This window comes from Phragmites australis, chromosome 10 (assembly GCF_958298935.1).
Source record: "Phragmites australis chromosome 10, lpPhrAust1.1, whole genome shotgun sequence".
NCBI lineage: Eukaryota > Viridiplantae > Streptophyta > Magnoliopsida > Poales > Poaceae > Phragmites > Phragmites australis.
Window position 1 is genome coordinate 7,418,625 of NC_084930.1, and position 142,979 is coordinate 7,561,603.

Consider the following 142,979-nt stretch of genomic DNA (forward strand, 5'->3'; position numbering starts at 1 on the left):
CGAGAGATTATTGATAGAGGTGATGTAAAAATATGCAAGGTGCACACGGATTCGAATATTGCTGATCCGTTGACGAAGTCTCTCTCACAGCCCAAGCATGAGGCACACTTGAGCTCTATGGGTATTAGATACTTGCGGGATAGACTCTAGTGCATGTGAGAGAATGTGTTCTGTCTATGCTAATGTACTTTTGGATAATTGTTATCTGGTTCCATGAATAATTATCATTTACATTGATCAGCAAGTATGTGACTTGTTTGTGAAACTCTTTGTTTTTATGATGCTATTCTAAATAGTCCCTAATCTCATATCATTGTGTGGGACAATAATGATTTATAGATTAGCACATTTGACTGAATGATGATCATGTTTCACGGATCATAGATATGGAGATATCAAATCAGTAATGTGGACACATGTTAGAGAACATGATGTTGGATAGACCCACCCTGAGATACTGCTGGGATTGTTATTTTTAATGTGCCATCAGTTGTTATCTCAAATGGTGTACCTACAGAATCCTTTGACCTGAGATCATCATTGATTCCAGAATGTGTAGTAACACACTTAGGGGCTTCCAAACGCTATTCCGTAACTGGGTAGTTATAAAGGTTGCTTTCGGGTATGTTATGAAACATGTCGTGGGATGTGAGTGATCAAGATGGAATTTACCCCTCCTAAATAACGGGAGAGATATCTCTGGGCCCCTCGAGGTAGTTGGATTGGAAAGTGCATGGCCATGCCAATGTGATTAAAGAGTTAATCATGGTGAATCCACTACTTGATCGAGTGAATGGTCGAGCTATCACAAGGGTGGCACGAATCTCGCCTTGAGCTTGACTGGTATCGTGTGGTAAAGGGATTGGTGCATGAGTATATCAAGGTTCAGCCGATATGATCTTTGTGTGCATTCGGGAGTCAATATGTCCTGCTAGGTACCGCTATTGACTTGCAATTCGGAAAAGGGTTTCCGGATAGCGGCCGTTTACACATGAACCTAACGGGTCACACACTTAAGGGGATGGAATATAAAACTTGTGCTGACTCTAGTGCAAGTGGGAGATTGTTGGTAATATGCCCTAGAGGCGATCGAGTTTGCGGATTGGATCTGCTAATGGGCTTTAATGTTGATTAAAGGACCATTAGGGTTTAGAGTCATAATGGGCTTTAATGTTGATTAAAGGCCTATTAGCGTGCTCTATATAAGAATAGGCAGGGGCCAAGGCGCATTGAGTTTTTCAGAAACCCTGGCCGCCTCCTATTCCCGAACTCCCTTCGAAACCCTAGCCGGGCGGGCGGTGCTAGCACACCGGCGCACGGCGATTCCATCCTTGTACGTGTGGATACCGTAGAGGCGCTGCTACTATTGCGGTGCTGATCTGCTCGGGAGTACTCGGGACGTACCCGCGAGTACTCGGAAGGTGCTCGGGACGTGCTCGGGACGAGGTTGACGAACGACTACTTGACACGCACGACGTTGGATTGGTCTGCTCCAACTCTTCTTCCGCTGCACTGCTCATCAAGTGGTAACGATTCATGATCCCCTACTCGCATGGCTTTCTGGTTGAATGCGGTAGAGAAAATTTATTTTGTGCTAGCGTAGCCTACCCGCAACCCTTCAACCGGGTGCATCAATATGATAGGAATAAGGTAGAGTCTTGGTGACCATATTGTGATGCAAGATATAATCCTCCTTAATGAATGAATGAGATGCTTCGGAATCAAAAAGTGCAACTGCAGAGTGGGAATTTACGAGTACCGTACCAACGAGCATGTTGCCATCCTCCTGAGCTCCCTCAGCGGTGATGTGGTTCACCTGACCATGCTTGGGAATTTACGTAGCCCTGAATGCTTGTTGAGAGAGCTTCTCGGTTAGTGGTGGTCTTGGAGCAGCCACCATGACTCCCAGCCTCGGGAATCGACAGTCACGTGCCAAGTGTCCGACACGCTCACAGTTATAACATGGGCCATCGAGGCCACTAGTAACACTCCCTTGTGACCCCGCAGGTCTTGCAGTTTGCCCTTGAAAAACAGGGAAGGAACGTTGCGCTATCCACATTGGGCGTGGAGCAATCGAAGTCACCGAATGAGATGGAGGGGGTCGACTTCCCGAACGCGGGAGTTGGTAGCTCACGCTCACAGAGGGTGGTGGGACCCTTTTGCGCTTCTTTTTCTCTTAATGGTTCTTCAGCTTGTGCTCAACAGTGAAGGAGGTGCTCACCATCTTGTTGAAGTCGACAAACTCATGCGCGGACAAACGATGTTGCATCTTGGTAGTGAGATCGTTGATAAAATAGTATTACTTCCTCTCGTCCATGTTGACTTCATCCAGCACATATTGTGCCAAATGGTTGAAGACTTGCACATACTCCATGACCAATCTTCCTTCTTGCCTGAGTTCCAGGAATTCCCATCACTTGATATCCATTATTCCCTTGGGAATATGATAGTTGCGGAAGGCTTGACAGAAATCCGCCCATGAGACGCGATGATCGACAGCGTGCATGGCAAGATAGTTTATGTGTCACGTGCTGGCTGCGCCTTGAAGTTGATGTGCGACGAAGAGGGCCTTCTCATGGTGTTCGAACCGAAGCAGAGCGAGCTTCTGCTCGATGGTACGCAGCTAGTGGTCCACGTCAAGAGGATCATCGGCATGTGCGAAAGTGGGAGGACTAGTACGGAGGAAGTCCGAGTAGTCGTCACGGCGCTTGGCTCCTCCTCCTCCTTGAGGAGCCGTATTGTGGACGAGCACCTCAAGTAGAGTGGTTTGCGCATGGCGATTCTGCTTGATTTGCATGAGCACATCCGCCATACTCGGTGGCGGAGGCAGAACAGGGTTGTTCTCATTGGATCATTCAGGAAGATCACTGGAATTACCGTGGGTCCTCATCTTATCGTCATTTCCAAGATTAATGACGACAAGATCTTGATGAGGAAGATAATGAAAAGGAATTTAGGATGACAAGGAATGAATAAACAACATGAATGCGATTGGGCTCTCTAAAGCCCATGATAACTAGTTGCGTGCAAAAATGAGAGATAGGAAATGAAGTATGCTCGATCCTTATCTATGTGTGTATTTCTCGAGTGCATCGCTCCCAAAACAAACATAAAAATCACAATCATCACCCTTCATGCGAGAAAGAAATGTTTTTCACGCGAACGGTGCTTGTGCAACTCGCCGCACAAGCAATGTTTCATATGTTGTTGCCAACGTAATCGCCACGTGGGTAGATGATCATAATTATCATCGTACGGTGGATATTCATACGTTATTGCTAACGTATTCGCTTCCTGTACAATTGCCGTACAGGACACACTAGGCCTCTGCCTCGCACTGGTTGAGCCCCCGATATTACTGCTATCGAGATGCGTCCCTTACCTTCTTACCTTTCGTCGATTACGTCGATGCAATATGAGTAAAATGACAGAATAATAAATAACAATCAACCGAATTGAAAGACATATTAAACAGTCATAATACTCATACAATATAAGGTACAACATACAAGTCTTACGCATATAGCATAGTATAGCTAATTTTAAATCGTCCATAAGTTTCACGAAAAGAAACTACACCCTATTACATGATTCTTAAATCCACCAACTTAAAACTCATTAAGAAATAGATGAGTTAGAGATCATATTTAAGTAGATTATCAACAAGCAGAGGTAAAAAAGCTCTAAGATAAGATGAAAAATATAGCAAACACTTAGGAATTAAAGATAAACTTTAGTGGACTGTCTTAGTGAGGTTAACATGTTTTATTAACCCATCCTAAGCATTTTAGGCTACTTTATTAAACCTGGCTTCGACACCACGCTATGAGGAACCATCAAGATAATATTCCAATTAGTCACTAAGTCGATCATTTATGGAATCATGACTCTCATGACTAACCAGAATATCACTCCAGTAGCCCAGGTATGTGTTTCTTCCAGGATCAGAACACGCGTCTTTACAACAAGCATATCGTCACAGGATATAATAAAGAGCGAATAATTAAAAATACATGATTCAAACTTGACAATAAAATACATGATTCAAACATATGTAAAGTAAGTATGCAGTGGAAAGTACACAACTACAAAAGATAGGTAATGTCGGTTGCCCTAAGGTGTCACCCCAAAATATCCACATACGAGTAGTAGGCACTACTCCTGCCCGTCATCAACATCGACGGGCATAAAGTAGTCAAATACAAGTTCTTACTCACCTAGAAAGTAAAATAAACACGTGAGTACGAAGGTACTCGCAAGACTTAATCCATAGTTGGCACTTATAAATAGCCGAACTCCAAGGAGAATCCATTTTTAGGTAAAGTAGTAAGGACTCGGCCACAAAAGGTTAAATGACATTTACCATGCGAAAGCGATTTAGACTCAAGTGTAAGCATCTACACCTAACTTAACATCCTTGGACACGAGATCATCAATATAACATAGTTGTACCTGAATCGTAGAACCTCATCATCAACATCACCATCCACTAACCATCATACCACAATAATATCCTAACATCAAATCTCTACGATTGATGTGGATGGACAATAGCTTGCTCGTGACCGAGAGCGTGGCAATTCGAATTGATATTACACCCTATAGGGGCACCTCTTTACTCACACGACACGAGGACCATTCAACTTGCGCTACCCGTTAAAGTGCACACAAGGGGGTACCCGTGACAACCTTTCCCAATTGAGCCCCAACTATTTGAATATGCACATATAGGTGCGGAGGTCTACTAGGGCTACTCTCGGAGCATCCCAATTACGCCTAAAGGTGTGGAGGTAACTAGAATCACTCCCCGAGCAAACTAGATACCTCTACAAGCCTATTATGCCAACACCACCTTTACGACGTTACCTCTACAAGCCTATTATACCCACAACACCATTGGCCCACAAGTCAAAAGGTCACAACTGCAAAAGGTAATTGCTTATCTACCATTATATCGACATGTGGTTAGTATGGAAAATGCTAAAGCCAACGGCAACAACAGACGATGCTTAATCGACTCAAGTGGGCCTAAAGCATTCAAGACTCCCTTCTCGAGCCCGCTCGAATCTTGTCTCATCCTCACTGACTCACACATCCCATCATCATCTTTGTGCAATAAAAGTAAGCCCTAAACTCGCGAACGATGGCTAAACCATCGCTCGACTTCCACCGATGACCTAAGCCTTGCTAAACATAACGTGTTTGTTTTAGGTTAGACCTTTCAGAGCTATAACTCGGGTTACAAAGGATCAAGAGATAACAATACTAAGGAAAGACAATGCAACAAATAGGATCTACTCCCAAAACCGATGTACTCCCTCTGTCCCACTCAACAAGGCGCATAACATTTTTCTGCAATACCAAGACGAGCTGGTCATTTTCCTATCATTCATGTTCTACCCCTAATTAATCGCATGCTTAGTTAATATATCCACAGAATGCATGCAGTGCTCCATGTAGAATTCGCTTGGTCTTCCACGCACATGCGAAGCCGTTGCATGCAGCCATCGCATGCAGCCGTTGGGAGTTGCAGAATTTTTTTCCTCCATTTCCTCGCGAGATGCATAATTTTTCCCTCCCTTTCTTCGTGCCATAGCAACATTTCTGCAACTTGTTTTGCTTTGGCGCCATTGCTACAAAATTTTGACATTCAAATTTCATTTTACTCCTATAAATAGCCATGAAGATCACAGGTCTGCCACCACTCTCTCCTCTTATCTCTTCTGCCATCGTTGAGCTCGGTCCGCATCGGCCTTTGACCGTCCTTGCCGTCGTCAACAACAGTGAGCGCGCCCTTCTGCTTGTTGTCCTCGCCATCCATGAGATCGACGACCGCATGCTTGTGCTCTCTGTCGCCATCGTCAAGCTTGGTCCGCGCCCGTTTCAGCTTGCCATCTTCCTCCATGGTTTCTTCCTTGTGCGTGCTCTCCGCGTCCGTGCTCTTAAAAAGAATTGGCTAACCAAAAAACGTCATGCAACACAAGCACATGCATGGCTCACATCCGATCGGAGGGAGTAAAGGCTAGAATATGCATGGCGCCATGCAGCATGCATGTGTTAATGGTGCAGTTATTCTCAGCATGCATAACAAAGCAACACAGCTGCATTAGCATGGGCAAATCCGGGAAAAGAGGAGAGGATGCAGTCACACGCCTTATTGCGTGGGACAGCATGTAAAATTTTGTATGCCTTGTTGAGTGGGACGGAGGGAGTACGACTTATTGACAATGCAACCTACATAAAGCATAATTTATCACTTTACACAATATAGGATCCAAAATAATGGGATAAAAATGCTTAGATGCTTGCCTTGGTGCTCAGCTTGATCACAATCCACAACAATGAAATCCGGATCACCCTCGATCACGCCCACGTTACCCTCCGGTCCTTTGTTTACTAAAGAAGAACGTGTACAATGTGATGAACATGAATGAGATGTTAAGATGTATACTACAAGGTGCAAAATGAATGAGGTGCGGTACAACAAGTTAAGAATATAATGACACATGAACAAACAAAGAAGTTTTGCAATTCGAGTAACATCGAAACTTCCGACTTAGATTGGAACTTTCAGCCTAGAAGTCGGAACTTTCGGTCCATCAAACCTTCTGAACCTTTGAAATTATGGACGCTCGGTTAGGAAAATGTTTAATCAGAAGTTCCGATATTAGGATCGGAAGGTTTAATCAGAAGTTCTGATACTAAGGTTGGAACTTCGGTATTGGCCTGAACATCCGGCACTCTCAAAAAATGGGATCTCGGGTTGCAACTCTATTCAATCTGAAGTTCCGATCCCAAGGTCGGAACTTCCGATCAGGTCAAAAACTTCGGCTCAGGCGAGGCTTTTGGGTTGGGTTAACTCGAGTTAAAACCGGAACTTCCAATACCTTCTATAATACAAAGTTTTGCGAATAACTTAGATCGTTTCGATTTGCATGTTGAATCCTAACCCCTATAAACATGCATTGGCACTAAAATAATGGTTCTAGACCTACCACACTCACTCTAGCAACACGATTTACAAACTTCACCTCATTCAATATCCTTTTAGCTCTAACACCCTAAGAACTCGACATTACTCCGCCATTCATGGTTCACAGCTGCGAAACGTGAATCCTACCCAACCAAACCCGTATTCTTACTGAAGGAAACCCTAAGGACTTACTTAAGTCCTTGTTGGGGGATGATGACCTTCGGTTGGAGAAGAAATCCACAGGGGAAGCTTGGAGAGGAGATGAACAATGCGCTGAAATTTTTAGAGAATAAGGTGATGACGAAATTGATTGCAAAACCTTCAAATCCTCGTGTATGTGAGAATTTCTTGGGTGGATAAAAAGCTTAGGACATAGGGAAACAGTGAGATAACATGCATGAGGAATCAAGGTGTGCATGTTATCTCCACCAAAAATTGCCTGATCAGTCGAGCTTTGTTCTGAAGTAAGGTACAAATACAATGGAGAAGAACAAGAACTCTGCACAACAGAGCAGATCGAGCAAGCAAGCAACACGAGCCTTTTTATGTTCTTGGTAACGACAGTTCCTTCAGTTGTTGTCGATAATCAGGACAACTGTTCTGAAACGAGACTACAGGTTCAGAGTGCCACGTTCAGAGATACTTAAGATGGAACACTTTCAGTTTTTGTTTGAAGGACAAACACTTTCAGTTTTCATGAACAGAGTAAGGTTTTCTCTTGGATCTCGACATTTCTGGACAGATAAACATTTACTGAACCTGCATGCATTCAATCTGTTCAATGTCAGGTTGAACAGCAGCAGCAGGCCACACTAGCATGCCACTTTGTTCATACAGCACTTTGTTCATACAGCTCATGTACTTGTGGATTGCTGCAGATTTACCAAGCAGTACTTCCTACTCTACTCTATTGTCTGTTCCTGACTCTTGTCATGAGGGAGGTGATCGAGGTCAGCAAATATGACCAGAAAAATACAGAGGACGAAGTCTGGAATCTCCTCAACTCTACCTTGAGCCACTCATCGATATCTCATATCTGCCGCTCAGTTGCGAAATGGAACCATGGAAGTAACGGAAGTTGGAGGAGACCAACTATTGCTTGCATGTGCAACGAAACTTGGCCGTTTTTGTACAGCTGAGTGTCGCAGTTGAAAATGCTTGAGATGATTTGTTTGGAAGCTTCTCAAACAACTGTGTGGAGAACAAATACTGCAAGCGAAATTTTTATACGATTCCATTAGGTAGCATTTCTGCAGAACATGGATCCAATGCTGCTGGTGCTGCTATACTATTTTAGAAGTCAATGCCGGTGCCTGGACTATGTTCAGAGTTACCCATACACATAGAAGGCTTACAAAATTCGCAAATTGGCCCATAATCACAGCAGCACACTTTAAACAATTCGAGCTTGCATGTTCTATCTCTAATCTAGATCTTGAATCATATAAGCTACCGTTTGATTTTATTTATTTTATTTTTTAGATGTGCTAACTTTTTTTAGGAGTCTACAAAGTTATAGAGTACAAATCAACACCGGCCGCTAGGTGGTTCGCAAGCGCCCCCCTGCCTAGTCGTTTGCCACCCAGCTCCAACCCTGTTGGTAACTTTTCAAAATGACTTTATTATTTATTACTAGTTGAATGTTTGTGTGTTGTAACAGGAACCGAAAATTTGCACGATAACATTGTTGACTTCTTAAAATCAGCCATTATCATCGAAGTATCTTTCAATCTATAACATTGTTAATATTATTAAAACACTACAAACACTAAACGACTAATCATTTTTATATTAATCGTATCCACGCACTCATTTCAACTAAACCCTCCGAGATCGTGCGCATAAACATGCGCATAAAAATAAGAGTCACTAGGAAAAACATAAGAAATGCAAGTACTGACTTGTCATATTACTCTCTGCATGTTCCTCTCCAAGGAGTAGCCGTGCAGCTTCATCAAGTGAGATCGTCACAACCTGCACCCAATACAAGCCCTATTACAATAAACCACAAAGGACAATACCCCTATTGAGATTAACTACAGGGACAAATTGTTACTCACCTCCACGGTGAGGAAGAGTTTGATGAAATTCTGAGTGAGTAGTCCAAGAGACTTCTCCTTCCTATGATCTGCAAATACAACATCCAAAAGTCAAAACTTTAGATCAGTGCGCATAAACATAAGAGTCACCAGGAAAAATAGGACGGCAAGATCACGACGAAGCAACTATTCCAGATATGAGTCGATATCAGGGTGCACCAAGCTTATCATACAGATTATCCACCGATTGGCTGAGCTTCTCGCTCTTGGTATCTCATCGCCCAATTTATCATCATCTTCATCAATCGAGGCCTTTGCAATCACAAAATCCAGAGATACTTGTTCTGTCAGCAAGAAGTAATTTTGTAGCACGGCTAGTGGCAAACAAATCAAGTAGAAGAAATCCAATATTAGCAGCAGATGATTCCTCTAGGGTTAGTGGCACCGCTGAACCAGACATTTCACACAATGCCCTCTCCTGATTGAAATAAAAGAATAAAAAGGGAGACTATTGATAATCTTGCTGGAATTCAAATGTCAAACTCACATTTGGTGGAAAAGAACAGGGGATGCAACCCAAACCTTGAGTTCCTTCAGCGCCGCAGAGACTCCCTCGAAGCCAAGCTATCTATACCGATTCTTGGCCCTTCTCACAGAAGCTGCAAGACATTCCCCAAGTCCCAAGTGTTAAAACACGAGAGCACATCAAGATTGGGAACAATCAGAAAGATAATTGCGTGCCAAGAATGAGAGCAAGGAAATCAAGACTCACCCAGACGCTCTTGAGCATATTGATGATGTCATAGATTCGGCGCCCCTCGATGCCGAGCCGCTTGGCTGTGTTGTCCAGCACCACCACCTCCACATCCTCCATGTCGTACATCGCCATGAAGCTACAACCCCGCAGCATGAGAAAGAACCCTATGTTAAAGAACCAAATGCCAGGAGCATCCTGCGCCAATTAAGGTGAGAGAGGAATAGAGCCTTTTGCTTTCGGCTATGCGCGTGGTGGCGGTAGGTGCACCCCACGCCAGGGCCGACGCCAGCTCCCTACACGGCTAACTGCGGAGCCATCGGTGAGGGCGGGGGTTGCACGAGAGCCTCGATGCTAGAGAAGGAGGGCCCGCTGGCGGCGGAGGCGTCCATCATTGCTGCCCGAGCTCAAAGGTTTGGTTGAAGTGATGGAGAGGGGAAATGAGGGAATCATTGCCACGTGGGGTGGGTAGAGGTAAAGGTAGAATATAGGACGGTACGGGAACCATTATGTATTTTTTAAGTAGTAGTAGAGATAATTGCTCGGTCGGATGCCAGCATGTCTACATGAAACATGCCCCATCCGATATAGCCCGTGAAATGATCCAACGGCAGCGAAAACAGTCTCCTACCTCCGATAGTTCCCGTCCCCCTTATCACCTCGCCTTGCTCGTCTCCTCCGGCTCCCCAAGGGGAATTTACTTTTTTACCACCCTACCAAGGGACGCATGCCAAAACACCATCGTACCGGATGCTCTCTCCCGTTTGCCATCCGGGCCCAGACGCAGAGACATGGACAAACGTCCCGTTATGAACAGTATCTAAGAGATTTAAAAAAATCAAAAAAATGTCGATTTTGTACATGCTCTATAATTCATAAGCAACCCATTTTAATTAGATTCGACTAAAAATTTTGTGTAGAATTCAAACTAAAATTCTCCAAAAGGCATTATTTTTTCAACTTCTAGTAATTTTTAAGGCCTCGCAACAATTCCAAGTGAAATTTCACTAATATTCCTCTAATGTAATGTACTAATTTCTAAAATTATCTTTCACAACTCAATTTTTCACCTTATAACTTAGGGTAGGAGATAATTTTAAAAATTAGTACATCACATTAGACAAATATTAGTGAATTATCCTATATTTTTGGGAATTTTTGTGAGGTCTTAAAAATTACTAGGAGTTGTAAAAGTAACGTCTTTTGGGGAATTTTAGTTTGAATTCTACACTAGATTTTTAGTCGAATCCAATTAAAATGTGTTGCTTATGAATTATAGAGAATGTATAAAAATCGACAATTTTTTGGATTTTTTAAATATCTAAGGTACTATTCATAACGAGATGTCGTCTCTGCGTGTGGGCTTAGTGGCAAACGGGAGAGAGCATCCGGTGAGATGGTGTTTTAGCATGCGCCACCAGGGTTCACGTTACCGACCGAAGATCGGTAACCGAGCTGCGGCGGTAACCAAAAAATCGTGGTAACTGCGATAGCCGCTCAAATTTTGAATAAATTTTGGACAAAATTCATTTGAAAAAGTTTAAATTTTGGGGAAAAAGTTCGTGAATTTAGCCTCTCGGTAACCAGTCTCGATTTAACGAGCGGTTTTCTCGAATTTTCCGTACTGTTGGTAACCACTCGGTTTTGTCGGTAACTACTCGGTTTTCTCGATTTATCGAGTTTCTCGATTTTCAGTGAAGTTCAATAAAAATCCAAAAATTATCTCAATCTTGTAAAATCAATAACTAATTCATCTGAGCTGCAAATCAAGCGAAACAAATTTTGTTGGTTTCCTTGTAACATGATCTACATGATAAAAGTATTTATACTTACAAAAATTTCAAAATTTTCTGTGAGAAAATATATTTGTTAAACCAAGTTAAATGCATACTTTACTCTTTACTAATAAAAAATTATACATGATCCTATGTCTTTTAAAAATACATGAACTTATGAATTAGTTATTGTAACATGCAATATTGTGTAAATGTATTGTGACTAGATTAATTCATAACTGGCCCATCACATCTCAAAAATTAGTGAAACCACTTTTATTAGTTTATTTATGCTATGATTTATGTAGGACAAATAATAGTAGACATAAAAAAGTTAATTATAGTCCTATTTCTTAACATATTAATTTTATGCTTGTGAACTTTGTAAAAATTATAGAAAAATTAATAAAACTCTAAATAAAATAAAATTAATTTTAAAGATCCTCTTAAGATACGTTCTACAAAAAAAAAATATGTGTTTGTATGTTAAGCTTTTCCCTAACATAAGTTAATAATTGAGCCGCATGCTTCAACTTTTTTCTTTTTTATCAAACTTCTCCCTATAAAATATAATGCAAACGATGTTATTTTTATTTTTTTCACAGAAGATCTTAGAATTATATCTAGTTTTTTAAGAATTTTTTTAATTTTTAAAATTTTTAAATTTAAATTTAATTATCATTCGCTTTCTGAAACTGAAACCTGAGATGCATTTTTGAACCGTGTGCGCCACCCAATAGGTGTTAAAAAAGAAATTCCCCGCTCCCCAAGGTTCTACCGAGGTTTCTCTCCTATTCCTCACCGCTCCCCTCTCCCTTCTCCCATCCCCAATCCAATCCGAGCCTCGCCATTGGAGCGCGAGCCCGGAGCGGAATCCTAGCCGCGCATGCCGCTCCTCCTCTACCCCTTCTCCGCCTGCGTGCCCCCGCCGCGGGCTCTTCTCCGCCGCCTTTCGCCGCCACCGCCCATGGCGGCCGTCGCGCCGCCGCCCCCCGCCGTGACGATTCTTCCCTCGGTGTCCACCCTCGACCTCCCGCCGCTCCCGCCCCCCGCCACTGACGACTTCCACTGGCTCGACCTCTTCGCGTTCCTCAACTCCCCCGCCGACTCCTACCAGATCCCCCCGCAGGACGAGTTGGAGCTGGAGGCGTTGGAATTGGAATTGGAGCTGGAGCTGGAGAAGGAGTCTGAGATGGAGAGGGCGAGGGCAAGGGAGCGGGCTAGGAAGGCGCAGCACCGGCGACTGAGGCAGCGGCAGGTGAAGGCGGAGACGGAGGCGTGGGCACGGGCGGCCGAGGAGTACCGCGAGATCGAGCGGGAGATGCTCGACCGCAGGCTCGCGCCCGCGCTGCCCTACGTCAAGTCGCTCTTCGTCGGCTGGTTCGAGCCGCTGCGGGACGCCATCGCCAGGGACCAGGACGTGCAGCGCCGCAAGCGGGTCAAGCATGTCTATGCCAAGTACCTGCTCCTGCTGCCCGCTGACAAGGTGGCCGTCATCGTCATGCACAAGATGATGGGCCTGCTCATGTCCAGCAAGGATGGCAGCGGCAGTGTCCGCGTCGTCCAGGCCGCGCATTGCATCGGCGAGGCTGTCGAGCGCGAGGTAAGTCGCTTGCTTACTGCTATGCTTAGGAGGCTAGGAGCAATACTAGATCATTTTGATGTCATTCGTGACTCATGAGCCGCTCACGAACAGCGATGCAGGACTTATGGTTGCCTGGAACATTATCTATGATTGGTGATTTGTAATCTTAGCAAATTTATTAGTCGACGGGTTGCAATGTTTGCTGATAGTGGACAGGATGAATTTATGCTTTCCATCTGATGGCCTACAGTTCTAGTTTTTATTTGACAAATCAAACAAGAGGGCTAGTCAGGCTTGGATAGCTAATTGTAGGGAAAGGAACTGATCTGGGCATTAAGTGAGATGTGCAGTTTAAATTAAAAGGTACAATGATATAATCTCAGAACTGTTTCGTGATGTGGTCATTAGCTGAGATAGCATCCATCAACATTACATATGTGTCCTGTAATTTGATCATTGAATGAGGATGACAATTTAACCTACTTGTCCACATGTGCGATAGCTGAAGTGTATTATGTCTGTATATGACAAAGCTTTTAGAGAGTTGAAAGTTTGAAACTATTAAAGTGTTTGGAATTTCTCTCATTTTAGAGTCGGTTATTCATCTTGTGCGTTAGAAATGAGCTTCCGTATATGTGGTAAAGCACTGAAGTTCGGTTACATCATTAGGAAGTAATTGGATGCTATTTTTAGTTCCTTAATTTCCCGTTTATCCTAATTCCTATCAGTATTTCCCCTACTGGAAATTGATTTGGCTGTCCACTGAAAGCCGGTGTGTGTGTATTTTACAGTTCAAAGTCCAGGCATTCTTTCAGGAAAGTAGGAAGAAAGGTAAGAGGAAAGATCAAGGTGAAAATGATCCAGCATTGGAGAAGGAGCAAGCCATATCCCAGAAACATGTGAAGAGTTTAGTTAAGAGGCAGAAGTTGAGTGAAGCGCAGAAGCTGGTTCAGCAGGAGATTGAATTAGAGGAATGGGGCACGGAAGCCCAAGTGAAGGTTTGTGTTCTGCACAGTACCACCAGAAACACAGGCCTTCTCTTATTTTCTGAAACTTAGTCCTCATTCCATGTCTGCAGTTGGGAACTCGTCTGATTGAATTGTTACTGAACTCAGCATTTGTGCAATCACCAGCCAATCAATCGCCAGATAGCTCTCCTGATTTTCGACCCGCATTTAAGCATGTACTACGACAGCCTATAGTGGAAAATGGGTAGGGCTGCACATTTTTCTCTAGAATTTTGCTGCATGCTGTGTGGTTGCACAGCCATACCTGGTTCTGTCATCATTGTTTCCTTGCTTAGGCATGCATGTGTAGATATATGAAGATATTTTTGTGACATTTATCTTCAACCTGCAGGAAGCTAAAGAAGAAACATTGGGTGATAGAGTGCGACCCTCTTGTGCATGAGGGGTTTGAAAGCACTGTAAGTTTATTTTGCATCACCAGATTGATTTTTTTGGTTTGAGATAGATGTTTGACCATGACAAACAAAAGATTTAATGGCAAATAATTCCGTTTACATTCTATTTCTGTGGGTTTTCTCAAGCGTCAAACATGGAGATGTCGAATTGTAGATTTCCTTTTTCTGTTTGATAAATGTTCTGTTTGTGTCATGGAATTTTTCATGGTTATTTGGATATTTGAATTTGTTGCAGGCTAGACATGTGGATATACCTTATCTTCCTATGCTGGTACCTCCTAAAAAATGGAAGGGGTATGTTAATGATTCATGCATTGGCCTTTTCAATTAGTTTTTAATGGTAATTCATTCATCAAGATAACATAGAAGCTATTCACGAATGAATTGAGTTCTGAAACTTACTGCAACTTATCTGATGATCTGTTGTCAACCATATTTTGTTTCAGTTATGATAAGGGTGGCCACCTTTTTCTGCCCTCGTACATTATGCGGACACATGGTGTGAAGGATCAAAAGGATGCTATTAAGAGTGTGCCTAGAAAGCAGCTGCGAAGAGTATTTGAGGTTTGTTGATCACCTATCTATGCCACTTGTGGATTTATATTTGTTAACATTCTTGTTCTTATAATAAATACTCCATATGAATTCTCTGTTGCTCTAGTCAATATTAACTTGACGAGAGCAGGTGTAATGGACAAATCTTAGTTATCACAACTGACTCCTATTATTTATGTTCAAAAGCTAAAATCATTTTCTTAAGGCCATACATACAGATCATGCTTAACATGATTATTCCGTGGGAATTTATTTTGTCATGTTTGCTTAATTTCTAATGAACAGGTGATATATAATTCTTTAATCAAATAACATTTAAGTATTAGCATGTTGACAGGCATTAGATATCCTTGGGCGTACTAAATGGAGGGTGAATAGAAGAATTCATGATGTTGTTGAGGCTATTTGGAGTCGAGGCGGAGGCATTGCAGGGCTGGTTGATAAGGGAAATGTGAGTGACTGCATTTGATTTAATGTCTGTGAATCTTGACTTTATGATCACTCTGTTTATATGCTCTGCTACTTACCTTTTTTGAACATTGTATCCTGTTTTCTCTTTTGCTTTAGATTCCTCAACCTGAACGACCGGAGTCAGAGGATCCAGATGAAATCCAGAAATGGAAATGGAGTTTGAAGAAGGCTAGGAAAACCAATCGTGAACTGCATGCTGAGCGATGCGATACTGAACTTAAACTCTCGGTATGTAATATAAGCATCACTCATCATACTTTAAAGATACTGTAGTCCATTCATATTTTATGGCATTGCCAGGGCTATACCTATTCCATTTTTATGAATAGGTTGCTCGCAAAATGAGAGAGGAGGATGGATTTTATTATCCACATAATCTAGATTTTCGTGGTCGTGCATACCCTATGCATCCACATCTGAGTCACCTAGGTTCAGATCTATGCCGAGGTCTTCTAGAGTATGCTGAAGGGCGGCGACTAGGACAATCCGGTTTATGCTGGTTGAAGATACATTTGGCTAACAAATATGGTGGAGGCATTGAAAAGTTCTCTCATGAGGGCAAGCTAGCATTTGTGGAGAATCAATTACCTGACATATTTGATTCAGCTGCAAATCCTGTTGATGGAAACTGCTGGTGGATGAATGCTGAGGATCCTTTTCAATGTTTAGCTGCATGCATGGATCTTTCTGATGCCTTGGAAAGTTCATCACCTTACCTTGCTGTCTCTCACCTGCCTATTCATCAGGTATTTGTGATGTATATCCTTGGACTAGTCTTTCATTATGTAAATTTCCTTAGATTCATTGAGAATAAAGTATGCACTTGTCAGGGTTTCCTTTTTTTACTTAATCACTTCCTTCATCTACTTCTAATGTACATATAATGGAAGGGAAATATCCTGGCTTATTAATCACAGTTACTGTCATATGCTTACCAAGGGCATCAATGTCGTGCTTTGTACTATAGAGAAATTTGGCATATGACGTTCTCATACTTTTTTTTTGTTGATAATTCAGTTCACCAAGTTGGATCACAATAATTCTACTAAAGGGCCATTTGACATTGATCGGAGAATTTCTGCTAGCCTAAATTTGTTATGACATATCTAAGTGTTGGTTACCATTGTTTTGTTATCAGGATGGTTCGTGCAATGGTTTACAACACTACGCTGCTCTTGGAAGGGACTACGTAGGTTTTGTTCCTATTTTACCTTCTCAGATCAATTCAACCTCAGCCTTCTACGCACCTCATGCTATATTAAAATTTGAAGTAGCACTTTGTGCTTATCTGTAGTCATTTAGTCAGTGTTATACTTTTGCACTTTGTTCTGATGGTCACAGGAGTACATATGACTTTTTTCACAAATTCCACTGTAGTTTTGGTTAGTTCTTAGTTATAGATTTGTTGTCTTTAAGGAAATCTTGAAAGCAACAAATAACTAATTTCTGCATTGGTCAAGTGAGAGCATTAAGTTTCTGGAGATTCTTGTCATCCTCTGGGTCGATAAGCATATTAACTGCCTTGATGCTTTTGATATGCTAGAAACAGCCTTAAAGTATATCAAATCATTTCCTCAGTGTGATCATTATCATTTCTTAGTTCTTACTGTCTGCAGCTAACCAGTAAAGAACACTTTCCTCATTGCGCCTTTGAAATCTCTCAGCTAACAGAGTTGCACTCATTTGCATGTTGTTTCATGGAATCACAAAATGCAAACCCAGATGTAAACTTTGGACAGTTTGCTCAGCTGTTTATACTGATGAGTGTTCTGCTATAGATGGGTGCGGCTGCTGTCAACCTGGTTCCTGGAGAGAAACCTGCAGATATCTACTCGGAAATAGCTACAAGGTTGGTTTCTTCTTGCTAGTTCTCGTATTTTTTCCTATTATATCTGTTATGTGCACTACAGGTCACGGTCAGGGCTCTTGTTACTTTTATGTAGTTATGGTTCCTGATGTGCTTTGAACAATTAAATATGTAAATGCGCAGATCAACCAACAAGGTTTACATGCTCGATAGTTCATCCAGTTCAAAACTTCTAGCTTGCAACCTGTTTGTTATTATATCAGTTCTGTACTGAATGTATTTAAGTTGGTACCTTTCATTTATATGTTTTTTCATCTTAAGTCATTTGACAAATATAATTCACTTTTACATAGTGAAAATGTTCATTTCACAATTCTCGTGAAATTACCTTTTAAAGATCAAATCACGAAATATCCTCCATTAGAACTTAAGTTCTGGGCCTTTTGGCAAACATCGAGAATGAACAAAAGGGACCCCTGAATCTATGTTTTTGGCTCCTCAAAACTGAAATAGCATACCTTGTTGAGTTTAATTTGTGTTACACATATCAAGTAATTCTTTTCTGTACTAGGTGAATTACCATAATAGAATGTGACCGAGTAATACAATTTCTCAAGTGTTAAACTTCTGCGTCATTGGATGATCAACTAAGTACTTTATAGATCATTGATTCAGAAACATATTATCCTAGTTTTATGTGTACTCCTGACCTCTGAGGGCTGAGGGTATAAATTAGCAATGTTTTTGTGTCAATTTTACTGTAGAGTACTGGATGTTGTACGTGAAGACTCAATGAAAGATCCTGCTTCTAATCCAACTGCTTCATTAGCAAGAGTTTTAGCCGATCAGGTTAGCCTATTCTCCCAGCCTCCTAAGTTCCTAAATTGTTAGAAATATTCTTGTGCACTTTATTTTGTCAAACAAAACAGTTGAAGACCTGGGCATTGGTAGCTTACAGGTGGATAGGAAGCTTGTCAAGCAGACAGTCATGACATCAGTTTATGGTGTCACATATATTGGTGCTCGTCAGCAGATTACTAAGAGACTACAAGAGAAAGGGCTGATTACAGATGACAAATTGTTGTATGATGTATCCTGTTATGCTACTAGGGTAAGTGCTTTACTTGTATCAATACTCTGCTGCATTTGTGATTTCCTGTTGATTGCTTTGGAGATACAAGGGCATGCTGTGACTGTTGAATATCTAATGAAGGTAACTTTGGATGCACTGGGACAAATGTTCCAATCTGCCCGTGGCATAATGGCGTGGCTTGGTGATTGTGCCAAGGTATACTCCCATCTTCTCTCCAGTGTCATGATTCTTTTTCTTATCTAAAATTTGTTGACATAGCATCCAATTTATCATACATGTGGCACTAACCTCTACCCTGCTTGTGAGCATTTTTGTTAGTTCTTAAGGCATAAAAGTTTCTGATCGCATTCAATTCCTGATAGATGATTGCTTCAAAAAATCAACCAGTCAAGTGGACGAGTCCTGTTGGTCTTCCAGTTGTTCAGCCATACAAGAAATATAAGAACTATATGGTCAGTTACTTATCAATTACTGCAAATATATCTGCTGCTTCGTCTATTTTTCCTATTTATTTATTGCACTAAAGCAGTATTATTTGGATTCTTTCGTACACCATTTCGCATCATATTATGCATCCTTGCTTCTCTTTACAGATTTGATTGTCTAAATGATTATAATTTCGCATCATGTTACTCGCTAATTTTGGCACAGTATTTGCTTTTATTTTCTATTTTACTAAATAGAAATACTATCTGTGTTCTGGAATCCTCTTTACTGGCTTACTGGTGTTGACACTTGTGTCAGGTAGCACTGGCACCAAGCATGCAACATGATTCCCACCCTTTTTTAATCCATGCGTGAATTAAGTAAATTCTTCTGTGTATCATATCTGCTTTCGCTTTCATACAATAATCCTTTTGAAAAGTTTACTCCGGATATGGAAGATGCATCTGGGAATCACTGAGACACATTAAGTTGGATAATTGTATTGGTTCCATTTCTTTAAAATCTTATGGACACTTGATTAATCATTTCTTGGTTAGTTGGTTAATGGTATTGTAATTTGACAAGGTTGTGACACCCTTCATAGCTTCCTCCCCCTACCACAGCTATTTCCTTTTAATTAATACATTATCCTTTTTTAACACTTTGTTTCACAACTGTACAGATACGAACTTCCTTGCAGTGTCTGGCTTTACGACGGGAGGGTGATGCGGTAAGTTAAGTGTTTTCTTGGATTTAGATGTGTGTTTTCCATTCTTATGGCTAATTTGAATGCCATAATTTTCAGATCGCAATCCAACGGCAAAAGGCAGCTTTTCCACCGAATTTTGTTCACTCCCTCGATAGTTCACATATGATGATGACAGCGATTGCTTGCAAGGAGGCTGGTCTTCATTTTGCAGGTTTGTTTTGATTGAGATTGACTGGTTCATATTGCATATCATGTGGCATGGGAGAGACAAGGGTTGGAGCAGCAATCTTAAAACCCCAAAAACCGGTTTAGCTCATAAACAACCTTCGAACTCCCATTTCAAATGGAATAGATTGATTTCCGCAAACATCAAATTTTTGAAAAAGCTAAATTCAAGTTTCACCTGAGAAATGAGGTTAAGCCGCCCAGAGAAACCAGAACCATCCTGGTAGTGGTTTTAGGCTTTTGGCTCTAATTTTCAAATCTGCCCCTCCCCAAACAAGAGAGGTTGGAGGAACCTGCCGAGGACCAACCAATCTTTTGCTGCTTGTTACTAATTCTAGTGGAAGTAGACCAAACTGGATATTATCCTTGATCTTTATAGAAATTAAACTGAAAATAGATATTGTTTGCAAAAAAACTCATCCTTAGCTGTGGGAATGCCTGCTTTTCTCCAACTTACATAACATGCAGCAGTGGCTTGTGATGTTGACCTTTTCCGCTTCTGAAGGAAAATGTTGAAGGGTCTATACATTCAACTTTCACATTTCCATGCATCTTTGTTCTGTCGCTGGATTGATGTGGATCGATAGTTGCTGATGTACGGCAAGCTATGTTTTTGTACTTACCGAGTGTTGTATTTGATGTAGGGTTTTATTCTGGTAAGAAATGTCTTATTCTCCTATTTTAAGTCTTTTTTGAATGCTGATTTGAAAAGATCATCACTTTTATGTTGTGTGTGCATATGGCGCTTGACGCTTGCCCACAAGCATCTCTTAATTAAGATCTCATATGTACATCTGTGTTTCTGTACGAAATAGTACCAGATTTACATTTCCTTATCTATGTTTCATGTTCAATTTTGTTATTTATATTGCATTTGGTCAATGTACTTTGGCTGCAGGGGTGCATGACTCATTTTGGGTACACGCATGTGATGTTGATCAAATGAACCAGATATTGAGGGAACAATTTGTGGAACTGTACAGCATGCCAATTCTTGAAAATGTATGCCATTAGCTATTCTCTCCACAGATCCTTAAGCAATTACTTCATTCTTCAACTGCAGCAGTGATGATTGCTTATGCCTAATGTTTTGTTTCTCTGTTTTGTACATGTTTTGCAATTCAGGTGCTGGAGGAGTTTCAAATGTTGTTTCCAGCACTAGAATTTCCACCCTGTCCGCCACAAGGGAACTTTGATGTGAGGGAAGTTCTGACTTCGACATACTTCTTCAACTAAACTTAACAGGGAAAGTTCTGAACATGTAACGGTGTTGTTGGATGTTTGGAGTAGCCAGATCATAACACCATTCTTAAGCTGGAGCCCAGTGTAGAATCTGATACGGAACTGATTCTCCAAGGGCTTTAGCATAAGCAGCAAGAGAACAGCAGCAAATGAATGATCTGGACTCCAGAGCAAGCTGAATGGTTCCAAGGAATCTGAGATGAACAAGCCTCAAGCAGTTCCTGCTGAAGTTTTTAGGTTGATGCAGGATCTACTAGGATGTTTTCAGGCTTCAGGTTAGTCACTGGCTTCCATGACAAAGCATGGCGTACTCAGCCCAGGAGTCACTTGGCTTGTGTGGAAAGGTAAATTATGGCATGCCAGATTCAACTACTGAATACTGACTGATAGTAGTCCTGATCGTGCTGACCTCATTGATCATAGGCAACAGTTGAACGTTAAGTTCGCTGTATATACGTGTACCATTATCTTTTGTTGTCTTAGGGCATTATAGTTGATGATTGCATAATGTTGCGGCATCGCCCTGTAATAAAAATGTGCAAAATACAATAGCCAAAGAGAAATGTATACAAGAACCGAATCGTAGTTGCTGTTGGCAGCAAGTTTTGAAAAGAGATACACATGAAAACGGTTTCATCAGTTCACTAATGTTTCACTCTTTTTAATAGAGATTGTGTGTCTTATTCTGATCTTGTTAGTTGTTTGGCTTTTCTAATCTTCCAAACCGGTTGAGAGGTTGTCCATCCAGGCTCGAACCGGGTGCTAGCTAGGGGAGTTCTTTTTCTGTGGTCCAGTATTTTATCTCCCAAACTGGGACGATATGTTTAGACTTTGCAATGAATACCATTGACAATGGGTGGCATTCGAAGTTGTGCATTGAAGCATTGGGTGAAGTTTACCATGTGGTTTGAAATTTGAAACCCTTCAGCGCTGTAAACCGAACTTGGCCTGTAAGTTCGGCACTGGCACGGTGGCACCCCACCAGGGTCGGTTGACGCCAAGTAGAAAACATTCCATCTAGTGCGCACGAAATCTAAACATTCCTCAAATGCCAACGAATATTACGGTGAATCCTCAAAAAGAACCATGGGAATAGAGTAGATTTTTTTTCTTCAAAATTCCATTCCAAAGATTGAGAACCAACACATAGAACCATCTCAACCCAAGAAATGAACAAAAGTATCACTGCAGACCTCGTCGGACATCATGTCGAGCCCCTCAATGTAGGAGACGGTTTCCTGCAAGTAGATGATCGGCGCGTGCTCGTCCTGCACCGGGGACGGCTCGTGCAGACACGAAATTAACTATGAGCACAGAGCAAAAAAACCACTACTTGCACCGCTAGTAGAAAAGAATTAGAGCACGTATCATGAAACCGCAAGAGGCTCACTTTGGTGGTGGAGCTCGATGTCCAATTGACAGAGATGACGAACTGGTCTTGTAGCATGCAGGCGCGCTCCTCGCACATGCTGGCGGGCCCCTCCTCCGCCTTGCGTAGCGCTGCGCACCGGAAGTGCCAATATAGCCCCGCCCACAACACCGTCGCCGCCAACACCCACATCACCATTGCCACCCTACTCAGCTTCACCTTCACGCGCCACCTCCCCTTCCCCCTCCTTCCCCGCTTCCTCCTCCACCGCAGGCGCCAATGCTAGCGTCGACGCCCCTCCTCCCACCCCATCCCAATTCCCCCCCCCCCACCATGTGGATCTTGATGGGGGCGGGAGGGGCGGCGACCACAGGCGAGGAGGAAGCGGAATCGAAGGCGGAGGGGGAGGACGGGGAGAGGAGGAGTAGGAGGGCGAGAGCGAGCACGAGGAGGAGGACCATGAGGGGAGGCGGCAATAGCGGTGGCGGCTACACGAGGAGCAAACTTGAAACACACACGATTTGTTGGGCAGACGAAGGAGGGCAGACGATCGAGCGAACACAAATGATCGGATGGCCGCGAAGCGGAGCGGGCGGGCAGAGGAACTGGCGGATGGATCCCGTATTACCGCTTTTTCAAGTAGAAGAGATTTTATATATGTGAACACACGTGGACTTGCTCGACGCCAACTTCAACAAGCCAAACATGCCGCCGCTGGTGAAGGGGTTCACTGAGAACTCGTCGCCCACATCTGTCTCCTCGAGGGACCCCTGCCTCGATTTCTTCTTCCATGTCATCCTTGACACCCCAGCCGAGTCCATGACCTCGCTCCAAGCCAAGGGGTGGGCGGCCGAGCCACTCACCGCGCTCTGCCTCGAGTGCAACCTCATCGGCATGTGCAGCACCGACAAGTCCGACCATGAGAACTTCTTAGATGGAGCCGTTGGAGCCCTCTCGCTGGAGCGTGCACGCTGGTCAGACTCACCGCGCTCCAGCGTGCACGCTCTCCCTTCCATCTCCGTTTGCTCTCTCAGTCACTGGTGTGTGGTCGGCGTTAGCGTGGCCGCTCTCAATCTTCGATGCATGGTTGGCTTCAGCGTGGGCGCTCTCTGCCTCCTACGCGTGGAGGACGATCCGACTTGCTTCTACATCTTATCATGCAATATCGCCTCCTACGTATGTCGGTATCCATCGGGTTCCTGATAGGATGTCCACGCTGCATCCTCCCTCTCGGTCGCGTTCGCGGGCCGCAAGTTACCGTGCTCGGGATGCTTCTTTGTTGCCAAGGCGTGTAGGGCTTGTTGGCACATCCTCTCTTTCCCTTTTGCGAGGCAGACACCGACGTGAGAGCTGGTCTCCACCAGCCAACGGTGAGCCTCCTTCCTCATGTTTCAATGCTCGAAGGTGCGCGCACGTGGTTGATGCTAGCTCGCTACACCTGTTCGTCAATCGAGCCCTTGAGGCTTCTTTCCGTACCTTCGATCCGATGCTTGAGGAGTTTTCTCAGTGCATGCTTATCGCCTCTGGGCTACCACCATCCTCCACTCTTCCTCCATGCGTGGACCGCCTTCAGGCCTCTCAGTCTGTACCTTCAGTAGCTTCTTTGCGGCCCGTTGAGTTTGAGCCGGAAGAGCTCCCCATCGCTGAAAATGTGGCTTCTCAAGGCAATCAGGTGGTGATTGATCAAGCTCAGATGGTAACTGCAGACAATGATGGGGAGATTAATCAAGCGTAGTTGGTAAACGTTGACGCAGTGAACATGCAACAACATGATGACCAGTTGGCCTCCTTCCTTACTATGGTCTCCTCTGAAATCGACTCTCCTCTTCTGCATTCACCACAAAAAACAAGAGCCATAAGCAATAAACGTTTCTCTCCCTCCGCAACACCTGCTCGTAGGAGCGAAAGACTGGCAAACAAACCTGGCTACTCTATGAATTCTGAGATGAAAGCACGCGAGGTTTTGATGAAAAAATGGTGTATCATTACTCCTCAAGAAAATGTGAGTGAGGATGCTCTAAAACGTTACTTCGCTTTGTTCTCATAGCCTTATCAGACACGACCATCAATGCTATTCTCGTGCTCTATGGTCTGGACAGCAACTCCCTCCCCTTGACAGTGCCTGGTGATGACAATATTGAAGATGAAGCTTGAATATCGGTGCAACTGGAGGAAACAGTGGGTCTTATATGTTGGAATGTGTCTCCTCTCTGTAGTTTGGGTGATACGCGGGCCGACGAGGATGGTCAACTCGCTTTAGATGTTGTGGTCAAATCTACTTGATAGGGATTTGGCTTTCGACCCTGATGTGTTTTTTCTCCCTGGGCGCCCTGATCGACCCCTTCTGTGTCTGTTCTGATCACAAGCTCAGCTGCGATTGCCATACAGGGACAACTCTCCAACTAGCCACTGTTTGTATCTTTGCAGTATGGTTGATGTGGTTTCAGTTTGCTTCCAGATGCATTGCCAGGTGTTTTACTTAGGAGCCCATGTCGCAAAATAACTGCAAGATCTTAAATTGGAATGTTAGAGGTTTAAACGACCTGGCTAAAAGAGCTTTAGTTAGGGGCTTGATTCAAGAATCGGGTGCAACTGTAGTTTGTCTATAGGAAACCAAGTTGGCAGCTCCAGATAGCACCATACTTAGAGAAATTGTGGGTGATCAATTTTTGGAAAACTGCATGTTTTTGCCTGCCCAAGATACTAGAGGTGACATCATCCTAGCTTGTCATGACAACTATTTCTCCCTCTCTGATCAAAGACTCACGTCCTACACCATCTCAGCCAAGCTGGTTATGAAAAGTGATAACATTTGCTGGGCAATCACCTCTATATACGGTCCACAGGATGATAATAACAAGAGTGAGTTCCTCCAGGAACTTAAACATCTGAAAGTTTTCTCTCTTGCATCTTGGTTAATTGTTGGAGACTTCAATCTCATCTACCAAGCAGCGGATAAGAGTAACGCAAATCTAAACAGGAGATTAATGTCAACCTTTAGGAGCACCTTGGACAAGCTGGAGCTCAAAGATATCGACCTGCTTGGCAGAAAATTTACTTGGACCAGTAATCATGCAAACCCCACCCTTACTATAATTGACCGAGCTTTTTGTACAGTGGATTGGGATCTTATGTTCCCCAGATGCCAAATGCATGCTCTCTCTTCTTAGATTTCAGACCATTCCCCTCTCTTCATTGTGGGGGATATGAAATTCAAGAACACTAATGCGTTCCGGTTTGAGATTTTCTGGACCAAGTTAGAAGGTTTCTCTCAGGTGGTTTCAGAGGCCTGGAACAAACGCACACAAGAGAGAGACGCCATACGTCGTTTACACATCAAACTATCCAGGACGAGAAAAGCACTCAAGAAGTGGAGTCGATCACAAATTGGTGATTTGAGACTTCAGCTAGCAGTGAGCAAAGAGGTGATCCTACAATTGGATAAAGCTCAGGAATCAAGACATCTATCCCAGGATGAAAGAGATCTCAAGAGTAAGCTTAGGTTGCGTTGTCTTGGTCTAGCTGCTATGGAAAAAAAAAGAATGCGTCAACGGGCTTGACAATCCATCATACATGAGGGTGATGCCAACACCAAGCTTTTCCATATCATGGCTAATGAGAGAAGGAAAAGAAATTATATCCAACAGCTGAATACTTCTTCTCGTTTAGCTATTACTCATGATGCAAAAGCCCATGAGCTATTCAAGCATTTCTCAGATCACATGGGAAGGGAAGTGCAGCGAGAACTATCGCTAAACTGGTCGGCCTTGGGTGTCCAAGTTGTGGACCTTTCCCATTTGGAGTCATCCTTTGAGGAGGAGGAAATTAAGGACACCATCATGACAATGCCATCTGAAAAATCTTCTGGCCTAGACGGATTCACCGGCTTATTCTTCAAGCTTTGCTGGGATATCATCAAGGACGATCTAATAGCTGCCATTCATCACATTTATAACCTTCGGGGTCATCATCTTCATCTCATCAATACTTCAAATATTACTCTCCTGCAGAAGAAAACAAACGCACAACAAGTTAAGGACTACAGGCTGATCAGCTTGATTAACAGCATAGCAAAAAATTTCACAAAGCTCCTTGCAAATCGGTTGCGCCTTATCTCAATGAGCTGGTATCCATAAATCAAAGCACTTTTGTCAAAAAGAGGTGTATTCAGGACAACTTTATTTACACTCAAAATCTGATCAAGAGCTTGCATAGGAAGAAAGAGCCCGCCTTGTTTCTTAAACTGGACATTGCTAAAGCGTTTGACACTGTGAGCTGGGAATATTTGTTGGAACTTCTGCAGAAATTGGGTTTTGGACAACGATGGCGTGATTGGATTGCTCTTCTAGTCGCCAAATCTAATTCTCGAGTGCTGTTAAATGGTTTACCAGGTAAACACTTCTTTCACCAAAGAGGCCTTTGTCAGAGTGAACCCACTCTCACCAATGCTCTTCATTTTGGCCATTGACCCATTGCAAAAATTATTCAACTTGGCAACTGCTCGAGGTTTGTTGAAACCAATTCGCAATAGGGCAGTTAGACTGTGTATCTCACTTTACGCTGATGATGTGGCTATCTTCATCGCACCAACAAAGGAGTATGTCATGACTATCAAAAGCATTTTGCAGACCTCTGGAAAGGCCTTGAGACTTTTAACAAATATGGAAAAAAGCGAGATTTACCCTATTAGTTGCAATGGCCTAAACATGGAGGAAATCTTCAATGTTCTTCCAGCTCAACTCAAGAACTTCCCTTTCAAATATTTGGGCCTGCCTCTATCCACTAAGCGACTGCGGAAAATTGAATTACAACCTCTAATTGACAAGATGGCCAGAAAGCTTCCCGGATGGAAAGGGAAACTCCTCACGAAAGCAAGTCGTCTGACTCTAACTGATTCTATTCTTTCACCGCAGCCTATCTATCATCTCTCAGTCTTCCAACTGAATAAGTGGGCCATCAAAAGCATGGATCGTATTAGGCATGCCTTTCTATGGAAAGGAGCAGACCAAGTGAAAGGAAGCCACTGCTTAGTCAGCTGGAAGAAAGCTTGCCGGCCAAAGAAACTAGGAGGGCTTGGCTTAAGAAACTTATTGGTCTTTGCGAGAGCCCTCCGGTTGAGATGGTTGTGGTTTGAATGGCAAACTCCGGAAAGGCCATGGCTTGGGATTGCTTTACCTTGTGATGATTCTGATCATCGCTTGTTTATGGCTTCGACAGAGATCACGATAGGTAACGGTCTAAAGGCAAAATTCTGGGACTCCAATTCGCTGCACGGTCAAGCCCCAAAGGACTTGGCATTGAACCTCTTTCTCATCGCCACAAGAAAGCACCGAAGTGTTGCGCATGAGCTACAAAATGGAAATTGGATCTGCTCCGTAAGAAACATCACTACCTCCATACAACTAAATGAGTTCGTTGCTCTATGGGTGAAAATCCATGATGTGGACCTGCAGCCGAATGTACCAGACAATATCATTTGGAAGTGGACACCAAACGGCATCTACAGCGCGAGATCAGCTTACTTGGTCCAATTCCGTGGCTCCTTCTGCCGATTCAATGCCAATCTGATTTGGAAGGCAAAGGTTGAAAACAAATGCAAATTATTTGCTTAGTTATTTGTGCAGCACAAGCTCAACACTTCGGATAACCTGGCAAGAAAAAATTAGCCACACAATAACATATGCCCTCTATGTGATCAAGCACAAGAATCTGCACTCCATCTTTGTTTACGGTGTGTGTTTTCAAGAGAGGTTTGGGAGCATGTGGCACGCTGGTCACATAAACAGGAATTTAGCCGTATGCTGTTGCGGAACCATAATGATGTCAAGGATTGGTAGGAGGAAACAATAGCATCGATCGCTATATCTGATCAAAAGATGGCAAACTCCGTGTTCATATATACCTGTTGGAACATTTGAAAGGAGAGGAGCCTAAGAATTTTTCAAAACAAAAGCCTAAACCTATCCAAATCTCGCATTTGGTAAAGGAGGAGGTCACGGCGAAGATAGGAACAATCATGGTGTCTGGTTGATTTGCCTGATGTTGCCACTCGATTTTTCCTGTTTGGTGTCCTCTTGTTGTGTGTAATTGTTTTGCTAGTTCTATCTTCCTGTTGTTCATGCTTCTTATCCGCTTTGGCGATGAACCTTGTTGTATTCCTTTTTTCCTTCCTTCTTTAATGAATATCAGAGTTCTTGCCCTCTTTTTTTTTTTTAAAAAAAAAACAACCGCTCCACGCTCCTCTGCGAGGCCATCGGGCGCCGCCTCTTACCAAGTGCGCAACCGCCTCCGCAAGGAGGCGCTCTCGCATGCCCCTGCGCCGCGCCCTCCAGCTCCCCGAGATGATCATCGCGGCTCGCGCGTGGGGGACGTGGTGTATACGCGCGTGGCCTCCGTGGCCATGAGGAACTACAGGGAACTCTTCTTCGAGTACGACTCCGAGCGCTTCGGGCAGTACCTTGCCGACGTCAAGGCCGGCAAGGCGAAGATCGCGGCGGGAGCCGTGCTCCCCCACGAGATCCTGGCGACCATCGACGGCGACGGCGTCGCCGATCTGCAGTGGGAGCGCATGGTCAACGATCTGCGGGCGCTCGGCAAGCTCAGCAACTACATCGCCGTGTGCGACGTGTCGGGCAGCATGAACGGCCTCCCCATGGACGTCTGCATCGCGCTCGGCCTCCACATCTCCGAACTCAGCGACGAGCCGTGGCACCACCGGCTCACCGGCAAGACTCTCCGGGACATGAACACCGATTACCTCCTCAGCGTCACGGTCGCCAGCAACCTGCCCCCGGAGCGGATGCTCTTGTGATTTTTGAGCTCGTGTCTTGGTGTCTTCCTATAGTAAAAGTGGAGAGAATTATAACTGTTTCTAGTTAAATTCGTGCTCAAACTTTGCTACGTTCTCTATGGCAATTTGATATTTCACTAGCTAACTGCTTTGTGATGAGATCTCTGTTTCGCTACAAGCTAGAAACACAGCATCGTGCATTCTTGTATTCTTTGGGGAATCCATGTATACCGCTGGGCCTGGCTGCTAATTGGTACTTGCATTAGTCTCCTTCCACGACTAGAAACAAATGAACATAGCACAATTGGAATCGGAGAGCAATGCAATTCCCCCTTGGCATTGAATTGTAGTCTCAATTCAATCCATTCATGCCAATACCGAGAACCAAACGGAGCCTTTGATGAAACGAGAGGGTTGAAATGAATTCTCATTTAGTATAGTGTATATTGTAGAACCAAAGCAGCAAGCTTTCAGGCCCAGTGGCTGGAAAGACTCAGGGCTACCCCTAGTACATCGTTAGCCTCCGCGGTTCAATCTCATGGACCCCTCCTCCGCCCGCCATGTCGCGTCTCTCTCTTTCCTTCTATGTTACTTCTATCGTTTTCTTAAGGACGACTCATGGTTTGTTTGTTTGTGTTTATATTTTTAGTTTTTTCTTAAAAAACTGTGTTTTTGGTTTGTTTGAAAATTTGCTTTTGAAAATAGGTTATTAGCTTCTATAGCAAATTTTTGACTTCTTAGTATATAACTTCTCAGAAAAACATATATCAGCGAGTTTTTTAACTTTAGTTTATTTTTCTTAGAAGCAAGCTTCTGAATTCTTCAGAACTATATTTGCTCTGGTTTCTAGCTTTTGACTTCTGATAGCGGCAAAAGCAGAAACAGAAAACAAACATGGTCTCAGACGATATGTGCCTCCACGCACCTTCCTTCTCATCCTCCTCTCTCCTTTTGTAAGCTTCCAATACGTTAAAAAAAACTTTCAAATATGTGGCAAAAACTTTGGATGGAAGGGTGAAAACTTTCAATTTAGGCAGTAAAATTTTTTGGATTCAAAGGAAGAAACTTTTGATTTTTGGGGAATGCCTTCTGATTCACACCCAAAACTTTCGATCCGAGGGCAAAAGCTTTCAATTCATACCTAAGACCTTCCGATTGAGCAAAAGAACTATTGAATAAAAACTTTTGACGCACAAACATTCAAATCGCCTTCTAAAAAAATTGTAGAGGGAAGAGAAAGAGGAACCGAAGCCGGAGTTTGGAGAAGGAAGAGAGTGGGGTGGGAGGGGGGAAGCTGAAATCAGGAGCGGTGGCGGCGGTGACCGGATTTAAGCACGATGCTGAATCGAGAGCCAAGGCAGAGGTGGCGTTGCGAGGCGAGGGCATCAGTTTTCTTTCTTTCTTTCTTTTTTCGAGGACGTTGGAAGTTTGTGAGACAAGGAGGAGGAAGGACGGTTCGGTCTCCTCTGTTCCTTCGTTGGATCTGCACATTCCACACGTCAGGACAGGGCTCCTTGGCCGTGCCACGCATAAAACAGCGAAGCGGGCCGCGAGGGAAGGAAATTATATGAGATCAGGTCTCACAGAAAGACCCTCATCTCCGTGTGACACGTGTCCTCTACTTCTCTCACATGTGTTCAATCAGACCGTTAGATACAGAATGAACGGCGTAGATCAGGGTTTCATGGAGGCCTTTCTGTAGAGGATCTCATATAATTTTCTTCCGACCGCGAGAAGAGCATTTAGCGGGTAACCGCAAATTATGAATTCTGAAGACTCGGTACGAGTTATATTTGTGTTAGGCCAGAAATTTGGTGAAACAGATTTTGAGGCCCAAATCTTGGATTTGGATTACACGATCCATTACATGCATCACGACTAAGTGTAGAGAGGCCCAAATCTCTTTTGGCGACTGATGAGTAGGGCGTATTGAACAATAGTACAATACATCTCAACTATATTGAAGTGTCCACGTCAGATTTTTACTTACACGGCGAGAGAATATGGAGAGATAAAAATTAACTGCTAATTAGTAGATAGACTACTCACCAAATACAATGATATTAGAGTCTAAATTAATGTAGGCCTGCATTAATTTTTTAGACAGTGTCATAATTAAGCTATTGGGGTTATTCTATAATATTATCTATTGGTGATATCTAAATTATTATAGATAGCAACTATCTATATTATTGGAGATGTTACCGGAATGGAATTGGGAAGTGTAGACTTTGGGCTGCATTGCTCGTGTTTCCTTTGTAGCCCAAATGTTGCTCACACGATTTCACACCCGCAGACTCATCGATTAAGATTGGTTTTTCATCTGAAATAGGGGTGATTTTCTAAAAAAAATTACTCAATTTACACCCGAAATTGTTGCTCACATGATTTCACACTCACAGATTCATCGATTAAGATTGGTATTTTCATCTGAGTCGATGGGTACCTTTAGGTTATCAATTTATATCCATAATTTTTTCAAACAAAGCTTTATTTACTCTCATACTTATATCAAGCTAATATAGCCGCACAAGACTTTACCTTCTATTTTTGCATTACTGAGATGCACACAACCACTCTCTAAAGAGCCAAAACTTTACATAGGACCCATAATAGGACCCGAAATTGTTGCTCACACGATTTCATATTTTTACTATGACTCTGAAGTCAGTTCCCAAGCATGTTTCAACACTTCAAGGTTAGTATAGATTTGATGCTACCTAGACTATTAGCCATGCAGAACGTGTAAGACGGCAATCAAAGAAGATGTGCTTAATTATCTCATATTTGTAATAAAAAGAACACTTATGGTCTCCAAGCTATTGATTTTCCTTAGGTTATCCTTTGTTCAGAGAACACATTTATATAAATATCAAAGTAATATTTTAATTTTTAATTGTAGTTTTAATTTTCATATTTTACTTTTCTAGATTGGTTCATCACCTTTCACCAGAGCCTTATAAGAAGAGCTAACTGTAAATTTTTCATTTTGGTTTAAGCTCTATTTAAACTTATCTCAGTTCCCTGACAAAATAATGTTGGTTAAATGAGTCGTCAATTCATTCCATGTAATTAATGTTGGGTCGGTTAGATCCCGATTGAATGAAATATTTGTGGGCAACGACTCCATCACCTTAGCTCTAAGTCTTGTTTGTTTTGTACTATATTATATAAGGAGGAAAATTGACACCTCAGTGACGAGTTACTTAACCAAGTGTCCTCCTAAAATCTAATTTCAGATATATCCTTTATGTTAAAAATATCATATCTAAATATAATATTTTTCACTTTTATTAGTTCAACCAGAAGTTTGAGTTATCTAGTTTTCCTTCGACTTGTGAAAGAGGTTTAGCGTCATATATTTGTTTGAAAGTAATTCTTGCCACGTCTTATCCCCGGCTAGTAGCTTGTACAGCCACTTACATAGATATAGGTATTTTGGATGTGTCAAGGTCTTTGATCCCTAATTCATCCAAATCTGTAGATTTACATATGACTTTTCATTTCGCCAACGGTATTTCTTGTTTTGACCATCGTTTTGCTATTAAAATCTTGATCGAAAATAATTGATCTTTTTTAAACCCCGTGTGGAATTTGGAAGACAGACACGCACCCCTAATCTGAAATACAAAGAACAATCATTTGATGATGCATACTTGTTTCATTAACATTTGATGTACATAGACTACAAATAATCAATGAATCAAAGTCACACCCTTAGCCTACGAGTATACAATCCACTCCAATCACAACAGCGCGGACGCCGCCATCCCCTCCCGCCAGCTGATCAGGATGGCCGTGGCGGAGTAGTGCGTGAGCGCGCCGACGAGCACGAGCGCGTGGAAGATCTGGTGGCTGTGCCCGACGCAGTCGAACTTGCCCGGCCGCCACCTCTCCGGCACGCGGCTGACGTAGAACCCGGCCCCCGCCGCGTACACCAGCCCCATGACAAGCTCCAGCGCCAGCGCGAGGTGGCACTCGCGGTGGCACCAGTTGATCCACAGCGCGTGCAGCGCCGGCACGACCCCCGACAGGCCCATGGACACGAACAGCGCGGCGCGGAGGCTGCGCAGGCGAGGGGACGAGCGCGCGGGCGCCAGCAGCGCTGCCACCACGAGCAGGCCCAGCGCGGTGATCGCGGACAGGTAGGCGAGCTGCGTCGCGACGTGGCCCAGGAAGGCGTAGAACACGGGAGGGAAGAAGGAGGTCACGATCATGACGGCGATCCCAGCGTAGTCGAGCTGCCAGAAGAGGCGGTTGAAGCGGCGCGAGTGGCACGCCAGGAGGTGCGCCGCCGCGCTGACCGCCAGGCAGGTCATGGCGCCCACCAGGAACACCGTCCGCGGCCACCTCGGCACCGCGTGTCTGCTTCCCCAAACCGAGAAATCCTTGCTCACCAAGCTCTGGAAACATCAAAGGGATCCTCAGATTAGTATCAACGATTACTGCTAAAATGCTAATTTCACTAAATTGCTAAGAAAATCTTAGATATTACAAAAACAAATGTGAAATTCTCTCGAACGATTTAAAAACGCTTTCTCACTCAATTTGTCATGCGCAACAAACGACAGAATTTTAATAAGGAAAAAACTGCAATTAGTTGCAAGTTGCGATGATTGGTTTCAGTTAGTTGGCTGTAAGTTGAAAACAGATCGATTAATGCAATTTGGTGGGGGAGATTGATTATGCACTGTCCAGACTCCAGAGAAGACTAATGCAAAGTGCAAAATTTTCCTACCAGATTGATTCTCCAGACAGGGATCATGTAATCTAGGACCAGAGAGGCAGAGACACATTCAAGCTTCTAGCACAGAACCATTATCTGGCATTGCCACTGAGCTGTTCGTGGTTTCAAATCTCACCAATTCCTCCTCCCAAGCCCTAACATATAGCTGGCCTACCGGTAATGGCTCCAGCTCAGTGAACATCAGCAACCTAATTTCTTTCTCCTAAACACAGAGCATGTCCAACTGTGTGTGCCCTGTGCTTCTGTTTGGCGCCCAGTGTGTACAGCTAATGGGATGCGATCTCGGCCTCTCAAATCTCAGTCCGGCGCTTTGTGTTCATACTTTATACTGTAGCTTTTCTGGATGGACCATGAACTGGATGTAGCTTTTCTAGCTCATTTTTTATTGGGATATTCGTTCTTAGACGATGCTGTTCTGGTTTCAGAGATGCTAGCGGAGCTGAGCACGATGCTCAGTCAGATCTACTCGTACTCGCAAAGATGATAATGCAGAGCAAAAACATGTGCGTGAGATGGAGATGCATGTGTGTTTCGTAGCGTTGATTAATCTGCGATCAGGACTGGGAAGGAAGATTTTGAAAAGAAGAAGCAGCGGGTCGTCGTTTCAAGATTTTCGTTGCCTACCGAGTTGCTGGTCTCCCACGACGCATTGGCTGACGTCAGCACGAACCTCACGATTCCCGGAGAGTCCTTGACGCCGGCGGCGGCCGCCCTCTCCGTCTCCCCGGCGACGGCGAGCCACAGGAACAGGACGAACCCTCCCAGATGGCTGCAAAACACATAACAATGCAACTGAGTTAGCGCCACAAGCTGGCATCAACCATAGAACGGAGAAGCAGAGGAGCCTCGAAGAGGTCGGCCGGGCAAAGAGAAAACGGCGGCGCGACGTACCTCCAGACGTTGAGCGTCTCGTTGTGCCACGCGAAGGCGCTGCGCAGCGCGTCGCGGACGGACCACTCGCAGCGGTAGTGCCCGCGGATGAACTCGTTGTCCCGCAGGTAGTCCGGCAGCTCCTCGAACCGCACCAGCCGCGGCAACCCCTCCTCCTTCCCCGCCACCACCACCTCCGATTCTTCCTCCTCTCGCGACGAAACCACGACGCTGGCGTCGTCGGTCGCCTCGGCCGCGTGGCCGCAGCACACCCCGCCGTGGCGCCTCCTCGTGCGCACGCTCCTCGTCGTTGTCACCGTCGTCGTGGTCGCCATGTCTCCTCCGGGTGGGCGCGCGCGCGCTGGCCTTTGACTCTCGCCTGCGTGCGGTGCGTGTGCGAGGAGGAGACGCGCGCGGAGGCCGAACTGGCAGCTCGTTAGGCTTATGGTCGAGCTGCTCGTTCTCGGATTCCGAGTCCCAACGGTTTCGGAGCGGCAAGAACTCCGATTAGCGAGAAACTCCCTGCCCAATCGGCGTGCACGGTGCACCCGTCGTACTTCGCGTTGGCGCCAGCATGGAGCACCGGGTTTGGTTTATATCATCGACACATCGCTCATGGAGACGTGCACGGACGGCGAGGAGGGTGGGGAGGTTGGCCGAGGTGGCGCGACGGACGTCTGGAACTTGGAACAAACGTGTTGCACTGGTGGGGGCCCGGCCGGCATGTGGCGGCTTTGCCTTGCGTAGAATAGTTTTTTTCGCTGGGATTGGGGTTGGGTTTTGACCTTCGACAAGCCCGGGCACTGACTGACTTTCCCACGTTTAAGTATGTTTTTTTAGTTTTTTTTAAAAAAATCTAAAAGCTATCTAAATGATTGATTTCTAGTCTCGGTTTTGGTTTTTCTGACAGGCTAAATAAACGGTTATGGCTAAAATAAATTAAAAGATGAGAAATAGATTCTAAATGGTTTTTCTAGCTTTTGGGTGTCCTAATAAGCTAAAAAATTATTATAAAAGTTAATAACTAAAGTTCAATAGCCATAGTCATTTCTTCAACTAACAAAAGCTCTCAAGCCACAGGCTATCCAAATAGACCATTTGTGTAGGATCAGAAAGTTCAAAATTCTATTGGAGAATTCTTTCGTGCCTATTTTCTTAAGGCTTGAGCAACTATAGGTTCTGTTTGATACAACTTATTGCTATCTTCTACTTCTTAAAAGCTATAAACTAAAATAAACAGATTGCTTATTGCTGGTTTTTGAAAATCTAAAAAGTTGTTTTTTATTAAATAAATTAAAAGTTGATAAGTTGGTTTAAAATTATTTTTCTGAAAAACTGGTATGCTGAGAATTTAAAATTTTCTTATAAAAATCAATAAATTTTAGCATAAGCCATAAACAGCTTTAAAAAATGGTTTTTTAGCAAAAGCTCATAAATTTTAGTTAGATCAAACAATATCATAGTTGAAAAAAAAAAGTTTAAATAAGTACAAATCTCACGAACACACAGCATTTACACATGCATACCACACCTCCTATCGAACTGATGGAATTGCGACTTCGTGGGGTTTACGGAGTTTCATCCGTCGTGGACTTTGGGTTGGACGGCGGCCCATCGAAACGTCGAAGGGGCCCGTTTCGATGGAATTGAACGGAAGACGAGGAGGAATAGGAAACACGAGGGCGCTTCACACGGGATGGTGACCGGCCGCACCTGTACGCGTGAACGAGGAGCCATGAGAGTCGTGTCGTGGCGTCGCGTAGTGGTGTCGTCACGACGCCGGCCGCCACCACGTGTCCACGTGGCTGCAGGTGCAGGTAGACACGACCTTGTCAGCAGGTGACCGAATGGACAGGCGGACGGCCTGCTCCCTGAGCACGTGGCCGATGCTGATGTGCTGGAATTTACGTACACCAAAGTGGCAAGGGAGCACGAGCAAGTGCTTCTCCGCAGGGGCGGATCTTCCGGGCTTGAGCCCCCTACTGTGCCAGCGCAGAGGGGAGCTTGGCTGGCGGGCGCGGCGTGCAGGCTGGAACGCATCGAACCAACGAAGAAGAAGGTAGCAGCGGCCAGCGATTGTGGGGCGTGGCGAGTGGAGGACAGAATAGTGGGCCCATGGCCCAATCGGGCAATCGGCCTCATATCAGCTCACGCTCGTCTCGATACCTTCACGACGCCTCGATTGCTCCCAATCGAATCCTATGACCATCTCTAACTATATATTTTTTATTTCGTTTTTTTTTATTTTTTTAATTTTCATTTATTTTATTTTCTTTTATATCCAACAACTTTCCTTCAAGAATAATCACGAAAAAAAAATCTCATCGAATAATTTTAAAAATCCTTTCGTGATGAAAACTATGAAAAAAAATCATTGAAACGCTGAAGAGAAAAAAAATATCTTCACGATAAGAATCTAAGTCCTGAAAAGAAACCTTTGCCATGGTCTAATCACGACTTCGACAGAGCTGGCAGCGCTGCGACAGGCTGCGGTGCGATCAGTGGGTGGAGGTGCGGCGCTGCGACGGGCTGCAGCACGGGGCGGCGGCGAGGCGATCCGGAGTTCACAGTGGCTGGTGGATCATTGACTTGCCTGTTGGCTGACTGGATACAGACATAGTGGCATACAACTTTAATTTATTTTATGTACTACTTTAATTTTTGTGTACATTTTTTTTGAAATAAATTTCATTTGATCAGTGATCCAGGAATGATAGAACAACATAAGCAATGAATTAATCTGCAAAGAACGGAATTACAAATGTATTCATACATGGTTCACAATCTTCAGACTTGAGATTTTAGAAGCTAGGCTCTTGGGTATCTTGGCATCTGTTTGTTCACTCTCGCACCACTGATCATCATTAACCAATCTTAATGCAGTTAGCTAATCAAATCATTGGATGTCTGTATCCATTAGTGATTAGTCCATTCATCCACTGGATGTTTGTATCATTGCTTGATTTCTGGTCCTCAGTGAGCCGGCCTTGAGGGAAAGAAAAAAAATGATTTGTAATTGCTGCATTATAAGCTCAAACATGTACCAATTATTTGGAATATGACCATCCAAGCTATTGGTTCATCGACCTCATGAAGCAACACAGATTAGTAGTACTTCATGTGAATATAATTTGAATATAAGAATTGCAATATGATTATAGGATGACTGGAACTTTAATATACTTAGTTCAATATATTTAGATTTACTTAGTTCAGTGTAATCATGTGTAGGGATTGTAGGCTTCATCTCAACATGAGCAAAAGAATACTGCTTACATATTTTCCAAATAATTCCAATACTAGTAGCACTCTCACTCTAAACACTGGTCAAAGCACAAATCAACTAAAGAAGTCCAAGGTGGAATTTAGATTTTTGGATATTATTGAAGATCCAGGATATCGCAAACCAATTGATGAGTATCCATTTGAAATTGGAGATCAAGTAAAGGGGGCATATGTTTTGCAAGGTCTAACTCAGCCAAGAGGTCAAATATTTCCTCGCAAATGACAACAAGATGAATGGAGATCCTTTCAACAACAACGGTTCGAGAACTATGATTAGTTAGAATATAGTGCTTCAAAGGATGCAATATTTTATTTGTATTGTTATGTTTTCTTTGAGCCGGGAAAGCCTAATTTTTTTTGGGAAATGATGTCTTTGCAAAGATTGTCTATGAGAAATGGAAGAATGCTTTAGAAAAATTTGAGAAACATGGTGCTTCACATGTTCACACTATTGCAAGGATAAAATGTGAGGACTTTATGAATCAAAATACAAGTATCTTTCAAAATTTTGCCAATTACAGTAAAGAAAATCAAATTCTATATAAGATTTGTTTGATTGTAACTTTAGATATTAAGACTTCTCATTAAGCAAGTTGATCCTTTCCGTAGATATGATTAGTCAAGTACTTCTCTCAACAAGGATAAATTTAGAGAGATGGTTGACTGGTACAAAGATAAGAAAAAGAAAGTGAAGAATGCATATGAGAAAGGCTCTTCACGGCGTCAAATGATATTTCATGCTATTCAGAAGGACCTTATAAAAGCTTGTGCAGAAAAAGTCACGATAGTGCTTATGGATGAGATTGGAGGTAGGAACTTCTTGGTGCTTCTTGATGAGTCTCATGATGTTTCAATAAAGGAGCAAATGGTTGTGATTTTGAGGTTAATGATCGGTACATTGTAATTTGTATTGTGTTTTTATAATTTAAGATCTTATGTAGTACTTACAAATATGTTTAATTGTGGTCTGCAGGTTTGTCGATGATTAAGGAAAGGTTATGGAGTAGTTTTTTTGGAATTCAACATGTCACAAAGTGTGCAACTATTGCATTGAAAGAAAGTTTGGTAAGTATGATTTATAGTCATAAGTTAAACATCTCTAGGCTTCATGAGTAGGGTTATGACGGAGCATCAAATACGAGAGGTTAATTTAATGGCATGCAGAAACTGATACAAGATGAAAATCCTTATGCTTTCTATATGTATTGTTTTGCTCATCAATTGTAGTTAGTGGTTGTTACTGTTGCTACTTTTAGTCTAGCAATTACATACTTCTTTAACTATGTTCATTTAATAGTGAATACTGTGAGGGCATTATGTAGGATAAATTATGTGTTGCATGCAAAGCATCAATATGTCTTGTTAGAAAAGATTGAGAAAGGTGAGATAAGCACTAGAAGAGGATTGAACCAGAAAAGTAGCCTGGCTAGATCAGGAGATACTAGATAGGGCTCACATCTTAAAACATTGCTATGTATATAATGTGGGAAGCGATCATTGATGTTCTTGAGATTGTATGTACATATTCTATTAAACCAATATGTAATGGTGGGGCATTTTGTTTGATTGGTAAAACGAAAACATTTGATTTTGTATTCATTATGCATTTGATTATAGACTTATTGAGCAGTACAGATGATTTACCACGTGCTTTTCAAAGGAAGGATCAAAACATTGTTGAAGCAATGAGTTTGATCATAGATATCAAAGATTGCTTTCAGGATATGAGGGATAATGGATGAGATCTATTATTTAGAAGAGTAAAGTCCTTTTGCGATCCAAATGAGATTAAAGTACCAAAAATAGAAAAGGAAGTACAGGATAGAGGAATGTCTGCACTGTTGGTGATTTTCTCTAGAGACGATCACATATGTAGATTGAATCAGTAAGTATAATTTAATATTATTAAAGTTCTATTAGGGTTTAGAGTCATAATGGATTTTAGTGTGATTAAAGACCTATTAGCATACTCTATTTAAGAGGTGGCATGAGTCGTGGGCGCATGAGTTAAATTTCTGTCACCAAAACTTTGGTCGTCACCACTTCGCGAACTCCCTACAAAACCCTGGTTGGGCGTGCGGTGCTAGCACACTAGCATACGACGTTTCATCTATGTATGTGTGGATACCGTGGAGGCACTACTGCAATTACTACGGTATTGATCTGTCACAAAGACACTAGGATGAGTTTGATTACTTCCTCATCACTATCAAGGACATGGTCGAGACTTTTTGTTCGTGGTCGACGAGGTGATCGACGTGACCGACTACTTCCTCTACGTGTTCACGGAGGTGATAGACTACATCCACTTCGTGGTCGCGAAGGTGGTCGAGGAACACAAGGTACAACTCGGAGCTGGTCGAGGACGCGGTGCACCTGCTCAGAACTGGTCAAGGACGTGACAGACCTGCTCGGTGGCTAGTCGAGGAATCGGTTGAGGAGCGTGACCACCTGCGCTGGGTCGGTTGCGAATCTGATCAAGAAGTTGTTCGAGGAGTTTAACATGTACGATGTTAGATCGGTCTACTCTAACTCTTCTTTCACTACAGTGCGTGTCAAGTGGTAACGATCTATGATCTTTTACTAGCATATTTTTCTGAGTGAATGCGGTAGAAATTTTTTTTACGCTAGTGCACCCTACCAGATCCCTAACATGCACATCGAAAGCGAAAGGTAACAAATATGTATTTTTACAATATTGAGATTTATATTGCTGCAGTCGATGCAACTATGTTAGAGATGAATCATCGGTTCAATGAAGTCAGTTTTTGAGTTATTAGTATGCATGACTTATCTTAATCCAAGACACTCCTTCTCTAATTTTGATGTGGATAAGCTCGTGATACTTGCTGAGATCTATGCTGAAGATTTCCCAATAGTAGATTGTTTACTGATAAGACAACAACTTCAAACAGTCTGAACATTAGGAGAAGTGAATATTTCATATATGATGTGATCTTGGAAAGGTTGCTGAAAAGATAGTTGAGACTGGAAAGAATAGGCTTTTCACTGATTTATCTCCTCATTGAGTTAACTTTGATCCTTCGCTGTCAACGACATCAGTTAAGAAGATCTTTTTAGTGATGTCAATTATAAAGACAGATTTGCGCGATAAAATGGGTGATGAATGACTCAATAATTTGATGATATGCTACACTGAAAATGAGATATTTAGAAGCATTAACAATAACAGAATCACAAAACGGTTTGAAGGTATAAAAAAGGTCAGATGTTAGTACTTAAACTAAATTAGTGGTACACTCTATTCATTTTTCTTTTCTAATAATCATAATTATTTAAAACTAGAAAGAAATTCTTATATTGCTATTTTATCATGTTTGTGCATAGATTTCTTTTCATGAAGATTGAATAACATTGGGTTTAATTAGTGGTACGCTCTTTTCTGATTGTGTTTCTATTTTTTTTACCACTATGCTCATGTAAAATATTGCTTCAAAATTTGAATTAGATGATTGTTTGCTGAGCCTAGCCCTTAAAAATTTGGTCTGGATCCACCCCTACTTCTCCATGTCGTGTTTACCGCCGTGCGCCGTCGCTTCCACACCGAGCGCGATGGATCATTGGATCCGGCTGGGCTAGCATGTGTCGATATGGTGGCTCGGGGACATCGCACCCACGGAACGAATCGTCTCCTCGGCAACCCATCAGCCGGTACTGTGCTGGCCCAGAACGATGGCGCCCCCGCGCCCTGCACGCACCACCATGTTTCCAAACCATCCATCAGCCGAGGAGCACACGGCCTATGGGATGAGAGCATGCGGCGCAGCGCGACGCGGCTTCAGGTGATTGGTATTGCGCGGCGAGGGCTTCGTGGTTGGTCTGGAGGCAAAAAGAAGGGCCCGGTTGAGCCGTGCACGCGCAACCTGAATGTTCGCCCATAGACTGAACGCTGGAGGAAACTGAGCGGAAGACACGAATCGGCAGTAAGCCTGTGGGCCGCAGTGGCGTGGTGGCTGACATACCGAGCGGAGTGGATGTGGGTGTTGGTGAAATGAAATGAAAGTGTTTAGAACCAAAGGTGTGATCAATAACCGCTAATAGCGGTTGTGCCAATCGGTATATCCCCAATAGACACGCATTCATTCATCTTATAGATAAGCACAACAGATCAATGAAATTACACACGAGTTCATTCTCCATTATGACTCTACTGTCATTACTCGTTTACTTTTCAATATGTCGTCAGCCACGTTGTCTCCAATCCGGCTAATTGGCAATAACAACGAGAAGAAACTGGCAACTCGGTAAGTACTTTAAAAAAAACTTAAACAAAAAGTTTAAAAAATTATAAATTTGTAACACTTTGTAATTTATTAATATATTTACGGATCATAAGGGTATCACTAAATCCCGTATCTCTACGGTCGATGCACTATAAAGAGTGGATGTACCACGTAAAACCACGCATCTCCCAAATGATAATATCTTCAGAAGCAAATAAAAATATCTTCTAAATTAGTAAATAAAATTTAGCATCTTGTTGAAAGGCACCTAATGGATCCTTTATTTTCATGGTCTAGTATAAATGTGCACACAAATTTATATGCTAGGATGTCGGAACACTCTAACTCTATTGTTGTGAAAAATAATGAGAAGATAAAAGAGGTAAATGAAATATTCATAAACTATATTGATTCTTCTGAATCATAAAATAGAAAGACTATAATTATCGACATATATTTCTTCTTAAAAATTACTAAAGATCTTTAAGTGGATCCAGGCCAAAATCCATAGTTATAGCATAGTGTATCAAGAGCTCAGACTGGACCAAATAGAAGGAATCAATTAAGACAGAATTATACTTGCTTAACAAAAGAGAGGTATTCACCTTCGTAATACCTGCTCAGTAAGACTTTTCCATGGAAGCAAAATGGGTCTATTCATTTGAAACATTGAGATAGTGACATACAAAACGAGACTTGTAGCATAAGGATTCGTGCAGAGATCCGACATCAATTTTTGATGAAATCATACTATAAAGTTACGAGTGAAATTAAGTTCTAATATCTAATATTTTGGCAGTACAAGTGGATTTATACATGCAGTTGATAGATATAATGATCGCATACTTATACATGTCACTTGATTCGGATATCTATATGAAAGTTCGGGAAGGGCTTAAAATTTTGAATCCAAAAGCAAATCGTAACATGTATTGTGTAAAACTAAAAAGTCACTTTATGACTTAAATTAACCTGACAAAATGTATTAAATCAACTGAGTTAGTTACTTCTACAAAATGATTATTATGTAGAAGGGACTGTCGTTGCGTAGCGTATACGCATAGATCATTATAATAACATGTTCACATCGCGACATTAGAATTCGTTTCTATGCTTAACTCGTTTTTGCAGGAATGTTGTGACACGTATGACCTTATTATGTATGTTATGCATATGTGTAATTTTTATTGCCTGCGTGTCATGATTAATTGTAGCCAAAGACTGTTATGTTATTGTATAACAGTCTGCGTGCTAACTTGTGATACTTCTTTTTCTCATGTAATTCGTCTAGTGCTATTAGGTGTAATAGACTAGCACATAATCATGGAGGCTTGGAGCATGAGCACCCGGAGGACAGGACCGTGGCGATGGAGTTCACCATGTGAATAAGACATATAATGTCACAATTAATATGATTGTCTGTGATATTTATCTATGTTCCTATCATACTATTCCTTTATACTTTATATGTGGTGGATATGATTATCATGAGAGAATAGCTTCCCTCAGAAAAACTAAGAATAATTGACGCCCTTCCAATAGCTGCATCTATATAGGTTTTGATCATTGTTTGATAGGTCTGCCAAAGTAGGTTACCATCATTTATCTTAACTAGTTAGGATAGATGTCGGATATCTACACATATAGTTTTGGTTTACTTAACAAGCTATCAAAACGGTTTTGGACTTGGGGCATGGTATTGGACGCCGAGGCATTGGATACCATCCAACAAATAAGAGTCACATAAAGATGCGATTTGCAATGTGTTGCTTACCTATGTTACCTAGGTTTCTAGCAATGATGCCAAAACTCACTAGAACTTAGTTGAATATGCATCTTGTCCCATTGTATGGCGTTAGACGAAAATAGTTTCAAAACATATAATGGGAGTATCTTCTGATAAATTGTTTATTGGAGGATACATAGAAATATAGTGTTGAAGCGTTGTTTATATTTTTGTTTTAGATTTTGGAAGTAGTCCCCCTTATAATTTCTGGGTTAAATTGTGACGATTGATATTGAATTGAGAATTGTTCTCACTGAATGATGCAAATAATGTATTCTAGAGGTTCTTGTCCTGATGAACTAGCTCAAAATGCTATCTTGTAACTCATGGAGTTTATAAGAAACACCATGATTACTCACTTATGTTCATTGCCTCACATTTAATATGACTTCAATGTGATTGAAGGGCATATTGCTTTGTGGAGAACCAAGCTTGACTAAATGATAATTGATCATGAAATATCCTCAGATGTTTCCAATAAAAGGATACATGATTGGTTTATGGAATATCCTTAGATATCTCTAAGATACAAAGGATCTTAGCTTATTCTATCAGAAAATTAAGACATGACTATGGTAGGGTATACCGATGCTGGCTAATTGTCTGATCCTCGTAGTGGCAGATTATAAACCGATTCTATTTTCCTACACGATGGTACAACCTAATCATGGAAATATTACAAACAAACATTAGTTGCTATTTCCACTGATCATTATAAAATAATTATTGTCGCGTGTTAATCCCTGATAATGTTTCTAGGGTGTACTGGACGACGGGCGTGTGACCAATGTTTCTGTGGATGTGTGTGTCGAAGGAAACTCAAGAAAACAAGGAATTATCCAGGTCCAAGCCTCCTGTGTGATAACAACCCTACGTCATGTGTATTTTCTTATGGTTTGGATGAATTTGTTACAGAATCAGTTTACCTCTTACAAGTTCGATCCTCCTCCCTTTATATAGTAGGAGGAGTGGGTACATACAAACAGATCGTGCCAAATCCTGAGTCCGGCCTAACATTGACAGAGTCAACTACTCCTAGCCTATGATGACAAAGGGCAGGTAGGTTCGCCCTACTTTGGTCGACCGATATGCCTTGTCCTGTCACCACGCGTCGCACGCTCGCCTATGAGGTTGTATCGTCCCTGCCCGTTGCACGCTCGCCCGTGAGACCATCCCACTTACCTAGCCATCCTGCAGGACCTGTCCCATCCGTCCAACGGTGCCACACCTACCAGCAAGGCCATCCCATAGCATTTAATGCTACAGGACGATGCAATATACCTCTGCATCGGCCACAACTTTGCTCGCTAAGAGGAGATGCCTAGGAAAGTAAAATACTTGAGTGGATGATATTAAATAAGATTAGACGGGTTATGTGAGTACCAGCCTCACCGCACGATTAGGTGAGGCTTGTGCGATCAGTCCCCTAATTGCAGAAGGAGACTGTTCTTACCTGGGAAATCCTGCAAAACAGAGAGCCTAATTTTTTAATCAGATAAACTTACAAGCTATGTTCCACGCTCGTGTGGAAGATCCTGCAAAATAGAGAAATAGGCTCATCTTTGAGCAACCCTACACATAGAACTTGCGTAATCGGGCTATGTTTCAGGAGTTGTGCAATTCACAACTATCCTCCATGGATAGCTTGACTGCACCAGGTTGAATAACATCGACAACTTTGTAGGGCCCCTCCCAATTGAGGGAGAGATTATTCCATCCTACCTTATTTTGTATTTGTTTAAGGATGAGATGGCCTGTGACCAGTGACTGCTCCCTCACCTTGCGGTTGTAATAGCATCTGATGCTTTGCTGATATTGGGCTACTCGAATTAGAACACGACTATGAAACTCTTCGATTAGGTTTATGTCATCATCTCGTCACGCCATTTGGCCGTCGTTTGAGTAGTTGGTCACTCAAGGAGATTGAAGAGCGATCTGAGCATTGCTTCCATGCCAAAGATCAGGAAGAAAAGAGTTTCGGACGTAGCCCTGCTAGGGGTCGTTCGCAGCGACCAAAGTACTATGGGGAGCTCATCCACCCAGTGTCTTGAATACCTCTTAAGTCGATTGAAGACCCAATGTCGATGTTAAGAATAGGAGGGTCCCCTGTTCTGTGGGCCCACACCAGCAAAGGTCCGCTGGCAGTAAATATTATCAAAAGCTGAGTTTGACACACATGTCTGGTAGGGCTTGCACGAAGGAAACTCCACAACTAACCCTTGCTGGTCGTGGGGTAGGTATTCAGCTAACCAGTCTAATCTCATTTAATGCTACCCATTCAAGTATTTTCCTTCTTTAGGCACCTCCTTTTGGCGAGCGAAGTTGTGGCCGATGTAGTGGTGCAGTGGCACGTCTCATAGCAATTAATGCTACTGGACAATCCTGTAGGTGGGTGCGACGGTCTCGCGAGTGGACATGATGACATGCGGTTGATGGGACAAGATGCACAAGATGACCAGATAGACCGAGTATGCCCACTATCCGTAATGATAGCATCGTAGTAGGGGTTTTCGGCAGGAATAGGAATATCATAGTTCTGGCATGTATTAAGTATATATACATCTATCCTCCTACTATATAAAGGAGGAAGGACCAAACTTGTAAACAACAAAACTCTTTCTGTAATCAAGTTGATCCTCATCATAATAAATTCATGTTTGATCCTGACCTCTTCTTGGTAGTCTTGGAAAGCGCTATTGGTGAACTGAGTCCCGTTGTCTATAATTATGCAGTTTGGACTGCCAAACCGTACTACCAACTTACGTATGAACTTGATCGCTGCTGTGGTGGTGATCTTCCTGATGAGCTCATCTTTGATCCACTTAGTGAATTTGTCAACTGGTACAAACATGAATTCAAAACCGCCAGGAGTTTTAGGGAACGGTCCCACGATATCGAGACCCTGCACAGTGAAAGGCCACGAGAGTGTTATGGTTTACAGCGCTTGGGCTGGTAGGTTGGTATGTCAACCATGATACTGATATGACTCGCACAGTTTTACCAACTCGTAGCATTCTGGAGGGCTGTGGGCCAATACAATCCTTGTCGGAACGCTTTTCCAACTGAAGTGCGGTATGAAGTATAGCTACCACATATGCCTCCGTGGATATCAGGGAGCACCGTGATCCCCTCTTCCTGAGTGATGCATTTCAGTAGAAGACCATTGCTCTCTCTACTAGGGAGTATCTGCGTGCCTACCACGTGACCCTTTTTGCTGATGCATTATCATCAGGGACTGCTCAATTATGAAGGTATGTCAAGATCCAGGTCGTACCTGAATCAAGCAGGGTAGCCACATGATGGTTGCCCGAGGTCAACTGCACTAAAGAAGGTGTTGCCTCAAAAGGTGTTGTCTTTGGTGCTTCGTTTTCAAGTAGAGCATCCCCTTCACATTGGTCTAATACCGCGGTGGATGGTCGTGTGAGTTTTTTTCAAAGACTTCAACCAGGACAGGTTCGCGAAAAGAAGCCAAACGGTCAACTTATCGGCTAGGAAGTTGTCCTTGCGAGGGACATGCTTAGCCTTGAAACCAATAAAGCGCCGCTCTAGTTTTCTCACTTTGGCGAGGTATACCGCTATCATCGGATCAGAGTACCGAAACTTCTTTTGCACTTGGTTTACGACTAGTAGCGAGTCCCCTATCACTAGCATATGTTTTATCCGAAGTACAGAGGTTGCTCACATTCCGGATAAGAGATCCTCGTATTTTGCGATATTGTTAGTGGCTGAAAAGCATAATTGGACTACATACCTGAGGATGTCGTTGGTCGGTGAGGTCAGGACCACCCCAGCCCTCGTTCCTTTTAGCGTGAGCGCCCCATCGAAATGCATGGTCTAGTGCTCATCCTCCTCTGGTCGTTGTTCCTGCTCAGGCTCAAAGGATGACCATTCAGCAGCAAAATTGATCAGCACCTAGGACTTGATAGCCCTTTGGGGGACGAAAAGAATATCGAACTCCTTGAGCTCTATTGTCTACTTTGTTGTTCTTCCTACTGCATCCTTATTATGGAGAATTTTTCTAATCGGGAGGAGGTTACCTTGATTTTGTGGGCCCGTAAGTAGTGTCTGAGCTTGTGAGAGGTCATTAGCACAGGGTATAGTAGCTTCTGAGTTTGTGAATACCAAGCGTTCACGTCGTGTAGGACCTCACTAACGTAGTACACTGGTCTTTAAAGATATTATACTTCGATGACCAGGACTGCACTCGCGACCTGTGGGGTAGCTGTAACATAGGGCAAGAGTTTCTTGTCTAGTCGAGGAGCGGTCAATACATGAGGGGAAGAGAGATACCTTTTGAGATCCTAGAAGGCTATTTTTTCTTCTGTTGTCCACAAAAAGTGGTCATTTTTCTTCAGGAGCTTAAAGAGCGGCAACCCCCTCTTTCCTAACCTCGAGATGAACCTGCTCAAAGCCACCACACACCATGTTAGTTTCTGAATTTTCTTTAAACTGGTCGGGGATCTCATCTGGTCGATGGCTCTGAACTTGTCAGGGTTTGCCTCTATTCCTCAGTTAGATACGAGAAAGCCGAGCAACTTCCCTGATGAGACTCTGAACGTGCATTCTCTGGGTTTAGGTTCATGCGTTAATTCCGAAGGTTGTCGAACATTTTCTTGAGGTTCGCGACCAGGTTTTCCTTGGTCCTACTTTTCACGGCCACATCATCAACATATGCCTCGACATTGCTATTGAGTTATGGTCATAGAACGAGCTGAATATAATGATGGTAAGTGGCACTGAAACTTTTCAAACCAAAAGACATTTTTCACATAGAAGAAGACCCTGAAGGGTGTTACAAAAGTTGTCTTCTCCTCATCTTCTGTATACTTGCTAATCTGATGGTACCCTGAACGGGCATCTAAGAAGTTTAACAGATCGCTGATGGCTGTTGAGTCAACAAGCTAATCGATCTGGGGTAGAGGGAAGAGATCTTTCGAGCATATCTTGTTGAGGTCGGTGAAGTTGACGCATTCTCCACTTATTATTGGGTTTCTAGACCATAACTGGGTTAGCCAGCCACTCCGGCTGCACCTCTCAGATGACGCCTGCTTCTAGGAGCATATCGATCTCCTCACGAAGTGCTTTTTTTCTGTCAAGTGCGAGCTGACACGCCTTTTACTTTACTAGTCACACGTCAGGTTGCACCGACAACTTATGCTCGATCAGGTCCCTAAGGGCTTCGGACATATCAAATGGACACCACAAAAGACGTTTGTGTTCACCTAGAGGAAAGTGATAAGTGCGAGTTCCTATTTGGAATTCAGGTCAGCTCTTATTGCAGTACAAGGCCGTCTTTACACTGCCAAAAACAGTGATGGCCCCCTCGGACCAGTGATCTTGCTGGCCTAATATGCGTAGTGGGCGATGGTCATGAATTGGGCCATCGCTGGTCGCCTTAGGATCATATTATAAGTGGTCCCGAAGTCCACTACATAAAAAATGATCCTTCCGGTCCCGAAGTTACTCGGCGAGCCGAAGGTGACGGGCAGCTCGATTTACCCAAATGGTTTTACCGAGGAGTCAAGGGTAATTCCGAAGAAGGGAGAAGATGATTTTCAATACGCTCCTTAGAATCTGCAGGGCGTCGAGCGTGTCAGTGAAAAGGAGGTTGATAGAGGTCCCTCCATCGACAAGTATGTGACCCAGTTAGTTGTTCTATACCATGGGTTCGACCACAATGGGGTAGCGACCAGGGAGTCTGACACATGCGGAGTGGTCTGTCTGACTGAAGGTGATGGGTTATGACCACTTGCTGTCGCATATTCAATGGGCGCGAAAAATGTGTCGCACGTTCACCGGGCGATAGCCAGGTCTCGCCCAGTGAACGAGCAACAAGTGTCACTAACCCGTTTTTTAATGTCCTGCCAACCGGGGCCCACAAGGGCGAGACCTTGTTCTCGCTTGATGAACGGGCAATGGTAGTCTACTGCTGCTATTTTTTGAAACAACAGTGTAATTTTGCAAATATTAATATACATAATTTGAGAGAGCGAGGGGGGAGGGGTCTCAAAAAGCCCAAACTCCACAGGAGCATGGCCCGAACCTATCTTTCAGTGTAAAGTCAGTGGCACCTAGGTCTGATACCTTATCGAGTCGGACTTCTGGACTGAAACTGGCCAGCCTTTTCTCTGACCCAACTCATCATAGCAAACCACCCTGGGCCTACGGTGGCAAGACAGGAGACGACGGGCCCGAAGGCGTCGAACTGAAATGATCCAAACTAAGGTGAGATTTCGATTCGACGTGCATCCATGCGAGTTGTTCCCGTCGTTCGGTAGCTTGTGGGTAGGCTGGATTCCGTATATTTGATGAGCCTTCCCTGCGTTTCGCTCGGAGAACCTACTTAGCCCACAGATGGTGCTGGCTGGGCTAGCCTCTTGGAGAAACGGAGGATCTGTTTGGTTCACATCTAAATTTGTTATGACTAAGATTTTTAGGTAACTGTTTGATTGATTATCACAACTATTGCAAGTCACATTTTATTAGTCTTCTGATCCATATATCATATATTTAATTTTTTTTGATTAACTTTATCATATTTATAGCTAAAAATTTCTTAGTCATACTAGACTACCTTTAAACGTGACAAATTTAGGCTGAAGCAAACAGGCTCGGAGTACTCCGCGTGCAGGCCTCTTTCGGTGGACAAAATCACAAAATCCTATTGAAATTGAGTGAAAAGTAAGGGAAGGTTTTTTCCCCCTTTTTTAAGCAAAGCAAAGGGAAGTTGGATTGTGCAGTGATCGCACTATCTACTAAGGCATGTTTGGTTATCCACGTTAGGAACATTCTGGTTCTATATGTTCATAAATTTTAGTAAAAGAGGTCGTTTAGTTGTCTGTATATACTGTTTTTCCTGCATCCGTATATGTAATTATACGGTTAGAGTCCGATCCAGTGGATACGTTCGAATCAAGCTTCTCTATGGAGTCTGAACTGGTTGATGTATTACATCTGCTATAATGCTGCAATGAGGCCAATTGGGTGCATAGTCATTGCATCTAGCCAGGCAACCAAATATATTCACATGGTCATTGCATTAGCAGTTGTAGAGTCATTACAATCAACTAAATATTATTTTTTAAATCACTTTATCCACTCAGCTTACTTCTACTTATTCAAGATATACGTTACAACTCTATAAAAACCTATATAGACAACCAAATATATTTCTCTGAATCTGAGATGAAATATACATGTACTAGGCGGAGAAATGCATGTGTCGGTGCATGCAAGGTTTTTTTATATTCCTCTGCTGAGTACAATAGTAATATCTATTCATATACGAATACATATTCTCATCCAACACACGTACACCCACTCACACTCATACACATATATAAACTTATAACTACACATAACTCAGAAGATCACATCCTGATCATCGGAACCAAACGAGACTCTACATGTAACGTCACATTCTCATTATAACATCACATGCGATATGCAACAATTTTTTTTTTTTTTTTGAGAAAAGCCCCGGTGTCAAACGCTCGTGGGCACGGAGAACCATGCTCTTACCACCGACCTAGCAGCCCGTTCGCTCGGTGCGCTGCATGGCGCTTACTCTTTGGACCCCGCGCGGCCTCATGTGGCGAGGTGGTGGCGTCTTTAAGCACCGTCGACCTCTCTAGTGGCATCCTTACGCAACAGGCCAACAGCTTAGGATCCCTGCTAATACACCTCCTTTGTTTTTTTTTTTCAGCTTTCTCTTCTCGCACGGCAGGATGCCTATTCCAACTCTGGAGGTCAAATGTGGGAATTGCTCGCCGATTGGGTATTAATCGGATAGCACAAGCAAATTGTTCACCGCTCATAGTCCCGTCGTCTCAGTCGCCAATTGTATATACAGTAAGAGATCTCTTTTTTAAATGGAAAAAAAAAATACAATTTTCGATATCTACGTCAGCTCTAACTTAGTTGCTCGGGTCTAAGTTAGAGCTAACGTAGAGATCTTTCATCGTGTTTGTCGTCGAACGGAGCACTAGGCGAGCCGAGGAGCCGAGGAAATTCCAGTAAAGCTCAAAACTTTTGAAGTGACGTATTTGAATTCGGTGCAATTAATTCCACAGCAGCAGGATTGTGCTAGCTACTACTGCTGCGACTTCACGAATTTTAGACTATCTCCAATCATATTTTTTTCATTTCCTTTTTTTTCGATTTTTTTTTCTTGTTTCTATTCTGTTTATTTTCTTTCATCTTCAATAACTTCAATTTTAAGAGATTTGTAAAGGAAAAGGAGATAATTTCATTTTGAAAGGAATGATTTTGGAAATCCTATTCTGAAAAGATTGATCTTGAGAATCCCCTCGTGACGGAAACCGTAAAGGAAAATTATTGAGGGCGTTAAAGAGAACGAAAATATTTTTATGGAGGGATTCTGAATCTTACTACCTCTATTTTTAAATAACTGACACCGGTACTGTTGTAACTTTAACTTTGACCAATAATAATTTTTTAAAATATTTAAGCAAGTAAAATAAAAATAATATTGTTAGATTTACCATCAAAAATAGTTTAAGGATGTTGTATACTTAGAATGATTTACGTGTGTATTTGTGAAAAATTGATAGTCAAATATTGATTCGTGAAGTCAACGGTGTCAGTTATTTGAAAACGGAGATAGTTACATGCAATGATCGGAGATGCTTTAGAAACTGAAAAGAAAATGAAAAGGTAAACGGGTCAACGAACTCGCAGCTCGACAAACGTGCTAAAGCCGCAATTCCCAAGCCCAGCCCACGACACCCCATTCCTTAATAACGGCCCTCCAAATCCGAAATCCCCAATCCCACGTCCGGCGAATCCCATCCGACCATCTCCGGCTGCCGGGCCTCCTTCCTCCGGCGAAATGGGCACCGTCACTGCCGCCGGTAAGCCCTGAGCCTCCCCGAACCGCAACTCCCTGCTCCGTTAATCCGACCCGTCTCTCCTTTGCTCTCCCTCCGCAGATCCGCACCCGTCCTTCCTCGCCGACAAGGACGCGAAGGTCTTCGTCGCCGGCCACCGGGGCCTCGTCGGGTCGGCGATCCTGCGCCGCCTCCTCTCCCTCGGCTTCACCGATATCGTCGTCCGCACCCACGCCGAGCTCGACCTCACCCGCCAAGCCGACGTCGAGGCCTTCTTCGCCACCGAGCACCCCCGCTACGTGGTCCTCGCCGCCGCCAAGGTCGGCGGCATTCACGCCAACTCCACCTTCCCCGCCGACTTCATCGCCGCCAACCTCCAGATCCAGACCAACGTCGTCGACGCGGCGCTCAGGTGCGGCTCCATCCGCAAGCTCCTCTTCCTCGGCTCCTCCTGCATCTACCCCAAGTTCGCGCCGCAGCCCATCACGGAGTCCGCCCTCCTCTCCGGCCCGCTCGAGCCCACCAACGAGTGGTACGCCGTCGCCAAGATCGCTGGCATCAAGATGTGCCAGGCCTACCGCATCCAGCACGGCCTCGACGCCATCTCCGCCATGCCCACCAACCTGTACGGCCCGCACGACAACTTCCACCCGGAGAATTCGCACGTCCTGCCCGCCCTCATCCGCCGGTTCCACGAGGCCAAGGCGTGCAACGCCCCCGAGGTCGTCGTCTGGGGATCCGGCTCGCCGCTGCGCGAGTTCCTGCACGTGGATGATCTCGCCGACGCGGTCATCTTCTTGATGGATCAGTACTCGGGGCTGGAGCATGTCAATGTGGGGAGTGGGAGCGAGGTGACCATCAAGGAGCTCGCGGAGGTGGTGAAGGAGGTGGTGGGGTTCCAGGGTAAACTCGTGTGGGACTCCAGCAAGCCGGACGGCACGCCGAGGAAGCTCATGGATAGCTCCAAGATACAGGGGATGGGGTGGAAGCCCAAGATCACCCTCAAAGAGGGCCTCGTCGAAACCTACAAATGGTATGTCGAGAATGTCGTCTCTGACAAGTAGTAGTGCAACGCGATGGTGGTGTATTCTTCATTTGTTCTCCGCTGCTACTTCCACAAGTTGGTATCATGATTTGTAGTGTCTCTATTGTTCTTGGTTACCATAGCACGAAATCATCAGTTATAAGCTCAGCCACATAGAAGAGTTTGTAATGTGTAAGCTGAATAATCTGTGGATCAGAATAGTATACTGCGAGAAGCATAATTGATCTTGAACAATTTTTGTTTATTAGATAAAGTTTAACACTCTGAACTGATGGTTGCTGATTGGCCTAGAAACAACTGCTTGCTGATTGAGCAAGTTCTATTTGATTTGTGAAATATCAGGATGAGTTCAGAATAATTTCAATGTGGCGTGCCATTTAGTCTACTGAAAATTTTGATCAAAGAAGATATGGCCTTCAACTGAGTTTAATGCCATGAATTGGAACATGATCTGTGCCAAGAGTCAACTTAGTTCTTTCAAGGCCATGCGACACAAAGATTAAGTTCAATATGTCATTTAAGTGTAGTTTGCTTAGAAATGGAGTTTTGCTCGTGTGTGGGTAGACACTCTATTAACACTATTTTTGTGTCTATCTATATCAATTTAGAAGTAACCTCGGCGCTACTGAAAATGGTGAAATGTTAACCTTCAGTTGAAGTAACTAGAAAAGTTCAAAGAAACCAAAAAAAAAACTTATTTTGTTGAAGCATTGACTTGTCAGAGCACTTGGTAATGTGATATCATATAGAAGCCTATTCCCTCCTTATATGTTCATCATATTGAAAATTAACTGACCTCCAGATATTTTGACAAATACTTCAGATGGAAGTAGTTGTCTGGTATTTACTGAAAAAAGGACAGTGGTGGACCTTTGTATGGTCTAGGAAAGCACAACCTATCATCTGAACTGGAATCTCTTTCATTTGCTCACTAGTTTTAAGCCTGCAGTATGTTCATGGTAGCAAACAGTTTGACTGTTTCTGAGATTATTATTTGGTTTAAGTTAAGCAAACAGCAAGACTGGCATAAACTTGAGCAAACTGGATGCATGGTATGCCCAATTTATTATAGAAACCTTCAGCTTCAAATGTTATGTTGATTGAGATACTGATATGCATTATGACTCTGGGATTTCAAAGATGGTGAAAGGCAAAATAGACCCCTGTCGTCTGTAGATTGTAGCATATGGTGTATAATTATTCAGCAAAACAATGAGAGGCATTGTTCTAGCTGGTCGAGGCTCGTATTTCTGTGTGGTAACCCACTGTGTTTGAAGAACAATCTATTGTATGTGGACTTGGGAAACATACTACTGGAACTGCAAACTGGAGTTGTAAATGTTGAGGAAGTGAAGTTTGTGCAAGGCTGTTGGTATCTTTGCATCAGGAATCACTTCAACAGATGGCCTGCCAGGCTGGGTCTCCCAGCCAAAAGAACCACGCAATTGCACTGCCATCATGTCTGGCAGGTCGTCTCTCGTACCTGCACCAGAAACTATGCTAGAAGGGTGCAGAGCTCCAGCCATGGATTGCGCTTTTGTTCTATTTCTACTTCTACTTGTACTAAATTTTAAGACAACACAACTTCCGTTGTAGTCTAGCTGGTTAGGATACTCGGCTCTCACCCGAGAGACCCGGGTTCGAGTCCCGGCAACGGAATGTTTTTGTTTCTCGTCTCATTTTCTGGTGCTGCTTTTCTCCACTGCCTACCGACACTGACCTTTGCTTGATCCTTCACCGCTCGAAAAGCTACGCCACAGTACAAGCGGGTACATCGCAACCGTCCAGCCCATTTGAAAAGAAGAAAACGATGCCTTCCTTCCTTCCCTCCATTTCTCCTTTCCCTCCTCAGCTCAAAAGGCACGTCCTCGCACAGCTCTTGATCCGATCTCCTTCCACACCTGCATGGATGCAGAATTGCGGCTGCTGCAAGGCTATAAACCTCCGCTCCTGCCACGGTTTCCTCTGCAAGCGTAGGAATGGGCAACGTCGCGTCGGGCGTGCCTCTGCGTCGGCGGGCGGCGGTGGAGGAGCGGCTCACGCGGCCGCGCCGCCTCCTCAGGGAGCTTCCCGACGTCGACGCCGCTCGCCTGCGCCGCTTCATCCGCAACGGCGACCTCGCGCCGTGCTTCGACGCGGCCGAGGACGACGTCGACGGCCAAGCCGAGGAGTGCCCCATTTGCTTCTACGTACGTCAATCGCTCCATGTTCAAGAAAATTGGCGAATCCCTCCTTTGTGATGACATGGTTCTTGTTTATTTTTCCTTCTGACGGTGCTTTTTTTGGGGGGTTGTCCATGCAGTTCTACCCGAACCTGAATAGATCCAAATGTTGCGGCAAAGGGATCTGCACAGGTGCGCTTCCTTGCTCTCAGTGGTGTTTCATTCGGCAATACTGATACTGGCCGTCCATTGTTGGGCTACAGTCTAGTTGCATGAATACTAGAGAAAAACTGTTCGAAAAGCAGTGTGCTATTCGGCTTAGTTTAAAAATTCCAACAATTGTAGCTTTGCACGAAACGACTTTGCAGGGAATGTCCGGGGGATGATGTGATATTGTGATGTCTACAATGTGTTTAACCTCCCCACCTGCCCGGTTCCGAGTCCTAGGATTCTTTAGTGAATTTGCAGAGCCCCTTGCCTGTTTTTTTTTAATGATGCTCTTTCTATCGTCTGGAAAACATGGGCATAGAGCATCCAACGGGCTAATTCAAACCAAAACATTTTAGACCATGCGCAGTTTTAATATTTTTCTCATTTGCTTTCCTATATTGATGCTATTGTCATTTATTTTTCTCTACAAGGAATTGAGATCTTCAGTTGTCCTCTTGCTTAAGGAATGCTATATCCTTATAAAAGCTTTTGGCCACTAAACCACTTCATGTTGCTTTGTCCTGCAGAATGCTTCTTACAGCTGATGCCATCGAACACTTCTAAAGCTGTCCAGTATCCTATTTTGCAGCCTATGATTGGAACAATTACTGCGAAATGTATTGATTAGAATCGACATCTACGTGCAAGAAACATCTGCTGCTGCACTCAATTTTTCAGAGATACTCATACTTCACAATTGCATGGCACTCAATATGAAGAATGCTTAGTTTGATTGAATATGTAACATCAGTCTAGATATAAAGATACATAGACGAAATAGTTGGCTAGCTGAATTTCCCTTCTGAATCCTTGGGGTCCTTAACTAGCAATGCAGTTGTCCTTTCTGCAAAACCAAGTCCTACGCAATTGAATACCGAGGTGCTCGAACGGCAAGTAATAAGAAATTGAGCAAGAAATAAGTTTTCTATCCGTAGATTCTGAAATTCTTATTAATCGCGTCGTACTACTTATTTACCATAGTCTTACAGCTGAACTTGTGCAGGACGAACATAACGTCAATGAGACTAAAATGAAGTACATTCGAAATCTCAGATTGCCGGTGAAATTATTCTACCTTAGAATTAGCAAGTCCAGTTTTACACTGCTGCAAGCTTACTAACCTACTGGTAATTCTTTCTAACCTTGGAAAGCTTTCATGGCTGTCATGATTCATCATCTTGACTGAATTATTTGGAATATCAATTTGTTCACAAAAGAGTCTGATTCCGCTTGTGTGGCTCAGCATTGCGTTCCACTGTATACTGAATAAAAAATGTTCTACTAGTGGCTGTAAGCCTGTAAAAGAATGAGGAGTTGGTGTAGAATTGTACGTTGATTCTGTAGGCAGCTCTTGAGACAAAGATTAAGCTCCAAGTGTTGTCCTAAACTGCATTACTGGTGATCAAGACATCCACGTCAGCATCCAATAATACAATTGCAATTGCTCGGATTCCGTGCGGTGCACTTGGCCGACTGCAAGGTCATTGTATTCTTTCCAACTTTAACTTATTTTCTGTTTTTCTAAAAAAATTGTTGGTGACGTAAATTATCATTATCTCATCCTACTACAGCTCTCAGTTCAGAATGTGATAGTCTTAGCATCAAATGTATTCTTCAGCTCAGATGTAATCTTTTGCTCGTTTAGAAATCTTCAGAGTTCAGATCAGATGTATACTAAATTTGATTACTCCAACCAAGTGCTTGCGGTAATTTGTCGAAATCCATGATGTCAGGAAACTCCCCTTCGCTGTACGAGAATATGAAATTTGTTTAACCACTATCTGAATACGGCTGCAGAAGGAGATCTTTGCTACTTACCTGAGTTGCTCTTGAGGATTAATCAGCACCTAATCAGAAACCATAATTAGTATTCATTTCTCAACGTATTTATCTGGACACCAAAGCCTTCACATGAAGCATGCCCAATCTAGAAACTTCTATCCGGTATTCTGAACTCTCTAGCGAATCAAATTGGCAATAGCGACCACTGATCGACCCAAATCTTTCATCACTTCCTAGGACAACACGAACTGCCAATGGTTAGGCTCCAAAGCATTAGGTCACCTTCACATGAGCCCGTGAAGCAATCCAGCCACCTTTTACAGTAAGCATCATGTGCAACAAAATACATTAATCGGAAACTACGGCTATAAATACATGCACAGACCGCACACGCTGAACAAGCCATCAGCCACCTCAAAACACAAGCTCGATCAGCGATCACTAATGGCGTCCAACAGAGCTCTTACCGTCGCTGTTCTTGTGGTGCTAGTTTCAGTAGGCGTTGCAAAGGGCAGGCCGGTGAGGAGCAACCTGGGCCTGGGCATCGGTGCCAATGGCGGCCTGGGCATTGGGCTTGACCTTGGGCTCGGTGGCGCTAGCTCGGCGTCCAGTTCAGGCCAGGGATCGGGTTACGGTGCGTGGTCCGGCCCAAATGGGGGTTCCTACACCGCGTCCGGTCAGGGGTCGACCACGGGCTCCGGGTTTGGTTACAGCTCCGGCTCCGGCTCTGCCTATGGAGCCGGTAAGGGGGGCTCGGCTGCTGGTTGTGGTTCCGGCACGTCATCCTGCTCAGGCTCAGGGTCGGGCTTGGGCTCAGGGTCGATAGGTTTGGGCACATCGATTAACGTTGGGGTTGGGGTCGGTTCCAACGGTGGGGCTAGCGGTGGGTCAGATTGTAACACCGGTTCTGGCTCAAACTATGGTTCTGGCACGGGCTCCGGCTCGAGTGGAGTCACGTACCATTCGCGTGGGCACGGGTCTTCCAATGTCGGTTCGAGTTCAGGTTCAAGTTCAGGGGTCGGTTTGGGTGCATCGAACGGTTTCGGTGGCGGGTCTAGCATTGGGCTAAGTGGTGGATGTTCGAATTGTGGGTCTGGGTCTGGTTCGGGCGCCGTTGGTGGTGCATACTCGGGATCAGCTGGTGGCTCTGGCTCATCAGCGAACTTTGGATCTGGTTCTGGCATGAGCACAGGCTCGGGTTTTGGCGCATCTGGTTCTGGCTCTATGTCCGGGTCAGGCTCGTCATCTGGCTCTGGAGGAATGTCCTACGGCTCCTCAGGTTAATGCTTAGTATTATGTGATTATTCAGAGTGAAACTATAGCAGTTTGCTGGTGGTAGTTGTACATTTTTCATTTGGTCTGACTTATTGCGTTTTTTCTCTTTTCTTACTTCAGGTGCCGGTTCATCTATTGGAGCGAGCAGCGGCTCTAACTCTAACTCCGGCTCCGTGTCGAGTGCAAACTCAGGCGCTGGTTCGTTCAGTGCATCAGGCAGTGGCTCAAACTCCATGTCTGGTTCCGGGTCAAGCTCAGGCTCTAACGCCGCATCCGGCTCGAGCTCAGGTTCACTAAGCATGTCCCATAGATATGCCTTTACGGCTTTACTAAATCACTGAGTCAAATCAAAAGTTGTGTAAAGAGAGGAAAAAGTTGTAGCTCGCAAGGTAACAATTGTCACATTCTTTTTGCAGGATCTGTTAGTGCATCAGGAAGCGGCTCCAACTCTGGTGCGGGTTCAGGTTCCAGCTCCACATCATGGTCCGGCTCTGGTACTGGGTCCAATGCAGTGTCCGGCAATGTGGCTCAGGCAGAGGCAGGGACGGGGTCATCGGCCGCCGCTGGCTCGAACTCCGAATCTCGCTCGTTTTCCGGTGCAAATGCCGGCTCAGACTCAAATTCGGGTGCATGGTCTAACTCCAACTCAGGCGCTAGCTCAACTGCATCATCAGGCTCCGGACCTGGCTCTGGTGCGACTTCTAATGCCGGTTCTAGCTCAAGTTCCTGGTCTGGTTCTGGCTCTAACTCTGACTCCGGCTCCGGCTCAGGGGCCGGATCATCTAGTTGGTCCAGCTCATCGTCGGATTCGTCATCCAACTCAGGTTTTGGATTCGGCCCTAGTTATGGATTCGGTCAGGGTTTTGGCGGAGGGCAAGGGTTTGGAGGAGGGTATGGTTCTGGAGCTCGTCAAGGCTTCGGTATAGGTGGTGGAAGAGGATTTGGAGTTGGTAATGGGTTCGGAGCCGGAGCTCGCGGTGGAAACGCTGGTTGGGGTAATCACCATTGAGGTACACCATCGAGGGGGAGAATGCAGCATCCATGTCCGCGTGCTTCATATTTGCTTTTGTTTTGGTCCCATGCTCTCCTGGGATTAAACTTGTGTAATCACCGTCTTGTGTCGCAATTTATGTCTCGTGATCAAATGTTGAAGTGCCTTCGTGAATGGAAAGTTGAACTCGTTTCCGAAAAGAGTTCTCTCTGTGCACTGGTTACGCCGGTACTATATGGACAAACGAAACCCTTGTGATATGTTTTGCTCATTGCACTGCAAGCATGACCTACGATGCTGCACTGCAACCGTGCTAACTCTGTCCGTTAAACGACAACAGGCATTGCTTGGATGTGAATCCACGTCCCAGAGCGAAATCCCCCCTGGCCCCTGCCATATCCCTCGCATCAACACGCTCTCTTGTTGGTTGATGCGAACCAACCAGATCACCGCATCAACCAGATCGATCGCTTGGAATGGTCAGCACCGGCGCTGCACTTCTTTCCCTCCCCGACGACCCAGCAAACCTCATCCGGAAACCCAACCGAAACGCATCAAAGCCTGCGTGCCACGGCACGTAGAAGCGGCGAGTCCCCCGCCGGCCGGTGCGCACCAACCGACCCTTCCCGATGAGGCGACGCACGGGCCGCCCCATCGGGCGATTCGGGGCCAAACCACGCGCAAAAGGCGTGGAATAACTCGGTTTCCCAGCGGTTTTCACGCTTCAGCGCAACTCCCCGGCTGCAACCACGCTCCGCTACGTACGTGCCGGTGCTCCCCCCGATCCGGGTGGTGTTGGGCTGTTGGCAGGTGAGCGCATACGGATGACAAGGCACGGGGGACGTCACCCGATCGGTCGTGCCGCTGGCACCGGTCCGGCGGAACGGTCACGGGCTCATGGCAGGCGCATCGGTAACTCTCCGGTGATGGCCCCTAAGCCGATTGCCGTGTCATTTTTTTTAATTTTACAGAGCATGATAAAATAAGATTAAAAAACTAGATTCACTGATTTTTTACATCTTAATATTTATTTATGAATTTTATCAATATTTTACACATTCATTTAATTATAGAGAAAACAACAGTACTTTTATGCATGCACATAATTTTAATATATAGACAATAGTAATAAGAACATAACAAAATTTGTTTTATATTTTTTTTAGTTTTAGATATTTTTCTTTGTATTTTAGATTGTTTCAGCCAATTTATCAATATAACTAATATTCATTTTGACATTTTTCTAGAAGTTCATGAAAATAAAAATTATATTATATGTGTAAATATATGTATATGTATATATATGTCTAAATCCAAAAATAAACAACATATGACACCGTATTTACCAAAATAGATAACATATTGATGTATTTATAAATTTAGCATGTTTATTCGGTACCTCGCGTACCGAAACCCGATTTCGGCATTCGAGACATCGAAAAACAGTGGGCCCAACAGTTTTTGGCACTTGAGTGCCAAAATACGGAACTATGCAACGTAATTGGCACCTCAGGTGTCGGAAATAGCATGTATGTCAAATACGGTGAAAAGTGTCATATTCGATATCTCATGTACCGAATACAACGGCACAATGTTGTGCCACTCACGAAGAAAGAAGCTAGAAACTGGTTGTATTTGTTTGTTTATATTTTTATTTTACTCTCAATTTTATTCAAGAGTACCAAAGTAGTTCAAAAATTCTGAACATTTTTATAAGAAAACTAGAGCTCACTAGCAACCTATTTTAATTGTTTTGATACAAAAATATCTAGCTAATATTTAATTAAAATTCTCCAAATAAGACTACTTTTATAAATTCTAGCAATTTTTAATGCCTCAACTAAATTCCAAAAATCTATAAAAATTCACTAATATTCTTCTCATATAATACACTAATTTATAAAAATGTTTCCAACCCTAAGTTATTTGTTGAAAAAGTGAGTTCCTTTATAATGCTTCATTTATATGCAATTTTATCATTTCATGTGATATTCTCTTTTTAATGCAATGTGAATAAATAAAAATTCAAACATACATAAAACCTTTGTTCTCATATTAATATTAAGCATTTGTAATGCTCTATTATAAGTATTTTTATCATGTCATATAATATTCTCTTTTTAATTCAATTTAAATAAAAAAAAGTGAAACATTCACAAAACCTTGGTTCTCAAATTCATTCAAACATGCTCCCGTTAATATTTTGCTGGCACCAAGCTGAAAACATCAGGCAACCTCTCAGATTAATATTAAACCTCTTTCTGCTATTCTCTGTGCTTTATTTCTTCCTTGTTCTCTCTTCCTACTTTGAGAGATGACATCCCCATCTGCATACTCCTTATCTATTTGTTTAAATTTCAGATATATCATTTGCCATATTTAATTGATAAATATTAAAACTTATCGTATTACTACCTACTTTAAAAAGATAAATGTAAATATATATTCACAATTCCTAGGCTATTATGCTTCTTATGTGTCTCACTTTATCATCTTAGTAGTAGTTATCAACGTGTCATGAATCACATGAGAAGAATATTAGTGAACTGTTGATTTTTTGGTTCTATGCATCAATATGAATGTTTGAATTTTTTTATTCAAAATAAATTAAAAAGATAATACCATATGAAATAATAAAATTACATATAAATAGAATATTATAAAGAAACTCACTTTTTTACCAAATAACCTTAGGTTGTAAATATTTTTATAAATTAGTACATCACATGAGAATATTAGTGAATTTTTCTAGATTTTTAGAATTTATTTGAGGCATTAAAAATTGCTAGAATTTATAAAAGTAGGCTTATTCGAGAATTTTAATTAAATATTGGCTTGGGATTTTTGGATCAGACTAATTAAAATAAGTTGCTAGTAAGCTCTAATTTACTCATAAAAATATTTAGAATTTTTAAACTACTTTTATACTCTTGAATAAAATCGAGAATTAAATAAAAACATAAACAAAAACGTACCATCAGGTCCTAGCTTCTTTCTTCGTGAGCGGCACAACATTGTATGAGCGGCTATATTCGGCATCTGAGATGTCGAATAAAAGCCATTTTCGATATATGAGATGCAGAATATATTGTATAGTACCATATTCGGCACATCAGGTATCGAAAACTGTCGTACCCATGGTTTTTCGGTGTCTCACGTGCCGAAATCGGATTTTTATACACAAGGTAATAAATAGACATGTTAAATTTACAAATACGTTACCATATTATCTATTTTGATAAATATGATACCGTATGTTGTCTATTTTTTTAATTTTTACCATATATATACATATATGTACATACAATACATGAGACCCACCTCTAAAGTACTACAGTAACTCGACACCTTGTTGGCCTCTGATGCTGGGCACTTTAATATCTCTAGTAGATAGATACGTTCCAAGATGATGTGTACTTTTGGACCGGAGGAAGTGTCATCTTCCTGCGGTGCGGCTGCCATGCAGCGTTTTCACCGTAAGGCCAAAATGGGATTTGGAAGCAGGCTAACACTAAGATGGATACCGTGTCCAACAAGAGCGCATGCGAAACACAATCATCAGTTTATCACGTACGAAATGAAGGAACCACGCTGCTGCCTCAGTTAGAGCTGAGACTTTGGACCGTATTTTTTGGGTCGGTTCGAGCCCGGCACAATCCAGTTCAACTTAAGCCCGATCCGGTACGAGCACTGATGAGTTGGGCTGACCTGGTCCGATTTATGGGCCGGCCCAGGCCTTGATATGGGGCTCAATGGGCGATCTAGTCCGGTAAAAAATGGGTTCACGTCCTCACACGCGGTGGAGTGTAGTGGTGCTGGGCCCGTGTCAGCTCGACCCGATGAGGCTCATCGTGCATCTAGGCCGGATCTGAGCCTAGCTGAAGATGACTTAGGCCAGCCCGGCCCGACCTAAATAGTTTATCGGGCCATTCTAGTACAGCCCGAAAACCCTGAGGCCCGACCCGGCCCAAGTCCCACCTCTAGCCTCAGTTAATGTCAGCAGGGCGGGCTCGCACAGCGCAAAAACATTGACCGACAAGTGTTGGCGCCGGCTCACCCATCTGCACCGCCGCCCAGGCCCCGGCTGCCACGAGGAATCGTCGTCACGAAATGAATGAACGAGGTAGCTGGCTATCATGTCCACGACGTCTCTCTCGAGCTGTATGTTTGGTTGACGTCTAATTTTGCCGTCATTAAATTTAAGCAAAGTGTAGTAAATAAAATGGTCATCATACTTATAGCAAATTTTGACAATAAAACGGTCTATGACATGTAAGACAAAAGACTAAGAAAATTTAATAAATCATAATTATAGTGTTAAACAAATACATATCTAAGGATATATAACACGTCTAGAAGATGTGACATGTATGGTGAGATATGGCTAGCAACACAGACCGCGCAAAAAACATTGACCGAGACGTGCTTGCGGCTTCGCGCTGGCTACCTCGCCCATATCACCATCCGGCCAGACTCTGGCACAGATGGGCATGGCTGCATGGGCTGTTGGGCACAGCACATTGATTCGCAATAGTAGTGAAAGCTCCTCAACGAGAACAGTGTAAGTAGTATGCATCTGACAGGCTTTATACAGTGTAAGAAAGAGAAGCCCCACTTCCTTCTGCATCGTAGTGCAACATGGTACTCGCCTACAGTCAGCATAGCCGGTACGTACGGAAGACATATCAGACATGGATGATGCGTAAGCATGTGATTGGTCGAAAATCAGATGGCTGGGCTTAAAACACGTGTGAGAGCTTCTCTTTCTTCTTCAGGAGGGAAAAAAAGAAAGGAGATTTTATATTTCGCCCCGTGAAGCTTTATTTTCTCTTTCTTCGAACTGGTTGGTGGATGGAAGAAGTCGCCGAATAATAACTCATGTATAATCGACTCGACATTTTGTCATACACATATTCCTATTTAGGAATAGCAAACTTGTCAGCACCATTACTCCTCTAATCGAAACATTGACCATGGTGGCGGCCGGCGGTGACCAGGGAGAACGGGGGGCGGCATTCGGGTGGACCGGGAGTGTGTAGCGGCTGGTGGCTCCGGACGGTGTTCAGTTACTCGTTGGGAGATGGCAGGTGAGGCGATCGCTGATCAGCCAACCGGCGAGTCCGAGCGAATTCAAGTGTCTCGCGGGTCTCTGCTGCCACCGGTCGACCAGGTCCCTCAGTTTTGCGAAAATATCTGACAGGCCCGGAGGCACCGCATGTAGCCACTGCTGCTGGTGCAAGTGCAGGCGGGCACGTAGTTAATGGTGAGAGACGAAGACGAAGACGACACACTCCGCTGCTTTGACTCGGGCACGGGAGAGTCAGGCAGGAGCTGCTGCTCAGCTGAGGCCTGAGGAGCAGCAGCAAATACATTGCACTTAACAGGATGGCAGAGGAAAGGGACAGATGTTGAGGAGGAAAGAATCCAACTCCCAACCGCACATGCGAAGGAAACTGCGTCGCCTGCATGCGGCTCACGGCTCGCCGGCCTTTTCTGCCGCACTATTCATTGGCCGGTAGCCCGGGACGCGGTGATCAGCCCCGTTGGCAATGTGCAATTGTGCACGCGAGGACATTGGCCGCGGGCGCTACGGCTGCTGGAGCCCTGAGTCCCTGACCATGACCACACAGCCGTAAACTCGTAGTGGTGCGGTGCGCCCCCCAGGCAAGGCAGACACGGCGGCAGGCTCCGGCTGCAGGTGCCGGCCCATGGTGTTGCTCTCTCTGAAGCCTGCATTCACCGGGAAGAAGATAAGGCTGGTAAAACTGAAGATTGGATTACTCTGCAATGACAGTTTCACCTCGTCAGACTTAGCAGCAGCGCAGTAGGGAGTACAACCTTATACTGACAGCACGGTACTAGCACTCCCACCAGTCAGCCAAGTCGCTCTCTCCGGAAGCCTTATTTACTAGCAGTGCAAGGGCAACGATAATAGTAATATATAGTAAATATATAATATATAAAGAAAAGAAATCAATGAGAATAGAGATGAAATTGATGTAAAATGAAATCTTGTTTATGTGGAGAAGAATTTTGGAGAGCTAGTTCTTAAAGGAGAGAAAATAAAAGATATTTTATCTACTAGAAATAGTAGGTATATTTTTTTTTAAGACCATCTCCAGCAGCTACTTCAAATTTTCATCCTAAAAATACTATTACAGCATCTCCTATCACTATTACAACATCTCCTATCACTATTACAGCATTCTTTATTTTTTCATCTCCAGCAGCTACCGTATTTACTACCTCCTACCACTATTTTCCTCCCTCCGAGTCCACTGCCACTATTTTCCTCCCTCCGAGTCCACTGTCAGCCCTGCAAATACAATTGCTTACTGCTACAGTAACAAGTCAAATTTAAATCTCCATACTCTTTCCTCAATACTGTACCAGTACTGTACGATACTGTAGCACAAATTTAAATCTCCACACTCCCTCCGTAATACTGTAGCAGTGGTGTACGGTACTGTAGCACCAGATAGGTACCTGTTGGAGACCAGTTTACAGGGTACTATAGCATTGGATACCTTTACTGGAGTTGGCCTGAGTTCAGTTTTCAAAATTGGATTTTGATCAGCAGGAGTACAACCTTATACTGACAGCACGGTACTAGCACTCCCACCAGTCAGCCAAGTCGCTCTCTCCGGAAGCCTTATTTACTAGCAGTGTAAGAGCAACTGTAATAATAATAGATGGTAGCTATTTCTTATTAATATGATATATAAGAAGAGAAGTTGATAGAAATAGAAATAAAAATGATATAAAGGGAAATTTTACTTATGTGGATAAGAATTTTGGAGAGCTAGTTTTTAAAGGAGAGAAAATAAGAGATACTCCATCAATTCAGAAATAGTAGGTATATTTCTTTTGGGTTCGATTTTCGAAGTTGAATTTTGACTAAGATGTTCTCACCATATGTATCATTTATAGCTACAAAATCTAAATAGTGTGAAATCATTTTGAATTTTGAACCTAGCTGTATAATTTTTAAACACCACATATTCTTATAATTTGATTAAATGCTAGCCAAATACACAAAGTTTGACTTTTTCAAAAAAAAAACCGTATACTATTTCTGAACGAAGGGAGCAGCTCCAAGACCCTGTTTGTTTTAACTTCGTATTTTATAATCTGAAGTTAAAACAAACAGATAGTTTATAGAATCATATTGTAATAATATGATCTTTAGATTGTCACAACCCAACAATCCATCTCCCAGCAGATTATTTCATATTGTGAAGTATGAAAGACTAAAATACCCATGCATTTTCATTGATTTTACCTGCCACTTCCATCGGGTTTTCACCCCACCTCGACACCCCGACTGCACCGACGCCTCCCTCACCCCTGCTCATGCGGAACCCTAGGCACCACAACCGAAAACTAAGCCATCGTCGTCGAGTGCGCGGATTCGGCGCGGATGGATCCACTGGACCTTAACACAGATTGCATTCCAAGATGCGTTACGAACTCCGACGGCCAGCGTTGATGGCTTGTTCCCCGCCGCGGAGGCCGTTCCCAGCGCTGGTTCTCTTACAGGCTGGGCCTCCGGTCCCAACATCGCTCTCCATCTGGCTGCGATGGCCCACCTCAGCACAGCAGCCCAATGAGGCTTGGGCGCCCAGGCGTACATGGCGCCTCGCCCCTCCGCCGATGTGGCTTGCAGTCAGAGCATCTACCGGCGCACCCCCTATTTGCACCATCTTCGGTAAGAAATGCTCTGTAGTCTATGCCGTTGAGTTTGTTGTTATTTGCGCCGTGGCTGTTGTGCTACAGTCAGTCTTTGTGCCGTGGATGTTGAAGCGGATTGCTCTAGCCTTGTCGCCGCGGAGGTATGGTGGTACTACTATTTTGCTCTGGTCGGCTTGGTGGACGTGTAGGTGTTGCGCCATGGTCGTGGAGGCGTACTGAGAGTTATTTTGTTAATAAACTGATATTATAGTTGAGCAATTCACAGTGATAATCTTGTAGTTTTAAGCTTGTTTGTGTTTGATGTTGCCATTTGTAGTTGTTGCAGGGTAACCTATGTGCTGTGTAGTAAGTTCATCTTTAGGATTTGTATGAGATTTTTTGGGTGCAAACTCCAACTCCAAATTTTGTAGGTCTACTTTGGATTTCTCCAAACTAAATTGTTGTTTATAGTGTTGAATTTTCTTTGATATTTGTGCCAAACCTTTGGCTTATAAGTGAAAATGGGTTTAGCTCTAGCAGACATCTTGAGGTACCTTTACATGTGGTTTAACATTCCTGATACTTGCACCTTGCTACGAATGGCAGATAATGAATTTCCTACTCCCGCGTGGTATATGTAGAGAGTATGTCATGTGTATGCTTGCATGTGCCCAGAGTGTTCCCTCTATTATCTTAGTTATATTTTTATGCATACTTAATCCTTGATCAGTTATTTATTGTAATGATCAGAATATAGCTTCCCTTAATCAGTTATGGTACTGTTTTTGTGCTTCGCATTTTTCTGATTGGTTAGACATTTTGCTTCTCTGTTTCCTATGATATGTTTGCAATAGGTGGAGGACCAGAGATAACCAAATGGGCCACTCAGGCCGGCCCGACACGGGTCTAGCTCGGCACGACCCGGCTATGGCACGGTTCAATAGGCCCGACTACTGTAATGGGCGGTGCTATGGCACGGTTCAATACGGCGCGAGGTCTGCTCGACAACTCCGAGCACTGAGGCTGCGAGGCCCCTGAAGTGGTCGGACACCCCGATCACGTTCAGCCTGGCGGACCACCCCGCAAGTACTGCAGGCGTGGGGCGACTACCCCCTAGTAGTGTCCCCCACCATCTGCAACGTAAAGGTCAGCAGAGTGCTGATCGACGGGGGTGCAGGCCTAAACCTCCTCTCTCGGGAGGCCTTCGAGAAGCTGCAGGTGCCTTCCTGATGCCTAAAGCCGTCGCTCCCCTTCTACGGGGTGACACCAGGGCATACCCTGCCCCTCGGGCAGGTCGAGCTACCCGTAACATTCGGGAGCTGGGACAATTTCCGAACAGAGAACGTCATCTTTGATGTCGCGGAAGTCCCCCTCCCCTACAACGCCATTCTCGGTCACCCGACGCTCGCTCGGTTCATGGTGGTCATACACTATGCATACCTCACGGTTAAGATACTGGGCCCTGCAGGCCCCATCTCCATGCTCGCCGAGACCGGCAGCGCCGTCTCCTGAGCCGAGCAGCTTTACTCGGCCTTGGTCTCTGCTCGGGCTGAGGTCGAAGGACACCCAGGGGGCCCGGGACCCTCTTCATCCAAACCTCGACTAGCTGCCGACGCCACCGTTCCTACGAAGGAGGTCGTGGTGGGCGAAGACGCTTCCCAGGTCGTCCGAATCGGCGGTGACCTGGGCGACAAATAGGAAAGCGCGCTCGTCGCCTTCTTCCAGGCTAACGTCGACGTGTTTACATGGCAGCCGTCTGATATGCCCGGGATCCCTAGGGAGGTGATCGAGCACCACCTTGTTGTGCACCCCGACGCACAACCGGTGAGACAGAAAGTCCGGCGGCAGGCGCCCGAGCGCCAGGAGTTCATCCGGGAGCAAGTAAGCAAGCTCCTTGACGCCGGCTTCATCCGAGAAGTCCTCCACCTAGAGTGGCTGGCAAACTGTAACACCCTGTGTTTAGCATATTGTATAATTACAGAATTACCTCCAAATTAAAACTTTTTGAGGATAATTAAGTAAGCTAGTACATGTACAGGGATGTGTATGTATGCCAGTACATACACCTTCACATGTGTTGGAGGTATGGAGTTGACTAGTTGTTCCAAAGTTTACCAGTGCAAATTCTAGCAAGATCACTACATTAGGTTGACTGTCATGCATTATTGGATTTTATGATTCTTTGTGTGGAGGTTTGAAGTGAATGTCTCTCAATTCAAACCTACTCCTAGATTCTGGTCAGCTCAAAAATCAATTTCAGCTTCAAATCCCCTTTAAACCAGATATCCAAAAATGATCAACTTCAATCTAATTGGAGTTGATCTTAATCCAAGTCAGGATTCCAAATTCAAAATTTGCCAAATTGAATTATTTCAAACTTCATGTTTGTTTCTCTCTTTCTTTTTCTCTTCTCTCTTTACTTCTCTAATTTTCCCCATGGGCCGGTTTCTTTTCCTTTCTTCTCCCTTAGCCCACACCGGCCTCTCTTCTTTTCCTTGGCGCGGCCCATACCGTCTCCCAGCCCATCCGGCCGCCCCGCCCTTCCTATCCCCATGCCTGGGCCGTCTTTCAGCCCAGCCTGCTGCACGTCTCGGCCGCTGGCACGCCCGCGCACGAAGGCGTCCGCGCCCGTGTACGCTTTCCTCTCAGCCGTTCGCCGCGACGCGCGTCATCCAGCCGCTCGACCAAGCGTCTCCTCTCTCCTCTCTCCTTTCTTCCTCCGCCAGTGAGGACGCCGCTCACCGCCGTCCTTCACTCCCCTGAGCTACCGCTCTCTCTCTTCTCTCCCCCTCCCTCTCACAGCGCCACTCGCCCATGCCCTGCCGCGGAGACTTCTGCGCCCGCGCCCATACCGAAGCAGCGCGAAGCTGCCACGCCACGCGCCTCGCTGCCCTCCACGCCGCTCGCCGCCGTACTCACCGGGCCAGCACAATGCGCTGCGTGCTCGCGCCATTGTCGCTGCCCCGCTCCCCTCCGGCTATAAATATGAGCCTCCGGCTCCCCTTTTCTTTCCCCCTTTTTTCGCCCCCCACCGTACCTCACCCACACCGCCGCCCAAATCACCGCCGCCTCTGTCTCAATCTACGCCACCGTCGTTCGCCGATTAGTCGACACCGCCGACGGGCTATCAAGGAGTATCGGAGGTCGGACGCCGTTCCCGTGCCGCCTCCCGTTCGTCAGAAGCCGACGCAAGCCGTCCGCGAAGAGGAGCCCGCAAGCGTCGCCACCGCTCTTCGCAACTCGCCGCCGGCCGTCGTCTCGTCCCTGCCGTTCCGGTGAGCCCCTTGCCCCCTAGGATCCCCCTAGGCTAGTTAGTGGGAGTTTCCGAGCCCTTTAGAGGCTATTAGTCGCGCGCCGCCGAGCATTTTTCCTCCGCCGCAGCGTCTGGTCGCCGCCGGCGCGTCGTATGAGTAGTGTGGTCACCGGCCATCGTGCCGTGTGTTAAAGAGGCTCCATGCCTCTTTTTCTTGCAGGTTGGCCCCTTTCCCGTACAGGGGAGGTGCCGCCCGTTTCTCTCCGCGTCTTGTTCCCCCTCCGGCGATGAACTGGCATCGTTTCCGCCACCGGCTGCCGTCGAGGTGCCCCCTGCCGAGTCCGTCAGTTCTCAAGGTTGGCCGGCGTGCCTTCATCGTCGTGAAGCTTTGGCCGAAACACTTTTCCGGTGAGCTCTCTGGTGCGCACCGCCGCAAGATTTCTCGCCGCCGGCCAAACTTCTCCCTCTCCGCCGTCCGCTCGCGTAGGCACGCGCGCACGCCCGCGCGCCCACCAAACTGGCCAACGGGCCATGGCCTGGCTTGGCCAGACCGGCCTCGACTCGGCCCAACAGCCGTCTCGGCCCGTGCATCGCTAGCTCGGCCCAAGCAGCCAACCGCCAGCGGGCCAGGCCTCAGCAGGCCGGCCCAGCTCCAGTAGCCCATTTAGCAGCCAGCCCAAATACTCTGTAGGCCGCACTGTGCAAGCCCATTACTGTAGATCCAGGCCCGACCCATCCAGGCCCAGGTGGAGCCCAAGTGTGCCCCACCTGGTCACTGTTCATATGGGCCCCTTTCACTGTTCGGTGGGCCCCACCCATGAATAGTGTATTTTCATATTTTTTTTTAGATTTAAATATTCTCAGAACCGTAACTTCTCCGTTCTGGCTCCGATTTCGGCGATTCTTTCGCCGAAATTCATCAAAAATCAAGATCTACTTATTGGTCACCTCGTGGTGTTCGTTAAGACTTGTTTGGCTTTTCAATGGGTGTTGATCGGTTTTTCTTTAGTTTAGCCGTATTGATAGTAGTTGTGAATTACAGAGGAGCAAGAGCAAGAACAAGGACATTTGTTTTGCGAGATCTGTGCTGGGATTATTCGGGCTGAGGAGGATCCTGACTTTGACCAAAATCAAGAGGAGAACTCTGGAGAAGGCAAGTCCTATTTTCCTTGATCATATTGAACCTATGTTTTCGAATAATATATATGATCAACTAAAATCGAACTTATTATCGCATGTGCTATATATTGCATTTTCTTTCAAACTACTTGTAGTAGTTAACCCTATCAACACTGCCATGCCATACATGTCATCATCCAGAATACATATCACCCTAGGAATACCTGTTGTTACATATATTAACAATAGACGACACCTTGATATCTAGCATGCTTAGGATTGAATACATCTCCTCGGAGATGTCGCTTTTAAACTGCATCTCCTCGGAGATGATAAATTATCATTATCCAATGACAAGTCATATACCATGAATCCTTGATGGATATGAATTTCGTGATGGATTTGAGATCCTTGTCGGTGTGTGGGATATGGTGGGTGGTGTGTAAAAATGGGTGAAAACTGTTTTGGCGGGGGCAGGTAGAGTAGTCCTCTGTGGGAAGGGATGCTCTTGGGGGCATGTGGTATTGTGGGAATACTCATGCTGGGAGATGCCCACCCCGGCCGCTTAAGGACCGAGTCATTGCGGCCCGTCTAGCCTAGCCACTACGTACAACCATGTGTCCTGTATGGGCAGGACTTGACTTTCCTTTCACTGGACTGGGTCGGACATCATACCAGGAGGCTGAGAGCAACGAGCAGGCAAGTACTATCCTGTCCCGCATGCTTGGAGGTTTCTAGTACCGGCCAAGGCTTAAAAAGGGATGCTGGCCTTCGGAAGCATGCAGCTCTGGTACTTGGGCGTGTCTCGTGGAAAAGCCCGGCAGGAAAGGTGTTTGGAGAGTCTCGGTATGATTCGCTCCTCCGCTTGCAACGGTTGGAGGCTGAGCATATCGTATGGGTAAAGTTGTACAACCTCTGCAGAGTGTAAAACTATTCGAATAGCCGTGTCCACGGTCATGGACATGCGAAAGCAGCAATCGCATTGACTAGACTCAGTGCGCGTGTGTCTTGATGAGTGAGTGTGTGGACTAGATGTCCGTGTGTTAATGTTCCTGGCTCGATCCGCCAGAAGATGTGTGGTACTAGAGGTACACCAGTTGTGATAAAAGAGACTGCGGAGTGAGGTATAGCCCCTCCCAGGACCGAAAACCCCCAGATAAAGCTTGTTACTGGTTTTGGACTATTAAAACGGTTTTAAAGATAATCATTGATGATACAATTGAATACCTGCATAAATTGCTTTACGCTAAAACTATTCCGTAAAGCCTAATCCTTGAAATACTTCATTATGCATCTATCAAACCTTTGAAAGTAGTATAGGGCTTGCTGAGTACCTTTTGTACTCACTCTTGTTGTCATTCAGATGAAGAAGATAATGCCGACTTTGCTGGGGGCGAAGCCGGAGACGAAGAGTAGTCTAAGTGTCGTGTTCGCACCCTCGCTGCTTGTGGCTTGGGTCCTTTTTCCGTTGTGCTTTTTCATGAAGGCCGCTAGGCCATATTTGTAAGAGACAATATGGTTTGTAACTTAAAGTACACTATACGTTAATGTATTGTACGAAGTTTGACTGTGATACTACAACTGTTGTACTGTGCGTATCAGCTACGTAATCCAGGGACTGATACAGGAGGCACAGGAGATCCCGGCAATGCGGGTCTTACACAAACCCAGTCATCGTCCCGAAGGCAAACTGCAAGCTCCACATGTGCATCGACTACACCGACCTAAACAAGGCTTGCCGAAAAGATCCTTTTCTTTTATCCCGCATAGATCAAATTGTAGATGCTACTGTGGGGTGCGATCTTTTATGTCTTTTAAATGCAAATTCTGGTTATTACCAAATCTACATGGCCATAGAGGACGAGGAAAAAACTTCTTTTACCACTCCGGTGGGGACTTATTATTATGTGTCAATGCCATTTGGTTTGCGCAACGCTAGGTCGTGTTTCCAGCGCCCCGTGCGCATTATCCTTGACTCGCAGGTTGGTCGCAACGTCGAAGCTTACATCAACGACCTCTTGGTCAAATCCCGAGACCGCGCCACCTTGCTAAAAGATCTGGCTGAGACTTTCAACAGTCTCCGCACTACCCGCTTGAAGTTCAACCCTGAGAAGTACGTCTTCGGGGTGCCCGCGGGCAAACTCCTCGGTTTCTTTGTCTCTAGCCGAGGAATCGAGGCCAATCCAGAGAAGATCCGGGCCATTGAGCAGAAGCGACCCCCGGCTCGACTCAAGGAAGTCCAGCGTCTCGCCGGCTGCATGGCGGCCCTGGGGCGCTTTATCTCCAAGCTCGGGGAGCGGGGGCTCCCTCTCTTCAAACTCTTGAAGAAGACCGGTCACTTTGACTGGACGTCAGAGGCCGAGCAGGCCTTCCACGACCTGAATAAATACCTCACCTCACCGCTCGTACTGGTGGCCCCCTCCGAGGGCGAGCCTTTACTGCTCTACGTCTCGGCCACTCCTCAGGTCGTGAGCATGGTACTGGTGGTGGAGCGTGATGAGTGCTCGGGGCAAGGTGCTGGGTCCCAGCTCCCGGCCGCCACCGAGAAGTCTCCAATTCTCGCGGCTCCTCCCGAGCACGGAGTCGAGCCCGAGCACCTGGCCCCTCCCTACTAGGGAGTCAAGCCTGAGAACTCGGTTCCTCCCGATCAGGGAGTCGAGCCCAAGCACTCGGCCAGCCCCGACCATGGCGCCGAGCTCGGGGGCTGTGAAAAGCCCTCGGGTGAAGCTATAGTTCGGGCCCGCCGTGTACAGCAACCGGTGTACTTCATTAATAAAGTCATCCGAGATGCCAAGACGAGGTACCCCCAAGCCCAGAAGCTGCTCTATGTCGTGCTCGTCGCTTCCTGAAAGATGCGCCACTACTTTTAAGTGCACAAGGTCTCGGTGGTCACCACGTATCCACTGGGGTCGATCCTTCGGAACCGAGAAGGCACTGGGCGCATCGTCAAGTGGGCAGTGGAGCTGGCGGAGTTCGATCTGCACTTCGTCAGTCACCAAACAATCAAGAGCCAGGCGTTGTCTGACTTTGTGGCAGAGTGGAAGACCGTCCCTAAGATCGACCATGAAGAAATTTCCGCATATCCCGGGCACAATGCGCCCGTGTACTGGGTTATGCACTTCGACGGCTCCCTCACGCTGAAAGGCACGGGGGCTAGAGTGGTTCTCACCTCCCAACGGGTGAAGTAATCTGGTACGTCGTGCAGCTGTATTCCGAGCAACCAACAATATGGCGGAGTACGAGGGCCTCATCGCTGGCCTCCGAGCCGCGGTGGGCCTTGGGATTCGTCGCCTGCTGGTCAAGGGAGACTCCCAACTGGTGGTCAACCAAGTATCCAAAGAATACCAGTGCACGGATCCTCAGATGGCGGCGTACGTGGCGGAAGTCAGGAGGCTGGAGAGGCACTTCGACGGCTTGGAGCTGCGGTACATATCTCGCCGCGATAACGCTCTGGCCGATGACCTCTCTCGCCTGGCCTCTTCCCGAGCGCGCGTCTCTGCCGGAGCCTTTGAAGAAAGGCTCACACGGCCTTCCGTCTTGCCTGCTGACCAGGACGAAGGGGAACCCTCGAGCCTAGTTGAGGGGACCCAGGCGGTGCCCTCAGTGGGAAGTCCCGTCAGGGTGCCGCCGCCCGGTGAGTGCGCTACGCTTGCTGGTGGTTCTAAAGATGCCTCGTGGATCGACGAGATCTGAGGGTACTTGAAAGAAAATATCCTCCCTAGGGATGATGCCTCTGCCGAGAGGATTGCACGGCAGTCCAAACGCTATGCCATAGTAGACGGGGGTCTCTACCGGCGTAGCACGGACGGTGTCCTCCTGAAATGCATCACCGGGGCAGAAGGCGGTGAGCTTCTCACTAAGATCCACAAGGGCGAGTGCGATGGCCATGCATCGTTCCGCACGCTGGTCGGGAAGGCCTTCCGGCAAGGTTTCTACTGGCCTACAGCTCTCCAGGACGCTTCCGAGTTGGTTCGGCGCTGCAGGGCGTGCCAGTTCCATACAAAGCATATTCACCAGTCAGCTCAGGCTCTTCATACCATCCCCCTATCATGGCTCTTCGCGGTCTGGGGGCTGGATATCCTGGGTCCATTCCCCCGAGCAATCGGGGGCTATGAGTACCTCTACGTCGCCATCGACAAGTTCACAAAGTGGTCGGAGGCAGTTCCAGTCATCAAAGTTGCAAAGAACACAGCGCTTCAATTCATCCACGGTATCACAAGTCGCTTCGGCGTCCTGAACAGAATCATCACCGATAATAGCACTCAATTCACAAGTGCCCTGTTCGGGGACTACTGCAAGGACCTCGGCATCAAACTTTGCTTCGCCTCTGTCGCTCATCCTTGGTGCAATGGGCAGGTTGAGCGTGCAAATGCTGAGATACTGAAGGGGCTCAAAACCCGGACCTACGACGTGCTCGGCAAAGCACGGGAAAGGGTGGATCGATGAGCTACCTGTTGCGCTATGGGTCAATCGGACCACGCCAAGCTGTGCCACCCGGGAGACTCATTTCTTCCTCGTGTACGGCGCCGAGGCGGTCCTCCCCTCTGAGCTCACTCTTGGGTCTCCGCGGGTGAATGCCTACTCCGAAGGCGAACAGGAACAGCGAAGGCGCGACGACGTCGATTACTTGGAGGAGCGCCGGTGACGCGCCGTCGTCCGGGCAGCCAGATACCAACAGAGCTTGTGGCGCTATCACCAGCGTCACATCCGGGTTTGGTCACTCAAGGTTGGGGATCTAGTTCTCCGACGCGCTCAATCGTGCGAAGGAAAGAATAAACTGTCCCCCATGTGGGAAGGCCCCTTTACCGTGATCGGTGTCCCGCGACAAGGCTCGTTCCAGCTGGCTACGGAGGATGGGCAACCACTCCCAAACGCGTGGAACATCGAGCATCTGCGTAAATTCTATCCCTAGGCAGGCATGTTTGTGCTCGGGCCAACCAGCCCCCCCCCCCCCCCCCCCGCCCAAGTTGACCGGGGGCTACCACCAACTATGCAAGTTACCACTTCTGTACAAAATTGTCAATATACACTCTTATTTCAAATTTTCTCACTACAATCTATATGTTTAATCTGTTTGGTGAGATGCACGATTGTGCGAGAAAAACACGCTCTCTCATTTTTCCTGTTGATAAAAACGAATCCCGATCGGTATGCGCGCAGGCAGTTACTGCTGACCTAAGTCTATTGTGGTGGGCTGTGGTGTCCGGTGGCATGACAGTACCCCGAGCATCACCGAGCCTCTGGGGTTCTGGAGTAATCCTACCGCTTGAGCAAAGAGTGGTCGGGATCGCCTAGACCCCAGGGGCGGGCTGTCAGTGCTCGGTCTGGTCAGTCCAATTCCGGGCGCCATCGAACCAAAGGACCTCTTGGTTATGCCTCTGTCTGTATACTTCGTCGGTCAGGGTATTCGAAAGGTCTCGGGTCAAAAATGAGAGCAGTCTATAATGAGTACTGCACTAACAGAGCACACCAAACAAAGAATCTTTCCCTATTTTCTCAAGTTTACAGATCAACAATTGAGAATAAAGCTGCCCGACCGCAAGGGCCTCAGTGCCCAGGGCGCTGCTCGAGCCTATGGGGTCCTCGGGTAGTCCTACCACTCGGGCATGGGTAGTCGGGATCACCTAGCCCCTGGCTTTCTCTCATGCTTTCCAGTGCTCGGGCACTCCGTACGAGGGAACTAAGTTCCCAGGTACCTCGAGCTCGGAGCGCGTACCCCTCCTGGATCGGTCGGCCGGAAGGCTGACAGCTGTCCGGTGAGTGAATAAAGTCATACGAATTTCCATTCTTACTTACTCAGTAAACTATTGTTCCCGAGTTATCCTCGGGATCCTCGCACTCTAATCTGTTCGGCGAGATAGTCTCCTCGTGCACAAAACCCAGCCCATGTGCTCGCTTTTTCCGAAACGACAGAAACAGACAGTAGTCAGGTGCACCGTACAGACGGCGATGGCTGGCCGAGGTCCTTTGTGGTGGCCGTCGTGTTCGGATGGCTTGGCAGTACCCCGGGCACTACCGAGCCTCTGGGGTTCTCGGGTAATCCTACCGCTTGAGCAAAGAGTGGTCGGGAACGTCTAGACCCCAGGGGCGGGGTGTCAGTGCTCGGTCTGGTTAGTCCTAGCCTGAACATCACCAAACCGTGGGGACTCTTGGTCTCATCTCCGCCCGCACGTGTCTCCGGTCTGCTTGTTTGAGAGGTCGCAAAGTGGAAAAGTGTTCACTGGTCGTGGCGTGCTCCGTGCTGGATCGACCTACCTCCCGAGCAAGGAAGTTCGTTCCTTTGTCTCTTCACTTAGCAGCTGCGGACTCGCGAGGGCTCCGGGGCTGAACGCTCGGTTGGTCCCAGTACTCGGACGATGAGTGGTCGGAGCGACTTCGCTCTCGGGGAAGGAAGGTCGGGCTCGATCCGGCTAAGTACTTCCCGGGACATCAAGTGAAAAGCAAAAAACGACATCAAAACAAGCATTGGAGTTTCGATCCCGAAGAAATGCTTCTATTACATTTCAAAAAGGAACCATTCTGGAGGGGATCACTCCCATATTTACAACAGTCAAAAAAATGAAAAATCTAATCTAAGTCAGCAGGCTCCGAGGGTGGCGAGGAGGCTTCGCTGCTGCTACCGCTGCTCGGTTCCAGTGGTGGCTCCCGTGTGAAGCACGCCGCCACCTCGACGGTGATGTCCCGGACAGCTTCCCGGGCGGTCGCTTCCTCAGCCTCGACCACTCCCTACCGGACCGGTTCCAGCGAGAAGGCAGGGTCTCGGCTTCGGTAGAAGGCAAGGACGTGCTCGGCCACTGCCTGGGCCAGAGCGCGCCCCTCCCGGAATGCTAACTCCTGCACAGCCCTCGGGAGAGCCTTGAGGCCCCGGCTGATCTCTTCGAAGCCGAGGGCGAGGTGGCCGATGGTCTCTTGGTCCATCCCCTTCTCGCCCACGTTGACGCGCCCGAGCCCGGCTACTCTCACGGACCTCCGTGCCTGACGAAGGATGTCTCGCATCTGCAGCCGTTCCTCAAGGCTGGTCCCCTCGGCCGCGCTGGTCAGGACGCCATTGGTGGTCGGGGCCTTGGCTTGTCCCCGCTTCACCTGCTCGGCTAAGGCAGCGAGGGCCCGCTCCCGGGCGGCCAAGTCTGTTCGGTTCCCCGCTGGGCCGTACAAGAAGCCTGGGCCAAAGAGATCAGCGCCTAAAAACAGGCCACGTGGCATCGGTGCTGGGATCAGCCTCGATGAAGATGAGGGCCCCATTCGCAGTCTCTGGGCCATCGACTACCAATGGGCCCAGGGGCTGCTGTCGGTGACACAGGAACCAGGGGTCCCCGAGTCCCGAGGCCAGAACAGCAGAGTGCCACGTGGCGCCCTCCCACGGGAGTTATCTCCCCGAGGTACGAGAAGACCAAGTCCCAGGAGAGGTTGCTCGGGGCCATGAACAGTGATCCCCGAGTACCCGAGTTCCCCGATGACCCGAGAAGATCAAGTACCGAGAAGAGAGTGCTCGGGGCTGCGAACAGTGGTCCCCGAGTACCCGAGTCCCCTGAGGACCCAAGGGAAGTCAGTTCCGGGAGAGAGTGCTCGGGGCCATTTAATGCACAGGTCCCATTGCGCGTCATTCAGCACGCCTCAGGATAGCGTCGCAGAGCTCGAGGCGCCCCGCCTGCCGCCCTACTGTGTCAGACCTGCTCTGACCGGGCGGGCACGCCGGGCTGCTTGGTGGTTGCCCGATGGGCCCTCCCCGCAGCGCCCGTTGAAAAACGGTATGATGACGAACAAAACCGGACGGGGCGTATTTTTAACCCTCCTCGTCACCTCGCGCAGAAGCTGGGTGGGCTCCCCGTAGAAAGACAAGCAAGACTAAGTCAGGTTCAGACAACGAAGGTTCAGTTCGGTTCAAGTCTTGAAGCCGGACGAGCACCGAAGAACAAGGAGCACAAAACTCTAGACTTAGACAAATATTCTTGTAACCTAGCTGATACTTAGAGAGATATTCTCAGAGCATTTATAGCATACACATAGGAGTAGGGTGTTACGCTCAGTGCGGCCTGAACCTGTCTAAAGACCCCCTGAGCATTTACTACTTTCTGCATCCGATCATTCCATTCCACCTGCATCTCATTTACGCCCATTTATTTCACCCGCAAAACGAATTCAGAATCATCCCCCCAGCCGAATCTCAAAGGGGGTCTCTCCGGATCCCCGCTTGAGGAGTTCACCCTCCGACAGATAGGTTACATGAATTGCTTGTGTCATCATATAGCTTGAGGTCAACTGGGAAGATGAGTTCTATTGAATCTTTATGCATGTTTTTATGGATGATTGGGGCTCCACAACATTTAAACAAGCTGAAATCTAGTTTGAGAGGTCAACAGAAACAACTAGTAGAAAATTTCAAAAAGTATTAGATTATTTCTATCTACTCTCAACAAATATTGTCAAACCAAGAGATTCAAAGTTCAGGACGGTGCATCCTAGACTACAAGGTGCTTGTTTTGCACCATATTTCAATAATTGCATATGTGTAATAGATGGGACACATATAGTTGTTGTGCCATCATCAAAGTTGGTTCAACATATGGGATGTCATGGATATTTCACTCAAAATATTTTGGCTATATGCGACTTTAACATGAGGTTAACCTTTGTTGTTGTGGGATAGTCGGGATTGGTACATGACATTAGGGTGTTCAATTATGCTTTACACAAATATGGCGATAAGATCCCATACCCTCCATCTGTTATACTCATATATTGCTTTGTTATCTCGCTTGTTTCAATATCATAAATTTTTTCTCATGTTCTACATTGTGTTTATAGGAAAATTTTATTTTGTTGACTTGAGCTGTTATAACCGAGTGGGTTTTCTAGCTCCGTACAAAGGAACTAAGTACTATTTACTAGAGTATCGACAAGGCTCACGACCAAGTGGCAAAAAGGAGGTATACAAACATTTGCATTCATCTCTTTACAATGTGATCCAGCATTCATTTGGTGTTTTGAAGATGAAGTGGAGAATTTTATTAGATTTACCAAGTTATCCTATGATAAGCAAACAAAAATAATATTTGCATGCATGGCTCTTCATAACTTCATTCGAGATAGTGGTACGAGGGATGAAGATTTTGACATGTGTGATTAAGATAAAAACTACATGCCAATAACTGAAACATCTTCATCACAAAGAAGTGGTGGTAATGGTGAATTTAGTGATGAAGAGGGAGACATGAATGTCTTACATGATAACCTTGCTAATACTTTGTTTGCTATGAGAGGGTAGGATGATTGTGTGAGGCTACTTGTATAGATAAATACTTAAGTTTGTATGAATTATGTATCTCTTAAATTTGATTTATGCATTTCTGTATTAATGGATAAATATTCAATTTTACATGAATTATGTATCTTCTAAATTTTATTTATATATTTTCATATTTCAAAATAAACATGTCATAAAAGAATAAACATGATAGTCAAAACAGCTAAGGACAATACAGACTATTGATATTCAAAAGCAGCAATCCACCTACCCCAGAATTTAGGTTGCCGACTAACTACCAACTTTTCACAATTCACGATCTACAATATACTTTTCATAATCTGTAACTCAAATAAATGGGAACTAAACATAAGTACGATATAAGAAATTAAGATGAGAAGTATACTAATAGAAATAAGGGTAATAGTTACAGATAATTACTGAAGAGGTCTTAACATGGTGAAATAGGTTTCGATGAGTTTACCACTTGCTACTGCAGTGCACTAGTCCATGAGAGTAGATGTCTTGACAAGACCACTCTATAATTACTAGCATGTGCTCTGTTAAAAGTTTCCGAGCCCATTCGAGGGCCTGGCTGATCGAGCTCGTCGAGTGCAGGGTGTGAGAAGAGCTGCGAGCCTGGAGGCTGGAGTCAAGGCACGGTGCTATGCAATGCAGCCAGTGTCTGTGTGGTGAGTACATTAATGAATCAGACGAGTCAAAGAAACGGACATTGGTACACTGACGTGTTGAGGTTGAGTCCTCTGTACTAACCTACTCCTACCCTTCAGCAATAACGAGGGCGTGGTTGTTGGGAAACTGCAATGAAATATCTTGAACCGCGAACATTGCCATAACGGAAGGTAAAACGAAGAATCACCTTATTAGTGACTCGGCGAACTAACCTTTGCCTATATTCACAGCTGAGGTTGTACACCGGTGATGTTAGGGGCCGGAGGGAAGTCGGCGGCTTGGCAAGGGCACCAGCGGCCTCCGGTGATTCAAGAGAGGCAGCAGCCGCCGCTGATGCAAGGAGAGAATCAGCAACGCCGGTGGCAACACCGTAGACTGTGGTGGGCGGCGGTAGCACAGGGCGAAGATGGGGGTGGCGGTAGCACAGGTTAGAAATGGGGCAGCGGTGGACGGGGGGATGATTATCGCCTAATGCAAAAATTAATTTAGAATATAATAATATATAAAAGGATAAATATTATACGTCTAAGTACGAAAGATAAATAATCAGAGAGTAAATATATTTTTAGAATGTATGAAAGATAAATATTAAATATTTAGATACAGAAAATAATTAATATGAGATTAAATATATTTTTGAAGAAGAAATAGGAAGAATATTTGAACGGTGACTATTTGATAAACTCAGATGAACAACGAAAATCGTTCGATTCTACTATAACTCGTATATTTTATAATAGTATAGATATAGATAGATCATCTAACGCATCGATTTGCTCCAGCTGTAAAATTTAAACTGTTATCATGAAACAAATAGAGTTACCTCAGGAAAAAGAAAAGAAGGAGCAGCAGCACAATTGCCTCAGAGAAGAAGAAGAAGAAGCAGAATTATGACCAACTGTATCTACTTGGACCACACCAATCCACCCAATAATTTGGGGTTGTTAGATGATACATTCCTGATCGCTAGATGTTTTTGGTTATCGATCGCAACCGATCCAGGAAACAACGCTGAGCGGAATATCCCATTGCAGCAACTGGAGCACCACCAAACAAGCACACACACACATCTCCGGGCCAGATGGACCACGGCTTATGCCGCGCACCACACACACCGAAATTTCTCGCGCTTAGCTGGACGCTAGCAGAAATGGACTGAACGGTTACAACGGTGCTGGATGAGCAGTACTGCAGTAGGCATCGAGCCTCTCCGCAGTTAATTTCTGCACGGATAAGTTTCTGTTTTATATGGGTGGTTAGTAAAGTACTGGTACATTACTTAATTAGTAAGATGTTATACGCTAATAATGTGACTATTATTATTGTAATATTGAATAATAATAATATTTTATTAATTATATTATGTAAACTCTTTATTTAGATATTTAATTTTTTATAATAATTAATAAGAGACCCACACTAATAGCGTAGTCAGACTCGTTGTAATATTTTATTACGATAATATTTGATTAATTGTATTTTATATGGACTCTTTATTTAGATGTTTGTTTTTTATAATAATTTGTTTTTTAATACTATATTTGATATGAATCCTTTTTTCTATTATAACCTCAATTTCAATTATTATTTTATTTTATTTGGACTCTTTATTTATATATTTTGCTTTCTAAATTGCATCGAAATTGAACAACTAAATTTCCATATTTTTAATTCCGAATTCAGCTATTTATTAATCATATTTAATATTGATTCTTTGGTTTAATCTAGAACGTTAGATTAGCCATACCAAGTGAGGCCGCAAGTTTTAAACCTTTCATATATGCAATTGTTTCAGCATGAAAAACACTTGATAAACATTGTAGGGAGCCAGTAGCGCCTGCCAGAAATTCATCGGGTGATTTCGGATGACAGAACCCCATCCTCCGTTCTTAGTATATATGGTGAAAGAACCATCACAATTAATTTTGTACACATCTACGAGTGGGGGACACCATCTTTTCTATGTGGCGTGGTATTCTGCCAGAGCTGACCGCTTCAAATTTTGCATGTCAGCAAGATGGAAAACAGTAGAACTACAAATTCCATCAGTATGCCCTCTCTTCTCCCCCTGATTTGCTTTGTTTCTTGCTGACCAAAAACACCACATTAAGATAAACATCTTTCAACTGAATCTCTTCATCAAGTGATAGGATTTTCATCATGACGTCCAGAGCTGATGTAAAAGTTGCAAGATATGTTCTCAGCCCTTTCAGATTGAATCTCCTCCGTACTTCTTTAACAAACTTACATTTAAAGAAAAGGTGGCCACAATCCTCATCAAAACAGAAACACATGGGATATCTGATGTCTAACGATATACCTTTCCTAGCAATACTAGCCCTGACTGGATGACTGTTATGTGCAAACCGCCACAAAAACATCTAAGTTTTATTTGTGACTTACAATCCCCAAATTTTCCTCCACACTAAGCTTCCCTGTTGGTCCGCAGATGAAGAAGCCTCAGAATGGCTGAGGTGATCACAACACTTAACTCCCAACACATACAGATTTGATAGAAAACAATCCTTTAGGGTCAGAGTGCCACGCAATTGTATCCACCATATTATCATGCAATGTGATTGATAAAAAATAGTTCATATCATTATGATAAAACGTATCTTGTACCAACTGTATATCCCAACTTCCTATGATTGGATTGATCAGGTCATTCACCCTTTGCAAAATGGAACCAACCCTTGATGTGATAACACATCTAGCTTCCCAAGTATCTATCATTTTGTGTCTCTTTTATAATACCTAACTCGGCGAGTATCTGGTTCTTGACATATTGTTGGTGAAAGAAATATGTTTTCCACGAACAAAGTGTGATGAGAACCAACTCACTAGAGTGGCTCAAGCTTAGCGTAAAAGTGGAGAAGATATGAATGCCTAGAGTGATCAGGAAATCTATCCCCTTGCACCATGCACCCCTGGTCTGTATTTATATTACTTTTTAGAGAGTAAGTGTACTAATCTACCCCTACGAGAGTTGTGATACAAGTAGCTACTATACCCCAAGGACCTAGGGCTAATCTAGTAAGATACAGCCTAAGCATAGATCGAAATATTAGACACCCTAATGACCTCCCCTAACAATGGTGGACACTATGGTGGCAAGTGGCCACAACGTTTGGTCGATCACCTAGACAATGGTCCCGATCTTGTTCGGCGTGCAGGGCGACCACCACTTGCATGGTGTGTCAGGGCGGCCACCAGTGTACTAGCATTAATTACCGGTCACATCATGGCTGACCACATGGCCGGTGGGCCTGTCCCGATGGTCGCACTACCCCTCCCCCCCCCCCCCCCCCCCCGACACCCCTTCCCAAGTCTCCGAGGGTGTAAGGGCTTCGGAGGCTTGGTCTCCGTAGTTGCTCTAGAGCCTAGAGGGTTCCGAAGGAGTTCTGAGCCTGATGGTCTCCGGATTAGGCTAGCGGAGGCAGGGGCATCGAGGGTCCTTGATGGTGATCCCCCAACACATATATTGAAATATTTTTAGTAAACATTACAACAGTTTTGTTCTTATTTATCACTTGACCCGATGCACTTTCATACAAACAAAATGTGTTGTAAACATCTGGCTTCCTCGATGCTGACTTTAATAAATATCAGTGTCATTAGCAAAGAAGAGGTGACTGATACAAGGATTCCCCAGGCAAATTTTGACACCTTAAATAATACCTCTTCTTTCAGCACCTTCCATAAGTACAGAGAAACCTTCAGCACACAGAAAAAAAAAGATAAGGAGATAAAGGATCTCCCAGTTGAAGACCTCTCCGAGAAAATATATTTTTAGTATACTCATCATTCACCTTGATTTTATACGTTACAGAAGTTACAAATAGCATAATGAGCTAGATCCATCTTTCATGAAAACCCATGTACCTCATGATATTTGTCAAGGCCTCGACCTCGGATTCTCCTGTACCTCCTGTATCAATCCCTGAATCAAGTAGCTAATACATATAGAATTCAACAGAACAGTATCAAAAACATATTTTGAATAAAATAATTACCTAAAATGGGTAAAATATGGTCTCATGAACAATGATACAAGGAAAACCAGCCAGGTAGAAGAGCCTACATCGAAACAGAGCGAAAAAACGATGCAATTCAATGCCACAAACAACTCGGATGTGAACGCAACCTTATACTTCTTCTCTTTAACTTCATTTGTATTGATATTGATCTCCATCTCAACAGTCTGAAAACAATAAGACTGAGTATGGAAGGTACTCAATAAGTCCTATACTACTTCAATATGTTGATAGATATATAATGGATGATTCAAGGCTAAAGTTTTACGGTATAGTTTTAAGCATAAAACAATTTTATACCGGTATTCAACTGTGTTCTCTACTATCTTTTAAAATAGTTTGAAGTAGTTGAAAATCAGGTAACACCAATGTCTAGCATTTTCTTGACTTAAGCCTCATATCATGCTTTATCTTCACATGTGAAGTATATTATGTACTCACACTCGTTGCCCCTTTCTTGCATTCTTCTGTTGTTCAGAAGCCTTCAATGCAGCTGCATCCCTCGATAGAGATTACTTCAATCTGAAGCTCCTTTTCTAGGCTGGTGTGCCTCCGGCTGACTCCTATGAAAGATGGAAGACACTTTGGCGCTGGAGTTTTCCTTTTCACTGAGTTTTTTTTCTAGACCTTCAGGTTTTTTTTAATAAGTTATGGTATTATTGTAATAATGGTATTATGATGATACACCGATGATGTAACGTATGTATGAAATTTAATCCTGGCATATATATGTTGTACCTGGTTTGTTACTTTAAAATTAGATGTTACAGAAGTGATATTAGAGAAGTGTTGATCGTAGGACACAACCTAGATACAAAATGACATGTTAAGAACTTATGTCGGTATAAATTACTTTTGTAAATTTATTTTCTTCTTAGTTTTTTTTACTCTATCTATTGTTTTTTTAAACTGTTATTAATTTTCTGTCTTTTCAAAAGTGTAGATGGCTCGTACTAAGATCATACCGTGCAAACGTGTTCTGATCCCCGTCAGGAGATTCTCGCTAGTATTGTCTGGGCGCAGCAAGCCCCTACCGAGTTCCACATATCTTACCCAGAGATTGAGCAATCCCTTCCGCATAGCCCAGCTTCTCCGAGAAGAGCTTCGCAACCACTTGCATGTTACCCTTTCCCCTTCTCGGCATCTCCAGTCCAACCATGACCCCCTTGTTTTCTCTGCCTCCGACAGACAAATATCGCTTAGGAGGCCTCGTAGGCCCTCCTCCCCATCACCCGCCTGCTTGGCCATTAAAATCCCTACACCGGAGCACCAGAGAACAAGCGACAAAGCCTCAAGGAAGATGAAAGTATGGGAAAAACTGGGCTGGGGCTGATCCGTGATTAAGATTTTGACGAAAATCGTGGGAAAAACCACTTGAATCCCTAGAACTAGGCCTAGGGCCAATACCAGCCGAGACCGCTCCGAGTCGGCTGAGCTCTGGCTGAGAGCCGAAACAACCAGAGAGGCAGAGACTCACTTCATTGACCGTCCTGTTTACAGAAATAAGTTAGTGGAAAAAGGAAGCAGGTCATTGATTTCTGCTATTTTCGCTGCTCGTCCCTCTTCGTATAAATAGGGGCGGGGTGGAGTCCAATACGCATTCGAGGTGTGAGAGATATTCCAACAGCACAGAAGGGCTGTTTCTCTCTCTCTCCCTCTCACGCACGCCTCTCTGCAACTCTCTTTCTGGCCGGGCCATGGGTGCTCCGTTGTCTTCCTGGCCATGGGCAGGCCTTGGTTCATACAAGGCAAGGACTAGCTATATACACCATGCATGCCAATGGATGCAGCTCTTAATCCCTGCTCCTCCTCCAGTTCTGCCATTGCTGTGGCTGTGAGCTATATGTTCTTGCTTAGACACAGTATATTAATCTTTGTTCGTTTCTTTTGCTCTCTGGTTTGTTGCGTGCAGTACCTGTTGTACGGTCCTCTGGTGGCGAAGGTGGCGCACGCGTGGAGAGAGACAGGGAGCTTGCCGCTGGAGTCGTGGTGCCTCCACCTCCTCGTCCTCCTCGCGCTCCGGTCGCTGACGTTCCAGCTCTGGTTCTCCTACGGCAACATGCTCTTCTTCACCCGCCGCCGCCGCGTCGTCGAGGACGGCGTCGACTTCCGCCAGATCGACGCCGAGTGGGACTGGTAAGCAGTAATTCACGCTAGCTAGCGCTGCTCTCTCTACTCCCTACGTTCACAAACAGTAGATCTATTCCTTTTAGACTCGATATTTAAAGTTGAAGATCTTCGAAGTTAAATTTCGATTAAAGTTTTCTCATTAAATATATCATTTATAATTATAAAATCTATTTAGTGTAAAATCATTTTAAATTATAATTCGAGTTGTATAATTTTTTACACTAAATATTTTTATAATTTAATTAAATATTGTTTAAAATATAAAAAATCATTTTTTTTAAAAAATAACTATGTATACTATTTCAAATAAAAAGTACTTTATCAACTGTTGAGCTGATTGGACGAGCCATGTCTGTTTCATGGCATTGACCAGCTCGCTGGTCCTGCTGCACGTATATTAATACTCATACAGTTATCACCAGATACTCATACAGTTATCACCAGTGATCTGATTGGTACTTGACGTACTTGGAGTATGAGATTATTTAATCTTCTTTTCTGAAAACGAATGTCTTAGATTTGATTGGCTGAAATAGGACACAAATTATTAGTGCACGCTCGTCTTGTGGTTTTCTTTAAGGTTGGGCCGTTGGGGGCCGCATCATTAACGATCGGCAGTAAATACGCCATAACTTCATCTGCGCTTGGGTGCTGTTAAATTGATTGCAAAGTGCCCCTACGCGAGGGATGAAACAAACAGCATTCGAAGAGCATGAAAACTGTCACTGTTTTTGTTTTGTTTTGCTTTGTTTTTTTAAGATGAAAAGAGCAAGTGTGTGACTAATTACCGTGCAGGGATAACATGATGATCATGCAAACCCTAATCGCGGCCATGGCGACCAACAGCCCGCTCTTCCCGGCCGTGACGGAGCTCCGGGCGTGGGACCCGCGGGGGTGGGCCGTGGCCTTGCTCCTCCACGTGAGCATCTCGGAGCCGGTCTTCTACTGGGCCCACAGGGCGCTGCACTGGGGCCCGCTCTTCAGCCAGTACCACGCCGTGCACCACTCGTCCCGCGTCACCCAGCCGCTCACAGGTACGTCGGGGAGATTTCCGCGATAACGACGTCTCCGAGGGTTTAACTGCATAATGATTTTTTTTTCTTCTCCTCTGACCTATATACAGCGGCGTTCGGCACGCCATTGGAGGGCCTGATCCTGACGCTGGCGATGGGGGCCCCTCTCGCCGGAGCCTTCCTGGCCGGCGCCGGCTCCGTGAGCCTGCTCTACGGGCACGTCCTCCTCTTCGACTACCTCCGGTGCATGGGGTACAGCAACGTGGAGGTCATCTCCCACAAGGCCTTCGCCGCCTTCCCGCCGCTCAGATACCTCATCTACACCCCAACGTAAGCCATCATCATCTCCTTCTCCATGTTAATCATCAAGGTGTTGTGCTACAAGAACTTTTTCTGCCAGTTTAAATTCATATGAAAATCAAGATGCTATTAGCTAGTACTTTAAATTCACGTTTAGTTCATGTGGAAACCGTCTGCGTGACACAACAACAAGAATTAAGCACTGGTCCATGGTGGTAGTGGTACACGCATGTGCAGGACGAGTCCTTGAAAATCCTGTGAACGTACTGCGTGTATGATGCATACGCTGGCCGGGCAGAGCTATAGGTTCTCTGTCGTCACGCGTGTACACCAAACATGTATAGCTAGTGTTGTAGACTGGCATGTTCAGTGCAGCATTTCTCTAGCGCAAACAGTAGGAGCCAGCAGTGCATGGACGTGAATGGCAGCGCCTTCCAACCAACTCAAAAAGGCGAAGACCACACGACCAGGAGAGGAGAGGAGAGGAGATCGACGCAGATGCCAACCTTCTTCCCGTGGCCCTGGTACGCAAATGAACTGTCCACGGCCAGCATCAACCATCATATTTATGGGCAGTGATGGAGCTTGAGCCAAAAATCAGCAAGTGTTAGCAAAATGAGTTTGCAGGAAGCCGAATAGCAGAAATATATGACATGTGAGCATAAATAACACTCTATATACCTATTAATTTGCATGCTTGTGATGGGCTAGAGGAGCAGCAGCCCACCTTGACCACAATCAAGGAGCCTTGGATGCAGTTTAGGGCATAACCAACAATAAAGCTAGCCTCTTATCTACAAGAGAGTCCACATCACGTATACGCTACGGACCATTCCAACAATCCAACTATAGCACATTCTCTCAAATTGATGCAAAGCACACATGTCAGTATTATTTAATAATTCCACATCCCTCTTCACCCCATCCACCCTCCATCCTCGTGTCACCCACAACAGCAGGCTACTAGCCTTATTCTCCTCACTCCTTTCCCTTCCACACCATCCACTACGTAAAAAAAAAAGCTTAAAAGTGACATGTTATAAGACCAACTCCAAGAGCTTTCTTCATGGACTAGATTCCTATTGTAAAGAGATTTTCATTCCTTTCAGCGTTTAAACAGTTTTTCTTTACGGTTTTCGTTACGAAAGTATTTTCAAGGTCATTCAGGATGAGATTCTCTCTCTTTTCTCTTTGCGATTCCCCTCGTAGGGAAGCTGTTAGAGATGAGAGAAAATAAAGGGAATAGGAACGGGGAAGAGAATCGGGAAAGGGACGAAATGAATGGAATATGGTTGGAGATGATCTAATTGTCATGGGTGATGGGTCTCGTCCAAACACGTCAGACTCGTCACTCCAAATATGTCATTGATGATCAGTCATAAATGACGGATAAGAAACTTTTATTAATGAGATCATTGATGACGAGTCAAAACTTAACCCGTCACTTATAACATTCATAAGTAACGGGTCATAATTATGACCTATAACTCATTATAAATTATAAATGATGGGTCACAGTTATGACTCATCACTTATAACTGATGAACGGTTTTTGTATTTTTGATTAAAAAAGTCAAAAAAATAATATTTTAACCTGAACCAACTCAACTTAGAGCCATCGTCACTCATCACATATTCCTTACTATTTTTCAAGCTATTTTTATAATATGCGTACCATGAAAATCGAACTCACGATCTACCCTCGCGCGCGTCTCCGTCATACCACTTCACCCTCGCTAGCTAGATTTATAATTGATAAATTATGAAGGATATATTAGACATGTCACAACTATGTAAAAAAAACTAAAGAGTTGATGTACTATACATCTAATATTTTATTAAACTGATTGATTAATATATCTAATGATTAATTAATTAAGATTTCTTCATCTGTTCTCTCGGATCAAAACTTATCATTAGTGATGGGTCAAAACTTAACCCATCACTAATAACTCTCTTGGACAGTCCATCACTGATGTGTTAGTCATTAGTGATAGGTTACAATTTGACTTGTTATTTATGAGTTAGTCATTAGTTATAACTAGCTTAAGATGACTTATCATTGATGAAGAGTCGTAAATGATAGGTTACAATTTGATTTGTTATTTATAACTAGTTATAGCTATAACATATTATTTTTAACATAAATAACGGATCATATTAATACCTATCAATAATTTTATATCTCCTTTATTTATTTTTCAAGTAGAGATCGCTGACTAAAACCGCCCGCCCTGCCCTCTTTCTTTCCTCCACATCCATCGAGTGGATGCCGTGCTCTGTCGTTGGGTGACCACGGCCTCGCCAATGGATCTACCGCGTGTCACCAACCTCGTCTTCTCCCTCTCCCGCCGGCCTAGACTTTAAGATGTCACGCCCTCGACTCCGGCATGAGACCCATGAGGGTGGGTGCTCAGACTAAGAGTTAGCGTTTAATGAAGCGCTAGCACACTCTCTCTCCTCGCCCACTCTCCGCTACGAAGCAAAAATTTGACTCAGCTAGCTATATGGTCCACCGGTGGAGATGCCCTGCCCTTATAATCCAATCAATACTTCCGAGCTACTCGTACACAGGCTGCAACACCAACTTGTACTGCCCATCGTGTTTTCTTTAGCACACTCCATGTGTGATATGCCGCTAAGGCTGCAGTGTTTTATTTGAGGAGTACGTAGCGTCCATGATAGGGAGGCTTGCCATAATCAGCCAAACCAAACCCAACCTCACCCCGCTACTGGTGCTGGTGGTTAACTGTGCAGCACAGATCTAGGTGGCTTGATTTGCCGTGTCGATGGATCAGAATGTTCCTATTCAGTTCGCTGCGCCGACCGAGTCCCGTCCTCCGTACGGCCCGAATACGCCCAAGTCCCAACTGTAGTGTGAGGCTCACAGCACCAGCAAACAAAGGGGCCGGCCGGGGTCAGTGCGCTGTACGCGGTACCTTCTCAGTGCATCTCATCACACAAAGATCCATCGGATATCAACGCTAACCGTCCCGTCGGACATCAATGCCCGCGGCGAGGACAGAGCCGTGACCCGAGACCCCGACCGGGTCTGGTAACACCTCATGTGCCGCCGTAGGGTGGCGCAGTTGTATCCGGTGCACCACACATATACCGCACATGTCTCCCTTGATTGCCCCCTGCAGGGGTGTTGAACTGCCATGCATCATGCATGTGAGACGCGCCCGGCAGGGAGAGAATTTTTTTTTATAAGATCTTTATAGAATGAGCTCTACGAGATCTTGATCCGTGATATTTTTTCTCTAATTTAACGGCTAACGTGTATAGGAGAGAAAGATAAGAAGACCTATCATATTGAGAGAGGAGGTTTTTTAAAATATGAGATCAAATAGAATTTTCTTTCCAAAGAGTCCTGTAGCCAGCGGACATGAACAGCCTTTAAGGGCTACACTTTGTCCTCTTCTTCTTGTCTTTTTGCCGATTTATATCTCTGGTACTTAAGCCTGACCTTACATGTCAGTCCCCCCTTCTCTCTCTCTCTCTTTTTTTTGTTCGGTTTAAGACTGCAGCAGATTTACCATGCATGCATGTGCTGGTTTCGCAGGTATTTAAGCCTGCACCACAGGGAGAAGGAAAGCAATTTCTGCTTGTTTATGCCTCTGTACGACGCTCTGGGAGGGACCATCCACTCCAAATCTTGGGAGCTTCAGAAGGAGGTCGACCAAGGTATAGTAGCTGATGATGGCATCGTCTATCCACCTGAAGAATTGCCTTCTACTGCATAGTGCTACATGTAGTAACTTGCAGCGACACAGTAATAAGTAGGCGAAAACGAAATCGCTCGTTGCAGGCAAGAACGACCGGGTGCCGGACTTCGTGTTCCTAGCGCACGTGGTGGACGTGACGTCGTCGATGCACGCCCCGTTCGGGTTCCGATCGTGCAGCTCGCTGCCGTTCTCGACCCACCTGGTGCTCCTGCCGGTCTGGCCACTCGCCTTCGCCTTCATGGTCCTCCAGTGGTTCTTCTCCAAGACCTTCACCGTCAGCTTTTACTACCTCCGCGGCCGACTCCACCAGACATGGAGCGTCCCCAGATACGGATTCCAGGTCACAACATTGTTAGCTCTTAACGGGTTCTTTAAGCGTTCGAGTAAGCTGGCCAGTCCATGAAACTTGATGAATGTTTTAAACTGATTGCTTCTTTTTACTGTGTTGCAGTATTTCATTCCATCGGCGAAGACGGGCATCAACCGTCAGATCGAGCTCGCCATCCTTAGGGCCGACAAGATGGGCGTCAAAGTGCTAAGCCTTGCTGCGCTGAACAAGGTCAGTAGCACAAAATCTCTGTTAATCAATTCGAAAACAGTGGCTGGGCGGCTGGGCCCTACACTTGGATTTACCAACAAAAGATTTCATTTGTCTTATGTTCTTCTCTTCCTTCTTCAGAATGAGGCGCTCAACGGCGGCGGTACACTATTCGTCAGCAAGCACCCCAACCTGAGGGTTAGAGTGGTGCACGGCAATACCCTCACCGCGGCCGTGATCCTCAACGAGATCCCGAGCAACGTGAAGGAGGTGTTCCTCACCGGCGCGACGTCCAAGCTCGGCAGAGCCATCGCTCTCTACCTCTGCAGGAAGAAGATCAGAGTCTTGGTACAGAAATAACTTTTCAGGCATTTCAGGATCATATTTGGATAATGCTTACGACTGATTGATCGTTCTGCTTTGTTTGCTTCAGATGTTAACGCTGTCGACAGAGAGGTTTCTGAAGATCCAGAGGGAGGCGCCGGCAGAGTTCCAGCAGTACCTCGTGCAGGTCACCAAGTATCAGGCGGCAAAGAGCTGCAAGGTAATTGAAACTGTTCATGTGATTGTCAGTACAGCTTCCAGAGCACTAGTAAATGTGCATGGGGCAGTGCAGTACTGACACCGGTTCTGTGGCAGACATGGATCGTGGGCAAGTGGCTGTCGCCAAGGGAGCAGCGGTGGGCGCCGCCGGGCACGCACTTCCACCAGTTCGTCGTACCGCCGATCATCGGGTTCCGGCGGGACTGCACCTACGGCAAGCTCGCCGCCATGAGGCTCCCCAAGGACGTCGAGGGCCTCGGCTCCTGCGAGGTAAGAACAGGGACAGAAACAGCAAATCAACAACAACGAAGAAGTTGAAGTGTTCCCCATTTGCTAACTCTGGTATGGAACGTGCAGTACACGATGGGGAGGGGGGTGGTGCACGCGTGCCACGCCGGCGGCGTGGTGCACTGCCTGGAAGGGTGGGAGCACCACGAGGTGGGCGCCATCGACGTGGACCGGATCGACGTCGTGTGGAAGGCGGCGCTCAAGAACGGCCTCACGCCGGTGTGAGCGGCCGGCCGGCGATAAGGCGACACGGCTACGGCACGGCCGGAATAACACGTCGTCTGTTTGTTCTCGCTCGAGCTTTGGACGGGAGGGTGTGTTACGTGTACCACAGAGTTGATACCCTGGTTCGCATATACTACTATATATTGTACGTACGGATACCGCAATATGGCACGAGGCATGGGTTTCTCTACGGCCCAAGCTTGCGACTAAGTCATTGTTGATCTGTACTGACCATTGGGCTCAGAAGTGACTGCTTGCCCCACTACTTAAAAAACTATTTAAAAAATAGTTTGAATAGTTGACAAGAGTCTTATATGGTTGACCGTATGTGTACAGACGATTTTATTATTACATACGATTTACATAAGAAAAAATTCTATATAAAAATTCATAACCTTTTTATATAAAGTCGAATGAGAAAAAACTCTATATAAAAATTATATCTCTCGACAAGATCTACAAATTTATAGTTGATATTTTTTTATTTAAAGTCATTTAGAGGTCTAAATAATTGTTTTAAATTTCAAACGATTATTTGGACATCTAAATGACTTTAAATGAAAAAAAAATAACTACAAAGTTGTAGATCTAGTCGAGGGTTATTATTTTTATATAGAGTTTTTCCTCATTCGATTTGATATGAAAAAATTATAAATTTTTTAAAATAACTTATCACTTATTTCTTCAGATGGTTAATATAAGTAGCCGTTATGTAAACCACCTGTAATAAATGATGTCATTTTTACATGCGATTAATTAGGTAAATCGTCTTTGAAAATATGTGACAGTTTATATTAAAAAATTCATAATTTTTTATACGAAGTTGAATAAGGACAAAATTTATATGAAAATTATAGCTATCGACGAGATCTACAACTTTATAGTTGAAATTTTTTTCATTTAAAGTCATTTAAATACCTAAATAATTATTTAAAGTAATAGATTTCTATAGGCGATTTTTTTCATGTGAAAATTATTCATTTCTACAGAACTTCGATTACAGATGAGTACACTAAATATCTGTAAAAATGAGTTAATATCCGTCTCTAAAAATAGTTTTTTATAGTGCCCTGTTTGCTCTCGGATTGATCGGCCCACTCCTCCACCGTGCGATCGATAGCTGTTTCTCCAGAAATTTATTAGCTCGATCTGATATACGGATGGAGGCGTGCGTGCGTACGTGCATGCATGATGCATCGATCCAAGACGTCGCTTGTCTTTGGCGTGAATCGCATGTTGCTGGATGGCGACCCGGGTGAAGTGCGTCCGTGGCCGAGACTGAGCGGGAGTGAAGAACAGAAGGATCGGACCTGTGATACACGCGGGGCAACGCAGGAACGTGTGACATTGGCTGCTTGATCCACGCAACACCTATGGTCGCAGTGTCCACAGGAGACGCGCGTTTATCCACGACTCCAAAGGCCCGAAGTGTTTGTCGATCTGGACTTCATTGTTTTCACTGGGCCCGAAGTGCTAGCTCGCTCGCACGTAACACCACATCATCATCCGTCTGATCTCGCTCGCACGCCTGATCTACTTCATGATATGGCCTCTTACCCTCGCACCAATACGCTGCCATTAGATCCACCACCCCGCCACTCGCTCCATCGCCATCTCCACTCCACATCGCTCCTTGATTCTGCTTCATCCCTCAACCCTCCTCCCCTCCTACCCTCGCTCTACCGCGTTGCCACCAGCACCACCACTCCTGTGACTTGCACCCCCATCGATCGATCTCCTGAATCCTCCCCTACCCGCATCGATCTCCTACGTCCTCCCATACCCGCATCGATAGATCTCCTGGTCTCTAGTTCCATATCTTGTGTTAGGGAAAGCCAAGGCAAAGGAGGAGAAAGGGAGAGGAATCACCAATGATGCAGATCTACATGGTACAGGGCTTCTATGCTAGCGCCAACGCAGTGGTACAGACGATGGTGTGGATAAGGTCGAGGAGGGTTGTCGTGTGCGATGTCGAGTCCTGTCACACCTTGATTTTCAAGTTTTACAAATTTCTAAAATTTTCCAAGATTATATTATAGGTTGAATAATTAGAATAGGAAAAGGCCTATTTTCTAAATTCAAATTCAAATTTGATTTAGGATTATTATTTGTTTGAATGCATTCATGCTGAAAATAGGCATTTACATTTTATTTTGAGTTGTTGAGTTCATCTGGTTTTTATTGGATTTGATTCGATCTCATTTGGAGTTTATTAGAATTCATTTGAGTTATATTTTATTTCCAAAATATCAAAATGCTTTCATGAGTTCAAAATATTTTTGTTGGCTTCTCAATGTTTTCAAAAGCTTGCTAGAAGTTTCTAGAATTTGTAGGCTTCATTTGATGTTTTAATTAGTTTTTATTTGCTATCTTCCTTTTTTGAAATTCCAAAACAAAAAAAGCCTAAACCCTAATCTAATTCTAGCCCAATCCATTTCTTCCCTCTCTCTCCATGGACCAACTCGACTTGCTCTTCCTTTTGGCCTGGCCTGGCCCGAGCCCGACCTTATCTTCCCCCTCCCGCATGGGCCGGCCAACACTAGCCCATTCACCCTGTTGCACCCTCTCTCTCTCTCTCTCTCTCTCTCTCTCTCTCTCTCTCTCTCTCTCTCCCCGCCTGGGTCAGCCAAAGCCAGTCCATCACCACGCAGCCCATCTCCCTCCTCTGCTTGGGCCGCCTCGGTCGAACGACCCAGCTCGACCACGCCCGGACCCCACCATCTCCGTCTCTGATTTGAGTACGTTGTGCTGCCACCGTGTCTGAGACGAATCCGTCGCCACCTTCGAGTCTCGTTCGGCCATGAGTCCCTCTATCTTGCCTATATATAGCAATTGACCATGCCTTATTTTCCCCACCCCAAAACCCTAGAGTTATGAGCCCTAGTGCGCCGCCATCGAAACCCTAGCTTCCCCCCCCCCCCCGATGCTATCGCCATAGCCACCTCGGCTGTGCTCGGCGCCGGCCAAAATCCACTATGCATTTCCCCATCCAAATTTACCTCAAGCTTCACCGTCGCCCACCGGAGCTCATCCCACCATCGATTTAGTTCCCTGATCGTTGGAGTTTCCGAGTGCCTCCGCCACCACGATCATCGCCAACCTCCTTCCCGAGCCGCATCACTTGTGGTAAGCCCCAAATCGAGTTCCCCTTGCCCTCCTCTTCATGAACCACCACTCGTCGTCGCTCGCCATGCACCGGAGCGTCATTCTAGCATGTTCTCTGGCCGTGTGCCGCCGTGTTTTGTTCGCTGCCACCCTTTGCCACCGTGTCATTCGCGTTCGGTCGCCCCTCCCTCTTTCAGCCATTGGATTTAGAACCAGAGGCCAGATTAGATTTGATGAATACCCCTTCGCTGGCCAATCACAAACCACCACGTGTCCCACAAAATCACAGTCATCACTATTATGCCACCTCAACTTGCCATGTCAGCAAACTTGCTGATGTGTCATCCTTGTCAGCTGACATGTCGGCTGAAAGGGCCCAGTTATCATGTTCAGTCAATAATTCAAGGTTTTTCAGTACAAAACTAATTCTCAAAATTCCAATAATCAGATAATTTTATAGAATAGCCCTTGAAACTTCAAAATCTCATATCTTTTTCATTTTAGCTCCGATTTGAGTGATTCTTGCGCTAGAAACAAGATCTATCCAAACATGCTAGTTTTAGGTAGCAATTATCATATCTCTAAAGTAGTTTCCCCTTATTTAAACATCTAGATCCCTACAATATGAAGATATTATTTTTCATTAGTAAATTTATGGTTGTCACAATGACATATAGATCATGAACTACATGTCATTGTACCACAAATATGAGTTTATGATATTAAAATAATATATTAATTTGTAGGTCACACATGGTAATGCTTTAGTCAATCTTTTTGTATCAATTCATGTGAAACCCTAGGTCCTATCTCTTTATCCTTCCTCGTAAGAACTCCAGTCAATTATGTTCTCTTTACCTAGCCCAACCAAAATTCCAATCCATCATTATCTTTCTTTTATGTTTGTAATTTGGAGTTTATTCAATGTTGCTTTTGTTTGACGATAGAATTCACAATTAGTCAATAACGCTTTGGATCTGTTCGAGAACTTCAAGACCAAGATTTTGACAATACTGAGCAATATTGGTTAAAAGGCAAGTGTACTTCTTAATTATCTTGAACCTATGTTTTAAATTATTTTATTTTACAAAATTACATGCATTGTCAACTTGATGGGTAGTCACCTATGTTAGGGTTTACCTCGATATTCCCTTATCATTCCTTGATGCCTAAGTGGTTTATGGTTATGTGTCTTTTATGGGTAGAAATAATTAGCCATGCTGTCGGGAATATTAGAAAGTGTCTTATACTTGACTAATGATCACGTGTAATAATGATGGCAAATATGATGATGAATTTGATATAGCAACATGGAACCTTAGACCTTGAGTAGATAAGTGTTGGTCATGATGATCATGGTTATGTTGTTAGTTTAGTCTTTATTCAAGTAATCTAAGTAACGGAAGGTTCGTGGAGTGATAACCTAAAAAGTATTGTACCAACCACGAGCCCTTATGGGGGGTGACTTATTAGTAGATTCCATTTTGTGTGTGCCAACTGGTAGGAGTGGATGTGTGGGGATGGCCTGCTAGCCAAAACCATTTGGCTAGTGGTGGTGGGTGTGTGGGGAAGGGATCGAAGATCTTGGGAACAGTCTAGCGCAAGGGGGCTTCTCGGTTGGAAGGGGAGTCCGTAAACCCTGGTAGTTAAATCTTATTGTACACAGACATACTGGGAGAAACTTTGTAACAGCCTTATAGTAATCTCCTGGCCGCATACCTTAGGTAGTGTGATATGTGCCTGATCAGTACTGGCGGAATGGAGACTTTAGTCACTTGCTTGCAGGTGACAAAATCACGACTCGTGGGTAAAGTTGGACAACTTCTGTAGAGTATAAAATCTAATATATTAGTCATGGTCACGGTCATGAGAGACTTGGATCCTCACATGATTAGTTGGTTAGGGTTATGGTTTAGATTATGGTTATGGATATGGTTATGATTTGCAAGGTGGGTAGCCTTGAGTGATAGTTTTTGGGTCATTTTGGTTACATTCACTTAATAGACACTTAATTTTTTTAGTCTGAATATCTTTTCTTTAATTACATTTATATGAATATACCATGCGTCAGCTTATCCTTGATATAAGCATGCATATCATTATTCTCATGTACACTTATTGAGTGTGTCATATGCTCACACTTGTTATTTTCCCTATGCCAAACGACATTTGTGGTGCTGCTCAGTGAGTGAAGATGTTGAAGACTATCACGATGAGGTTGCGACGTTCTAGGTGCGTGTCTCTTGGTAGGCTGCCTATGGTATTGTTGGATATCAGCGTTTCTGTTTCGCTGCAGATATCTATATAGAAGACAATATATGTCAATTGCAGTAAGAGTTAAACATTTATTCTATAAAAATATTGCTTTTGTTACTTCACCTATGATATTATTATGTGTGTTGAACAATGTAGACACACATTATTATGTGTGTTAAACAATATGGTTTTGTCCGTTAAAACTGGGTGTGACAGGTCCTCTTCCACCGCTGAGATCAGATGGGGAGAGCAGAATGTGATGCCTTCGCTGATCGATTTCGTGACAGAGGGATCGTGGATGCTGAGGTCCTCTTCCACCACTAGGGTCAGAGAGGGAGAACATAACATGGCACCTCCGCTGATCAGTTTTGGGATGCTGCCAAGACGTGAGCACTGTCACTCGTGGACACACTCCTCCCATCGCTCATGGCCGCCGCTGCCGAGCCGCGACATTGTTGCTCGTGGACGCTCTCCCCCCATCGGGTATGGCCCCCGCCATCGAGCCGTGGCACCATCGCGCATGGACACTGTCAAGACACAACCATCCTCGCTCGTGGACCATGCCGTCACCGAGCTAGATGTCCACTCGTGGGCTGGCCTAACACGGGCGCTCCTGGGCTAGCCGGATGGGGAGGAATACATCAAGATACAAGACTTAACTGTCGTCTCTGCTGCCCTCATCACACCACCGACTCCGAGCCTATTGTCGTCGTCGCTACTAACCACATCGATCTACATGGCCCAAGCTCCGCCATCGTTATGGTGAGTTCCAGTCCTGATTCATCGGCTCTCATAATATCTAATCGTGTGCTGCAATGCTTCATGTGTGCTGCAATGGTTGATCTGGATTTGTTCCAACCAAGCCACAGAGTTCCTTCAACCCCTTGCTATCGATGGTTCTTGCAGACTTGTATGTGTCGACAGTTTGAGAATAAGCATTGTTGTGCTCAGGATGAGTTCAACGAAATGCCGAAGATTGAAATCATGCATAAGCTGCCATGGTACATTAGTAGGTACTGTTGGTCCCCATGTTATCTCTTTTTTGTCCATTCCGTTTGCTACCTCCATTTCTCTAATTTTACATAACATAGTAGTTCATTATTTCCCATGTATCATGTGAGGTGGAAACTAATCAACAATGACTTTTAGAGCCGGGAATTTAGTTAAATGGTTTCTTACATAATGCTTTGCTTTGTATTTTGGAAATGGAATGAGCCAAGGCCTTGCAACTGATAATAACATTGCATCAGAGCCTTCATATGCAAAGTTGTAGGTTCGTATGGAGTGTTAGTTAACATTGATATTGATCTATCATGGTGAACTATTGCTAGAGAGGCTAGAGCATTTAAAATTGTGTTAGAGCCGGGGTCCTATGGAATGTTAGTCAAGAAGAAAGAAAATATGCATTGTTTTCAAGAAGAAGATATGCACTGGTGCTGCCTGCTGTTGCCGCTGATGCCTTGCTTTGGTTTTGTATAGAGATTTGTTTAGCAGCCATTTTGGGAATCAATGCAGAGATGATAAAAACTATACTTCTTGAGTTTTTGTATTCTCAAAGTGCTAGAAGCTCTAAAGGGGTAAAAGAAACTAAGTGCATCTGGAGCTCTAGCGTGCCATACTGTCCATTAGCAATATGCGCTCATCATATATTTTAATTGTTGATCTATCATCTTATTTTGTGGTGTTGCCTGATGGTGTGATATGCTATTTTTTATTGTCAACAATTCCAGGTTCCTATGTATAAACAACAAAATTAATTTCTTTTGTATTTGTAGGCAAATAGAGTTTCATGTTCTATGTACTTTAAAAGTTGCTTTTGTAGCTCAATAAATCTAGAGTTGCATAAGAATATCACACATGCATAGAGACTTTCATTGCAATTGCAGTTTGGCTCTTATATCGAACCCTCAATTCCATAGGCTTTCACTGGGATCTCTCTGAGATAAGCTATACTCCAGCATCGTGGAGGGATCCATTCAAGATTGGGACTGTCAAGTGCCAACTCCAGCAAGGTAGCTTGGCTCTCAGTTAGGGTTGTTTGGTCCAAGTTATGGTTGCATCATCCTAGATTCATGCACCAATTGCAGGGAGTCTACATTAGTTATCGACACAAGGTATGGGACACTTGTGATGCAAGGACATATTAATGAACTACTGTACATTTTCAATGTTTTCGCCATCACAAATATTTTCAAGGGTGCTGAGGATGCCCATGGCCATCTTAATACAAATTCTCAAGTAACTTCACTGTTCCAAGGATATATGTTAGATTCATTGTAAGCTTAGCTGTTTTTCAAAAACATCAGATCAGATGACGTCCCTCTTCACTCATGTCATTAACTTAACAAGAAAGAAACTATAACAAACCTTGCATACATAAAGGTTGTAGTGATAAATCTTAATAGGTAACACAACATGTAGACAAGTCAATATAGATAGGTAAAATCCGGGAGTTTAGTTAAATGGTTTCTTACATAATGCTTTGCTTCATATTTTGGAATTGGAATGAGCCAAGGCCTTGCAACCGATAATAATATTGCATGAGAGCCTTCTATGCAAAGTTGTAGGTTTGTATGGAATGTTAGTTAACGTTGATATTGATCTATCATGGTGAACTACTGCTAGAGAGGCTAGAGCATTTAAAACAGTGTTAGAGCCGGGTTCACGTGGAAAGTTAGTCAAGAAGAAAGAAAATATGCATTGTTTTCAAGAAGAAGAAAATATGCACTGGTGTTCTTTGCCTATTGCTGTTGCTGATGCCTTGCTTTGGTTTTGTACAGAGATTTGTTTACTAGTCATTTTGGGAATCAATGCAAAGATGCTACTGTCAATGTATAGAATAGGAGGGTCCTTGTTCTGAGGGTCCACACCTGCCAGTATCAGTTGGCAGAATATTCTTTTCCGGTCCAGGGTCCTACCATGCGATCAGTTTGCATCTTCATGACCGGGATCCTTACCACATAAGGGATTCCCACGACCAGCCTTCATTGGTCGCGAAACAGGTACACATCTAACCAGTCTATCTCATTAAATGCATTCCACTCAAGTATTTTCCTTCCCTAAACACTCCTTCCCAGCGGACAGGTCATGGTCGGTGCAGTGGTGCCATGTCCCATCCCGTAGCATTAAACATTACAGTACAGGCTCGCATGTGTGTAAGATTGCTTCACAGGTGATGGGACGGGGCGCATTGGCTGACCGAGGTGATGTAGGCGTGGTGGTGTCCAGCGGATGGGATGGGCTCAGCTGCTTCGTCAGAACAAAAATGGGTATGTGCACCGCCCGTTTTAAATAGCCTAGGGATGGGAGGTTTAGCTAAGGTATGAATCAACAGAAAAGGGCCCACTTGTAAGGTCTAGTTCTCTCTGGTATATAAAGAGAGGAGGACCTGGTTTGTAAAAGTATGGTGAAGCAAGGATCAAGAAAAATCATCTGTAATCAGTTCACAAACACTGATAACAAAATGCATCGAACGTAGGGTTGTTATCCTTAGGGAGGAATGAACCTGGATAATCCCTATGTTCTTGAGTTCATCATGAACACATGCACGTCGCAAATGTCGTTCATGCGCCCATCGACAAATACACCCTGGAATTATTGTCAGGAATTAAGCCTCGACGGTTGGCGTGCCAGGTAGGGGGTGCATTTCTGCGTTTCGGTAAGTGCTAGAGATTAGATTAGGGTAACCATGGCTAGATGTACGGCAACCGCTGAGTTCCATTTGGAGGACCCCAGTCACTGCGAGGTGTTCGTCATGGGGTACGACCCAGATGAGCCCGATATGCCCCAGGTATGGGACACCGAATTGGAGTTCGAAGGCTCTGAGGCTCAACGGGAAGTTTGCATAATAGTTCATGCAACGGGGGGGGGGGGGGGAGGGGAGGGGGGCAATGGAGGCTCCCATGCTCCGGTGCCTGCGATGATCCCCAGGCCACGCGCCTAGAGGGGAACCAGACCGGCGCCGAACATGGGGATGCTCTCACGCAGCCCCAACCACCACAACGTCGCCCGGAGGAACTGTCGTAGATGACACGGTCTTTGGTAGCGTCATCACCAAGGCCATTAAGCTACATGAATGCCAGGGGCTCCCCCCCCCTCGCAACATGACGCCAAACTACGGCGGTAAGCACCATGTCCGCGGTAGGACTGGTGATGGTTGCGATCGCAAAGAACCATAGCAGGCCCCATGGTAGGAAAGATCTCATCCTCCCTTGGTAGTGGGGAGCGCTTGGAGACCCCCGCCACGTCGGGATAGCTAATCCTTTGACCTACATGACTCCCTATGTCAACACAACCTCTACAGCGAGATCTGGAGCTATCAGCCAGGCAAAATCCCCAAGAAGGTAAGAGGGTACACTGAAACTAATCAAGTGTGTGGCCTTTTGGGTAGGGTCATCTCGAGGAGAGGAAAAATAGTCTTTCGCTCTTCAAGTTTCTAAAAAGAATGGCCTCTTCAGGAAGATACCAGGAACGGGGGCAACCTTCCAGGATCTCAACAGGACACGCCTGCGACACCTTCAGGTACACATTTCAATTAAATTTTCAGGATACTAAACAATGTTGCAGAGTATGACGACCTCTTATCTGGAATATGAGCAGCATCCGCATGAGGGGTAAGACGCCCACTAGCGATGAGGAACTTGCTACTAGCTATAAACCGGGTGCGGAGGGTTTTCTATGCCCGGACCAAACGATGGCGACATACCTCTCTGAAGTAAGAAAGCTAGAGCGATGCTCCTTCAATTTTGAAGTCTAACACGTCCCTCACAAGGACAACTTCCTAGCCAATGAGATGATCTGTCTAGTCTCTTCTTGCGCACCTATCTCGGTCGGAGTCTTTGAAAAAAGATTTATATGACCATCCACCGTGGTCTTGGGCCAACGTTGAAGGAATGCTCCGCTTGAAAATGGAGCACAAGAGGCAACACTTTTGGAGGCAACACCACCTTCGGTGTCGTTAACATCGGGTGGCCATCATGTGGTCGGCCTACTCGATTTGAGTATGGTATGGATGGCTCAAATCTTGGACTATCTTCATAATCAAGTAACCCCTAGCAATGATGGGTCAGCAGAAAGGGTCGCATGACAGGACCACAAATACTCCTGGGTTGGGAGTGCCTCTACCGTAAAAGAAGCAACGACCTTTTACTGAAATACATCACTGAGGAAGAGGGGAGCACAACATTCCCCGACATCCTCGGAGGCACATGTGGTGGTCTCACTTGATACCGTACTTTGGTTGGGAAAGCATTTCGGTAAGAATTCTATTGGCTCACGGCCCTCCAAGATGCTTACGAGCTGGTGAAACAGTGTGGGTCATGTCAGAACCATGGCCGATATGCCAAACTACCGGTCCAAGCATAGCAAACCATACCACTCTCTTGTTCTTTCACTGTCTGGGGGATCGTTACCATGGGACCATTCCCTAAAAGCTCTGGGAGGTTTTGAATTCTTGTTCATGGCAATTGATAAATTCATCAAGTGGAGAGAGGCCAAGCCCATCAGGAATATCATCACCGCAACAACGATTAAGTTCATATGGGGGCTGGTAGTGTGGTTTGGCAATCCAAATCCCATAATCACAGATAACGAGACTTAGTTCACTAGTAGTGCTTTCTAGGACTGCTGCGCAGAGATCCAAACCAAAGTTTGTTATGTGTCAGTGGCACACATACAGAGCACATTTCAAAAAGATGAATGGAATGATATTGCAAGGGATCAAAACCCAGGTCTTTGATCGGCTTAAAATCTATTCAAGACGCTGGGTAGACGAATTACCCTCAGTACTCTGATCACTGTGAACGACCCCTAGTAGGGCTATGGCCAGGAACCTTGTTAGAGGGCACCCCGAACCTACTCGCCACTCAAACATAGGAAAAATTTACATGAAGACTGGTCCTTTCGTTACAAAGCGGCCACCTGGGCAGCTCCCGAGGGTTGGATCTAAATAGTATACTCAGTACATGCGAAACCTAAAAACATAGGGCAGTGGATTGAACTAGATAGACCAAAGAAGAGAGAGAATAGTGGACAGATATGAGTATGCGAGTTCATGGAGATCCTCGGTGGTCTTTGTAGCGTCGGCAAAGCCTTCGGAGACAGCCAGGATGAGGTCTGTATTGGGAGGTGCTCGTGGACACAAGGTAGGGCAAGACAGGAGCCGGTGGCTCTAACATCCAGCAAATGGCCACCCACCATCACGCATAGCCTGTCCTCAAGGCCACTCGTCTCCTCAGAGGCCGCCAAAAACCAATCGATGTGATGAGTCACGGTGCCTCCAGGCGTTGGGCGAACCTAAACACTGACGGAGCGCAACAGCGAGTCGAAAGGTGTAAAAGCTCAACTAAGGCAATCATAGAAATATTCTCGATGTTGGTCACTCTCTCTGGTCATCTGCCATGTCTCTCCGTGCCGCAGGAAGCTCCCCTCAGCAAGCTGGTCAATAAAATAGGTTTCATATAACAAAGAAGCTAGCCAATCGGGTCTCACGCGGCTAGCCTAGGACTACCGCGTGGCTAAATGGTGGTAGGACTGACGCACCTTGAAGATCACCTTGCAGATTCCCTCGCTCGACCACAAATCCCAACTCACACTCGTCCACCACTTCCTGGATACACAGGTCAATGAAATCTGCAATAAGCATTAATAGGGGTTCGGGGCAAGCAGGTGGGTCGGCCAGTTCTAGTCACGCCTCTTCCAGTCGACTCTAATCGGGGGCATTGTCGGTAGGTGCGGTCGGGGGCTCAGAGCGGGAGGGATTTTCATATATTTCAAGGCTTCTATGACCAAGGCGGCAACAACAAAAATCATCAAAGAAATCAAAATGTTCATCCAAACATAATATAGAACCTAAATTACATTTGATATTTACCCCTCAACGGCCTCCACCTAGAAGATGGATACCACATAGTCCACCACCCTTTGACACTCTTCATGCAGTCTCTCCCCGCCGCATCCCTCGCCGCCTACGCCGCATCCTCATCACCCCTCACCGCTAGAATACCTTGGTGGCATAGGCCCAGGCCTGTGCTGTGCGCGGGTCCATCAACTTGATGATCTCTACCTCGAGTCTCCTCAGGGGCTCCTTGAAAGTCTTAAAAGCAACTTGGAGAATGCTACGAGTGGTTCTCTCGTCCTCCTTGAGCTGAGTGTGTTTGGCGGTGAGCACGGCTTTTTCTTGTTGGAGCTCATCACACTTCTGCTAGAGCACGAGCTGTGCCTCCTTTTCTTCCGCCAGCAACCTCTCTAGTTCAGCGCACCTATTGGCCGTCGCTTCCGTATCATCAATTAACTTGCAGATAAAGGTCAGGAAGCGGGTGGCCAGGGATAGCAGGTTAGAGACCAAAATGGGTTCCATGACAAGCTTAGCAGGCACAGGAGCCACGATCAATGCTCCTGAGGTCAGAGCTGCTGCAGGCTAGAGGGCCGAAACATGTCGCTAAGGAACTGGTGAAGGGGTTACAACCAGAGTCATGGGTGGGGTCGAGGACCTATGATGACAATAGATTTACGAAATTAGAAAAGAAAGAAAACTTGAAGTATCTATGCCTAACAAAAAACCTTATAATGGCGACGGAGTGCTAAGCATGAGCCTAGACCTCGTGAAGTTGCTGGGTCAGTTGGTCGGGGAGGACAGCCCAACAGTCGAGCCCCAAGAGCTTGGTGTCCCACAAGCATGTTTGGATGCCTCCGCGGTAGACGGGCCCTCCGCTGGTCTCTTCCCCCCTAGCATCGACACTAGGCTGGCGGTGGCCTGACCGCTCCCGGTCTGGTCAGAGCGTGCCTAGTCAGAGCGAGATTGGTCAGAGTGCTCCTAGTCGAAGCGAGTCTGGTCAGGGCACGCCTAGTCGGAGCGAGTCTAGACAAGGCGATGTTGGTTGACCCTCTACAGACCTGCACTACCCACAAAACCACCACCCGCGGCTACTACCTGGCTCTGAGTAGTCTGGTCGCCTCCTCGATAAGTAGGGTCGACATCGCAACCAGATGGGTGGACGACCGGAGCAGCATTGGGCAACGAAGAAGGCATGCTGACAGCAAGATCAACTTCCCGGGCGATGTCCGTGATCTCGTCGATTATCGAATGCAAGACATCGACCTCGGAGAGACCCAGCGGTGATGGTGTGATGCAAACCATGAACCCTGACCCAGGAGAAGACATGAAGTTGGAAGTTCCGAGAAAAGGCCAAACATACCAATCTGAGTCGAGCCCTCTCCGACAGAGAGAGGTCGCCCAATGGAGGAGCGCCTCATGACGGGGCTGCCGCAATGATAAATTTGATCCATGACTCGACAAACTCATCAGAGAGATCTACATAAGAGGGATACTTAAGACATTGCACGAATAAACAAAGAGCACTATGGAAGCGGTTGTGATATTACCTAGAGAGCTCTCCCTGGTGACGTCGTCACTCCCGGTATACATATATGCTAGATGTGCACTTTTCTGCAAATGGCACAACTGACACTTGATAAAGTCATAGGCAGCATTTGATCCCATCAGCCCAACGTTCGCAAGGTTTTTGACCCGAGCAGCGAGGCTCGACAACTCCGGAGTGGTCGCGGGGGAGTTCCCCTAGCTCTCGGAGACCTATGATGGTCTATTCGGCACATAGATGTTGTCCAAAGAATCCTCCACCTTGAGATAGAACCATTCTTCCCTCCAGTCTGACCACGATGACTTAAGTCCCATTTGAAGGTAGAATCCAGGCTCCTGGTGGCCAACCCAATCTGCAACCTAGCCGTGTAAAAATACTAAAAGAGATCGAGGCATAGCTCGACCCTAATGAAGCCCTCACACATATGAGCAAAGACGCTTAGCATGATGATGGAATTAGGATTGAGGTGGAGGTGACATATATCATAGAAGGAGATGACGATGGAGAAGAATTTAGAAAAGGACGACACAAGGCCGGCCAAAAAGAAAGAGGCAAACAACAATCTCCCCCTTTCAGGGAGCAGGCACGTCCTCCCCCGGGCGGTAGCTTGAAGAAAGGCAACGAGGGATCAAACAGTTGTCATACATCTACTTTAGCTTCGCCGTAGTGCACTTGGACTTGAGAAAGTCTGGCTCTTTACATGTGTGCAGCGCCATTAAGAGTGGTAGGGGTGGTTGCGGGAACACAAGAGGAGATGGAGACGATGGGCTCTGAGCACAAGGGCATGAAGGCTGGGCAAGTGTTGGATTTCCAATTTATAGGGCCAACATGATATCCCAACCGTCGTGTGGAGCTCAGTCATCTTAAAATTTGAAAGGCCGCGTTTCGGAGGTCGAAATTCCCTTAGGTCCAGCGGAAATCAATATCTCTCTCCCATGATGTTTCTCTCTCTCTCTCTCTCTCTCTCTATCTCTGGAGGATTAAAATCTCCCCTCGAGATATGGTTTTGTGGGCCCACCATGAAAGTGGATTGCGTTGATGGCCTTTCCCAGAGTGAACTCGTGTTGACCTGGGACCCAGTGGTGCGACCAGGTCCATACGCGACCAAGCAGCGAACCACTCAAACTACCACATCCGCGAGGGAGTTTGGGGCTACTGTCGGTGTATAGAATAGGGGGTCCCCTATTCTGAGGGCTCACACCGGCCAATACCAGTTGGCAGAAGATTATTTTCAGTCCAGGGTCCCACCGCAGGACTAGTCTACATCTTCGCGACTAAGATCCTTACCACATAAGGGATTCTCGCAACTAGCCTTTGCTAGTCACGAGACAGGTACTCATCTAACCAGTCTATTCTCATTAAATACATTCCACTTAAGTCTTTTCCTTTTCTAGGCACTCCTCCCTAGTGGACAGGTCGTGGCCGACGCAATGGTGCCATGCCCCGTCCCGTAGCATTAAACGTTACGAGACGGGTTCACTGACATGTCAGACTGCTTCACCGGTGCGCGTGCGAGACCAGTGATGGGATGGGGTGCACCGGCTGACCGGGGTAACATAGGCGTGGATGTGTCCAGCGGGTAGGATGGGCTCAACTGCTTCATCAGAACAAAAGGGGGCACGTGCGTCATCCATTTTAAATAGCCTAAGGGTGGGAGGTTTAGCTAAGGTATGGATCAGCAGAAAAAGGCTCACTTGTAAGGTCTCATTCTCTTTGTTATATAAAGAGAGGAGGACCTAGTTTGTAAAAGGACAGAGAAGGAAGGAGCAAGAAAACTCATCTGTAACCTGTTCACAAACACTGATAACAAAATACATAGGATGTAGGGTTGTTATTCTTAGGGAAGACTGAACCTGGATAATACTCTAGCATGCCATCCTGTCCATTTAGAAATATGCACTCATCATATATTTTACGTGTTGATCTATCATCTTATTTTGTGGTGTTACCTGATGGTGTGATGTGCTATTTTTTACCATTAACATTTCCAGGATTCTATGTATCCAAGAGCAAAATTAGTTTCTTTTGTATTTTTAGGCAAATAGAGTTTCATGTTCCATGTACTTTAAAAGTTGCTTTTGTAGCTTAATAAATCTAGAGTTGCACAAGAATATCGCACATGCATAGAGACTTCCATTGCAATTGTAGTTTGGTTCTTATGTCGAACCCTCAATTTTGTAGGCTTTCACTGGGATCTCTCTGAGATAAGCTCTACTCTGGCATCATGGAGGGATCCATTCAAGATTGGGACTGTCAAGTGCCAGCTCCAGTAAGGTAGCTTGGCTCTCAGTTAGGGTTGTTTGGTCCAAGTTAGGGTTGCATCATCCTATATTCATGCACCAATTGCAGGGAGTCTACATTAGTTATCGACACAAGGTATGGGACATTTGTGATGCAAGGACATATTAATGAACTACTATACATTTTCAATGTTTTCGCCATCACAAATATTTTCAAGGGTGCTGAGGATGCCCATGGCCATCTTAATACAAATCCTCAAGTAACTTCATTGTTCCAAGGATATATATTAGATTCATTGTAAGCTTAGCTGTTTTTCAAAAAACGTCAGATGACAACCCTGTTCACTCATGTCATTAACTTAACAAGAAAGAAACTATAACAAACTTTTGCATAAATAAAGGTAGTAGTGATAAATCTTAATAGGTAACACCACATCTAGACAAACCAATATAGACAGTTAAAATAGTTTCACAGTTTGCACTACACAGTTGGCAAGATAAACAATTTGAGTTGAGAAATTTCAGAAGCAAAGAGCTAAATCAGCATGATCCCCGATTCTATACAAATATGTGATTGAATGGCACTGACATACATGCAATCTTATATTGGTAAAGTCTCTATATTGCTAACCAACATGACATATATGTCCAGAGATCACACCTTTTATAGTAATCACACCTTTCACAGTAATCACATCAAATTTATACATGCAATCTTACATTGGTAGCTCACTAACACAATTTTACCACACCTTTTACCCAAGTGCACAATCAATTTTCTGAAAACAGGCCTAAAATGACAAAATCCCAATCAAAATGTGCATAAAGTGTGACCTGCACAATTGGAAAGTCAACCCTAGCTCATGCTATCACCGGTTGTTCTTTTCTCCCCAGGTCTGATACATGAAGTTCTAAATTAAGATGCAATTGAATTTAGCTAATTTTAGATTTACAGTTGACCTAACGCAAGTGGCGAAGTCAAACACTACAACAGAAACAGTCATCCGTATCGCCCCATTAGTGCCGGTTCTACCATAACCGGCACTGATAAAGTATCAGTGCCAGTTCGTAACCTCTCGCGCTCAATCAGTGATGAATCCGCTTATAACCGGAACTGATACCCACCCATCGGTGCTGGTTATAGACGGAACTAGCAGTGAAAACTCGGACCCAAAATTTCCTTTCAATCGAACTTTGGCTCCTTTGCAATGTCTGATTGAGCTGTTCGGTCTTATCCCTTCGCTCGCGTCCTTCTCCTCCCCACCGGCCTCTCTGTCTCCCTCTCTCTCCCTCTTCGCGTCCTCTCTGCCACCCCACCGGCCTCCTTGCTCCTCTCCTCCCCACCGGCCTCCTCGCTCCTCTCCTCCCGCCGAGCGACATGCCATGAGAGCGATAGTGGGACACGATGAGTAGGGGCGAGCCGCAGGAAAAGCTGCGGGATTTCGCCTCGCTCGTCGTCGTCATCGTGGGGAGTGGTAGGATTCTGCTCCGCGCTTATCCCTGTCTCTCCATGCTGTTACTATTTGTTTCTTGTTTGTTTTTTTCTGATGGAATCTTTCTGCTTGGATCTGTGTGCTTGCTTTAGTTCGTGCTGCTTGGGGTTTGAGGCGTTGCCAAGCACAAGGGTGCTGCGGCGACCGGTGAGGTCCACAGCCCAGCTGACAGTGAGGATGGAGGCCAACATGAACACATTCATGGACCCGGACAGCACCTCGACCTGCTCGACCGCTTGCGTGTGGCGTGTGGATATATGCTTGCGTGTGGCGTGTGGCGTGTGGCTATATTTTTCTGTAGGTGTGCTGGAGACTTGATTGTGTATGTGTGCAAGCAAAATACTGCATATGAATTGGAGTTGGATAATGGATGGATTTGGTTTTGCTATGTATGCATGTTCTTCTGTGTGTGATGTTGAATCGATTTTTTGTGTGATGTTGAATTGATTATTAGCCTGCTGTTTGGATTGCGATGAGTCGATTGGATTGAGATGAGTCGATTTGAGCATCACGGCGGTGGCGGCGGCAAAAGCGCGACGATGGTGACTGCAGCAGCGGTGGCCGAGCTGGCTCTTTCGAGCCGCTCGTTATTTTTTTGGCTCGAGAACGTTTTCAGTGTTGGTTGGAGGCACGCCCGACACTGAAAAAAAATATTCAGTACCGGTTCCAGATCCGATACTAATAGTCGCACTGAATTAGGTACCTACACACTCCATGAACCTAATACACAAACGACAAAACACTATGAAAAATTAGGTACTAACAGATTATATAGACATGCACTCCCATCTATCTATGACGTATGCCACTACAAGGCCTGCAGACCAACAGAAACAAATGAGTTTGTTTATTTGGCACACATTTACTGATCTTGTTTGATTTCGAATGAATGTTGTCCTTGCAAAGTTGCGATTGTGGACGACCTACTTGCGAGAAGAAACCAAATCACGAGGGCTCAAAGGACAAACAATTATTTAATGCAATGATGTTTTGTACAACAATTATTTAATGTTTGTCTTTTTTCCAGTTCAAATTTTGCCAATCGATTTTCTCGTTGATGCCACGGTTCAAAAACTAAGGCATGGCCTTTTGTAGGATAACGTGGAGTACTTCGCTTTACAATTCACTTCATGAAACTAGCTTTTCTATCGCAACTTTGCAAATTAGCCGGTAGGTGTACGCGGCTGGTGGATTGCTGAATTTCACATGATAATTATGTTCATCGCAATGCCCGGGCAATTATTTATTAAAAAAAGGGAAACCCAAAGGCGTTGTCTGTAGATTCAAGAGAATTAAGCATGTGGTGATATGCCTATAGATACGTTTTGTTGTGGTGCATTATTGGTGGATCGTTGAAACAACAATGTTACGGAGACTTATTTTATTTTATATCATAATTTAAACTGAAGTATATGCTTTTGTTAACTTCTTGAAACAGATGCATGTTGTCAACTTCACGGGGAGTGTGTTTGATAGGTAGACTTAAGTGTTTATTTGTGTTTTTTTTCAGAATACTATTGTTTATGGTTGTGATATAATGTTTATCAATTTAATGTAGAATACATAATGGACTTTATTTTTTTCAGATGGACGTGCGCTATTCGATTACCATGCATGAATATATAGAGTATGGTTCCATTTAAACCATAAATATTTAGCTCTCATTATAACGAAAGTATATTTAACTAATTTTTATTAGATCTGATCATGAGCAGTTTGACCCGACATACCGACCTGACCCAAAAACGACTCGACCAGTGTACGGGTAAGACTCGAGCTTAAAAATAAGCTCACAGTTCCTTTCAAGCCGAGACAGGGCTTTAAAAAGAGGGCAAAAAAACTCAAGCTTGATCGAAAAAAACAATATAAGGCTGAAGTCGAGCTTAGAAACCCAGTCTAGAATGAGACTCGGGCTTACGGTTTTCTAATCGAAGTTTTCAAAGTCCGGCCCAGCCCCGACGTTTGAAGAGGTCGAGTTTGTATACAAGTCTAGCGTTCGAGGAGCATGCGATTCAACTTTCGCATGGTTCACGTGCGAAATTTCCAAAAATAAAGAAAACGAACACTGGACAAAAAGAAGCAAAAGGAAGCCCCCTTTCCGTGTTCAAAATTCGAAATCCTCCGAGAGATCCACCTTAAAAAAAAAAAGGAAACCACCACCCACCGCCGTCGTAGCCGCAAAGCGCCCCCCCACCACCCCCGGCGGCCATGGTGCGCTGCAGCAACGGCCTCCTGGGCCTGCTCAACGCGTGCGTTCTGGTCCTCGCCGTCGTCGCCCTCGGCGGCGGCGCCTGGCTCAGCCACCGCGCCTCCACCACCGACTGCGAGCGGTTCCTCGAGCGCCCCGTCATCGCGCTCGGCGTCCTCCTCCTCGCGCTCTCCCTGGCGGGCCTAGCGGGCGCGCTCTGCCGCGCGTCCTGCCTGCTCTGGCTCTATCTCCTCGCGCTCTTCCTCCTCATCGTCCTCCTTTTCGCATTCACCGTCTTCGCATTCGTCGTCACCAATCGCGGCGCCGGGTGGGTCGTCTCCGGGAGGGGGTACAAGGAGTACCGGCTCGGGGACTACTCGACCTGGCTGCAGAGGAGGGTGGAAAATGCGCAGAACTGGGCCAAGATCCGGAGCTGCCTCCAGGACGGCAAGGTTTGCGAGAAGCTTGGGGCCAGGAAGGAGACGCTCAGCCAGTTCGTCAACAGCAATCTCTCCCCGATCCAGGTACATTGGATCATCAATTCTCCTAGTTCGAAATATTCCCCTCCGGGTTGTTGATTGCTACCGAAAGGTTTTAGTCCTAGGATTTTTTGGGGGCTTACTGCTGCAGAGTTGTTGGATTTTTTTTTTTTTTTTGCTGTTTTGTGTTATGCTTTGGATGGTGGATTAGCGCGAGGCAGTTTAACTTAAACAATTGTCCCTAGTGATTAGATTTTTGGGGCTGGAATGCTGGAGTCGATTGATCTTGCGAGACGAAAACTTTTTTATTGGTTTATGCGCATATATGTCTGAGCTTGTTATTAGGATCTCGTCAATGATCATAATCTTGGTGGATTTCGCGTCATTTGCGGATGAAGATGTGACCGTAGATTTCTGGTTTTTGTTCTGTTGTTAGAATTCACAAGGTTTCAACGATGGGGGACAGGCTTATCTATTAGTGCACATGGAGTTGGTACGGTTCGGTGAATTTTGCACAGGACCGCTACAGTCTACAGGCTACAAGAATAGTTAGATTCCATTTCCACGAGTTTGTGCACGGGACATATCAACTCAACGAACATATGCTCAGCGATTCAGATGCTGCATTATCGATTAATTTATGTTCGATTAATTTATGTATTCCTCTTGCATTCGACTGCCTGAGTGGCGTATGGTTGCAGTTGCTTGTTTCTAGAGTTCTCATTTCCGGACTGCATGGCGTGGTTATACAAGTTGATTGGTAAAGATTAGTGCATGATTCAGGGACGTCTGTGGTAGTGAATGCTGAAAGTATTCTCTGTTTCTGATGAGTTCATGCCACTAGATTTCATCGCTTTTTTAGTCTGTTGATGCAACTCAGTAACTATGTTATTGCACACTATTCTGATGAAGAGCCATGTGGTAGAAATTGCATGAGTTTTACCGCATTAATGAATGGTAATTTTCCCTGTTGCGACTGGGGATATGTTGTTCTTCTGGAATTTAAATGGTAATTTTACATTTGCTAGGGGTGCAAGTGGATACCTAATGGGTAGTTCTATGTCACTATTTACTTTATTTTTTCTTTAATTTAATTAGGTGGAAGTGATTCTTTAGTTTATTTTTTTTAGTTTTGGGTTGACCCAATGACAAAAAAAAAAAAAAAAAAAACTTGCTGTTGGAGGAAGGGCACTTCGTCCCTCCAAGAGACGGCCATGCGAAGGAAAGCTTCAAAGCATCACCGGAAAAGTTTCAAAGCGTAGAAGTACCCTTTGGTAGGCCAGAGGCGCCACTCAGCGGTAGCCGAAGGAAAGGATCATACGAAGGATGTACGAAGCCCGAAGGAGATCTTCCGTACCTGTGATGTCATTCCCCATACGATAAAAATTATGTAATCGGGATGAGGGACCGATAGCCTAAATTGTTTGTTGTACCCCGGAAAGGGTTTCCATACCAAGGGTATTCTGGTAATTGGTATAGGGTGGGTAAGAGCTATAAATACCCCCACCCCTAACACTAAGAGAGAGAATGCAATAGGAATCAAACACTTGCACACATCATCACCTTCATCTTCGTGTCCTCTCGAGCCTCTCAAATACACCGACTTCGGGAAGTGTATTCTGAGGCCCCCAATAATACTTGTTTGGATCGGCGTCCACCAACACTTGCATCACTATCAATGTGGCTTTTGAAAGTCCATTGCCTATTACTTACGACAATATGTGGACTTCAAGTGCAATCCACTAATGCTACACTTATTTGGCCTTCATAAGTTCTATTTACTACATGCAACTGTCATGTCAATGTCAATCACAGCACCTGTTATATGGAGCTTCTGACAGTTATAGAAATTTTGTTTACTTTTGCAGCACAAGATACTAATATTTGAACTCTTTGCTTGGCTCTACATGATACTGGGTATTGCCACCTTGTAAATGCATACATGAATAATGTATTCTCGATGTTTTCATTATTGTGAGTTTTACTCAATCCAGCATAGTCATTTGACCTTACTATATCATATCGTTACAGCCCAGAGCCTAATTCTATTCTACTCAGTTCCCCTTTGCTTGAGCATTAAACATTTTCATCACTGTAAGAACTGTGTTTCCTGCAGCTGACACGTCTGTCTTCTGTCACAGTCTGGATGCTGCAAGCCACCAACTGGTTGCAACTTCACCTACCAGAGTGAGACCGTCTGGATCAAACCTGCTGGCTTCAACACTTCTGATGACCCCGACTGCAACACATGGTCAGACGATCAGACCGTGCTCTGCTACGACTGCATGTCGTGCAAGGCGGGCGTGCTCGCCAACCTGAAGAACGACTGGAAGAAGATTGCCATCGTCAACATCATCTTCCTGATCTTCCTCATTGTCGTCTACTCTGTCGGGTGCTGCGCTTTCAGGAACAACAGGCAGGACAACTCGCACCCGGCTTGGAAATGAGATGCATGACAATGTATAGGTTATTAGGTTGTGTAACCATGTTCAGTGTTGACATTTAGCTCGTTCCTGTGTGTCAAGCGCCGCTATCATCTGTCCTGTGTCTCCGATCATGTGTCAGCCGTCACTAGTTGATGCATGCTTGCTATTTTGCCCTTGAACGTGTGATGTATGGATGCTCCTATTATCAAGATATGTCGATAAGTTGCCTATGTTCATTAGCTACCTACTCCGTTGATAGTTACATATCTTGAATTTTATTGCTTCTGTTTGCAAATGCATTGCTGAACACTACATGGATCCATGCAGTGTCGATTTCACTGAATATTCTACTGTCAATTTTGCTGGGACCTCGCCAAAAAATGTAGGGTGCTCGTCGAAAGACAGACGTAGGATGCTACTCACTTGAAGACACATTCTAGTTTCTAGTTTCTTTTGATTTGTATCCACGATTGTCTAACTTGATCAAAGATGCAATAAAAACACTAAAATACACATACACTGCTGTAGGGCTACACTTGCACACAACAGTGCACAGTAAGTTTTTAAAAACAAAAAATGAATGTACAATATGATTTTTAAGGAAAGAAACGAATTTACAACTTGAATTTGGTTGACCTTTGCCGCTAATTGGCACCAGTAGCACATTCAGATTGAGGCATCCACATCACCACATGCGCCATATCCTCGAAGAGATTTATATTCTACCTCAACAACCCAACACGCGCGTCCCAGCCCAACACAGCCAGCCCACGTTGTGCTGCCACGTGTTGGTAAATATGTGGTTGGAATTTGTGGTTTGTTTGCTCAGTGAACTTTTTTAATTTGTCTTACAAAGTAAACATAACTTGTGCTTGAAATTTATGGTTTGTTTACTCAGTGAACTTTTCTCATATACCTTTGTTTATCTTTATCATACAAGTATAGTAATATTTTGGTAAATATATTAGTTTTCTCTACAGGATCAGAGGAAGTTATATATCCAGTATTACATGAACCACTACTACATGTGGAGGAGAATGTTGATTGTTGCTGTTACTTTGTATTTAGCGATGTACTGGTATATGGTTATGTCGGAGGATTAACTCCTATCGCAGGGATCCCGAGAGACCCCTTTTTAGAGATTCGGCCGGGGGGATGATCCTGAATAAATTCGTCGGAGAAATAAATGAAAGTGAACGTAAATGCGACGGCCGGTGGTGGGGGATGATTGACCTAGTGCAAAGAGAAATAAATGCACCGGAGTTTAGACAGGTTCGGGCCGCACGGGGGCGTAAGACCCTACTGCTGTATGGATACAATAACTGTCCTGAGGGAGGTCCCCTGAGGATGTATCTGGTTACAAGAATATAGTGTCTAACTAAGAGCTTGAGGCTCCTTGTTCTTCGGCAAGAGCTCTGCTCAGGCTTGCTTGCGATGTCTTCGTCTGTTGGCTTGGTTTGTTGTGGGGTTCGTCTTCTTCGTCTGGGTTTTTTTTCTTTTGTTCCTCCGGTGTGCCGACTCTTTTATGCACTCGCCGGCCACGACATACCCCGAACGGGAAGGAAGGGGTACAAGTTCCAAAACGCCATGACTGAAAAAGGCATCATCATTTCCTTTGGGTGAAATGACTGGGGCGGTGGAAAAACGCGGCGCGCGTTCGGTCACTCGTCACTGTGGACGCCCTGACGATGGGCGCCGTTGAGAGGGCCCATCGGGCAGCCACAGAGGCACCCGGCGTGCCCGCCCTGTCTTGTTGCTCTGCCACGGCAGGGCGGCAGGCGGAACACCTTGATCCTGGCAATGTTATCCCAAGACGCACCGGGTGATACGGGACGGGACCCGTGCGATTAATAGCCCCCACGCCCCTCTGCCAAAGCATGGCAGGAACTGACGCTGCGGCGGGAGCAGTTGGATATGTCAGGCCACGCGTGCTTATTTAATGCGGCCTTGGACCTCTGACGGGCAGACACCTCATCGGTGGGCCCCTTGGGGGCCTCTCTGGGTCGTCGGGGAACCGAGTGCTCGGGGGTACCGTTGACCTCCCCGAGCACTCTCTCCCGAGAATGTTTATCCTCGTCCTCGGGGCACCGGGTACTCGGGGGTACCATTTACCTCCCCGAGCGCTTTCTCCCGAGCACTCTTGTACGGACCTTCGGGGAACCGAGAGCCCGGGGGCTGCCACGCGCAACCCCGAGCACTTTTTGTATAGATCTTTCGGGGAACCGAGAGCCCGGGGGCTGCCACGCGCAACCCCGAGCACCCTCTCCCGAGCACTTTTATACTGACCTTCGGGGAACCGTGCGCCCGGGGACTGCTGCGCGTAGCCCCCGAACACTCTCTCCCGGGACTTAGCTCTTCTGATCGTCGGGGGACCAAGGTGCTCGGGGGCAACCGGGCGCTTCCCCGAGCACCTTCTTCCCGGTACTTAGACTTTGCGGGTCGTCAGGGGACTAGGGTGCTCGGGGGCCAAGGACTGTGGCCCCGGGCACCGTCTCCCGGAACTTAGACTTTCCTCACCTCGCGGGGGGAACCTCGCGGGATGGTGCCACGTGGCGGACAGCTGGTCTAGCCTCGGGACTCAGGGACCCCTGGTTCCTGATACACCGACAGGTTCATATTCGGGAAAAGGGGAAGAAAGTTGTGAAATATGCTCCTATGTTGGATAGAGATATTGAACGAGAGTCACGATTGATCCGCTTGTATAATGGAACTGAGACACATTGTATCAACGAGTTGCGCATGCGAAAATTAGTTTTTCACAATCTGTGTACTCATATTAGATCACGTGGTCTGTTAGTGGACACATTGCGTGTCATAGTTGAGGAACAAGTTGCAATGTTCATCCATATCGTGGATCAAAATGGTCAAACAGATCAATTGGCTTTGAGTTTAATCGATCGAGAGAGACGGTTAGTAGGTACTTCAATGCAGTTTTAGATGCCCTTTGTCTACTTGCCCGTGATCTCATACGCATCAAATCTACTGAAACATATATCAAGATAACAAGTAGCCCAGGCAGATTTCACCCTTACTTTGAGGTAAAATGCAATCTATTAGTTTTTCAAGTGTTGTAGCTCTCATCTTCATCTAATTGTACATCAGTTGTCTCTTTTCATATGGATATATAGGAGCCTTGGATAGTACTCATATACCAGCATGTGTCCCTATCCATATGCAAGATAGATTTAGGGGTAGAAAGTCTATTCCCACTCAAAATGTATTAGCAGTTGTTGATTCGATCTACGATTTACCTATATTTTTGCTGGATGGGAGGGGTCTGCCCATGACTCTTATGTGCTTCAAGATGCACTATCATGCCTCACTGGCTTTAAAATACCAGAAGGTAGCATTATTACACATGACTCACATATCAAAACTTGCTTCCTTTTTTTACCTAACTGTAGTGCACACATTTGTGATGTAGAAAAGTTTTTGCTAGCCGATACCGGATATGCCACAACCGGGTATACTAGCCCCATATCGTGGTGTCCATTATCACCTAAAAGAAAATAGGGTACTTGAGAGCCAAAATGCCCAAAAGAGTTGTTCAGCCATCATCACTCGTCTCTTAGAACAACTGTTGAAAGAGCATTTGGTACATTGAAAAATCATTTTAAAATCTTTACAAGTCAACCATTCTGCCCTCTGAAAACTCAAATCAAACTTGTTGTTGCCTATTGTGTGCTCCATAATTGGATCCTAGAGGATGATCTAGATGAATATGTATATGATGATGTTACTTGGTACTCAGCTCTACCAAGAAGTAGGAGAGTCGAGCATGGGCACGTAAACGGGATGAGCTAGCACAAAAAATGTGGGAGGATAAAGTAGGACAGCTTGTAGCTGAATATTAAGTTAATATGTAGAAGCATAATGTATGATGTTTCTTGTGTGATTTTTCAATTTGCTATGCATGTGCACATGATGAGATTGATATTATTAAATTATTATGATTTGCATTGCATGATCCTTTTTATATTGTTTTATGTTTCATGTTGTTTCTGGTACTATGTGTTTAATTAAATTGTCTCATGTCATGAGGAGTAGCAATGGCAAAATGGAAGGGAAAAGTTCATGCTGGCTTGGGATGATGGTCAAACCAAGTTCATGCTGGCTTGGTGCATTGAGTATTTGAAAGACCATCATGCTGAATTTAAGTTCAAGAAGCAACATCACATGAAGTGTGCTGATGCTTTAAACAAAGAGTTTACCATGGGAGTGACAATTGCTCAAGTTGATCACTTTAGCCACTACAAAGAAAACTAGAAGTATGTCTCGAAGGCTTTGAGCAACAGTGGCAATGGGTTTGATGCCACTAGATGCATGGTGACTATTTCAGATTATGAAAAGTCTAACCTCAATGTAAGTTCAATTTATTTCCACTATGAAAGCAAATGAAAAATGCATATATAATTCTAACTCTTGCCTACATGAAACGCAGAATAGGGCAAGGCACTTGATTTCTAAGCCCATTAATTCTTCCACGAGATACAGAAGCTATTCACATGCACTAAAACTAATTGTTCTCTTACCATTGACCAAGAAACATACATGAATGATTGCGATGATTTAGAGATCGGCAATTCACAAGGATTGAATGATATGAGCTGCTATGTACTTCGTGAAGACCTAGCTGATGATGATTATGACACTTTGCCATCACTAGTAGCTCGTAAAGCTGATGGAAACAATAGCTCATCTAGCACTTGTGAAGCTGGTGCCAAGCGTCCAAGAGGTGTCAAGTCACCTTCCAAGAAGCCAAAAAATCCTAAGAGCCATTTATCAGAATCCACTGAACAAATAAACTCCACATTGCTATCACTCCAAAAATTTCTCACTGCTCTTGCTCCTCCAGTGCCCCAACCTTCTAACCCTCAGGGGCAATGACAATTGCTATTGATGATAAGGTAGCAGTTGGTCAGTACCTGGCTCGCAATGAAAGAAAAAGTATATGTAACTTTTTAAGCAGTGCAAGTGACACGACTCTGCAGACTTGGGTGTACAAGTTCCTTACCGGTGAACATTGACTTGTGGTAGCTCCAACTAGTGCTTTTGTGTGTTGAGTTGTGATAGCTATTTTGGGTGTTAGATGTTTAACTGTGATAGGTGATAGTTCTTTTGGGTGTTCAGCTACACAAACTTTTGCTTAGCAGATGTATAACCGTGTGAATTGCTCAAAATTTCTCTGGCTTGTTCAGAAGCATATCTTTGGTTGTACAGGGAACAACTCTGGAACATCCAAAGCATGCAGTATCCATTTGCAAGCATCACATCACCAACAGCAGAAGTCACAAACATATAAGTAGCGTGCAGCTAAATGATATAAGTAGCGTACAGCTAAATGGGGGCACCGTCACCTTGCTCCCAACCACCAAGTCTGTCTGCAGGATGTAATTTGTGAACAATCAGAACTCGTTGCCCAATTTGTTCAAGTGTTGAGGCTTGAAACCACATGGAAAAACGTTTAGGAGATCCAACGTCCGGTCCTTCTGAACTTCCCCTGCCAATAGAAGTGTGAATCATGACAAATTTCGTTAAAGGAAAACAACATTAGATGAATTATGCATTTCTTTATAGTATCACAAGACCTCAGATGTTGTCCAACATATTACGACATTGTAAGAGCAGTTACCACATAAGCACACACATTGTACGAGCAGTTACCACACAAGCATATGCATTGTAATAATTTGTAAGAGTAATTACAACACAAGCACACGTGTTGTAAGAGCAATTACCACACAAGTACATACATTATAAGAGCAGTTACCACATAAACATACGCGTTATAAGAATTTATAAGAGCAGTTACCATACAAGCACAAGCGTTATAAGAGCAGTTACCACACAATCAATGGCAAGAGAAGGTATCCTCACCACTCCAATTTATTTGGGTGACTATACCCACCATTGGCTGCATACCAAACACTGCCACAAACTTTTGCCAAACATTTGTGGTAGCAATCCAAACAAGTCCCACACAATTTTTGCCACGACTAACATGTGGCATGGCTACAAACCAAATACTCCAAATCTTCCACAAAGTTAGTCGGGCCACAAGTGTGGCTAACGCCTAATGTTAGACATGGCAAATTTAGTGGCCAACCAAATAGACCCTTAGACTACATGTTGGACATTGGCCACATGCTGCAATCGGCAGGTTTAGTTGGTTGGTTGACAAAACTACTGAATACATGAGGATTACTAACCAATGTAGAACTATTGAAACTAGTAGACACCTGATAACTATTGACTAACCTAGAACTACTGAAACTACTGAACACATAACTACTGACTAAACCAAGAGCTACTGAAACCGTAAGAAAGTATCGAGAACTAATGAATACCTGACTACTGACTAAACCAAGAACTACTAAACACGAGAACTACTGAACAATTTTCACAACTAACTAATCGAGAACTACTGAATACTTGACTACTGACTAACCTAGAACTACTGAATAACCTTGAACTACTGAATACATGAGGACTACAAACTAATCTAGACCTACTTTAAACTATTGAATATATTAAGGACTACTGAATACCTGACTACTGACTAAATCAAGAACTATTGAACACGCGAGAACTACTGAACAATTTTTCAGAACTGACTAACCGAGAACTACTGAAGTATGGAATACCTGACTACTCACTAACCTAGAACTATTGAATACTCGACTATTGATTGTACCGTTCATTAGGTGTTTTCCCTTTTTTGTTTTCTTTGTTGAAATTTGTAAAATTCATAATAAATTCTCTGTAGCTCTAAAAATTATGAAAACATTTTTTTTCATAATAAACTCTTATACCTAATAAAAATATCACCATCCATGAAATAATTAATTAAAATTTTGAGACAAATTAATTAGGTTAAAGCTTCATTAATTCACCGTTAAATTCTTTAGAAGTCCAAAATTAGTGAAACCAATTTCTCTAGTCTTATTATGACTTTTTGTAACCAGAAAAAATATTTTCATGCATTATAAAGCATATTTTATGGCATTTCATCATATGCTTATTGTGATGCATTCTTTTCTTTAGTGATCGTCAAACCGGAGAGTAGAGGGTTATCGCAAGGAGGTTTTGTGGTTGATCTTGATTTGAAGCTAAGCAGCAAGACAAACATCTAAGCAGATTCATCCTAATACTTCGGATCATTTGTGTATAATGTGATAAATTATGCTATATGTACATTTTGCATGATAGTGAGTCAAGATTGGGAATTGTGGGTAGAACCGATGTTGTTGCATTGTTTCTCTACCTTGACTTGTTGATATCTCATTTCCTTGAAAAACCGGGTATGCCAAATTGATGATGTATAACTTAAGAATACTCGTGATGCTTAGCAATGCGTAGGTCCTTTGGTAGAAGTCGAGCGGTGGTTCAATCCCCGCTCGCGAGCTTAGGGCTTATTTACTTGTTCACAAAGGAAATGATAATATTGTTAGGATGGATGTGATGTGAGGATGAGGCGAGATGTGGGTGGTGCTAGGGATAGGTCGGGAGAGGAACCCGGATACCATAGACCGCTTGCATCAGTTAAGTACCATCCGTCAATGTTGTTGACTTTAGCACTTCTCCGTACTTACCACGTACCAAGATATGGGACGGGTAATCCAAGTACCATGAGTCGCCACGTTCATTTTACCTATGTGTCAAGATGTGAGCGGGAATGTTGTTAGGGGTGCCTGAGATTTGCCGGTAAGTCGTGGTATGCACAGGATCTAGGTGGCCTCCACATTACTCGACATGGAAACAAATGTTTGGAGTGGGTACGTGAATGGTTGATACGTGAATCATCATTCGCAACTGATGGGTTGTGTGGGCGGTGGTCTCATTTTGTGTAGGTCCAGGAGTATTCCCCTGCAGGGTGTAAAAATTGATTTGAATTGTCACGCACTTGATCATGAGCATGCTTTTGTCCATCCACATCGGTCGTAGAGTCACGAATGTGGGGGTGATGATGTATGGTATGTGGGATGTGGTAGTTATGGTTCTCAATTGGATAATATAGTTCTTTTACATACATGTTCATGATATTGATCTCAGAATAGATGAATAGATGTGGTTAAGTATAGGTGCTCACATAATTGTGTCAAAGATTGTTTTCGCATATATTTTACTTAATCATGTGGCCGTCTCCTTGCTAACATCTAAATACATAATCCTTGGAGTTTGGTTATTATATGTACCCACTATAGATTAAGTCTTGCGAGTACCTTCGTAATCACGCTTCTTATTTTCTTTTCAGGTAAAGTTGGGTGTCGGCTACTTGTGTCCCACCGAGAGCGGTGTGGTGGCGAGCAGCCGTTATACTACTCTAATCCCGGTTGGTTACCTTGTGGGAAAATAGCCCCACCGGTTCTTATTTTCTTTAGTTATGTCTTCCGTTGCGATTCATGTCTTGTTACGTTAGAATATACCTTGTCAATTGTTAATGTATAGCTTGTAACCTTTTGAATCTCAATTTAATCTTGATGTTGTGATATTCCGGGGAGTTAGCAAATGTAGGGATACCATAGCTCGCCATCTATTTACTCCGTCTTGTGTTCGGAGTAGGGATAACAGTGCATCATTGTCTTTTATAGTCATTCACAGTGTCAATTGCAAATACACACTGCTGTAATCACACCCTGCTACCAGAATAGTACCTATGTTGTGAGTCAGGATTTAGACATAAAGTGACCAAACGACTCAGCTTTAAGTATGAAATGACAACACCTTCCTGCCAACACAACATCTCTGTCGTGACTTACATTTTAGATATGAAGTGACCACACGATAGAGTTTTAAGCATGACATGACAACACCTCTGTCATGAGTCAGGCTTTAGACACGAAGTGACCATACGATTTAGCTTTAACCATAAAATGACATCACCTTTATCCATCAATAGGCTTTAGACACGAAGTGACCACATGGTAGAGTTTTAATGATAAATTAAATGACAGCACCTCTATCTTGGCATAGTCTTTCAATACGAAGTAACCACATGACAGAGCTTTAAGAAGGAAATGACAACTCAAGGGTTCATTTGCTGCAAAGCGGTAGTAATAACTACCAGCTGCCTCTTTCTTTCGAGAGCTACCTCAACACATGCATGTGCTTTTATGTGCATTTAAGGGTAACCCATCCATGTTGCCCTTGTATCATTGATGATTAGTTGAGACTATTCCTGCATGATGAAAACAGAACTACTCCATATTGACATAGACCCTTATATGTGATGTATTTTACTTTCATCAATGAAACAACCAGGATTTATCATTCTACCAATACTTTTTTCTAAGCTCAATGCTTTCATAGGATTCTCTGTCTTCCATGCAGTAGCAATAATAAATCCTTGCTGAACTTTTACAGAATGAAATGATCACACCAAGCAACAACTTTCATAAGGAATCTCTTTTAAACATTAATGCCACAACTTTTTTAGTTTTCAAAAGGAATCCCATGCCCTAGCCTCCACCCATGCCCATGCACTCAGTCTATACACCAGCCTCTAGCCACCATAAATAACCCCAACCTCAACCATGAATAGATCACTCTTTCCTTTGCCCTCTCAATTATAATGTCTTCCTTAGCTCCACCAAACCCACTGAAAAAACATTGCGGGATTTTCATCTCCCAGAGGGTCGAACTGCTGATGTGCTTTTGTGGCGACCCATGTAGGCTTCGCGAGTCTCAGGACATCTCTACACATATGGTCTACGCTTCTTCATGTGTGTCAACTACCAGTACGATAAGTCTCAATATGGATTGTATGAGTACCCATCGGTATAGTAACATAGATCACTCATGTTGCACTTTTCACACTATTTCATGTATTATCTTACTAATCTTTCTTCTTATTTTATTTGTTCAGTATCCTCCACCTATCTATGACTTCATAGAATGGTTGTACATGGAGTAAAATAAGAACCAAAAGCGGTGAGTCGACATGATCATATGGTGAAGGAGGGAAGTGTACGAAGACCGGGAGTACAAGCAACAGCTAGACGAACTACGGCTGAAGCGTCAGGAGGATAAGCACATGAGGAATGCAGCGGAGGAGTGTGTTGTGGTTGAAGCTTGCAAAAAAGAGCGGGAAAAAAAGCGAGAGAGGGATCGTCACGGTAAGGCGGAGGGCCCCGGTGCTTTGAGGAAGGGCAAATATCCTAGATACACTCAGTAAAGAGCATCTATTATAACTTGGTCCATTTTCATTCCCTAAGGCAAGTAGAAAGCTGAACCAAACAGTTCGTTTCTGAGCAAAAACTGTCATTATTACTAGAAGCCAGAAACTAGTTTAGAGAAACTTTTGTAGCTTTTTAAATATAATGTTCTAAAAGGTATTACATATATTATATATTTTATCTACATTAAAAACTAATTAAAAGCAGTTTTTTATAAGCAGCTTTTCAACTACAACTTTTAAAAACAGTATGTACAGGTATCATCATCGATCATGAAGGCAGCAGGCCGGTAAAAATTCCACCAATACTCCGTACGAAAGCAGACCTAATTATTATAATCATTGTGATTGATTTTTGAAGCCATGCAAGAATTGCATGACGATTACTTCATATTAGCCATGTATATGAACTATATCAGAGATCAAACAGTGCAACCTAAACCTGTCAGGAGTTATATAATTCAGTTGATGGCAAGAAGCACTTATGAGCAGGATTTAATTTATTGGCGGTAACTGGTCGAAATTCACGGTTACCAAGCTTATCGCTCCGGTCCGGTTTCAAAAACCGAATGGTACCTGAATTTGAATTAAAAAATTAAAAAAAATGATGTCGTTTGCATCATATTCTATAAAGAGGAAGTTTGAAAAAAATGAAAAAAATTTTAAAACGTGCGACTCAGTTATTAACTCATGTCAAGGAAAAGCTTAACATGCAAACATATATTTTTTGTGTAGAACGTATCTTAAGAGGATCTTTATTAATTTTACTTCATTTAGAGTTTTATTAATTTCTCCATAATTTTTACAAAGTTCACAAGCATAAAGTGAATATGTTAAGAAATAATACTGTAATTAACTTTTTCATGTATACCATTATTTTTCTTACATAAAGCATAGTATAAATAAACTAATAAAAGTGGTTTCACTAATTTTGAAGGTGTGATGGGTCAATTATGAGTCAATCTAGTTGTAACACATTTACACAATTGTGCATCTTACAATAACTAATTCATGAGTTTATGTATTTTTAAAAGACATAGGATCATTTAAGAAGACTAACAAAATTAGTTTCATGATTTTTAGATTAGCAAAGAGTAAACTATGCATTTAACTTGGTTTAACAAATACATTTTCTCACAGACAATTTTGAACTTTTTATGAGTATAAATACTTTTATCATGTAGATCATGTTACAAGATAACCAATAAAATTTGTTTCACTTGAATTGAAGCTCAGATGAATTAGTTATTAATTTTACAAGATTGAGCCAATTTTTGGGATTTTTGTTGAACTTCACTGAAAATTAAGAAAACCGTTCGATAAATCGAAAAAACCAAATGGTTACCGACAATGTAAAAAATTCGAGAAACCACTCGATAAATCGAGAAATCGCTCGGTAACCAGTCCGATTCGACTGATTACCAAACGGAGAATCTGCTATTTTTTTTTTCCAAATTTTAAATTTTAGTAAATAAATTGTACTAATTTTAGTTAAATTTTAAACAGTTATCACGACAACCACATATTTTCGATTACCACTCGGGAGCGATTACTGTTTGAAAAACGATAAATTGAACCCTGCTTAGAAGTAACAACAGCTAGCTGGGCTGCTTCCCATCGGCAAGCACTATAAAACACAGAGTGTACTGTCGTCTCGGTTCAAATGAGGGTTGAAAGAACGCGTCGCCAGCCCAGCCGCGTGCACACTGCCCGAAATAGCTCGGATCCATCTTTTTTTTCAATGCCTTATTTTTGTGAGGTAATAAATACAGATATTAAATTTATAAATATATTAGCATATTATCTATTTTTATAAATATGATGTTATATGTCGTCTAATTTTATATTTTTGCCATGATATTCTCGTTTGAACAGCCCATATCTTTCGTACAACCTCTCGTATCTCCAAGCAGGCAAGCATGTGGTGCATGTAAATTAACATTGCTGAAATATTGGGCAAACTCTGCAAAAGTTCCAGTTGATGAAGCTATTGATCTTCAATGTAAACCACATATGCATGGAGGATTTAGACAAAGATTACTCACCGATCAATGATCCTGGTGTCTCTCTTTTTTTCTTAGTAATTTTGGCAATGAGTCACCACAAGTGAAACTAAATTGGCACCCATTGCTCTGTTGATCCACAAGATTACAATAGCATGTCCCTTTCTTCCCAGTACAACAGTAGCTATCTAGGTAGCTTACAAGTCCCCACTCATCTCTCAATGAAACAAGACAAAATCCTGATCAATTCTTGCCACTTTGCACAAGCTGAGACTGAGAGATGTGACTCTGATCACCATCAGATCGGCCATGATTTTCACCTCAAATGCACATCCTTCTCTTCTGATGCAGCAATCACTACAATTCTCTCATACTTCAAGCCTCTTTTTCGTCAAGTACCCTTCGAGAAGGATCCCTGCATGCCAATTTAAATCAATAAACAGGTTAAGGCACAGGAGGCCAAAATTCTCACCCTAGGAGCGTGCGCACCCATTTCGAGTTTTCAAACTTGCGAGTTCTCAAAAATTCTGCAAAATTCCCTACATGTAGAGTGGTGTAAAATGTTCATCTGCAAACTATTGGGAAAATTTTCCTAGATTTTCCATTGTATTCTACATCTACGGTATTTTTTTTAGATTTTTTCACAAGTATGCAAACCTGAAATGCGTGCGCACGCTCCGTGAGAACTAAGGCACGGACAGCATAACAAAATGGAATTAATCGTGTCAAAGAACAGGTTTTTATCTACAAATTGCAATACAAGCATAGTTTGCATTGCTACGCTACATACCGGAGGAAGCTGGATCCGCGCGGCTTCGGAGACGCGGCGGAGCACATCGACCTGGGCGCGCAAGTGGACGACGTAGTCCATGGCTTCACGGAGCAGCGAGGCCTCGTCCATGGCGGCGTCCCCTCCGGGTATCACCTTCCTGAGCGCCATGGTCCTCCTCCTCACCATCCTCCTAGCAACGTAATCGCTACTCATCGCACTGGCAGGAGGAGCACAGCCTCTACTCCTCTTCTCAAGGCAGCACCGCCTCACAACCCTCCTGCACCGCTTCAGCTTGCAAGAAGGGTTGGACGACGCGGCGGCGGCGGCAGCCGCCGCCAAGATGACCTTGGCCCACCTCAATCGGCTGCCGCCGGTGGCGCCGCGTGCGGCCGCCATGGAGACATCGGCGGAGGACTTGACGGCGCGCTTCCTCTCCTGGAGGCTCATGGCGTGGAAGGAGCGCGCCTCTGTGCGTTCCCGGAGGCTCAGGAGCAGGTTCTTGAGGAAGTCTTGCTTGAAGGCGGCCATGGTGTTTTTGCTTGTGCTTGGGCCTTGCATGGCTTCTTGAATGTTTCTTTCTTTTTGACACGATGGCTTATTGATTTTGGCTGAGGAAAGATGCAAGTAATGGTGCTATTAGATTGGTAGCAGCAGGGTGCTCTCATGGCTGTTATATGTGTGTGTGTCTCGGCCGGCCGGCCGGCCGGCATGTTGTGTCGTGTGTCCTTTCTCAAACATGGCATGTGGCTGAGACATGTGTAATCTCTCCTGCATGCATGATTAACCTCTGTGATCATCTAAATGGAACATGCTTCTCCTGTTTAACATCGACTGTCGGAGACGAACCAGATTAGATGCATGCATGTATGAACCACAAGAACAATGTGTTGTAAAGCTAACCAAAACCAAATCCATAGTATAGTGATAAGTAACATGCACATGATGCTAGTTATATATACGGATGTATTCTTGAGTTATTGACACATGTATTACATAAGATGCCCACAAGTTAATACATTTGGCCAGACCAAATCAACGGCGAAGGTTTCCATTGCTCCATCCATGTCATGGTCAGGCAAGATTGCACTGGGAGGGCTGGACAAGCCGCACATGGCTGCACATGTCGCGTCAGCGCGAGCTGGCCGGGCACTTGGCATCGCTGCACGCCAGCGGCCATGCGAGCGGGATGGCCGGATGGAGATGTGTTGACGTGCATGTGACGGGCTCTGCTACTTCATCATCTCTACGCTTCTATGCTCTATCTCTCGGTGCCTGCAAATCTGAAATTATGCAACATTGCCTTCGCATCGATCATTCGGTAAGCTTCACTGTCACTTCACTGGCAGCTAAACATTTTTGCTGCATGGTAATTAAAGGATTGGCGTAAACAGACAGGAATGTGGAATGGAATAATTGGCATGCAGATGCTAGCTAGTACTAGCTCTGAAAAACGGAAAGTTCCTGGAAACAAGGGCAATGGTGGCAGCCGGCAGCGGCAGCTCCTCCCTTTCTTCAACCCCGCCATGCCCCGAGAAAGAAAGGCAGATCGTTGCCTCACATGGCGCTCACATGGCGGGCACACATGAGCCTTTCAGGCGGTACACTTCGGAGTTGCCGTCGTTTTAAGCGAGGGGAGAACGGGCGAACGGGTGTTTGGATTTCAGAGGTAAATTTAGGTAAGATAAATCGAGCTAATTACCGTTACTGTGTTTGATGCTAAGTTGTTAACACTGGCCATTTGAGTCTTGCGATGATCTGAACTCGTCTGCTATGACTCTGATCACAAAGGCAGAGCTGTTTAACTCCATGCGCGCGATCGAAATGCAAACGGACATAACGTTAACACATAAAGACTACCGAGCCATGATCTTTTCTTTTTCTTCTTTCTTTTTGAAAAATGACCGGGCCATGATCTATAGACAATCGGCAAAAATATCTGAACGTATTTATTAAAATAACTGATATATTATCTATTTTAATAAATATGCTCAGATATATTATCTAATTCTGTATTTTTACTATAGACAATCATGTATAGTCAATTTGCAGTCTCTTTTATTTAATCTGGCTAGATCTTTAGTTTTTGGCACGTAATGTTAGTTTATTCCTACAGTACTTTTTTAGGTTAGTTTATTACTACTTTATGTCAATGGAAAAAGAAGAGTGATGCACATACCTTATCCTACATCACATCCGATCATCAAGGTCGACGAGACATCTACCAGCCATCTCTGTATCATTGCATCGTTTGATATCCTTCTCATAAACATGGCAGTATTATGACACGTTTGATCTTTACCATACTACATCATATATTTTATCAAACTTCGTTTAAGGTGTAGCTAACAATTTTTTAATCATATCTTAAGTAAGATTTGATTAAAATATAAGTCTATAACAGTTGAGGTCTGCATGTGAAAAATTATGGCACGCTAGAACCATAACACAAGCTAAATAATTACTAAATAAGTACGATAAAATTTGATAAACTATGGTAACCAACCAAACACGTCCTGTATATACCATAAGAAGGTAGAAAGTATAGTACCAATATTACACCAGCTGGTCCAGTACCCAGTACGTATTATGACAACCAGTACGTGTACAGCGGAGATGGGACAAGAATACAGCCACTACTCCACGAGGTGAGAGCAGGGCGTGTAGAGTATTATTTATTGTACGGGCCGGAAGGTCGCGTGCAAATACGGCCCAGCGTTCACGTGTCCGGATCCTGGCGCGCCAGCCGCATGCAAAGATGGCCGGCCACATGGGATGACCGTGGCCGTGCATGCCCCTCCTCCCTGTGCAAACCGGTTTTAGTTACCATTTTTGTAAATGGTTATCGGTTACTGTGATAACTACGATTACTGTACAGTAATTTGATGGAATTCGATATGAACCGATCGAATTTTGTTAAATTTTTTATTTTTTAAATTTTAAATTTAAATTTGATCAATAGCTATTTGGTTTATAAAAACGGTGCGAACTGAATCATCTGTTTACCACGATAAACAAGCGATTACCGTTAATATTTGTAACCGTGCCGATCGGACTAGCCAAGTCTACCACTCGCTTGGCCTGTCCTCTCGTTTGCAACTTGGGATCCGTAGCGATCTGTGTAGCAGTAAATTGTTTTTGAAGGTAACCCAATAAGCAAAGCGCACGCTTGTTCACGTGAAAAATCGACGCAGCGGTACGATCGACTGTAGCTCTCGACTTCCTGCCTCCAAAAGAAATGCAGGCGAGGAAAATTAATTGTGGATACGAGATTATTCGTTCCACGGGGCTAGAGTCCAAAATCCCTCATCAGCCGATCAGCTGCGTAGGCTCACAAACTGGCAGTGCTGCTTTTCCCTTGAAACATGGGGGACGTAGTGTCTGGTCCGGCCGGGCTCGCGTCTCTGTCCCTGTCTCCGTTCCATGTGATTTGTGTCTCCGTTCCATGTGATACGAGTTTATGTTGCAAACTGGGCGTGCTTAGTCGAAGTATACTCTCTGCTGACTGATTCCCATTTCACGCTGCCAAGCACACTCATCTCGTCGTACTACACCTAACACACTTGCTGATTTCTATAGACGAGCTATATATGCTGTTCACCACTCACCAATCCTGACTTGTTTTTTGAGAGGTCGCCAATCCTGACTTAGTTTGACCTGAACATTGTAATCCAAAACAGGTCAAACATTTCTTGTTTACTTGTTCCAATCCGTTTGAAGAAGCAACACGACGGCTTCTGCCTGTGTAGAAGATGCCGGACCAATTGAGAAGGTCGTATTTGGCATTTGCAGACTCATCGGCATGTACAGTCGTTACTGTCAAACAATTTGGGCGACGCCTAGGACCCGGCCGGCTTCACGCATGCCGTTCACTAGCCAAGAAGACCATGGTGCACCGCCGCGCTGCTCGTGCTAGCGTGCTGCCACCCGGCACTCGCGCTCTCCAAGCTCTCCCCGTCGCACGATGACCCGGAGCCACCGCGTCAAGCCGGTGGGCTACCTTCGCCGATGCCTGTGTGGCCGGCCCAAAAATATTTGCAAGAAGACCCAGGATTGGATCGAATAATCGCGATCCAGTATTTTACAAATAACCTCCTAATTTGGATGTGATTATTAATCGTGATCCGAATAGAGTATTTATAGAATCCCTGGTTTGCGTCGGCTTCTCTCCCGCCCGTCCGCCGCTGCCCTCCGATCCATTCGGGACCGCAAAGCTCCTTCCCAGTATCCCATCAGGACCTATAACTAAGAGCCTGTTTGTTTCAGTTAGAGATTCTGAAAAGCAATTTATAGAAACTGTATTGTGAAAAGCTGGATTGTAAAAAACTGGATTGTGAAAAGCTTTTAAATTGTAGATTTAAAAAAAAATTATGGACAGTTTAGTAAAATAGACAGTTTAGTAAAATGGACAGTTTAGTAAAATAAACTTTCACGATCTATCAAAAGCTGAGAAAAATCAGCTTCTCAGATTCTCACAATCCAAACAGCAGATTTTAAAAAACTATAACCAAAAACTGTCTGTTTGTTTCAGCTTCAAATTATAAAAGATGAAAGTCACAATTTAAAACTGAAACAAACAGAATCTAAGAAGCTCTCCACTCATCTGCTCCTGCAGCTACGACCTAACGCCTGAGGCGCGCGCCAATCCCCGCGTCTCAGCCGCGTGACTGAGCTCCCACCGGCCGGGCATGGCTGCTTGATCCGCACCTCGCCTTCGTCTGCTCCCGGGCCACGGAAGGGCAGGCGATGGCAGAGGTCACTGTGGCTGTGGCCAGTGCCGCAGCCGCGAAAGAACGATAAGTGCCGACTAGTATTGTTGCTGCCAAACACGGAGAGGCAGCATTGATATTTTGACTCCATTTATCACTTCTAATGTGATTGTCGACATGCACCCATGGAGTCCATCTTACTTCTGACTTCAATTTAACTGGTATTCTAGTAGGTATATTTTTTAAGACTTTATTCGAATCTAACTAAAATTTTTTATAAAATATATCATTCATAACTATAAAACTTATATAATGTAAAATCATTTTGAATTTCAAATCTAGTTGTATAAATTTTATATACTATATTTTTATAATTTAATTAAATACTAATCAAAGTATAAAAAAAAATTATTTTTTCTAAAAAAATATATCTACTATTTTTAAATAAAAAGAGTATTAACTACCGATCTCATCTCCGGCTCCTCTGACTTTACTTAGCAAAGTCGAAGGAGCCGGTTCCCATAGAACGATTAACACGTTAGTTTCGTCCCCATGTTCAAACCAGTAGAGCAAAGCAAAACATGCCCCAAATCATTCGGATGGGCCACAAGTCACAGATGCAGCGTTTACGCTCCATCTAAAATTTCGATCAAGGTCCGCCATTACTTTTAGCATCAACTTTTTTTCAAAGGAAACGATAAATTAAGTTGAAATATATATTGGTTTATATATGATAAGTGATTGATAAGTGTATTGATTTATTTTTAATAATTTTTAAATTATATGAGTAGTAGATGTACTATAATTATGATCATAATTAACTAAAATTGCATAGGAAATACATGTGGCGTGTTTGTTTTTGAATCTAGAAAAATTATACATGTTGGATGATCCGGCGCTGAGAAAAATGAACGCGCCGAATGGTCCGATGTTCAAATGGTGTATACGCCAGAGCATTTTAACTTAGACGAAAAAGTTGAAGTGCACGTCGAATAGTCCGATGATGTGCACTATGAAAGCCGAAGTATTTCTTGCAGAGAGACTGCAAATAGGCTCTAGTGGACTTACATGCGTCAGATGGTTCGGTGATGAACAATGTGAATGCTAGAGAATACACCAGATCATTTGTTGTAGAGAGATTGCAAAATAGTTGTCTGGTGGAAATAAACACGCTGAATGGTCTAGCAATGAGAAATTATGTACACCAGGCTATTTCTTGCAAAGGAGGTTAAAGACGACCGGTCTACTGAGTTGAACACGCCGGATGATTTGGCGCTCAGGAGGTGTGGATGTCAAATCATTTGACATTCATGATTTTTCTAGGATATGTCTTAACCTGAGGATTTTGATTTGAAACTAACTAGAGATGGTTTGGAGATATGTGTTTTCTTGTCTTGTGTTGTGCAGATGATATATGCAACTTGGCGGCCGATGGCAGGATGATCAGGACCAAGCAGGGTGCTTGGTGCCGAACAATTAAGAATGTCGGATGGAGTCAAGGGTGATACTAGCTGTGCACATAGAGGTTAAGCAAAGCGTAGAAGAAATGATGAAGATGGTGTATTAACAAAGTCAAGCAAAAAGGATGTTGGTGCAAGTGATAAGGTGACCCAGAGGGATCAGGAGCGAGAGAGACTTGCTAGCGGTTAAGATCATAAGATGCGGTATACACATCAACATCAGGATACTTGCTTGGGGTCAGAGCAAATGGCAATGAGTCACGCTTTGAGAAGTGTGCAAGACGGTTTCGCGGTTTGGCCTTAAAATCGTGAAATGGTGGAGATGGTATCATCACTAAACTAGCATCGAGACGAAGCTAATTCATGAATGTGCCACGGTCATTTGATGGATAGAGAAGATTTTGAACGAAACTACTCCCGATGGTAGGTGAGAGTGCATTTGCCAGAGTATTGAGCAAGTGAGCATCCTAGCTAACGGGTCTAACGAGGGTGTGGTGACCGGCAGGGGATATTTCTTAAATCATGGCCCATCATGCGATCAGCCTTTGACTCGCACGACCAGCGCGAGGCTTACGCGATCAGCCTCCTTGCAATATAATATGGTCCCGCGACTAGTCCTTGCTGATCGCAGGACGTTTATATCTAATATGTCTAATCATATTTATTGATGTCTACTCAAGTGTTTTCCTTTCCGAAGTATCTCCTCTAGCGAACAAAGTCGTGGCCGGCGCATATGGGTAGTGCCTCGTCCCGTAGCATTAATTTCTATGGAGTGGGGTGTTGCGTACCGACTTGTACCACGCGATGGATTTGACAGGATCCTGATAGAGGTCTGAACCTGGATAATCCATATGTTCTTGAGTTCATCACAAACACATACACACTGCAAATATTGTTCACACGCCCATTGATCGATACACCCTATAATCATTGTCAGAAACTAACCCCCGACAATATTGTTGAAGGGCAATTTAGGAACAAGATTTCTTAAGAGTTAAACAAGTCTCATTAGTCTATAAATATAGGTGTATGGCTGATGGTTAGTAGAGAGTCTTAAAGAGTTTTTGGAGAGTTTTGAGAGTTTTCTACTTGTGTTGTGTGGAGAGGGAGAGAGAAATGCTTAGCCTATATTTATGTGAGAGTTTTTGTGAGAAAACAATTTGTAATATCAAAAGAGAGCGTTTCTTGGAGCTTAATAAAGAGAATATTTTTGCATATGCTTGAGTTCATCTCATTCTAGTCTGTTATTTTTGGCTCTCATATTTTGGTGTAAGTTTGAAGTTTTCTTGTTGATTTTTGTTTTCTTTGAGAGCAGTTTCTTTTGAGTTGTGTAAGAGGTGTTTTTTACGTTGATAGATGGTTAATCTTCCTATATGAATTGGTCTTAAACCATTTTAACCCTCTAAATCCATCAATTTAAATTTTTTTTTTATGTTAGCTAGTTCTCTTGTATTTAGAAATTTTTCTTCTAGTTTAGTGTTTTCTTGCGCTACGAATATTGATATGATCTTAAATAGAACCTAGAGTTCTTATTTATCGAAGAGAAACGCTAGTTTTAGAAGTCTTGCAATATGTTCTTGTATCTCTTGCTTTCACATGTGTTTTTAGGTGTGTTAGGTTAAAAAATAGAAATTTGTATAGATGTCTATTCAGTTTTTCACATATGGGAAAAAAACTTTCATACTGTAAAATGACCAATTGGCCAAGGAGTGACTGAATACGGACCCTGAAGCTACGTCTTACGAGTTGTGCCGCTGATACGTAACTCTTCAAGGTGAATTGTGAAAGTGCTGAATAGAAGCATATTCTCCACAATTTCAGAATTTCAGGTGATTCCTCGCAGCGAAGAACACTGAACTCTCATCTTGTACACACCTGAATTCTTCAAACCAGCTGTGCTGGTCACCAGTACTGAGTTGTACGTTTGACTCGAATGCTTAAGTAACCCAAAACCTGTAAATTTTTTCCTGTTTACTTGTTCCAGACCGGTAGAAGAGCCATCTCGTTAATTTCTGCCGTTCTAGAACGGATCAAACTAAGTGAACTGGTCGTAGCTGGCGTTCAGGCTCAGCATGTACAGTCGTTACTGTCAAACAATTGGCGCGACGCCTAGGACCCGGCGCGCTTCCCGCCTGCCGTGCCGTCCACTAGGCACGCACGCACCGTGTCAAGAAGGCCATGGCGCACGCCTCCACCGCTCCACGCCCGTGCCTGGACGTCGTCGCCATGGGAGACGAAACGAAGCGCTCGACGGTCACCGCCGCGCTGCTCGTGCTGGCGTGCTGCCACCTGGCGCTTGCGGTCTCCAAGCTGCCCCTGCCGCACCACGACCCGGACCCGGCGCGCGTGGAGCCGGTGGGTTACCTGGCCTCCATGGCCTCCACGGTTCTCGCGGCCTACGTGGCCTCGGCCGCGTGCCGCGGCCGCCGGCGGGGCCGACTCTCCCTCGAGGCTCTGCTCGCGGACGTGCGGCGCACGTGGGCGCGGCCCGCGGCGACGGCGATGTACATCGAGCTCCTCACGACGGCCATGGCGTTGCTCCTGCTCACGCTCAGGGCGTTCCTGGGGGCAGCCAGCGGCGCGGCCACGGGGCTCGTGGCCGCGTCCGGGTCGGTGGCGCTCGTCGGGTGGCTCGGGCCCGTGCTGTTCGTGCACTCGGACATCGCCTGCAGGATGAGCCTCGTGGTCGCCGCAGCGGAGGAGGGGTACAAGGGCCCTGCCGCGGTGCACAGGGCCGAGACGCTCGTCGCCGGGCGCAGGGCGCGCGGCGTGGCCGTTGCGTTGGTGGCCGGCGCGATCGAGCAGGCGCCTGCGTGGTTGTGCGGGGACTGCGCGCCGGTGTTGGTGGTCGGTCCGGCGGTTCTTGCGGCGAAGATCGCCGCGTGCTGCGCCTGCGCGGCGTTCTACTACGATTGCAGGAGGCGGCATGACAAGGTCAGTAGGAGTAGTAGATTGAAGCTTGAATGGATGGCAACATGTTGTCAGGCCGGTTGGGACCGAGACCTGGACATGGCAGAGGAAACTGAGGTCGAAGAATTTGGGAGTGCCTTCGAGTGCTTTAGGTTGACATAGGCAGGCTGATCGGCAATCTTAAATTTTATTTTTTGCGGCTTTCTGCAGTTTCCCTGGTTCGTTTATGGTCGAAAGGAAAGAATTTGCCGAACAATGAAATACTAGAACAGTCAGATGCCAAATGCTATTGGCAGCCCGGTGCGTTCGGCGTGGCGTGGCTACTGCAGCGACGCTGGTTCTGTTCTTAGCGCGCCTTGCTGCCGATTCTAACATAGCAAGGATATGTGTGGCATCTTTCAGCAGAAACACGCCCGAAGGAACCAATGAAAGGTACCTGGGTCTACCTGTCTGTGTTGGCCAATCGAGGAAAAAGACTTTTGAATATATCAACATTGATGTTACGATTTTAACGAAAGTATCACTAGAATTATCAAGTCAAGTATAAGATCAACATACAAGATATGATGTTTTTTAACGAGATTTGATCGAATTGCCTACATCCTTGAGGCATGACTACAAACGCTCCTCCCCAACTGTTTTAGTCTTCTCTCTTGGTTACAACGGTGGTGTCTTTTATTTAAAGGCCCAAAATTAGAAGTTCGACTACAACTCTAATTCTAGTCCCACCCAATTACAACTCAAGTCTATCTGTAATCTACCATGTACATATATTCGACACATATTCCAACAAACTCCACCTTGATGAATATGCAGACCAACTTGAGTCCGGCATATGTGAACCTCCGTGTAGCTAGACTTGAACCGTCTATCTCCACTGCTCATCCTGAACAGTCCGACGAGGATGCCTCGCCGCCAGGAACGTATTCCACAAAATTTGCGGCTCCTACCTCCATGACTTCACCTTTCAGTTTGTACTGATGACTTCCTATCTTCTCACCTATCATCACAGCCTTACCATCCTAGATCACATTCAATGTCTTCTTATCTAACATCGCCTGATACAACCAACCTTCTACATGCAGAAATTCAAGCGATATTGGATTCTCCCTAAGTCTCGGCACATGTCGCACACCCTCAAGTAACACTTCTTGTCCATCGTACATTTTCAGTTTGATATTACCGACTCCCATAACACGGTAACCCGTGTCATTTCCCAAGCGAGCAAGACCAAAATCACATTCAGAGTATGAAGAGAACCATTCCTTGTTTGATGTTGCATGATATGAACTTGCCGAATCTAACAGTTATGCTTCACCACAAGACTTTTCACTTGATAGCACGAGAAGATCACCATGCTATCCGAGTCATCTTTCTTGGAAACCACAATATTTGCCACACCCTTCTTTAGTTCTGGACAATCTTTCCTTACATGTCCCCAATCCTTGCATTTATAGCACCGTGGCCCCTTCTTCTTCTTTTTCTTGCCAGTCTCCCTGCCTCGATCACCTTTGACGAAAAAAGCATCTCCAGATGAACTCTCACCAACATTATTCTTCCTCCTTTGTTCATGAGCAAACAACGCTGCAAGAATATCATCCACTTTGACTGCCTCTTTACCATACGTCATTGTTATGACCAAGTGCTCATAAGACCTTAGCAAGGAACACAGAAGAATAATTGCCTTTTCTTCATCATCAATTGTCACCTCCACCTTCACAAGATCAGCGACAACTTGATTAAAGACGTTTACGTGCTCAGCAAGATCCAACCCTTCCTGCATCTTCAACTCATACAGTTTTTGCTTCAGATACAGCTTCTGAGTCAATGTCTTGGACATGAATTGATCATCCAATTTATCCCAAATCTTCTTAGGTGATGTTTCATCCATGACATGGTACATGATCTGATCGGAGAGACACAACCTTATTGTCACCGCAGCTTGTGCTTGCATCTCTTCCCACTTGTCATCATCTACCATGACTGGCTTCTTGTCCTAAAAGCCTTCAGGATCCCCTGCTGCGCCAGCAAGTCCTTGACTCTTGTCTGCCAAAGCCCGAAGTTGCCAGTCTTGTCAAATCTCATAACTTCGAATTTGGACGCCATCGACACCATCTGCCTGTTGCCGCAGACCGTCGAATTCCGCTCATGTGTACCTCACATGTGCTGAACGTGCCTCCGCACGCTCGTACCCACGCCCCGTCTGGACACACCGCTACGCACATGCTAAACTACGCGTACGTCATCTCATACACCATTCTTGAACGATCCGTCGCTCTCAAGCCCCGTCGACTTCCACGCCGCTTGCATACGACGAAGCCGACCCGCTCGATCGCCGCCCGCCATTCGCCGTCAACCGTCACGAGCAACGATTCACGAACAGCACAATTGCAATTTTCCCGCAATCCTGTGGACTTCTACTTCAGTTACCACTGGTTCTGCATTTATTGCCTTGGTATGATCTGTTGCCGGCCCCTCACGACTCTATCTATTGCCCTAGCCGACGGTCACACGGTACTGATCTGAGCCAAATTTGACTCTATGTCCGACACCGTCACGCTCCAACCGTAGCAGTTTATCATGGCTACGACAACATGATCTCCTTTTATGTATCGGTTGGCCAGTCACGTAGCTCCCCGTGCACGTTGCTTCCCACTCTTCTGCACTTTGCACGGCTCTCCCACAAGCCGGCCGTCCGCTTGGTCCGCTCGGCTACCTAGCCTGCTAGGCCAGCTGGCCCATGCGCCTCAGACCTCGACCGCCTGGGCCACACCTCGCCGCTGGCCATCCAGGCCACAAGCCACACTGGGTTGCAAGCCACCAATCCCTCAGCTGCCTCGGCTGTACCCCACGAGCACACCAGCCCACAGGGCGCCTCGTTCTGTGCCCGTGCGCTGAGCAACACCGCCCGCCTAGCCAGTAGATACCGCCCACGTGCACTTGATCGCCAGACCGCCAGGAGTACTATTCAGAATCCATGTCGCTCAACGCCTGCGTGGCCTCTAGAACCGAGCCAATCCATGCCGTTGACCGAAACTCGTGCCCGCCTACCAGTTGGAATACACGGACGCCATGCGAGTCCAAAACGAACACGCCCGCAAGCCTGACGTCAACGCCCTCGCGGC

At 44.7% G+C, this 142,979-nt stretch overlaps 8 protein-coding genes, 1 non-coding gene and 2 pseudogenes across 9 annotated transcripts; 8 read left to right on the forward strand and 3 right to left on the reverse strand.

Moving 5' to 3' along the window:
* Positions 1–5,668: 5,668 nt before the first annotated feature.
* On the reverse strand, positions 5,669–10,158 carry LOC133930058 (E2F transcription factor-like E2FE; annotated as a pseudogene).
* Positions 10,159–12,311: 2,153 nt separating this feature from the next.
* On the forward strand, positions 12,312–21,760 carry LOC133883402 (DNA-directed RNA polymerase 3B, chloroplastic-like). The gene is made up of 19 exons (XM_062322720.1): positions 12,312–13,144; positions 13,918–14,124; positions 14,205–14,338; positions 14,486–14,552; positions 14,785–14,843; positions 14,996–15,113; positions 15,442–15,555; positions 15,672–15,803; positions 15,905–16,321; positions 16,714–16,764; positions 17,354–17,424; positions 18,147–18,231; positions 18,341–18,493; positions 18,596–18,670; positions 18,838–18,927; positions 19,584–19,631; positions 19,707–19,821; positions 20,734–20,837; positions 20,961–21,760. Exons 1-19 carry the CDS (start codon positions 12,428–12,430, stop codon positions 21,069–21,071), a joined length of 2,868 nt encoding a protein of 955 aa, XP_062178704.1. The 5' UTR covers positions 12,312–12,427; the 3' UTR covers positions 21,072–21,760.
* A 1,391-nt stretch (positions 21,761–23,151) lies between these two features.
* On the forward strand, positions 23,152–29,257 carry LOC133930059 (uncharacterized; annotated as a pseudogene).
* Positions 29,258–32,827: 3,570 nt separating this feature from the next.
* Positions 32,828–35,564, reverse strand: LOC133930339 (heptahelical transmembrane protein ADIPOR2-like). The gene is made up of 3 exons (XM_062376975.1): positions 34,875–35,564; positions 34,608–34,752; positions 32,828–33,639 (listed from the first exon to the last, which is right to left on the reverse strand). The coding sequence occupies exons 1-3, from the start codon at positions 35,186–35,188 to the stop codon at positions 32,983–32,985; spliced, it is 1,116 nt and encodes a 371-aa protein (XP_062232959.1). The 5' UTR covers positions 35,189–35,564; the 3' UTR covers positions 32,828–32,982.
* Positions 35,565–52,892: 17,328 nt separating this feature from the next.
* LOC133883481 (probable GDP-L-fucose synthase 1) lies at positions 52,893–54,330 on the forward strand. Its single transcript, XM_062322821.1, has 2 exons — positions 52,893–53,041; positions 53,120–54,330. The coding sequence occupies exons 1-2, from the start codon at positions 53,020–53,022 to the stop codon at positions 54,079–54,081; spliced, it is 984 nt and encodes a 327-aa protein (XP_062178805.1). The 5' UTR covers positions 52,893–53,019; the 3' UTR covers positions 54,082–54,330.
* A 1,318-nt stretch (positions 54,331–55,648) lies between these two features.
* Positions 55,649–55,721, forward strand: TRNAE-CUC (transfer RNA glutamic acid (anticodon CUC)). The gene has a single exon. It is a non-coding gene; the product is annotated as a tRNA-Glu (tRNA).
* A 320-nt stretch (positions 55,722–56,041) lies between these two features.
* On the forward strand, positions 56,042–57,899 carry LOC133883709 (E3 ubiquitin-protein ligase GW2-like). Its single transcript, XM_062323126.1, has 5 exons — positions 56,042–56,251; positions 56,365–56,416; positions 56,962–57,007; positions 57,270–57,328; positions 57,438–57,899. The coding sequence occupies exons 1-5, from the start codon at positions 56,042–56,044 to the stop codon at positions 57,446–57,448; spliced, it is 378 nt and encodes a 125-aa protein (XP_062179110.1). The 3' UTR covers positions 57,449–57,899.
* A 731-nt stretch (positions 57,900–58,630) lies between these two features.
* Positions 58,631–60,500, forward strand: LOC133930060 (uncharacterized). Its single transcript, XM_062376776.1, has 3 exons — positions 58,631–59,495; positions 59,612–59,779; positions 59,908–60,500. Exons 1-3 carry the CDS (start codon positions 58,661–58,663, stop codon positions 60,498–60,500), a joined length of 1,596 nt encoding a protein of 531 aa, XP_062232760.1. The 5' UTR covers positions 58,631–58,660.
* A 27,614-nt stretch (positions 60,501–88,114) lies between these two features.
* LOC133930323 (very-long-chain aldehyde decarbonylase GL1-3-like) lies at positions 88,115–95,547 on the forward strand. The gene is made up of 11 exons (XM_062376958.1): positions 88,115–88,247; positions 88,412–88,635; positions 89,425–89,663; positions 89,753–89,972; positions 93,508–93,629; positions 93,754–94,010; positions 94,122–94,229; positions 94,350–94,556; positions 94,642–94,752; positions 94,848–95,021; positions 95,109–95,547. Exons 1-11 carry the CDS (start codon positions 88,197–88,199, stop codon positions 95,262–95,264), a joined length of 1,869 nt encoding a protein of 622 aa, XP_062232942.1. The 5' UTR covers positions 88,115–88,196; the 3' UTR covers positions 95,265–95,547.
* Positions 95,548–114,710: 19,163 nt separating this feature from the next.
* On the forward strand, positions 114,711–118,072 carry LOC133930413 (tetraspanin-8-like). Its single transcript, XM_062377055.1, has 2 exons — positions 114,711–115,448; positions 117,545–118,072. Exons 1-2 carry the CDS (start codon positions 114,945–114,947, stop codon positions 117,848–117,850), a joined length of 810 nt encoding a protein of 269 aa, XP_062233039.1. The 5' UTR covers positions 114,711–114,944; the 3' UTR covers positions 117,851–118,072.
* An 11,972-nt stretch (positions 118,073–130,044) lies between these two features.
* LOC133931149 (transcription factor IBH1-like 1) lies at positions 130,045–131,683 on the reverse strand. The gene is made up of 2 exons (XM_062377955.1): positions 130,797–131,683; positions 130,045–130,421 (listed from the first exon to the last, which is right to left on the reverse strand). The coding sequence occupies exons 1-2, from the start codon at positions 131,334–131,336 to the stop codon at positions 130,398–130,400; spliced, it is 564 nt and encodes a 187-aa protein (XP_062233939.1). The 5' UTR covers positions 131,337–131,683; the 3' UTR covers positions 130,045–130,397.
* Between the last annotated feature and the right edge of the window lie 11,296 nt (positions 131,684–142,979).

What these genes read in the sequence shown, in the direction of transcription:
- LOC133883481 (XM_062322821.1), top strand. Translation starts at nt 53,020, where the DNA reads ATGGGCACCGTCACTGCCGCCG. An exon ending in GGGCACCGTCACTGCCGCCG is followed by an intron (nt 53,042 to 53,119) that starts GTAAGCCCTGAG and finishes CTCCCTCCGCAG; the next exon opens with ATCCGCACCCGTCCTTCCTC.
- LOC133883709 (XM_062323126.1), top strand. Translation starts at nt 56,042, where the DNA reads ATGGGCAACGTCGCGTCGGGCGTGCCTCTGCGTCGGCGGGCGGCGGTG. An exon ending in CGGCAAAGGGATCTGCACAG is followed by an intron (nt 56,417 to 56,961) that starts GTGCGCTTCCTT and finishes TTTGTCCTGCAG; the next exon opens with AATGCTTCTTACAGCTGATG. An exon ending in AACACTTCTAAAGCTGTCCA is followed by an intron (nt 57,008 to 57,269) that starts GTATCCTATTTT and finishes CTAGCAATGCAG; the next exon opens with TTGTCCTTTCTGCAAAACCA.
- LOC133883402 (XM_062322720.1), top strand. Translation starts at nt 12,428, where the DNA reads ATGCCGCTCCTCCTCTACCCCTTCTCCGCCTGCGTGCCCCCGCCGCGG. An exon ending in ATGAGGGGTTTGAAAGCACT is followed by an intron (nt 14,553 to 14,784) that starts GTAAGTTTATTT and finishes AATTTGTTGCAG; the next exon opens with GCTAGACATGTGGATATACC. An exon ending in TACTCGGAAATAGCTACAAG is followed by an intron (nt 17,425 to 18,146) that starts GTTGGTTTCTTC and finishes ATTTTACTGTAG; the next exon opens with AGTACTGGATGTTGTACGTG.
- LOC133931149 (XM_062377955.1), bottom strand. Translation starts at nt 131,336, where the DNA reads ATGCAAGGCCCAAGCACAAGCAAAAACACCATGGCCGCCTTCAAGCAA. An exon ending in CGCGGATCCAGCTTCCTCCG is followed by an intron (nt 130,422 to 130,796) that starts GTATGTAGCGTA and finishes ATTGGCATGCAG; the next exon opens with GGATCCTTCTCGAAGGGTAC.
- LOC133930413 (XM_062377055.1), top strand. Translation starts at nt 114,945, where the DNA reads ATGGTGCGCTGCAGCAACGGCCTCCTGGGCCTGCTCAACGCGTGCGTT. An exon ending in GCAATCTCTCCCCGATCCAG is followed by an intron (nt 115,449 to 117,544) that starts GTACATTGGATC and finishes CTTCTGTCACAG; the next exon opens with TCTGGATGCTGCAAGCCACC.
- LOC133930339 (XM_062376975.1), bottom strand. Translation starts at nt 35,188, where the DNA reads ATGGCGACCACGACGACGGTGACAACGACGAGGAGCGTGCGCACGAGG. An exon ending in GAGACGCTCAACGTCTGGAG is followed by an intron (nt 34,753 to 34,874) that starts GTACGTCGCGCC and finishes TGTGTTTTGCAG; the next exon opens with CCATCTGGGAGGGTTCGTCC. An exon ending in CGTGGGAGACCAGCAACTCG is followed by an intron (nt 33,640 to 34,607) that starts GTAGGCAACGAA and finishes TGATGTTTCCAG; the next exon opens with AGCTTGGTGAGCAAGGATTT.
- LOC133930060 (XM_062376776.1), top strand. Translation starts at nt 58,661, where the DNA reads ATGGCGTCCAACAGAGCTCTTACCGTCGCTGTTCTTGTGGTGCTAGTT. An exon ending in AATGTCCTACGGCTCCTCAG is followed by an intron (nt 59,496 to 59,611) that starts GTTAATGCTTAG and finishes TTCTTACTTCAG; the next exon opens with GTGCCGGTTCATCTATTGGA. An exon ending in CGCATCCGGCTCGAGCTCAG is followed by an intron (nt 59,780 to 59,907) that starts GTTCACTAAGCA and finishes TTCTTTTTGCAG; the next exon opens with GATCTGTTAGTGCATCAGGA.
- LOC133930323 (XM_062376958.1), top strand. Translation starts at nt 88,197, where the DNA reads ATGGGTGCTCCGTTGTCTTCCTGGCCATGGGCAGGCCTTGGTTCATAC. An exon ending in GGAAGAAGATCAGAGTCTTG is followed by an intron (nt 94,557 to 94,641) that starts GTACAGAAATAA and finishes TGTTTGCTTCAG; the next exon opens with ATGTTAACGCTGTCGACAGA. An exon ending in AGGGCCTCGGCTCCTGCGAG is followed by an intron (nt 95,022 to 95,108) that starts GTAAGAACAGGG and finishes TGGAACGTGCAG; the next exon opens with TACACGATGGGGAGGGGGGT.